Source organism: Malus domestica, chromosome 03, assembly GCF_042453785.1.
Source record: "Malus domestica chromosome 03, GDT2T_hap1".
NCBI classification, from domain to species: domain Eukaryota; kingdom Viridiplantae; phylum Streptophyta; class Magnoliopsida; order Rosales; family Rosaceae; genus Malus; species Malus domestica.
This window is the reverse complement of record NC_091663.1, coordinates 30,648,727-30,790,263: the sequence shown is the minus strand read 5'-3', so window position 1 is coordinate 30,790,263 and position 141,537 is coordinate 30,648,727. Positions and strand designations below refer to the sequence as shown.

The following is a 141,537-nucleotide window of genomic DNA, read 5'->3' as shown; positions in this document are numbered from 1 at the left end:
TTGAGGTGCTTGCTTATCCATAAATACTTTGTAAGTGCTTTTCTAAGAAGCACATGATCTTCCAGTAGAAGTTTTGTTGTGCTTATAATAAGCACTTATGACCACGCAAGAGTCTAAACTACATAACCATACAACACATTAGCTTGAGAAGCTTACATAGTCTACATACGTAATGGCCTAGAGACAAAGCATACCAACATAAGGTTGTAGCTAATTAGGTAGACAAAGAAATAGCACTTCCTTCAGAATTCTCAATATTTAGCATAATTAGAACAATCATACGTAGAGCTTCTAAAATCCATGGATGACAGAAGAGAGGGAGCATGTAGAGGGCAGATCACAACATGCATTGGCCTTATCTGATCTGGCAATGCTTGGAAGAAGAGTTTCCTGGGGGTGTGATCTGATATCCAGTCTGACTTTCTTTGTACTGGTGACCAACCCCTCTCCGGCTCGATCCTTCTCCGTAAGGTTCGCCTGAGCTCTTGCGGCGTCGTTCATTGTGTCCTGCCAAACGCCGGCGACAGCTTCTCTTTGCTTCGTCAAATTCAATTAGCTCATGGAACCTGTGAAGTGCATCCCCATAATAAGGAAAAGTTCTAAAACATGGTGATATGTAGAAGTACTATTTTATGAAGGATTAAATTAAGAGAAATGATTTTTGCAATTGATTTTTTTCCTTGGGCACGCTTCAGACTTGAAGAAGAGAAAAGAGGTATTCGGAAGTCACTTCAACATATTAATTAAGGGTCTCAAAAAATTCTGCAATTAAATTTCACAAGAAATAGCATTGGCCGTAGCAAGTTCAGTTACTTGGGTATAATTAATGGACAGCAAAGGAATGAAAATATTCACTGATTGGATAACACATTATGCTAAGCAGACATTTATTAATATTCTGCCGCTTAATAATTTACATCATCTCCAATTTTAAAAGCTTGTACCAGTTATATGCCTTGCATGGTTTAGCATGACCAGTGACTGCATTTGACTAAATTAATTAACCTCTTGACACCATTAACAATACCAGTCAATTAAAGGTGGTTAATTATTTTAATATTCCAGCATATATGGATTTAGAATGTTATGTTCTATTTGACTCCACATGGAAAGATGCTTTCAGGAAAAATCATAACTCAAGGAATAATCTGCTTCAACAAAAATTGTTACATAGCTGTAAACCCAAGTTCTAAGTGACATCATGATCTGAAATGGAACAGAAATCCTTAATTATTATATGTACTAATGAAAAGAATTTTTCTAAGTTTAATTCCCCATTGAGAATTATTAGTCAAAACCCTAATTATGTATGGATGGAGTTTTTGCTTTCTGAGAGTATAAAACCCAATTTTATTCCATAAATCATACTGAAGCAGTGCTAAATCATACAGAAGCAGAAAAATGCAAGCAAGCAAGCAAGAAAGGGAAAGTGGGATGCAATTAGACCTGCTGCATTGCTGGCAAAACCGCTGTTGAATCCCGGAAACGATCACAACAGCTGCCTTGGAATGAAACTCACAAACCTTATGCCGGCGGTAGTACCTCTTTGCATCAACCAAATCAGCCCCACACCTCTCCACTTGACAAGACGGTTGCGCTATCCCCCCTCCACCTCCACCTCCGCCACCAGATCCTCTTCTTCCAGCTGCAGCGGCTTTCTTCTGCCTCTCATTTTCTTCAAATCTCAGCATCAACCCTCCGCCACCACCACTGGTCTCTTCTTCATCCGAGTAGTCATCCTCTACTTCCTCGACATCCTTCTTCGCCTTCTCTTTCCATGTTTGCCTTCCTTCAAAGTTCTTGCCCTCCATTGTTTAGGAAGTGTAAGTGCCAGAATTTACAATGAGGTTTTGGTTAAATGGAGAATGGTTGAGCATTATTAAGAAGGGGGAAACTGGATGGAGTTGTGAAGGTGAAGAAAGTGTAAGGAATTAATAGGTGAAGAAAAAGTGGAATAGGACCACAAACACAAGCTCCATTCTTTAACACGCGTGTCGATGTCGTATAAGGTGGCCGAATTTTGAATGAAACAGTGAATATATAACAAAAGAGCACTTCATCTTCATAAACGAGGTTAGGATTTGAAAGCTTAATTTGCATCGGTGTGAAATATAAGAACACATTGTGTTAATCAGACCGAGGGATTTTCTCTTGCAACCTATTCATGCAGTGGCCTCTTTCGTCAATCAATGTTTATCGCGTGTTTCAAATATGAACCATCTGTCCAATGGGAGCTCACTACGTGGTGAATTTGTAACAAAAGAGTATCCCTTGATTAGAACGTGTATAGATGAGTTTGATGATTTATTAACAATATATAATATGCAGAGATAAGTGAAATAGTATAGGAAGAGCCTGTAAGGGTAGTTCACATTGTTGAAATTAAGGTCACCTCCAATGGAGATGACTAAAGGTTCAAAAGGCAAAAAAATGGCCTGATTTGCCCAAAAACTTATCTCAAACCGATGACTATATTATAATTCTATGGAGCACACATGTCATTATTTGGCCAAATGGGCATTAGGCTAGCCAAATGTAGCTCTCTTATAAACCCTTGTTTTAGGGCCCAACTCCTCAATTGTAATAATACAAATTCAACATCTAGAATTGAAAATGTTCAATAGTAGTTTAATTAAATTAACTAATAAATTTATAGTATAAACTTAAAACTAACAAATTATTGAGGGGCTATGTTTAGCCTCTTCAGTTAGAAATGACATATAACTATGGTCTGAAGCTGTCCATATAAAAATAATTATTGTGTAAAACTAAAATTTAGGACGGGAATATGTTAGCCATTTTGGTTGGAGATGACCTAAATGTCATTGATTGCGAGGGACAGTTCATTTACAATTGAGTACGTACGTATAGTGCATTCTTTAATCAAATTCACGTAGTAGTAGGACGCTGGATGAGTAAATTTGCATGCAGTACAACTGACTACTTTGAACTGTCAGTCATCTGTAATCTATAGTGAATGCTTTGTCTGCCATTCTCTACCTTACCCTGTGCCTTTATTGGATGCAGAATTTACAGCATACTGTATGTATATATTCACCCAAATTAGCTTCCACGGCAAAATAGGTAATTTTTTATCCACTTCTCCCTCTAGAGGTAAATGTATACTATGTCATTAGATTATAGAATAGTGCTATTTGGCACACTTATTTTTATCTTTTACACACAATTATTAATTTTTTTCATTGATCTTCTTCAATATATTCAATCTAACGGCGAAAATTAAAAAAAGTGTGTGAAAAGTAAAAATAGGTATGTGAATACTGAAGTTTTCATTCACTCGTATATCTAGAAATCTTGTTCCAGTAATTTAGATTTTCAATTCTCTCCACCATTTCGTTGAAAACTAAAGCACCAAAAAAGAAAGTTTTATGTAGATTCTATCTTAAATACTTGTGTTCTTGTTATTCTATTGTGCTTGGTATTTGTTTTAGGGGTGTGTAAAACTAGAGACAAATAATAGCTACAAGGTCATACTTTCATTGTATCCACAAAGGTAATTTTTGTCTTCTCTTTGCACACATATTTTGGTGGCGAATTAAGTTTGAAAGATAACTTTGACATTATCTTCATCCCTCATCGTAACCATAACCCACATGTTCCAGAAATTTTCCACATTATGGCTCGGGCCACTTGTTATGTGGTTCAACGATATTAGTAGTCTAGTTTTAGATTTTCTTTTGAGAATCATCTATATACAAAGGATTAGCGAAATAAGACAATGTGTGACCATTTGATTATCATCGTGCAGATTTCAGAGTTTTATTGAGAACATTGCTTTCTTCTATTTTGTTGTGTTATAGTTCGGAGACTTTATAGTTTCCGATTTTGTTGACACATGTTTTGTAAGATCACTTCCAGTGTAGTAAGGTCCTCTTTGGCAATAGGCAACTTAATCCCTTTAAATGAACAGTAACTGACTGCAGTGAACCCTAATTGTCTAAGTGAATTTCCACTCCTAAACTGAATAGCTCAGACAATTCATAATAATATATTAGTTTATTTTATAAAATTATAATAAAAAAACTTTATTTTTAAATTTGGATTATAATAAAAGATTGGTCGAAAGTATTTGAAAATATTGAAAGGTATTGTAAAATGGAAGAACATGGTTAGGTATTTATAGAAAAAAATTTATAATTTTTTATATTTTAATTAGTTTTTTTAATATTTTTTTAATAATTTAAATTGTGGTTGACGTCATGGTGACATCAGTCTTACATCACATAGGCAGGGTACTGGCCAGACGATTATTACCTGACTTCTACATCGAGCTCGCCTTAACCCCAATTGCCCAAGTTGGGCTGCAGTGTTTTGGGGAGGGAGAGGGAGTGAATTGGGTTTCCTATCCCCAAGGTAATAAGTAACGGTGAAGTTGCTCTAATAGTTGGAATATTTGTAAATAGCAGCTTTCATATGTATTACTAATTACATATTCAGGTAGGGTTTATCGAATCCACCTAGAAGTTTAGGTTCTAGGTGTGAGAGGATACGATCAACAATATCATTAGTGATACATATATAGCTTTGCCAATCTATTCTGCAGATTCCATTAATTTAGGGAGCTAATACTTCCCTCAGTCCCAATAAGGAGGAAAGTCGTCCTTCTCAGTCTAACATGGCATCATTTGATTGTACAAATATTATTAAATTGAAACCATAATTTATCTTTACTACCATCTATTCAGGCGAAGATTTCTCCGAAGATGGCTCCTCGGCACTCAGCATAGCTGCCCAAGGGATTGGCACTTTGGATGTGTAGTCGGGCTCTTGCATGCTGATGTGCTGCAAGAAGATGACAAAGTTAGTTTTGAAAGGTGCCTTTGTGGAGCCTTAGGTGTAGGCCTTGAGGCTCACAATCAAAACTAACTAAGTGCTAGGCGTGCCACTGCTATCTTAGTATAGCAGATGTAGAACAAGATTGTGTTCAGTAGATTACTTGCGCCCCTAGTTACTTGGACTTATTGTTATCAAAGGATTGTCGTGGATGGGTTAAGTCCACATTAAGTTCTTTTTCTTGCCTTGTGACCAAGGACTTTCAGTTCATAGTCTTGTATTCGAATGAAGGGAGTCCAGATCCTTTAAGTAATTTGTTGGTTCTTGATTGGTTTTAAATGAAAGCATATCCATTAAACTAACCATATCTAGATACAAATAAGACTTTTAATTAAAGTAGGAAAACAAGCGGATATGACTTGAATACATACTAGAGAATGCATTAAGTAATATATCTACAAATTCAGAAAGCAAACAAAGAGCTTCGGGCAAGATTTCACCTTGTCTAGCAAGGTTGAACCTCTTGCAGTCACTTCTCTTTTTGTTTATAGAGGTTTCTATGCTAGAAAGGGATGGATGGTAAACCAGTTTACACAATGGAATCGATACTACGCCACTAGGGGTGATAGCAGAGCTTCTAAACAAGACAAAAGATAGCTTTTGTGAGGGAGATATCCTAACAATGACTGAGATCTGGGATGATTACAGCTTTTAGATGCAAATCTGGCTTGAGAGCAGAGTTCGCATGTTTGTTTGTTTGATTGGTTGAGTGTCCTTGTCTCTGGGGCCTCTTCTGCCTTTTATAGGTGAGTTAGCCCAACTGCGATGACTTTACTCTTGCCCGAAAGCACTTGAAGGGTAGTGTTTTTTACTTGTATTGCCACTGAAAAGTACTTTTTGGCTGATTGTGAGTTAGTCCCCATCACTTGACATTTAAATCATAGGCACATGGCCTATACATTAATGGGAAGGCACCAATTTGTCTCTGGGCCTGATGCTTGGGCTTCGGACAAGCTCCCTTCTAATTGGCATTTCTGGGCTTCCACACATTTGTAGCCCAATGTTCAAATATTAACCCAAACACCATCTACAAATTAATTACCTCTAAAAGAATTATTTTAGATTTAGAGACCGTTTAATTGCTTAACAAGGCTTAAGGTGACTGTGGTCCATTTATAGTCGCTTGTCATACATGATCAAAGCATCAGACCACGCACACTATGATCCAAGCTAGCTTCATCTAACATTCACCTCACTGGCTTCCGCGTCGCCTCTCTCCTTTTCTAGCCAGTAAGAATCCATTTGACACAGCAAGTAATTTTCGCCACAATATTGTGCCCATCACTCTCAGCTTTGAGTTGGGTCTTGGTCCCGGTGTTCTTTAGTTCCTGGATTCCTCTCTTTATCATGAACCTCTAAGCATGAGGCATTTATCATCATTCTTCATCGAGTGGTTAAACCAAACAAATTCAAAATAAGACTAAAATATCTGATGATGGCATACAAGACTAGAGTACCACATGATTGATCAATCATGTGATGAAAGAGATAAACACAAAGTTATATACAATCGGTAACATGCGTACTTTCTTCTTATTTTGGATTCAAACCCTAGACTTGAAACCTCAAGTTCAACGTTTAACCTAGAGCCCTAATTGATCCAAAACTTTGGAACCTAGACCTTAAACCCGAGGAATGAGATTCAGATTTCGACCTTGAACCCCGAACATTACTTCTAACCCAACCAAGCCCCATTTCTAACTCCCCGTGATATGACACCACAAAATTAAGTATTCGTGTTATGTGTCTTACTCATCTAAAACTAAAAAATGAACCTACTGGCTCTTAGTTTCGTAACATTACTATTCTTCGTAATATTTGAATAAATTTCAAGTTCGAATCTCTTTCTCCTTCCAATCGGCAAAAACATATAGTAACTCGTGCAAGTATATGAAGAAAACATGCAGTTCAAATTTGCGAAAACTTCGAATGTTTTCAGGCTGGAAAGGAGCCTTTCCAATCTGTGAAGAAAATGAAGGTTGATGAAAATGGAGGTCAACCAATCTTGATTCGGCTGGTCCCAAGGTTTTGGCTTCACATGTAAAGCACATCGTGTTCATATATATGCGTAATTCTTCGCACCATGATAAACTTCATGATGTATATTCAGTCCCTTTCCCGCACTCACTAAAACTGAAGGATTGACTCTTTCACTCGAACTGCTTTTCTATCGCCTCCTCTTTTTTTCATCATCTTCCTCGATCCTGAGCCTTTTTTTAGACCCTTTAATGGCCAAGAAATAGACTAAGCATTGGATTCCCACACCTCATACTATAATAGGCTCAAACTTTGACCTCTTTTTGTGATTCTATTAAAATTATGGGTACAGTAATGAGAAGAAAGTTTGGACCATCAAAAATATTCAGGGAAGGGAAATAACTCCCCTAATTTGGATAATATTAATATATAAAAGCCACAAAATTATGAACATGAATTTGATATATACAACAACAATATATATATCTATATATATATATATCTATATATATATATATATATATATATATATATATATATATATATATATATATATATATATAGTAGCATATCAAAATTGCAAAACATGATCCAACAAAAAATAATTGCAAAAAAATGTATCTTAATTCATTTGGCGTCTATGAAAATAACACCATTTTTGCTGTTGGTTGTTGAACCTCATTGCATTTCCCATCTCTCTATACCATGCGTGACATGCAATTTGAAAAAGTAAATAACAACATTATCTTAGTCACATAATATGCAAGATATTTTCTTGAATTCCAACAATATATTTACTTTAAAAGGAGGGAAAGTTGGCCCTAATTTGATATCTACGAAGATCGAACTTAAAACATCACACTTACAAGTGGAGAGAAATCTCCTAGACCATAATATAAAATGACATATAATGCACAAGCAGTAATTTCATTAAACTGGACGGTAATAAATCATACGAAAAAGTCTTACCTAATTATTCGTCTTGGGCCAACAACCCACGTTTATGTTCGTAAATTAAACTTAATAAATAACACATAGACGCATGGGGAAGTGAATCACACCATAATAACTTACATAACCTTAGTGGCAAGCCACATCTATCCACCCGCTTCCCCCTTCCGGCGAGGAGAGGCTATAATTTTCACCCTACCAGTGGTCACAATCAAGCTGACTGTTTACACTTCTATACTTCCAACTATATTCTCCATGTGGTGAATCATATTGTGCAGGCCGTAGACTAATCGACCTCATGTTTGATCTCGAAATAGGTTGGTTGATGTCATAATTTTTGGTCGGAGATTCAAACTGATAATGGATTTTGAAATTCATACATTTCCAAAGTCGCAATGCATGTCAAAAGCTGATGTTAAACACACATTTAACATATAAAAAGAGACTGTACACTTGCACACAAGATTACAATTCATACATCTTCTCTTATACCTTTTCTATACTGAGAAACAAGAAAAGAAAAGATACATTCACCATACGATTTCCCCTCGATCTTGTGAGGAAGTTTCGCACAATCAACAAAGTTTGGAAATAATTATTGAAAGTCCTATATATATATATATATGAAAGTCTCATACCAAATTCCCATCCCTGATCAAATGTGACCCTTCTGATGGTGGTCGTTCTGATCTGCGAACTTACTGTGATCTTCAATAGTTCTATACTCAGCTGTATCAACAACGTTCGCATCAGCCTCAGCAACCAAAGTGTCGGTGACCTTCCGGGTAGTGTTCTTGACAGAATCCCATGCAACATTCGTCTCCCTTGCCATATCAACAAGGTCCTCCGCCACCTCCGTTGCTTTTGCGGCGCTTTGTCTTGCTGTGCCTGCCACAAATCCTGTAACGCCACTCATGTCATCAATACTGGTATCACCCTCTCTTCCCTCAGTCGCTGCTCCATGCCTGCCTGCCTCTGTTGGTGGCCTATTTCTTGGGTCCTATTTCATTGGAGAAAAAATAAAAATTAAGCGCAGCTATTTCGACCACGTTCAGAGAAACATTTCATACTAATTATAAATACAATCCGCTTACGATAGAAATTGGATTATTAGACCAATGGGCTAATATGCATAAACTTTTTTAGGGCGTACGTCTTAACTTTCTAGAGCGCGTAACCTAAAAAGTAGGCGCCCTAAAATATTGATGCAGATTAGCATATATATATATATAGTACACTTATATTTGCAGAGTACGTAAATGCTAAAGAGACAAAATTTGCAAACTAAAACATGTGTCACCAATAAAAATAAGCTTGTTTATCAATGTTCAAGTAATGATCCAATCATCAACTTCCATATCATTTAGTATTCAAAATTTTGTTACAAATTTAGTTTCCTTAACGTTACCTATCCGTAAGTACAGGTAAATTAAAATACAAAAGGTTGTTCCCCTTGTAACTTGTTCTCTTTTACTTAGATCCGATGTTCACTGGGTAGTCTAGGGTTCGACTGACATCGAATCATTGATAAGATTAATCAAGATGCCAAAAAAGATATATACAAAAAAAAAATACAAAAAAAAAAAAAAAACCAAATAAAATGGGAAAAGAAATGTTTACTTGGACACTTTCATAAGAAGTGGAGAAGCAAGCCCTGGATAAGCAGGATTGAATACAAGGGGGATGCTCTTTAGGCAAAGATTTTGAGATGTGGGAGAGGGCTCTCTTTGTCAATGTCGCCGCCATGAGATTTGATGCTCTCAACCTTTTTCTTATCCGTTTGCAAAATCCTTGAACTATTGTCCTCAGTGCCCAATATCTGTTATGATCGTATATAGCGCCAAACATCGGACACGTGACAGAGTGGCACGTTCCTTGATGAACACGTGCACAATACTTGGACACATGTGTTGTGTGTCATGGGCATGTTTACATCACGACTCATTGCGCCAGTTGTATGTATCCGACACTTGTTCAAATCACTTTGAAATTTGTTAATCTCAATCTGTTTGGTTTATGACGATTGGTACAAGTTCACTAAAATTTATCCGCCGCTTCCAGTTGCAGCAGAAGTTTGGAAGACGTACCATTACACTTCTATTTTTCGAGTTTAAGCGGTTGAAGGCTTGAAGCTTTCCTAGAAAGGCCAAATTGCATGCACAAATAATATGCCATCCCTACATGTACATGGACATAGAGTGAAGTTATACGTGAATATTATCTTGTGAAAACTTTTGATATAAAACCTTCTGATTGTGTTTCTTATCGATGTCTAACTCAAACTGAACGTTAGTATATAAAAACTTATGTCGAATTTCACTTTCATATGCGGGTTAATATATCTTCTTGTTTATTAGTACGAATTAAATTTGTAAAGAATGTGTATTGTTTCAATACATGTGTATACTAACAGCAAAAGAATGAAAAAATGAGTGGATTCGATAGTGTTTAGATATAGCATAACCGTAAAAAGGAAAGTACGTATGAGTAACCAAAAAGAGGTTTTCTATCTCATACAGACTTATTTGCACCTCATCCTTTTCTTAACTGTACAATTTTCGTTTTATTCTCATACCAAGTAAGTAAACATGAGTTGAAGCTTATTAATACATAAATTAGGCTTGAAAGGGTGCTTCTACCTTTCGATTGATGTGCTCGTACTTGGAGAAAATTTGGATAGAAAGTTCAGTTTGAATGAAGATTGCTCTTGGTCACCTGATGATAAAAAAATTAATAGTGAGACACTCTTGCATTTGATATCTATAATTAAGCTTAAAATGTTAAAAGCATATCCATTCATTCTCGTCCCATAATCTAAAATCCAAATGTTAATAACCCTAGATCTCTTGATCACTATGTGATCAACAGTAGATGCTTGTAAACATATAACGTTATTAGAGTTCTTTATCACATGAACAAGATTACCATAGAAACCCACATGAAACGGGTGATTTGTGGAGTTTTATCTTCTAATAAATCTCGTTTGTTAACCACTTCAATTTTTTTGAAGTTAATCCGAAAACGCTACTAACACTACCCTACAAGTGAAAGTGTTATGTTCTGCTCTCAAAAATAGCATAGTCAAAATTGATACTAATTATAGCTGACTTCGATTTAGTTCAATTCCCACTCCCAATATCAAGGAATAAAAAAATGTTACTTCGACAACATATTTACTTATTATCATTTAAAAGGAAATATTTAGTGCTCAAAATGAAAGTGGTTTTTGAAATTTGACTTTAGAAAAAAAATTCAGCAAGGTTTTCGTTTTTCTCCCTCCTTCTATACACCCATTCATCACCATGCATGGACTACACTAAGGTAGAAAAGGATAGGGATCTCGTGATCTCATCCGTTCATCATATATAATGCGGTCATAAATCATTTCAAAATTTAAAATTTAAAATTAAATATGAATAATACCTAACGAAAAATAGCCATACAATATACGATGAACGAGTAAGATCACATAATCCCTAGAAAAAAGGTTCCGGGGATCATTTTCCCACTAAGGTAAACCATTTTCAGTATTATTATTATTTTTTTTTAATTTGAAATAGGAATCACATCCTTACACGACCTCACTTCCTCCTACAAGCACAAACATGCATAAAAACCCCATACAACACCCCCTTCAATTTTTCACTGAGATCATATCCTCCTGCACGGTTTCTCAGATCATCAATAGGCCCTTGGACCGGATCGTATTCATGATCATGATGACGATCTTTGCCCGGCCCCGCTGGGCCTTTGATCTGTTATGCTTGCCTTCCACGCACCATCCATGGTGGGCTTGGCTTGTCTCTCCCAGACTCCTCCGCCATCTCAGTGGCTTTCATAGGTCCATCTTCTGCATGGTCACTCGTACCAGCTAGATCTTGATGTCTGGCTTCGTATAACCCTTCCTTCAACGTCTCCTTTGTCGGCAATCTTGATGTCCCGCTAACTTCACCCCCACTTTCTCTTGCATCTGCCACTGCATTGGCACCCTGAACATTTAACCTTATGAACCCATGACAAGATTGATATGAACGAAAATAAAATTAAGATTGAAAAGCCATGTTATTTTTGTCACCTATTTATGTCCGACTATCGTATGAAGCGCTGATCACATATACTCTTCTCTAAAAGAACCTCGCCAGATGAAGTTCTATGACACGAGTTTATAGGGAACGGGTAGATTGCTACCATAGCGTCTCATGACACTGATGTTCTAACCACAATATTGATGTATATATTGTATCATGTCATATAAATTGCTCTTTTTGTTTTAATGTTTTGATATATAGAGTCAGTCTCATAGCTTGACAAAATAAGGCTCGGTATTTTATTAGGAGAACATACATATTATTTTTGTGCTAGGTAATACTGAATTCGAATTTCGTAAATAAGAATTGTAGAATAAAAAACACAAAAAATTGTACATCAGCACCTTGAAAGGCAGTGGAGAAGCAAATCTTGGAGAATCTGCCGGAGGGTTGAGTCAATTGCAAAGCTTTAGAGGCAATAGCCCTTCTTGCTATGATCAACATTGTTGCTGGCTTTGCCATGTTTTGGTGGCTTTGTTTTCTTACCCGCTTTTATATATTATTCTTCCTCATCAACTGTGGTAGCGCTCGATTCAGTGTCAAAATTGATGATATGCGAAGGTTTGCAGTTGCAGCTCAAGGTGAGAGACGCGTGGAGCGGTTTGGACACGTGGAGCAAGCACAAGGATCCCTCTTCTTTTGATATGGCAGTTCAGTGTCGCATGTTATCTTGCAAATTAGTAAGTCAAATATTTCAGATTTTGGATGATGCAAAATAATAAAGGCCCAAATTTAGATTTGGTCTCTGTTAGTTGAGATATGTAAGAGGTTGCACTTGGTGCGATGGTAAGTGCCTTCGCCCATGAGCGGTAGGTCTCGGGTTCGAGACTTGGGAGCAGCCTCTCCATAAAATGGGGGTAAGGCTAGCCGACATTCACCTCTCTCAGACCCTGCGTAAAGCAGGAGCCTTGTGCACTGGGTACGACGACCTCTGTTAGTTGAGATATGTGAGAACCATTATTAAAATTTTAAGAGTGCAATTGTTGTACCGGATTTTATCGGATTAGTTAATTTTTAAAATTAAGCTAAATTGGTTTAAAATCAATGTTTTAAAAAACTAGCCTCGGGACGCGCTTAGGGCACCTTTGAGGCTGGGCGTGAAGGCTAACGCCTTTGTTTTGATGGAGTGAGCGAAAGGCATCTCTGGAGATGCCGAGGTGGCGGAGGCGCACCTAAAGGCGTCCAGGCGCCTTCTCTGCCCTTTTTTTTCTTTTAATTTTTTTAAACCACCCAAACCCAAAACAACGCCGTTTGGGGTAAGGGTTTTGAGTTTTAATTCCAGAAATCCACCATATGAGGACCATACATACCTTCGATCATCCTCTGCCTTCTTGACCCTCTTCTCTCACGAGCCAAAACAACAGCCGCTGCCCGTTTAGAGCAGCAACAGTCGCCACACCGCCGTCGAACATTGGTGTGAACTATGAGTCTGTGATGTAATACTTTTCACTTGATATAGGAGTTGAGGAGCAATTTGTGGTAGGGGTAGGAAAGACGGAGCATTCTAGGATAGGGCTGGGTGCGATACTGTGATGTAGTAGTTTTGGGTCTGAGATATGAAGCAGTCAAGGATAGAGGCAGGTCTTTTAATTCTTTTATTTCTTTTTAAACTCTAAATAATATTACTGAAATAAACCTACTTTCACCATCTGTACTGGAAAGCTCTTGAAAAGTGCTTCTAACGCCAGCTGTCTAGCGCCATAAATATGGGGCGACATTTGACTTAGACCTAGTTTGGGAGTGAGGTGTTTAAAAAAAAAGCACCCATGAAAAAAAGCTGTGAGAGTTTTAGGTGTTTGGTAAACTGAAAAAAAAAGGGCTTATTTTGGAAGCTGTTGTGAGAATAAGCTGAAATCAAAGGAAAAAACTGAAGCTGCTATTTGCAGCTTTGGAAAACTGGTTTTTTTTCAAAGCACACGGAGCTACAGTGCTTCTTTAATGAAAAGACCCACTATTAGACTGCTTTTTTTTCCAAAAGCACTTTTACAAAAAAGTTTACCAAACACTCTGTTGATTTATTTCACAGCCGCTTATTCTCACAGCACAGCCGCTTATTCTCACAGCACAGCCGCTTATTAAAGCACAGCAATACCAAACCAGCCTTTAGAATGGTTGGTGTATAAATTAATAAATTGTTGGTGGTAAATTATCTTTTGGATGAATGATTGATTTCTTTGTTTGTATTACATTTTGAATGATGAATGTTGATGTACAAAATCAGTGAGGACTTTGGTACAACAGAAAGTGTTAAGTTTGTGACCTTCGCTAGATTGCTCCAGTCACTAGTGTGGATAAGTATGTAAATGGATAGGGACAGGGAAGCAAACACAAGATGTACGTGGTTCACCCAGATTGGCTACGCCCACGGAGTAGAGGAGTTCTCATTAATTGTGAAGGGTTTACACAAGTACATAGGTTCAAGCTCTCCTTTAGTGAGTACTAGTGAATGATTTAGTAAAAATGACATTAGGAAATATTGTGGGAGAATGATCTCTTTTTATAGAAGAGAGTTTCTAGCTTTGTTTTGACATTAACACGTGTCGTGTTGTGATTGGCTTCTGATATTGACACGTGTCGCACTATGATTGGCTTCTGATGTCGACACGTGTCGCGCTGTGATTGGCCTCCTGGTTAGAGGGAAACTCTTCTGGGTCCTTGACGGTATAACGTTGACCAGTGCTCAGTAGCTTCAGGATTGGTCAAGTATGGTACAAAACAATGAATTTAGATGATATTACCTTTGAATGATGAATTTAGATGATATTATCTTTTGAATGATTATAGATTTGAATGATAAATTTAGAATGGATGTTTATTTTACAAAGTATTATTTTTTCATACATTTATATAATATATATATATATATATATATATATATATATATATATATTTAATCCCAGGTCGGGCTTCACCTCGGAAGCCTCGCCCACGCCTCACACTTTTAATACATTGTTTAAAATAGATAAGTTGGACAATATTTGATCAGTGTCGGACTAATAAACTAGACAATTAATAAATTCTAATATTATATTATTTAATCCACAATTATTAATGTTTTATTATTAATCTAATCTTTTTCTCCATCATTTTCCACCCTCTCCATCCCACTCAATCACTCTTTCTCTCCCTTCTCTGTCCCACACTCTTTCTCTCCCTTCTCTGTCCCACAATATTTGAATTTCGGCTGATGCAAAATAATAAAGGCCCAAATTTAGGCGGCGTCAATTCGTCAAGGGCAAGGTATTAAATATCGGTAATATCGGAAATATTGGTAGTTCGAAAACACGGAAATATCGATGGAAATATCGATAAAAATTACATGGAAACCACGGAAATTGTAAGAAAAACTTGGAAATTTTAATTGAAACTTTGCAAGATGTTTATTTAGTCAATTATCTATTAGTTTATCACAAAAAATTGGAAGGAAATGCATTGCATGATGAATTTAACTGATTTAAATTGATTATATAGCGAGCTGGCAAACATTGTGAGTGTAAAAAATATGTAGTAATTAATGAAAAAAGTTTAAAGACACCACAATCATTATATACAATGAATTAGTACAATATTTTACACTTTATATATTGCATTTTTTTTTCTCTCAGATAACACACACAGACTGACACATAGCCTGGATATTTTGAAAGCAGGTTTGGATTTTTTTTTTTCTTCTCTCGGATAACACACACACACCCCACTTCTACACACACACACACTTCAAAGTGCACCCCACTTCTACACACACACGCACAGACACACTGTAACAACCCAACCCCAAATTTTTATATATTTTCGTGGTTCCCCAAATAATTATGAAATTATCGTTTTAGTCCCCTATCTTAACCAAATCTGGACCATTCATCTTGATTTCCAACCAAATCTGGACCATTCATCTTGATTTCCAAATTCTCTCAAGCTACCACATGGCAGCACCCTAGCACCCTCACGTATCTCTCTCTCTCCCCACCCCGTGACCTCTTTCTCCTTCTTTCTTCTCTGCACTCACTCTCCCTCTCTCGAAAACCCTCACTCTTTCACCCTTTGACCCACACCCGAGAGCACCCACGCACACCCTTCGTGGTACTCCGTCGACGGCATCGTCATCACCTTCTACACGCCGTCGTCTCTCTCTCTCTCTTTCTCTCTCTCCCGTCGCTGCGCAACTCGACGAAACCCCAAGAACCTCCGGCGAGTTCTTCATGGGTTATGGTTAGGTAAGCCTCGAACCTCTCTTTCCGTGTTGGTTTGTTGCTTGGATGTGATTATTGAGGTTATTTTGTCCTTTTTACCAAGAATTTAGCACGGAATCAGCCCAGGAATAGGCGCACCCATCTCCGGCGAGACCGTGGGTGTCGAGAGGTTTTTCGACCACCACGGGTCGTTTCACGGCAAATGGAAGGTATAAACGCACTCCTCTCGTCTCGTGCTTTTGTTTGATACCTAGATCGGGGTCTAGAACCCTTGTTTGTGGTCGGCCGGAGCTGTAGAAGCTCCGGCGTTCTTCTCCAAGTAGCACGGTTAAAAAAATATCGCGATATTTTACCGAAAACCATTTGGATACCTATTTAAATATCCATTACCTGAAAAACCGATAATATCGGCGATATTTCGCCGATATTATCGATATTTTCTTCCATGGTCAGGGGCTAGAGATGTCCGTTCAAAGTAATCTCCCGGAGTCAAGGGTGGTGCTAGAGGTGGAAACCGATTCAAAAGGACTAATTCAAATGCTCAATAAGGAGATGCAAGCGGACGTGTCAATGGAGGTTCATTTAGTTGATATTTGGGCCATGGTACCTTCTTTCCACTCGATTAAGTTTATCTTCATTCCTCATCAATATAATCATGCAGCCCATCTGGTGGCAGCATATGTTCGGGGAGTTTTGGTTGAGATGAGTTAGGACCATAATTTATGGTTATTATCTTAGCAAAAGATGCAAATGTTTCCATTCATATTTGATTGATCAATATAATTCTCTTTTGAAAAAAAAAAAAGATTTGATCTTTGTCACTGTTGAGATACGTGAGAACTATTTAAGAATATAATTGTGCACTTCGAAGAAAAAAGAAAGAATATAATTGTGCACCTTTTTTCAATTATAAAATGTGTAATTAAAATTTTAAAGTGTCAATAACAATTCCATATAATATTTTACATGTAAATGTTTCTTTTAATACACCTCCATGCAAAATGAGGTTTGAAGATCCGCAAGCATTGGCACATCAACTGGTCTAAGGCACTCCTCAGTTATATCCTTCCACATCTCCACAATTTTTTTGTTTAAACATATTAATTGCAGGTTCCTCTTGACTACCCATATTCCTTCATGTAGCAATCCATACTAGGTGCAGCATGCAGCATGCTCCCTATCTTCGTCAAACTGGATGAACAAAACCAAATATATTTTTGGTTACTAATTAATTACTCTCAATTATATATGATGTATATGTGCATGGTTATTACAAAATTAATGTAGTTTAATCTTCAAAGTCAGAACGTTTGTAGCCACCAATGTCATTCATGAGCCTGAAAATGATTCATGAGCCTGAAAATGATACGGGAAGCTCTAAGAATTATAGGGCTATTGAAACCACTCATATACCTGACTCATTACAATATCTCCCATGCCACCCAAAGATATGTTTGAAACTAACATGTTACCAACAGAGAAGCTGTTGCAACATGCATATGTGTCCATGCAGTAGGGGTGCATTCTTCGTATAACAATCTAGCTTCCTCAAAGAAAGCTTGGGCATTCGCTTTTGTTGAGAATGTGTCCCACATTGGGAGGAAGGATCTTACATGAGTTTATAAGTAAGTTGGGCTATTCCCCATATTGCTAATTGGTTTTATGGTGGAATCTCAACTTTCTTCATGGTATCAAAGTCAGGGAGTGGGTGCGTACTATATTGCTACGTGATGGGTGGGTCTCCTTGGCCCCGCGCGATGATGGGTGGGTCTCCTTGGCCCTGCATGTATGTGAGTACCCTTGGCTTCACATGGTTGCTGATGCGTGGATCTCCATGTGTGACCCACAAAATAGGGTCCTAAGTGCGGGGGCGTTCAGAATCCCGCATCCGTCATATGGAAAGGAGAAAACCAATTTAAATAGGATTACCCTACTCTAACTAACATCGAGGCCTTTTGTGATAAAACTCCACACATGACGAATTGTGCAGGTGGTAGTTGGGGATAGTATCGGTGTTGTTAGAAGTGGGCATTCGGCCCGTCTCTCTGTTCTATAGGTTGTACCTTTGCATCCTTGATTTCAAAGAAGACAGGATCCTCAGTTTGGTAGATGAACCATGATCGTGGTATCAAAGCAGGTTGTCCCAGGTGTAAAGGCAAACAGCCACACGTGCTCCACGTCACCCCGTTGTGTTGTCCACGTGTTAGGCTTAAAAATTGGTCACACGTGAGAGGGCGTGTTAAGAATGAGTCACATATTGAGCACCATGTCACCTCGTTGTGTTGTCCACATGTTAAGCTTAAAAATTTGCCACACATGAGGGGGGCGTATTGAGAATGAGTCTCACATTGATGAGAGGAGGAACCTTGCATGAGCTTATAAGTAAGTTGGGTTACTCTCCATATTGCCAACTTTCTTCAACTTGCCATTGTATGCGACAAAACATACATAGAAAAAGGAAAAATTCACGATCCATTAAAAAAGTCAGGCTAAATTTCACAAAAATAACATTTAAATTTTTGTTGAGAAATTTTAATTTTCAAAAAAAATGAAAACAAAATGGTTATCAAATGGCCTGTAATTAAATTATTTAAAGTAAAAGATAATCATGGGGTCGACATAGGTATGGAATTCAAATTTTATCTAATCAACTTGTAATCCAAGTTTTGACTGCAACATATAGCATATAACTAAAGAAAAAAAAATGTCCTTTCAGGGACATTTGATAAAATTGGAACGATACAGAAAAGATTAGCATAGCTCCTACGCAAGGATAACACGCATAAATTGAGAAATGGTCTAAATTTTTTGTATTTGGGTAGATAAACCTCCTGTTATAATCAATGATCTTATTATTAATGATGTTTCTTTACCTTGTACTAATTAGTCTTCCTGGCTTTTATGAAATATATGCCGTTCTTTAAAAATAAAAAAATAAAAAATAAAAAATGAAAAACTAAAGAAATGTAAAATATCATACAAGAAATTTAACTTGGTAAAAATCAAAGGGGTTGTCCACTAATGAATTTTGATTATAGAGTTAAAAGAAACAGAGAAAACTCTACCAAAATTTGGTAAAATCTTTCGACGAATGAAATTTGATTGTATTGTTCAATGATCAATCCACCCCCATTTCAAATCACAATTCAATCAGCATCATAAAACTGTTGTTAGTTACAGAGTTAGAGTTAACTAAATTGTTTAAAGCAATGTGCTTCATCATTTGCATTCAAGTTCAAATCTTTCCTCCTATAAGTGACAGTAAAATACGAAAAATCTAACTGTACACTATTGTTAAAAATGCACGGAACTTGTAGTTGAAGTGGTTCAACGCTTTCACAGTTTCACTCAGCACCTGTAGTTTTGAGTTCACTTTCTCTCCAATATTATTTGCGTAAAAATAAAAAGACAATGAAATCAATTGAGAATATTTTCTTTCCATTAGTAGTTTGACACTCGGTCACATGCCTCCCTCACTTTTATCCGCCCGCAGTGGGAGCAAAGTGGGTGCTGTTGTAAAACAATCAATAGCTAGTATGCATTATTTGTTTGTGGAACATCATCCTACCCTGGAGTTAATCATTAAAATTAGGAAATAATAAAGGAATTTTAACGAAACATTTTAAGTACTATTTACTTTAATAAAAAATAATATTTTTATTTTAAAAAATTATTTCTGGTGCTATTTATTTACAACATCTTTTTATCTTTTTAATTAAAATTTAAAATTTTCAAATTCTTTTTATTAGTTTTCTTAAATGATTGGTGATGTAAATAAAACATATTTGCTTTTATTGCTTGCCAGTTCATTCAGACTCTGTGAAAAAGAAAACAAGAATAGTTGCTCTTGTTCGTATGCATGTTACATCATGACCCCACAAGGGATAGCCTATCAAGAGAAGGGGATGTTACTAACTTTTTCACTTGAATTTGTTGGTTTAACTATTTTTTTATCTTATTTGTTCTGAAATGTTAGATCGGAATCTACCTTTTAATGGATCAATTATGCCAGAAGATCACCCCCAATGAAATAATTTAACTGTTCAAATACAGTTGTCAAGATTTCATTGTTGAAGAGAGAATCATGATTCGTTTATTTATTAGATAACTATTAAATAACGAAATGATCTTCAATTTAATTAAACTTTTGCATATGATGTCCTAAAAATAGACGGAACAAATTATCTGTGTAATATTATAAAATAGAAAAGAGAACCGAGAAAGTAAAATTAAAAAGTTGCTTACATTCTTCTGAAGAATTATTACCTTCATTTGTTGATTTTGGAAATTGATCATCTTCGGATCACTTTCTCTTAATCTAGAAAGTTTGGAGATTTGGACCATTTTTTATCTTACGGTTAAAGTTATTATAACTTTTAAAGTAAGTTTTTGTTTGTAGCTGTTAAATCAAATTTTAACAGCCCAAATCCCTAAACTCGATGGATTAGAAGGAAATGATCCAAGGGGATCCCCTTCCGTTGATCTTGGCCACCGGCCAGCCCCACAGATCGCTAGCTAGTCCCACTCCAAAGTTGGCATTATTAGGGAGGCATCTCTTTTATTGCCTCTTGATGGTGATTGAAGTGGAATCCAATGGCTGTATTTTCTCTTTTTATTTATTTTTTTTCTATAAACCCTGCAAGATTAATAATTTTTTTTTAACAAACGATATTATTTTCATTCAGAGTATAAGAATAGGCTAAAACCTTATAATGGACCACCAATAATGTAATTCAAAAGCACATTTGATAAGAATCGAACATAAAATTTCTTATTTACAAGTAAAAAAAAAATACTATTAAATTATAATGCTAAATGAGCCCACGAGATTAATAATTAGATAAGAAAGAAGATAGAAATGCAACGCAAAGCTCAAGTACTTTTGCTATACATATAGTTCTGAGGAAAATTTGAGAGCAGAGAATTATTGGGTTAAGTAAGCTATGAAGTTCTTATTCCAGTGTCCCTGCTGCTCTTGTTTCTGCTTCATGAAGCCCAAGAAGGGCAAAGCAAGGGTCAAGGCGGCGGCGACGAATGTGACCAAGGAAGAGAAGAAGGTTGCTGCAAAAGAAGAGAAGAAGGTTGAATCCAAGGAAGAGAAGAAAGAATGACAACAACATGCAGCTACCTACAACATCAGATTATATGTGCTTATGAAACATGTATTTTGACTGTTGATTGTTAAACCCCTCTTTAGTTCTTCAAGTTAGATTTGTATTAAGAGTGTACGACCATGAATGACGAGTTCGGTATGCTGATTAACTGCCATGCATGTTCGTGTTCCGATTCTAATGTGAGAATCCTGCAACTTGTAATATTACAGAGCTGGGGTTTCCAATGAGAATCCTGCATATATATAATATATGCTTGTAATTTTTTTTTCTTCAAATTATTGCAGATTTAAGGCTTAAAGCAATAAGTACTCGAATGATTAGCGCATTACGTATCAATATTTCGCTCGTCGCTATCATCAATATCTTAATGAAACTGGAAAATGCATCATCAGATCTTCTCAAGATTGTTGAAAGAGAGTTAAATTTGCTAAAAATGTACAGTTTTTTAATCTATTTGAATTAAAATATGGTAAAGAATGGTTGTTATTGATTCCCTTGTATCATCCAAGCAAATATGCAACGGTAAATGCAGGCTATGCAGATTCCACAATGATGAAAAATAATGAACAAATTCAGACGGTTCCTGCTTTACAATCTTCTGCACTTTTTGTTATCTGGGTTTGAGATCGAATCGTATTCTAGACAGAATGAACAACTGAATATTCAAGCAAAATTCAGCTATACAAATAGGTAGGGGAGGAAAAAAAGGACTTGGATTGTCTGCCCTCCTAGTTGTGGTGCCCTTCCATGCCCTCCTATTTTGTGCGGTCACGGTTAAGCCACGTTAATATTTTATATTAATTTTTTAATGAGATAATAAGACAAAAAATAATAAAAATATAAAATATTGACGTGACTTAACCGTGACCGCACAAAATAGGAGGGCATGGAAGGGGACCAAAACTAGGAGGGCAGACAATCCTTGTCCGGAAAAAAATAGTGAAATTCCCAAACCAAACTAAAAAAGGTCCGGAAACCGAACCGAAAACATCCCAAACAGTTCAGTACCCAGTCCCGAAAATTTTGGTAATGGATTCCGGATCTCATATGCCTTCGTTCGGTAATCCCAAAACCGAACTGAAACATTTATAAAGTATGGGTGTATATATATATATATATATATATATATATATATAATTTTAAATTAGGTTTAAGAAATATATAGACCGTCGGATTGGTTGAAATTTAATCTCAACTGTCCAACTTAGGGGTTTCAATGGATTCTCTCTTAGTGGTCATTAAGCAATCTGAAACCCTCTGGCCTCTCTCTCTCTGGAAATTTAGAAAAATAGCTAAAATTTTGATCATGGATGAAATTTTAACCAACTATAATATTTTACATAATTCTAACCAAAATTTAACATAAAAATACTAACTGCCCTTTATTAGAATTCGTGGTTCTTCTTTCTCTGCCTTTCATTTTTTTTGTCTATCCATTTTTTTCAATCGCTATTTTAATTACTTATTTTCCTCGCTGTTTATGCAAATGCTTTGGATGATTGAATGGAAGCATTTCCGAGAATTGCACACGCCATTTTGGGTTTAAAACTGAAAGGAAACAGTTCCGAGAATTTTGAATTAAAACCAGATTCTCGGATAATACCTCCGGTGGGGTCTTAATCTTGGTGATCTGGTCTCCCTGAGAAGCTACACCTAAAACCAAGAATCCTTCCGGTCTGTCCACAGACTCAGTAAACCCGTACCTAGCAGCTTCTGTAGCAGCATCAGAGCACAAGATAGCCCTACCAAACTGTGAGCCAAAACCCAGAGATTAGTATACAATTAGAGAACACCCAGAGACTCTGTTTTCCTTCACTGCAATTTCAGCTACGAACCTCTCTGCATATACACCGTGTTTCATTGTAAGACCCAGTTGCAGAAGAAGCCCAGAACTCCAAAGCTCCAGAAATTGAAAATATTCAGACTACCGGTCGAAATTCCGGATCTTTGTCCAAAAGCTACATCTGACCAATAGCTTTAGTGGCTGTCAGCCATGGTGTGAACGCAGTCGGGCAAAGCAAATAAGTGTGAACTCCACTAAAAGGACATTGCAGTATTTTTATGTTAATTTTGGTTAGAATTATGAAAATTTATAATTGTTGGTTTAAAATGTATATTTATGGTCAAATTTGTGGTTATTTCTCCAAATATTTCATCTCTCCCGAGTTCTCTCTGTTTTCTCTATTCTCTCCGCCTCTACCTCTCCTTCCCCCACCTTCTCCCAGTATCGATTCCGACCACCACACCATACCCTCTCCTCTCAACTCCCTCCAGCCACCACGGTCCACACCATGCCCTCTCTCGAGTTGTCGACTCTCATATCTCTCTCTTCCTCCCTAATTGTTCATCTCTCGAACTCTCCTCCTTCCTTATTCTCCACATTTGTCAGTCCATGGCGTCGTGGGTGTCCTCCTAGGCCAAGGCGTACTAATGGCTCGAGAAGCTCTGCCTGAAGCGGATGTCCGCGACGGATGATGATCTTGCTCTATTGGCTGAGTCGTTTGCTGGGTTCAAGGAGCTCATCCTCGTTTGGTGGGTTCGGGACCAATGGGCTCGCCGTCGTCGTTAGCAAGTGCAGCTACTTTCAATCCTTCAAACCTCCAGCAAAGATCTCAGCTTAGACCTTCAAGCATCAAGCTCAGATCTAGGCTCAAGGCCGCCACCACCGTCGCTCCCAAGGTTGTTACTTTTCTATGATTTGAATAATGGATATGAACTAATTTGAATTTCAACCTCTAGATTTCGGGATTCAAAGGTGGAATTAGGGTTTTGATTTTTTCGGTTTGGGATTTTGATGCAGGTTTCAATTGAACGAGCCTCCATTTACAAGAAGGCAAATAGGAATTGAAATCTCGAACCGTACCAAAATTCCGAATTTTTTTCAAGAAAACCGAAATTTCGGTTTGGTTTCGGATTCTGAAATCCCCTTTTAAAAGGGATCAATTCAGTGTTCAAACATTGGGTTTTAGTTCAGTATCTTGACCCGAACCAACCCTACAAATAGTTATTTACCTTTAGCTAAATTACCCTATTTATTCCCCCCCCTCCCCCCAAAAACACCACGCAACCCAAATTACCCCAAATGCTAAAGCTGGGTCAAATACCCTCCCACCCCCCCCAATTCCCCCCTAAACGCGTGGACTCGCTAAAACTTGGGCCAGTCTCGGCACGCCAACGCACCACACGCGGTAGGTTTGAAATTGTTTCCTGACAGTGTGGGGCCTACTGTCAGGGCCCTTATCGGCCACTTCCCTGAGCCTAACGGTTGCTGACACACCCCGATCAGGAATGTCCATTAGGATTCCGAATCAAGCTGTGTTGGTCGACACCTGGAATGTGACGAAGCCATTAAGTGTGATGACGTGGAAATATTGTGAATAAATTTAAACCTAAGAGTGCCTAAATACCAGAGTGCACTGGTGAGCGGGAATGAACCCACTTCACACGTGATGTTAGAGCATAAGTAAGTACAGAAAAATGATATAAGAATCGTACCCTCGAAATAGTCTCCGATAGTAAGAATCGCCGCGAGTCTTTGGTGATAATAAAACTCAGCTAATACTACCTGGAGGGTGAAGACAAGACAAAGGTAGTGGCCATGTAAGTAAAATACTAATAGAAAACATATAACACATGTAATCCCTCATTACAACACCTGTATAATTTCCAGAGAAATCATAATGTACCACAACACATCATCTCATCAATAATATCAAATAATCATGCGATTAATAACTTATAATAGTACGCAAGTCAGAGTCACCTCTAGTGACCTATACGACATAATCATATCTCATCACATATCTCATCAATCATGGCTAGCATATAAGTCGGAGTCACGGAGTCACCTCTAGTGACCTATACGACATATTAATTTCTCATCACATATCTTATCAATCATGGCTAGCATATAAGTCGGAGTCATTTCTAGTGACCTATACGACATATTCATATCTCATCACTTATCTCATCAATCATGGCTAGCATATAAGTCGAAGTCACTTCTAGTGACCTATACAACATATTCATATTTCATCACGTATCTCATCAATCATGGCTAGCATATAAGTCGGAGTCACCTCTAGTGACCTATACGACATAATCATATCTCATCACATATCTCATCAATCATGACTAGCATATAAGTCGGAGTCACTTCTAGTGACCTATACGACATATTCATATCTCATCACATATTTCATCAATCATGACTAGCATATAAGTCGAAGTCACTTCTAGTGACCTATACGACATATTCATATCTCATCACTTATCTCATCAATCATGGCTAGCATATAAGTCGGAGTCACTTCTAGTGACCTATACGACATATTCATATCTCATCACGTATCTCATCAATCATGGCTAGCATATAAGTCGGAGTCACCTCTAGTGACCTATACGACATAATCATATCTCATCACATATCTTATCAATCATGGCTAGCATATAAGTCGGAGTCACTTCTAGTCACCTATATGATATGAATGATGGCTAGCATATAAGTTGGAGTCACTTCTAGTGACCTATACGACATATTCATATCTCATCACATATCTCATCAATCATGGCTAGCATATAAGTCGGAGTCACTTCTAGTGACCTATACAACATATTCATATCTCATCAATCAACTAATACCGTATACTTACTTGAGCTTACCTAAACTTACCCGAACTTACCCGAACTTACAAGTGTGTCATGCATTCACCTTTGCAATTCAGAGCGTTCACAACACCACAATTATATTTATATATATATATATATATATATATATATATATATATGCAAACAATTCAACTCATCGTTTATGCATTATTCAATAGGCATGGCGTTTTTAAAGCATAACTCATATAATTGCATTTTCTGGGAGAAACATCAAGTGAATACATATATACTTAAAACTAAAAGCCCACACATATTGCTCAATTCCTTAAACAAGGCTATGGTCTTGATTATTTATTATCATTTCTTATACGGCTACATCTAACGTTTCGTTAGACTGCCTACGTACTCTAAACAGGGATCAAGCCATTCGTAGTTCGCAATAATCATTTATAGAAATACGCATATGGATAGATCACGATGAAATCTAACTCAGCCATCTCATAGTATTTTATAACATATAAATATATATATATGTCATGGCATAAGTTTCTCAGTTTTATTTAAAAGCATTTATAGAATTATCAATCATGAAACATATGATGAGCAAGGAAAGATCCACTCACTTGGAGTCTGTGCTACAACTTCCTAGCACAACCATCGAGACGTCACAAACGATCAGCGTCTGTGACTAAGGCTAATTTGACCTGGAAAGGCTCCAATTTCATCAAAACCTGTCAGAACCCTAGAATTTGGGTGTCCTCAATTCGACTCCATAGCAACTCCGACGCCTCCAAACTTGTTTGGGCTTTGTTCCTGGTCTCTAGAGGAGTATTTTGGTCGTGAAGATCGAATGTATTTCATTCGAAAATGAGTGGATTGTCGCCAAAAGCTCCACGGCACCATTGTCGCCATATCCTGTGAAATAGCTTCATTTACTTCGAATTTTTTAGTGGTTAACTAAGGAAGGAATGTGTGATGATGTTTGCAGGTGGTGGGATGTCGTAAAACACTGAAAATTGGACAGAAAATCCGTTGAAATTGGTAACGGTGGTGCGGGTCGTAAACGGGTCAAGGGGAACTCGTCGGGTTCCTCTCATTCTCTCCTCCTCCTTTCTCTTCTTTCTCTCCTCTCCCATTGGTCCCTCACTCCTCTCTTCTTTTTGGTTAACTCTTCCCTCTCTCCTGTTCCGATTGGGCAGCTCTGCCCATTTCTTTTTCTCTGTTTTTCCTTCCTTTCCCCGCGATGCCTTCTCTTTCTTTTCCCATAATTTTTTTAACAACAACTAATCAAATAATAATACTTATAATTATATACATATAAAAATATAAATAGTAACCAAAATAAAATTACTTCTCATTTTAGAGTTCTGTAGAACTTTAATCGTAACTCCAAATCCTCTTCTGTTTGCGCCTACGAGCCCGTGTCGTCGAATACTTCAGAGATATGCTAAAGCAAAATTTCATACGCCTCACTATACGCTGATCAATGAAAATCAAAACCCTCGCCTCTAAGGGTACTTTCGTAAAATCACACTTATAAAATTTATAAAAATGTAAAATTTGGGACGAATTGTCACAGTTACGCATCGGACGACCATCATTTAAGGACCGTTGGTTGATCCAACGGTCCAGAATCAATTTTTTTTTTAAATATGTTATTTTAAAATACATTGAATCCAACAGCTGCGATCGAATATAATCAAATCTAACGGTAAAAAAAAGATCTAACGGCCCAAATTTAAATCCAACGGCTAAAATAATTAAAAAAAATTATTTAACTCAAAATTCACCCAAAAACTCTATAAATACCTATGTATTTGTTCAAACATCCACCCAAAACTCAATTTTCTCCTACAATTTGAAAGTTGAAAGTTTGATGTTGAACGGTTGGTGAATTGAAAGTTTGGTGTTGAACGGTTGGTGAATTGAAAGTTTGGTGAAAGTTGAATGCTTGCTTTGTAGAAAATTTAGTGATTTTTCAATATTTATCGGAATTTAAATATTTTTAGATTAAAATGTTCATAAAATTAATTTACGATAGTCTACATATTTATTTTTTTAAATTTAATTTAAGAAAAAAATTAGCCTAAATTCATTCTTTAATTATCCCGGGCTAAAATTTTAGGCCAGAAGAGTTGGAGCATAAAAAATGTTTCTGGCCTAAAAGCTAAATTTTCCGGGCTAAAAAATTTGCCTTTTAGCCTAAGGGTTGGAGATGGTCTTAAGGATTTTTCTTTTTGAACAAAAGATATTATATGCACTAAGTGGGTGTGGAATGGGCTAAGCTTCACAATGAGCTAGTAATAATGTGGTTCAAATTCATCTTCGGTGAGAATTAAATCTGAAGTTTCTTACTTACAAGTGAAGAGGAATATCACTAGACCATAGTACTAATTAGATATACCTTTAGGGAATTTAAATAGTTCAATCTTTTTTTTAATAAATAATATTATTTACACTAAGGAGGCGATGATGTAGCATTAGAGTCTAGTAGTACTTTACTCTCAATTTGTAAGTGATATATTTTAGATTCGATTCCATGAGTGGCGAGTTTGATACTTATTGTGGAGCTAAAATTAATCCGAAAATTTTAGATTTGACACTTGAGCTTTTATCTGCATATGACGAATATGCGCTTGTTAAATTGGCAAAACCCACATTTATTCCATGCTTCAACTCCTCGAAAACCTGATCTGTTAACTACGATTTCTCCAAACTCTCATGTTCAGGAGAAAAGTCAAAGGTATTAAAGATGATTAATAATTAAATCATTATCTTTATGCCTTCCTCATTAAAGATCCACTCAATCAAGCAAAAAATCACAATCAAATCTAGTCAAGAATCACAAAGGATAATTCCAATATATTATTTAATTAATAATATATTGGAACAATTCTTTCCTACAATATCCAACATATAATAGTGACACACTTTGGCCAACTGGATATTAGCACAGGGCATGACAAGTCTTGTATGACATACATTGACCGATTGGACATCGACACATGGCATGACAATTTCTACACATGTGGCCAACTATCTCCCAATAAATACCCTATTCTCCACCAAGTTTCGATAAGTTTTTGTTGCGCAATTAAGTCGTCAATTCTCTCTTTTTAGAGAAACTCACTTAGGCATTAGAAATTCATTGGTCAAACCATGCACCCCATTTCGTGGGCACGTAGGTCATTGATCAAAGATATTTAATTATTTTATAGATACAACTTTATTAAGACTGAATACTACGAATTTTTGCCACCACACCTATTATTAATTGTTTTGGTGAAAAAATTCAATTTATTAATCAGACAATCAAAGTATTAATACTTTTGCTACTAAAAAGAGAAAGACGGCCATTTTTTTAAGGTGCTATCTGTTGACTAATCAGATTATCAAACGACGACGACATCAATTCTGTTGACTAATTAGATAATCAAAAGACGACTGCCTTCTATTACTAAAGCCAGAGTTGCCATGTACCAGCTGGGTTATTGTATAGATCCCCAAAAGTGGAAAAACCATTGTATGAATAAATCAAAGGAAAACTTACGAAAATTGTTTGAAAATTTTAAGTTTTAACGATAAAGATAAAATAAAGGGTAAAGTGAGTACCATGATTGACTTTTTATTATAAAACTTTTTATTGTAAAAATATGATTTTTCGTTAAAGTTAACAGTACCAGAAATTTTTCGTTAAAATTCTAATAAATCAAAGCATAATAAAGTGAAAGAAACATAAAGGTGTGCAGAGAAACATAATTCAGTACCTAAACCCTAAAAAATGGAGTAGGATTCTCTCCCCTCCTATTTCCATCTCTTTCCCTCCCCTCCTCTCACATATTGTTTTATATCTTATTATCTCTATAAAAAAATCAATATAAAATGTTAACGTAGCTTAACTGTGAGTGTTCAAATAAAAGAGGAGGGAATAGGAGATAGACTAGGAGGGGGAGATAATCTTTCTCCCTCAAAAATAGCAAATGAATAAGTGAAGAAGGAGCAAAATTGATCTCAACCACTCCACCATATAGAAATGGGACAAAACTCAGGTCAATTTTCCAAATTTTAATGGAAGAATATAACGTTTGGTGAATTAGAAAGGTCCATGTCTTGGTGGGCAACTTTAATGAATTTTGTTTTCTTTATCCAAAAAGATGTATGTGAACTAGAAAGGCAAGGGATACAATTCTATTTTCTCTGATTGGTTTTTCTTTTTTTATTTATTGGAACCATGAATTGACATGATGTGGACATCATATGCCGTGTTACATGAAGCTGATGATGTGACTTCACGATTGTAGTAACCGAGTAACTACAGTTGACGGTCGATTAATAAAATTTTGACAATTTAACCTGCATTATTGGAATTTAATTGCATAATACCCTCTTCCACAATTCTAGTTGCAGACTTGGTTAGTGTGGGATGGGGAAAATATGCCTCTTTCTTTCAAACTTTCTTTAATTATTTTATTTTTGCTGTTTTACCATCCTATGATAAATAATAATGCTCTCTTTTGAAATGCTAATTGGAAAAAAAGGTATTTGAACATTTTGAAAAGAGTTGTTTTATTAACACCCCACTTATTTTCTTATATTACCCCCATTCTTCACATACATTCAACATTCCTTCATTATTCATTCTCACCACATCTCTAAATTTCAAGACTCTCGCTAAACATGTAAATGCTAATTATAAGGTCAACTACATGATATTTGATTGTTGGTTTATGTTACTGGGAGAGCACAAATCCAAAATTTGCATCACTCTCTGTTACTCATCTAGAGTTAATCTCACAAAATTTTGACCCAAAATTTGCATCTCTCTTGGAATTGTTTCCTGATAAAAAAAAAAAAAACCCTTATAAATTCAACAATAAAGATCTTTTACTGTATTAGAAAAGGAGGTTATTTTAAAATGAGTGTATAAACATTTTTAGAAAATGTGCGGAATGGAATAGAAATCCCAACCACATGCTGTCGGACGGAATTATTGTAGTCAATTCATGTTGCTTGCCTCCATTCCTGCTTCGAAACCATCAATCACATGTAAGTTTTTGTCTAAATATTTTTATTTTTATTGATACAGAACACCGTGTAACGGTATACCCATTTGTTCTCCTGGAACGAATGGCCGGTCAAGGTGGCACCGTGGCAGCTTCTGTCTCTTGTTTTATTTATTGCCTCACCCTCCCCATCTCTTTCTCTAATGGCCGGACAATTCCATATATAAATAAGTGTCCATACACCACATGCCATATCTTAATCAGAAACAGACGACATATCGATATTGCAGAGCCGAAGAAAACTTGAAGGACTAGACAACAATGGACAAGGGTGACATGGTAGCAAACACTAATAATACGACGCCGTTGTTGGAGGGAGGTGGTCATGGAGGAGCAAAAGGGGGGTGGTGGAACAAGGTGCTGGACGTGGAGGAGGCAAAAAATCAGGTGTTGTTTTCGTTGCCAATGATTCTGACGAATGTTTGCTATTACATGATCCCTTTGATTTCGGTCATGTTTGCCGGCCATCTTGGTGAGCTTCAGCTTGCCGGTGCAACCCTCGCCAATTCTTGGGCCACCGTCACCGGCTTTGCTTTCATGGTAAGGTTATTCTCTCACTCTCTTGGTGTATCATGTTCTCTCCATGTATGTGCTATTAGGAAAACTAATAGAACAGGAATACGCAAATAAAACTGGTTACGAACTTTTAATAAAGAATACAATATGAGACACGAACAAACAATAAAGAAACACTAAATCGTGATTTATATGTGGCTTATTCTTTGTTTACAAGTCACCCACTTCTATTTTTGTTTAATAGTTTGTAACCGGATTTCTTGGTGCATATTAGTGTATACGGTCTTAGAGTATTGCTTTCTTAAAATATGTTTTCCATGGCTTTTTCAATTCACTTGCTTTGTCTTTCAATTTTTCTAAATCAAGCGTTCTGCTTTTTATTTTTCGTATTGCAGGCCTTCTCTTTGAACTGTTTTCTTTGTCTATTATTCTTTCTTGGTTTAGGTTGGATTAAGTGGAGCTCTGGAAACGTTGTGTGGGCAAGGATTTGGCGCAAAGTTATATAGAATGCTGGGGATTTATCTACAAGCCTCTTCCATCATTTCTTTCCTGGCCTCTATCATTGTATCCGTAGTCTGGTTCTATACAGAACCAATACTTATCTTAATTCACCAAGACCCTCAAATCTCAAAATATGCAGCGCTTTATATGAAATTTCTGATTCCGGGGTTGTTTGCATATGGCTTCCTGCACAATATTTTGAGATTTCTTCAGACGCAATCCGTTGTCATTCCATTGGTCTACTTCTCGGTGATCCCAGTGGTTCTTCATGTTGGCATTGCGTATGGCCTTGTACATTGGACAGGTCTTGGTTACGTGGGAGCTCCGGTGGCAGCTTCGATTTCAATATGGATATCGATGCTAACGTTGGCCACGTACGTTTTGTGCGCAAAGAAGTTTGAGCATACGTGGGAAGGGTTTACATTAGAATCATTTCATTATGTCCTCCCCAACTTGAAACTTGCCCTACCCTCTGCAGCAATGGTATGGTAAGTGTTTTCGATTTTTCTTTACTCCTTTTCAGAGTATGTGAGATAGAATCTGTAAGTATTCATGTCTTCATTTTTTTCGTCTTTCCAGTTTGGAGTATTGGGCCTTTGAGATTCTGGTGTTCATGGCAGGAGTAATGCCAAAAGCTGAACAAAACACTTCCCTGATTGCAATCTGGTAAGCATTCAGCTAGCTCTAAACTTATAGTTTTTCGCTCGACTCAAGTAGATTTTTCCTAATCTAATCATATCTTCAGTGTGAATACAGAAGCAATTGCATACATGATTACATATGGCCTCAGTGCTGCCGCAAGGTTGGTAGAACAATAAATTCCAAGTTTAACTAATCACTTCGAGTTTTTCGATTCTGCATTCTGTTTCGCACATTGAATCAAATAGTACCTTTTTCTTGTTTGTAGCACAAGGGTGTCAAATGAATTGGGAGCAGGCAATCCTGAGAAGGCCAAGAATGCAATGGCTGTGACTCTTAAGCTCTCTATACTTCTCGCGCTCATTGTTGATCTGGCTCTGGCATTTGGTCACAATTTATGGGCCGGCGCCTTCAGCGACAGCAGCGTAATAATAAAACTATTTGCTTCCATGACACCGTTGCTTTTAATTTCTATACTTGCCGATTCTGTCCAAGGCGTCTTATCAGGTTCGAATCATCATCCACTTCTGTTAGCGGTTGTCCATCTGCTACTTTGCATTTGAACTTATTCTCGGTATTTCAGGTGTGGCCAGAGGATGTGGGTGGCAGCACCTGGCTGTGTATGTAAACTTGGGAACATTCTATTTGGTTGGCATGACAATTGCAGGTGTTCTTGCATTCAAGTTGAAACTATATGCTAAGGTGAGACCATTAACCTTGTAGCTTAATTTTACACCCCCATAGGATTGAACCTTGGGTTTCCAAAATAGTGTAAAAATAAGTGTTTCGAATCACTGCTGTTTGACTCGGACCTGTGATAAAAAAGTCCGGGCATCCGCACACTGAGTACTAACATTATTAATTCTTTAGCTGAACACAGAAGTGGAACAAGCAGCTAGCTCGTAGTTGATTTTTTTTGTTTATGTATCTCACTCAGTTCACATTTTGTGCTTGATTTCTTCTGGTGCAGGGGTTGTGGATCGGTTTAATCTGCGGTCTCTCTTGCCAAACCGTCCTACTGTTGGTGGTTACGCTGCGCACAAAATGGACTCAACTGGATTTACCTCGTAACGCAGATGCAGTTTTGGTCTAAATGGTCGGACAAAACTAGTTAACAACATAGACCGCAATGGCAACCTTTTTAGACTAGTTTATGGAGTTTTGAGGAACTTATATATTGCAGAGAAAAATAGTCTCCGGATGCTGGAGAAGATGCATGCATGTTTCCATTAACTGGTTGTTCTGGCAATCAATTTCCCATAGCAGGTAGGTAAGTGACTTCAATAAGAGAAATTCACGTACTATTTAATGAAGATTAATAAAAAGGATCTGATTTGCTGCACTTGGGACAAGGATTGTCTGCCCTCCCACTTCCTGTGCCCTCTTGTTTGTATGGTCACAGTTAAGCTACGTAAACATTTTATATTACTATTTATTTTTGTCTTATTATCTCAATAAAAAAACAATATAAAATGTTAACGTAGTTTAACCGTGACCACACAAAACAAAAGGGTACGGAAAAACATCGAAAATGGGAGGGTAGACAATCCATGTCCGAGCACTTTTGCATCTTCAATGAATGTCTTATTCTTTATAGCAATGACTACAAGAGTACGCGTATAATATCCCTTCAAGATAATATGGCAAAGGAGATTTTAGTAGCGAGTTATATTTGACATTTAAAAAAAAACAAGCAAACTAGCTGGTGGCTTGGCAGTCTATTTTTTCAGTTTGGGAAGACTTTCTCTAGTACAACTCAATCATTTTTAAATGCAGCGGAAAAATTGGAGTAATATGCAAAGTTATATTTGATTTTAGATATAGCTCTAGAGGCAAAAGTAGGACCCCACATTAGAAGATACAAAAATTACATTTGACTTAACTTTTTTTAGGTACCGTTTGATACGTGAGATGAGATAGAACGGAGTGGGATAAGGCGTTCCGTTCCATGTTTGGTGCACCTAAAACGGGTGGAACACATTGTTCCACCGGACGAATTTTGGATGAATTTTCGTTCCGCCTCATCCTCTGGAACGACTTGTTTCACATTCGTGGAACACAAAATTATAACATCTCCGTATTCTTCTTCTTCCTCTTTGTTTCCATCTGAGGGCATCTTTGCTCCATCTCCGTTCCGTCCCATCTTATCCCTTCTTGTCTCATCTGCATACCAAACGATACCTTAAGAAACATCAATTAAAGGCTTAGTCTATTATTATTATGGCAAGTTTGTTGTATAACTTAGTCTATTCCTCTACTTTTTATATATACTATCATTTGTTTAAAATATATATATATATATATATATATATATATATATATATATATATATATATATATATATTAGAGAGAATATGTGTTGAAAGTGCATGTTGAACACATGGCAGAAGTCTGAAGAAGCAAACAAACAAACAAAAAGACAGAAGCGACTTGACTAGTTGGAGATTACTTTAAAACACGAGTTGTTAAATCATATGTTATTATATTAGTGTAAATAAAAATTTTTAAGTATAACATATATTTTTGTATACCAATTATTTTGAAAAGTCTCTCGTTTTTTAAATAAAAAAAAGCTTTTTTTATTAACACCCCACATAGTATTGAATACATCCCATATTAAAAATGTAATATTAAATGACTTATACATCTAATATGTAATGACAAGTTCAACCTTATAGGGTTTAGAAAAGAAAAAAAAAATTCTAAATACACCTCAAATAAGTTTTAACGTTTTTGTCTCAAAATTATTTATCCTCTTCAAGACTTCAACTCTTTTTCTCAAAAGCACTTTCACCTTCCTTTGTAGAGCACATCCACTGATTACTGATTCATTAGGGCCAATGTTGACCTTAATCGTCAAACGTCTCTCAACTGGTTGTCGGCAAATAGGGCGTGAGGTTTGTTTGGAATATCTAGAGCTTGTCACACACATGCATTGCAGCAAGAAAAGAAGTCCAACTAAAAATCAGTTAAGCGAAAATCCACCATAAATTACACTCAAGTTGATTCAAGTAGATTAGTTTTGTGAATATAGGATAGATATCCAAGTCATGGGCGGGATGGGATGCCTCGGCCTTAACAGTTATAAGACAGAAATCCAAGTCAGCTACTTTTAGTAACTCTGTATCCTCAAACATTGAGAAGTTAATCCCAATTCCGAGGGCCTCCCTGAACTTTTGGCCTAAACCGTGTTCAAAATGTACAGTCACAGGTGGATGAAGGTTGAAATGTACTGTCATTTCTGGGATTCACCTGGAGGCTGCCTTAACTTATGGCTCAAACCGTGTTCAAAATGTACCGTCACAGGTGGATGAAGGTTAAAATGTATTCTCATTTTTTGGACACACACCTTCACTGATCAATGTTCAATGGTTAGAAAAAAGTTGGGCAAATCCTTGTTGCCAAAAAATAATTTAGGGGAAAAAAGTTAAGCAAATCCTTCATGACATGAATGATTTTGTATCAAATAGCATAATAAGAAAGAAACCATTATGAAGAGAGTGGAGTGTATGTAAAAAATGTGGAGTGTATATAGAAGATGTAAGGTGTATGTTGGGAGTCTGGGGGTGTGAGGGTATTATGGGAAAGTACGTGGGGTGCAATAAGATAAATTTTAATTGAAAAAACATATGTGGAGTGTGTTAAGTATGTGGGGTATATTCAACAATATGTGATGTGTTAATATAACAAGCCTAAAAAAATGCATCTAAGTAGAAAAACTGAGTAATAGCTGCAGGTTTAAAATTATGACTCTGATTCTCTCTCACTTTAATTAAGAATCATAAAAGAATAAAGGGAACTTTAACGAAAAGCACCCGGTACTGTTCACTTTAACGAAAAATCACATTTTACACTAAAAAGTCAGGTACTATTGACTTTACTCTTTATTTTGTCTTTATCATTAAAACTCAAAGTTTTCAAGTTTCCTAAGAATAAATGGTTTGTCGAACCTTTTGAAATCTTCTTTCTTCTTTCAGTAAAATTAAGCAGCCGGTTGGTACTCTCTCGAATTCTTAACGACACTCACACTTGGTTCAAATGGCTAGGAAGCCAAAGAAACCATCATTTTTCAAGATCCTCCTTGGTGACTTCTCTCAGGGTCTGGTAAAATCCATCCTCCCTTCCTCCTCACTTTTCAACATCTCAATTTTTTGTTTGTGTTTTTTATTTTTCACCTTTGTGGGTTCATTTGGATAACCACCATGGACAAATTTGTTCGTGCTTTTTTTATATTTTATTTTGTGGATTCCTTTTCACTTTTCTGCATGTGTTAGATTAAATTTCTGCTGAAAATTGATATCCATTTCGTGGTTCATGCCTGAGTTTAGGGTTTTTTCTTCTTTGTAATCTTTGTGAAAATTGTTTAATCAAATATTATGGATCCCCAAATTTTGTTTTTATCAATATTACTCTGAATGTTAGCAACAATGGTTATTATTCATCAACTGTAGAACCATTTTATCTGTCAAGTTCACAAAGATTTAGTTAAATAATTTCCAAATGCTTGACTACTTTTGCTTTAGATTAATTACCATGTTATACAATTCGAATTCTGTTTGCTATAATTTTTCATGTTTGATCTCTCAAATTACAAACAATATTTGTGAATGTGATCTCAAGTGCATTGGTTATTCAAATTTGTAGCGTATACCACCTACGTTTGTTAGGAAGAACTTCAATAGACGATCACTTAGCAAATGTGACCTTAAAGGCCCTACCGGAATACGAAGAACTGTGGAATTCGAAGACAGGGAGAATGGCATATTCTTCCGCAATGGTTGGCAGGGTTTTGTGAAGGACCATCATTTAGAAGCTGGGGATCTTTTGGTTTTTGACTATGATGGTGAAACAAAGTTTAATGTCAAAATCTATGATAGAAGTGCGTGCGAGAAAGATTTCGAAGCAGCCAAGATGAATACAGTAAATCAAGCTAGAGTAAAAGATGAAAATGTTGATGTTGCCACTGGAAACTATAACAAAGAGCGCAAAATCAGAACGACTAGCAGAAGTAGTAAGTTAAGCTCTGTTTTAGTTCTCTGCATTTGGCGAAGATTTGTGTCTGATATCTTACCTTGTTTTCACTCCTTAATTCGTGTTTCGGATTCTGTAGGCAAGTATCTCATTTCTAGGAAAAGACGTTATTATGTAGAAGATACATCAACTGGATCTGTCTTGTTGAAATCGGAGAATCAATGTTTTCTAGCATTTTCAAACAAGAAACATTTACTACAATGCGTGGTGAGTACTTTGTCACTCATTTCCTAATTCAATTTGTTTTCTGAACAAGTTTTACCGTTGCGATTGAAAAATAGTGATAGATATCTTTGGTATACCCTTTAAAACTACAGTGGCTGCAGTGTGGCAGTTAATTGGAGAAACATTTCAAGAAACTTTACTTCAAAATTCGACTTCGTTTTAGGGGTGGACTGTATTATAAGTTTTAGGATTGAGTACAAAGATGTTGAATCGTTTACATGAAAACTCTTCTAGCATGCATATATGTTTTTCTTTTTAGTTTCACGGTCAAGTTTCAAGCGAAGTTATCCATGATGTTCCACATTGCAGAGGATCCCGAAGCAACTAGCGGTAGCTGAAGGCCTTATGTATAAGAATACTGTAACGCTTCAAGATCCAGTTGGGCGTTCATGGCTTATTCAACTCAGAATCAGAAGGCTTAGTTCTACTGATCATTTGGACATTTCAACAGGTTGGACAGATTGCGTGAAAGCGAACCGAATTTCACCCGGGGACACCATGATTTTTGAGTTTGTTAAGCAAGGTTTGATGCGTGTTCATATTTTCAAAAAAGGAGCAGTGAGAGGCAATAAGTGTCGTGTGGTGCTTGCTGACCCTAATGTTAAAGCTGAAAGCTAGTCGATCCCAGAGTTTCACGTCACAAATTTGCCATCCTTTTGTAAAAATGTTGTGTTCTTGTAGCCAAAGTAGTGTTCTTGTAAAAATGTTGTGACTGCAGTATTACTATTAGTTTATCTATTTTGGTTAAAGGATGATGTTATTTAATTTAATTACCCCAGCCACTCTTCTGTCTCTAATTAAGGAAAGGCCAACGAAGATTTTTATCTGATATCTTAGCTTTTTTTCACAGGTCTTCAATTGCCGTTTTTGATACAAGCAATGTTGCCCAATTTGATTCTGGAATCCTGAATGTAATCTTTTCCAAAAAGTATCATGATCCAAATCGGAGCTCGGATGTCAAAATTGCAAATTTCTAATGCGTCCCTTCGATTTCCGTCGGTCCATCTCCTTTTCAATCCACTCGGCCATTTATTCTACATCATTTAGATGATAAATAACTAATACATAAATGTGTTAGTGTTGATATATGGTAAGCTAAAATAACTAGGTAACACCAATGAATGTGAATGTGAATGTGAATGTGTTGGTATTTAGATTCCAATTATTCGACTTTGTACAATTCTAGTTGCAGACTTGCAGTTAGTGTGGGTTGGGGAAAATATATCTCTTCCTTTCAAATTTTCTTTAATTATATTACTTTCACTGTTTCACCATCATATGATATATAATAATACTCTCTTTTGAAATGCTAACTAATCAAGTTTTGAAAATTCAACAATAACGAATTTTTTTTTTGTTGTAAGCCTATTTAACTAAAGAATTATAGAAAAAGAGTGGATATAAACAACAAATTTTGGAAAAACTCAAATTTGGGAAAATGTTAAACAGCGAAAATAAAATTAAACATGAGTATGTAGAGGGAGAAAAATGTGATTATTATTTCACTTTTAGTATTCTAATTGCTTGAAATTTTGGTATGGGTGGGGTTAAGTGGAGCTCTAGAGACCCTTTGCGGGCAAGGTTCGGAGCAAAGTTGTTTGGACCCAAAATTACAACATTCACCGGTGCAATTAAGGTTATTGAGTCAGCATAGCTCCACACCATCGGATGAGAAAGTTAAAATAATGTTGTTGTTGTTAGGGGATAATATTATGGTTTTTAATCATAATAATTATCTTTTAATAATGAATTGTCTCAACGTTTTCTTATGCAAGATAAATGAGATTCAAATTATCTCAAATCTGGAAGCAATAATAGAGTTCAAGTTAACTTGGGTTAACTAGCAGTGGACGCGTAGATTGGAACAGCTTGGAGTAGAAGATCAGCACAAAGATATTAAAGATGGGGTTATTGGTCAAAAGAATGGGATTGCATTTGCATGCAGCGTGAGGCCATGGAGACTTGTATTTAGAGACTAATTCCATGCAATTAAGAGTCCAATTTGAAGAAATTAGCAATATGAGTGGTGTTTGATTAATGCCGTGCATGTCCCTAATGTGCTATTGGTTTAGTGATAACAACGGGATGATCAGAGATAAAGTTGGGATTGTATGTGGCCTTGATTTCACAAACAAGTTCGAGAGGATGGCAATCTATGAAGTTGTTAAAGATAATATTATGAGGAATATTATTTTTGATTGCTTTGGTGCCGCGGCAAATAATCTTTCAGCATGGCCGACAAGCAAATAGCACTATAAATACAAAGCTGCAAACAATGTACCAACCTCTCTAAATTAACACACAAAACGAAATATAAAATTAAAACAGTGAAATCCGAAGACTGAATTTCACATTACTAGTGGTGTTTTATTTCTTGGGTGTGCCGGTGATCTCCTTTGCGAGTGCGGTACTTATTCTTGCGGCTAGTTATGCTAGCCCTTCCCTTGTAAATGAATTTTAAGAAATAATTTTCGCACTCTTTTTTAAACACTCCCTGATTATTTGTGTCATTTAATTCTTCTTTAAATCCAAAAGGGTTAAAGTCGTGCGAATACTATTTTGCATTCTTTTGGAATCTAGACGATGTTATTGGGCGGCAATTGCCTTTTGGCTACTTAGTAACTAGTTTGTAGTTTTTCTTGTTTGGGCTTCGGCCTCAATTTACCCTTTTTTTTTTCTTTTTTTTTATCAAACAATAGATTTTGTTAAATTATATGTTAGATTAATCACCGACATAATTCAAACCCACGTTGACATGCAATGACTCAATTTTTTCTACCACTATTGTCGGCCTCAATTTACCTTCAAAAGAACATTTTTGTAGGTAATAACGTTAACGATAAATAAGTTCAACAAAAATTGAAAAATAGTCGTGTCAGATGATGATTTGACCATTCAATTCAATTGCATTAATTTTCTTTTGGTAAAAGGTGAGTGAATGGAATTTATTAAGCATATATATGTTTTAAGGAATAGGATTCTTTCTTCTCTTATTACCATTCTTTTCCATCCCCTCCTCACACACTCTTCTTTTTATCTTATTCTCTATATAAAAAATTCAAAACAAGATGTAGATGTGGCGTAATCGCAATCATTTAAATACAAGGAGATAGAAGAAGAGAGATTAGGAAGGAAGTCCTTCCTATGTTTTAAACCTACCTAAATAGTTTTACGTTTCTTTTTATTGAAGTAAAAGTGATAATCTACACTAACAAGGCTAGAGTTGAAGTCGAAACCCGTAACTGGTTAGATATGCCGTAAGAAAAACAAGGGGACAAAGGAAAAGAAAAACTGTAGCTACACGGAGCAGCCATGTATTCCTGGAAAGCTTTCAACTTTGAAAATCGCTGCAGAGCATTGTAGAACAGAAGGGTTCCAATGGCACGGAAGGGTCCTCGGAAGAAACAATCGTTTTTCAAGGTCCTACTTGGTGACTTCTCTAAGCATCTGGTAAAATCTTTGCCTTCTTTCTTATAAACTTGTCAAGATCAAACTTTTCACAGTCGTGCTTGCAACTTTTCTTTTCTTGTTTTTGGGTTCGTTTTCTAGATTAATCAGGAATTTGAGTGAATGTTAAAAATAGTAAAATACCCTTTTCATGGTTTCATGTTTGGATCTACTTTTGTTTATATTTTACTACTTGTGACGATATATTATAAAGAAATTCACATTTGAAAACTTGTTTGGTTACTCAGAAACTGAGAGAACAGTGAAAACTTATCCTCAGGGCTTTATCAACCGAGAATGATGACGTCAATAGCTTTTGGCTACTGATTTACACACACCTTTTTCTTCCATACACACTAAATTTTATGTCCTTTGTACACTTGCAAATCCATGATATCCTGGGAGTTGTGTGGACTTCTTTCTCTAAGGAGATTATTGGTGATTGCGATTTGATCGGATTAGGATTGAACTGCATTGGATTGTACAGAATTGTAGAGGATAACGATAATACAATTCTGTGTTTGGTACTACACATGACTAACTAAGGGATCGTGTGCCAAATTATGGGTGAAGAAGTCATGGGAAGATAGAACAAGAAAATTTTGCTCTACATTATCTCACCCTCTCTGCTCAGGATTAGTCAATAGACGATGGTAGAATTACTTGGAAGGTTAACAATGAATGGTATTAAATATTGAAGTTATCCAGTTTGAATTTTGTTTATTACTGATGCTAAGCTTGCTTAGTTTTATGCATTTATAGTATGGTCTTCTAAGAAGCTGTCAAATTTTGCAGCGTATACCGCATGCGTTTCTCAAAAACTTAAGTGGACTATCACTCGGCAAATGCGCTCTTAAGGGCCCTAGTGGAAAACGGTGGATTGTGGAACTGGAAGAGAGAGAGAATGGCTTGTTCTTCTATGCGGCGGGTTGGCAGGATTTTGTGAAGGATCATCTTTTACAAGTGGGGGATTTTCTGGTTTTTTATTACTATGGTGAATCCAAATTTAAAGTCAAAATATACGATAAAAGTGCCTGTGAGAAGGATGTAGAGGAAGCCAACGGGAAGAGTAGCAATCCAGTTTCCTTGGAAAATTATAAAGGAAATCAAGCTAGAGTAAAAGAGGAAATTGTCGAATCTGAAGCTGAAAACTACGATACAGACTGTGAAAACAAAGCAACTATTGCTAACACAAGAAGTGGTAAGTTGTAGATTTGTATGTGTATTTTCTGTAACGGCTTTCCTCACCCCTTCTCATTATCTTGTTTCAATTTTGTGCTGTGTAGGGAATGCCATGTCTGGAAAGAGACCTACAACTGGTTATGTAAAAGAAACATCAAGCACATGCTTCACATTCAAATCGGAGAATCCATGTTTCATGGAAACTCTGAAGAAGCATCAAGAATATTGTCTGGTGAGTACTCTGTCACTGATTCTTAAGCCATTTTTTGTTTTGTGAAAACATTTTCTTATTGTTTTGGAAAAGAGTAAAAGATTATTTTTCTAAAAATATTTTCAAGAAAGCTTCCTTGAAAGTTCCACCACTTGTTAGTGAGTGCACTACATTATGAGTATTAGACTTCAGTACAAGGTTAACGAATCTGTTTCTATGTTTAAGACAAATGGACTCTCCTTTGATATTTTAAAATTTCAGGTGATTCCAAAGAAACTAGCCATATCTGAAGGTCTTATGAGCATGGGCACTATAATGCTTCGAAATGAATCCGGAAGATCATGGTGTGCTAAAGTTATACTTCGTCCCAAGTCATCTTTCCATCGCATGGAATTGACAACAGGTTGGGCAGAATTTTGTAAGGCGAACCAGATTTCAGTTGGGGACACTGTCATTTTTGAGTTTGTCAAGCAAAGCGTAATTCAAATTCATGTTTTCAGAGCAGTGAGAGGCAAGAGGTGTGCTGTGGTACTAGATACCCTCAATGTAAAGAACGAAGGCTAGTTAAAAATGTCTTGACTGCAATTCACATCTGCATTCTGCGCAAGCGCAATCTTCTTGTATTTTCTTCCCCAGCCGCCGGCAGCCAGTCTTCTGTTTCTGTGATATATCTACTGATTGTTTTATGGTAGCTTTTTGTTTCTATGATGCAGAACTTGAATTGAGAGAGATGAGTTGAGTAGAGCTTGTGCACATGTAAGATGTTAGCCATTCATCCAAGATGGGACTGAATTCAAATGCCATTATATCTCGTTCTTTATATTTTTATTCCTCGTCTCATCTCAGAAAAACCAGCTTCAAAGTTGGTCTCGTAAACGTGCTGAGTATCAATCCCATGGTTGTTCAAACTCAACTTTCTTTAGTTGTCAAAAAACTCATCTTGCATCAACTTCATTTTGTTCCTCTAGCCTCAGGATTGAGTCAATCAAAGAAGAATCAACAGATATAAAGAAGCGAAGGAGGACAAAAGGGGTGTGCGGAAATTTTCTTCCCTTACAATTGTTGATAATCTTTCATACTGGTTCTGCATTTGTGTCGGGTCTGAAAATTTAGCTTCATTCACAAAAGAAAAGAAAACGAACAAGCGAAGCGCAAGGTAATCGGTAAAAAGTCCAAAAAGATAAAGCAAAGGCCATCTCAATGCAATACTCGAACTCTCATTTTGGGTCCAATGCAAATGATTCAAATGTTCAAACTCAAATTTTAGTGTCGAGTCTAAGAGCTTTTCTCTGTGCGCATGGGCTGTGTATGATGCGGATTTAATTCACAAACGACTGACATTGCAACTAAATATCAATGTTATATTAACTACGTTATATGTATGTATATATTAACGCGTTGGTACTAAATGTTGACGCCATATCAAATACCGATGAAATATTCGTCGTTAACATGACATTGATATTCGGTTGCAATATCATAGATGAAGTTGTTCAAGTCTGAGCCATGCACAGCTCCGTGTACGAAGTTCAAGTCGTTAATATGACACTAATATTCGGTTGCAATATCAATTGCATTAAAAGGTCGTACCCAGTGCACAAGGCTCCCGCTTTACGCAGGGTCTGGGAGAGGTGAATGTCGGGCCTTCATTGATAAAATTTCACTAGTGGTTTCGCTTTCACATATGAACCCTGCCTCCCTTTTATGTTTCTCCAACCTGCACAAATATTTTATTTTTAAGCTATTATACACTAACAGATTGTTATTAATATATCGGGGTGTTTAGCAGTTACTTGGATTAGGATGATGAAGCTTGTAAACGAGTTTGTAGTAGAATAAACTTTAAACTTTAGTTCCTTAGCTCACATGTAGTTGCTAACGTAGAGAGAGGGTGGGGCAGGAAAGAGAGTAAAGATAGTTGTACGAAAATTCTATCTTCTTCACAAGAATATTTTCATTATGGCCAGAACATGGATGGTATATCATGTATTTTTATATAAGTGGTAGGAAATTTTATTTTTTAAGTTATTAACTTTTTAACATACATATCCCACAATTTGTATAGTAACACGTGATGTACCACCCTGTGTACCGGTCAAATTGAAAAATCTCTCATTTTTCATCTACATTTTGACTTTATTTATAATAAACATAACGGACTTACTTGCCCTACAAGTAAGAAAGCCTAAGATCTCTCTCTTGATCAGAAATTTGCTACTTCAAAACCCTAGTGTGGCTGGCCTGTTGAGAGTTGTTCCCATCGATAAGGGATAAGGTTTGCTATGTGTTTATATGGTTTTGGGTTACTTCCCATATTGCTAATTGTTTTTATGATGGAAGCCCAATTTCATCATGGTATTAGAGCGGGTTGTCTTCGTGTGAAGCTGAACGGCCACACGCGCTCCACGTCATTCAGTTGTTGTCTATCTGTAGGCTTGAAAATTCGCCACACATGCAGGGGCTCCACGTCACCCAGTGGTTGTGTAGGCTTGAAACACATGCAGGGGCGTATGTTTATATGACCTTGGACTATTCCTTGCCAATTGGTTTTACGCCAATTTCATCGCGGCAAACCTCGAAGAGCTGAACTACGCCACTCTCTCTACATTCAACAGCGAAACATATAGAGCACCTGCAGCCAGCGACAATGTTCGGATCTCAATCTTCGTCGTCCCTCTTCAGAACGTCCTCGTCCCTCTCCAGAACATCTTCGTTCCTCTTCAGAACGGAGTCGTCGACCCCCGTCTTTGGGAAGCCATTGTCGACCCCAGCCTTCTTCACTCCCTGGACCCGGGCTTTTCGATTCGGCTCCATATTATCGTTTCAAACTCAGCAGCAACAGCAGCGGACATTGTCGCTTCGGCCTGCTGGCGCCTATGCACTTCGGCGTCCATTTTCTACGCATCAAGAGCCAACGCTCTTCCGTTGCTCCTCTCAGATGGCTCCCGTTGCTCCTCTCCCTTTCGTTCTCCCCGGTGGCGATATTCAAGTATGGTTTTCCCTTTTGTTATTGATTGTTCAGTGCACTTCCCTAACCCTAGCTTTCACTTTTCGTTTTGATTTTGAATTTTCTAAATTCTGTCTTAATTTTTGGCTCCCCTCTAGCCATTTTAATTTTAGTTAATGATGTTCTTAATTTTGCACAAGTAGCTCTGTAGCTCTTCGAGATTTTGAAACCTAACTTTTGAAATGTTGAAATCAAGGGTTTAATCTATGTTTGTTTAATTATTTTCCTATGTAACTGGGGTTTCTTGTTTGTTTGTATCTCAGTCGACCAAAGAAACCATCAGCAACGTAAACGATGTCTCACTCGAAATTACTAAGCAGCTGCTCACGACTGAAGGCAAAGGGAAGAACATGGTGTTCTCCCCGCTGTCCATCCAGGTTGTGCTGTGGCTGTTAACGGCCGGGTCAAAGGGTCCCACAAGGGAGCAGTTGCTCGCTTTCCTCAGGTCCAAGTCCACGGACCAACTCAACTCCCTTGCCTCCCATCTTGTCCCTCTCATCTTCACAGACGGGTCTACCAAAGGCGGTCCCTGCCTAAGTTTTGCTAATGGCCTTTGGGTTAAGGATACTATCCCCATCATACCTTCCTTCAAAGAGGTTGTGGACACTGCTTACAAGGCAGCTATAAAACATGTTAGTTTTGTGAACCCTGAGGAAGTGAGACGTGAAGTGAATTTATGGGCCGAGAAGGCGACGAAAGGCCTTATCACTGAGGCTCTTTCTCCTGGGTCAATTGACCACACCACCACTCTTATATTGTCAAATGCTTTATACTTCAAAGGCCTTTGGAGCAGAAAGTTCGATGCATCGAGAACAATAACGGACAACTTCCACCTTCTCAACGGTACTTCCGTTATGGCGCCTTTCATGAGAAGCTCCGGAGAACATTTTGTTAGAGCCTTTGACGGCTTCAAAGTCTTGAAGCTTCCTTATTCACAGGGTGAAGACAAGGAGCGGCAGTTTTCCATGTACTTGTTGCTGCCAGATGAAAAATATGGTCTCCCAGCTTTGGTCGAGCGAGTTTGTTCCGAGCCTGGTTTCTTAGATCGCCATCACCCCAGAAGAAGAGCCCCAGTTGGCGAATTCAAAATCCCAAGGTTTAAGATTACCTCCGGCTTTACAGCTTCTGAAATTCTCATGGATTTAGGACTGGTGTTGCCTTTCAATGGTGACGGTGATTTGACAGAGATGTTGGAATCAGGTGTAGTAGGTAAGGCCAAAATGATTCATAAATCCTTCATTGAAGTCGATGAAGATGGCACAAAAGCTGCAGCTGCTTCTGTTTATTACACACTTATGTGTTCTGCTGGACCGGTTGAACGGATTGAAGAGATAGACTTCGTGGCTGATCACCCATTCCTGCTGTTGATCAGAGAGGAAACGACTGGGACTGTTATGTTCATTGGTCACGTCCTGAATCCGCTTGAAGAATGATTTTATCATAGATAGGGTCAGAAAATCTTTCCTCTAGGATTTGCTTCTATGCATGCTAGTTTATGTTTCACTTAGATCAGGTAGTCCATTTAATGTAATTAAGAACTCGTACTAGTTTTTCTGGACGGAAATAACTAGTACTCTTATGTTTTCGGTTTTTGATTGCCTAATATTTTTACATTTGAGGTTCACCGATTGCTCTGCGTTTCTCAGAAAATATTGGCTTTTGGATAGGCAATGAACGAACATGATGATGGGATATTTTGGTCTAGACCATAGTATCGTATCCAATCTCGTCTCGTTTTTGTTAATTTATATTTAATTGTGCAAACAAAAGGGTCTCCGGACTCGCCGGTGCTTGTTTGTCTAACGTCGCCGCCGGAGCAGGTTGATGCCAAGGCTGCTTGATGCCTTGCACTGTCTTTTAGGGTACGAAGTTCTTCCTTCATCAGATGGAGGGTCTTTAGTACTTTTTGGGTTCTTGATTTAACCGAAGTGAGTGAGGAACGAGGATGGTTAATGCTTTTTTAGGTTCCTTCGAACTAAAAACAAGAGGTTTCGAATTTGAAACCCACTGTTAGCCAGACTTGTGGCCAGAGGAAGGCTGAAATGCCTCTGTGAAACTTCCTGGCTCCCGGAAAGGATGGATAACCGTAGCTTGCCACTAGTCGTCCCCCTTAAAAAAAATTAAATAAATAAAAACATTGTAACTTGCCAACTTTGTGGTAAACCTAAAAATCTGCTTTTTCTGAACCCAATCGGGTCAATCTAACATAATTTAACCGGATCATTGTATCATAATTGCCAGGAATAGAGAGAGAACTGCTATACATGGAAACTACTACTCAAAATATACAAGAAAAATCCACACATAAATCTCCAAACGTCCCTAAAATTCAAACCACCCCAACCCTCAGCCCATATATATCTATCTCCTCAGTACAACAGAGTACCCAAAACAAAAAATGAAAAAACGGGTACTATAAATTCCAGCTCACCACCACGACAGCCTGCATCATCAACGCATTGTTTTACAGTGTTAGACATTTTCCCTGCGTGAGAACGTCTAAAGAAAGGGCAACGAAGAAATGCAAATCCCAGAACTACCAAATGGTAGAAGCAAGCGCTCATGCTTAACACTTTCACAACACAAAAGGCTTCTTTCATTTTCACAACACAAAACGCTTCTTCCGAAAATTGAATTGATTTTCCTTCGTTTGGTTGACATTTTTTTCATTTGAATAACACCCCGATCGTATGATTAGCTATTGTGCCAGCTTCACTAAAGAGGGCAGCTTTCATTTTTTTTATTTTCCAATGTCATTATGTTTGTCCATGCTTCATGACTTTGTTAAGCACACTAAAACAAAAGAACCAAGGAAATTCACATATGCACAGAGGAAATTGGATAATGCAGCGACACATACCAGGATTTTTAAAAGTCTCCGATGTTGGTAGTGCGGGCAATGACATCTCTGCAAAGCATAGTAGCCATGAGGTAATGGACTTGCACATAAAGGAAAATATGCAATTTATAGAATCCCAGTATTATTTGTCGCATAGTATATAGATTTTTTGAGGGAAAAGGGCAACAAAAGTTATTCTTTGCCCGATCAATTACCAGGTGCACAAAAGGACAACGATGAATCTGAGGAAGATGAAGGCCATGGCGCTGCAGTGTTGTCACTCAAATCACATGAAAAGCTGAAACCTGTTGTATTGTCAATTATCGCATCCGCAGGTAAGCTTCGAAGTAAACACCCTGCATTTGAGCAAAATTGAAAGTACCAATCTTATAAAAATAATGATTCGGGAATTACTTGATCGCCGCCACCAAGTACATATGAGGTATCATGAATCCAACATTACACTCTAGAACACCTAGGTAATGTACATTTAGGATACGTATTGCTAAAACACCCTGCATTTGATCTAAGTGACATCAATTTCAGTTACACTAATAGCATTGCAACCGGCATTTTATAAAGCACCCACAACACAGTACAAAGAATATTCCCACTCCTAAACATGACATTGGATATCAAACCTTCAGAAGAATATAATCAATCAATAAAAGAAACAGGAGAAAGATTGAAAATGTCATACCTTGCTGCACGTATTCTGTTGCAGTGCCCACCAGGGATCCAGGGAAAAAAAAGGTAAAAGATCAGATATAATGAAAGAAAAGAGGAAAAATAATTAAAAGAATGGCGTGGCAGGATGAGCACCTTGAATGCTAAAGTCTTTCAAGTCAATATCACAAAGCTCATAAACATTTTCCATCACCCCGCCTTTTCTCAACATGGACCCAAACACAGAAGCACAGATTATAGCTTGTCTATTTGTAATTAACATTTGCTTTTGTATTCCCGAAATATAAGTGTTTAATGAGCTACAGCAGGAAGGACTCGGGGCAGCAACATTGCGACATGATTTAACTACTTCTGAAGGCTGCTTAAATTCCAAAGGGCAAACTGCACAAGTGAAATTCATTTTCATGAGAAAAGATGGTACAGTATATAAAAAAGGTCGTACCCAGTGCACAAGGCTCCCGCTTTACGCAAGGTCTGGGAGAGGTGAATGTCGGCTAGCCTTACCCCCATTTATGGAGAGGCTGCTCCCAAGTCTCGAACCCGAGACCTACCGCTCATGGGCGAAGGCACTTGCCATCGCACCAAGTGCGACCTCATGGTACAGTATATAACAAGTCCAAAAATACACAGCATGTAAAGATGTAACCATCAAGCTACTAAAACCAAGTAAAACGTATATGGTTCATTTACAAGTATAAGCAAGCCAAATCTCAAACTTAAAACTACAGGGCAAAAGCGGATAAAAAACTGAAAGGTTTATCATATTTCCGTTCACAAGCCAGTGAAAAAGTGGGTACACATAATTTGGATGCTTCACTCATTTCATGACTGAATTTGGTAATTAGTGAATCAATACGCCGCCTAATGCAGCTTCACTTGTCCTTATGTTACCCAACACAAGGTTGTAAAACCGTTGTGCGCTGTTGGTTTTATACACAACTAACTTGTACAATTTCCATAAGAATATGGCATTCCATTCAGCACATGTACCTCCAGAGAAGTTATTCATGAGTGAACACTAAGTACTGCAGATAAACATATTGATTAAATAGGCTACATAAATATTAGTGAAGAAGAATCAATGATTAGGTTACCCTAAAAGATAGTACAAATAAAAATAACTTAAACACTTCCTCCAGAAAGAACCAAATAAAAATGGTAATACTAGAGACGCAAGTCTTTCATTGGCCAGGAAAGGCTACACATGAAATTAACAATATGATTCATAAAATGAAACAAAAGTAACAAATGCTGATCTTCAAAGTTTACTATCTCTTATCGGCTCAAACAAATTGTCTTTTCATTTTCTATATTGACACTAAAAAATTCATACTTCAATAAATAGAGGAACCTGCTTACTGCATTCACTGTTTTTTTCGATACTTCAGGCAAGACGAACAACTTAACAATAGATTAGATGCTGAAACCACAATTTCTAAAGTGTAAATAATTAGTTGTACAGATACTTGAAAACTGTACCTTTGTTAACTTTGCAGGCAGATAATATTCGAAATGCAGTATTGGCAGCATCTGACGAGAGTTTCCTTGAAAGATATGAAAATACCACACCTTTACAATCACTTAGAGTATCAGTATAATTAAGCCCACCCACTAAATTTTTATTCTCATTCATCATCAATTGTTTTCCTGAGATCCTTAGTGCAGCATCCGCTATTGCATGCTGGCAAATTGGTCTGCAGCACTCTTTGAGAGGGTCAACAGTTGTGCAAGCCTCCACTAAACTGCTTGTATTTACTGTTTTCTCAAAGGCATTAATGTCCTTCACTGGACAGGACCCACCAGTAAGATTTGACGAATTTATGGAGCAGAGTGTAGGTACTGAACTGTTGGCACCCCTACTGGCTAAGATACTGATGATATCTTTAAAACAATCATTCGCGACTGAATTTTGCAGAACCAACTTATCAGAGTTGAAGCTATAGAGACCCTGGAAGATGCGGATTAAACTACTAAACTGCGGGCAACACATTACATTTCCTAATATTGCCGCCAAAGGTTGAAAGCAATCAGTAGCTGTCTTTTCTATTACACTTGATATGGTAGAAAAATTCACAGGACACTTCCCGGTTAAAACAGGCTCATATCTTGTCGGAAAATTCGGGTACATCGGTTGTGAAGGTTCATCTGCAGGATTTGGGTAGTTTGGAATAACAGCTGGTGATATTTCAATGGGATTAAAGAACCCAGTAGTAGGTGGATTAGCTAGGCCTAGCTCTGCCACGGAAGAAGCATGACTTGGGTCAAATACTGTCTGCACTGCCTCGACATCTTGGAAACTGGATAACCAGATAAAGAATAATAATAGCTGGCAGCACAAAGAACCTGCAGTGACATATAAGCCTGTCTTCAGAAGAAGTAGCAAGGACGCATTACTCATTGACCAAAATACAATGCATATATTGCAAGTTTAGATTTACTTCCAAAGAAAAGCTACCAACATAATCAATTCCAGCAATACCTAATGGATAGCTATCCTCTGGTCATACAAACTTTACACTAAGGAACGAGACCTTAATATTTTGCCGCACATTAAGTAGTATTGTAACCATCTTTTTGTTCATCCTGCCCCTACCAAAGAATCCCTAAACAAGCTATTTAGAATAAATACAAACTTACCCTTATGATGAATAGCAGCCTTTAAACAATCCATAACTCCCAAAGCCCTTGAGTACCATTGAGATTTACATTAGTAAGTGGTACTTGAGTTCGTGACAGGCCCAAAAATAGCTCAACCCAATGCAGCAATACCTATGCCGCCTTCAAGCATCAACACAAACCCAGAAGGGAAACTCATTAACTCCTCTCGAGTGCAGATAAAAGGGCATAAATGTGCTCTGAATATACGCTCTTTTGGATTATTAATACGCTTACAGTATACACAAGTATAACACATAATCCACCTGATATATAACACATAATCACAACCCTAAGTAGATGCAAGCTTGCATTCGCAACTAGGCCGAATATCGGTGTCTCTAGTGTGACCATTCAAGATGAATTCTTTCACTCTTCAGAAATCAAAGCACACAAACAATTTACCTAAATTTTCTTTCTTTCGAACAAGAACCCGACGAGAAATAATCAAATGGAAATTTATGAAGCTATAAAACTGAAAAGCCACACTGAACTGAAGATTGAAATAACTCGTAAATTGACAAATCTGAGATACCACTGACAAAGTGTAGCAAATCTTAAAATTCCCAATTTTTTTTAATCTAAAAATAAATTAAAAAACTTTAACTACCATAAAAAAGTTGCATCTTTTTCACTGTATTTTTCCAGACTTTCTCGGCCACCAAACAGCAGATAATCACATGAATTTAAGCAACAAAAAAAAGGAACTAAAAGAAACAGAAGAGTACCTGTAGACATTGAAGCCATCGAACATGGTTTTAGCGAGAAATTGAAAGGATTCCCGGGTTCGGGATCGTGAAGCTTAAGCAGGCATGGCTTTCGGAAGGATGGGTCGGAAAACTGGTCGATTTGGACGCCCGGAATCTGAGCTGAGCTGAGCTGAGCTGAAATGGAGGTGGGGTGGTCAGTCGTGGGGGTGTGTGTGTGTTCAGTAAAACTGCTTTTGTGCTTTTTGGGTGGTGGATATAGTGGACGACAGCGGTCTCAACCTTTTGCCCCTTTGTTGACTTCTACGGTTTTTACCCATTTCACAAACCATTTGCCGAGTACCAACTCACCCATAGAATTATACAAATATTTTATTACAAAATAACACTAGCATCTTATGATCCTTATTTACACCGAGGAAAATTATGGAACTTTATTTAACGATAGAAGTTTGAGTCGGTAAAGATCGTTCTTTTCACTAGATGAAAATTTAGATTTGAGTTCTGTTGTGGCCAATTTTTTTTTGCTGGACTATCTGTAAAAACCAAAAAAGAGTGTAAGATCCTCTATATAAGTTTTTAAAGAGGCTTGTGACATGCTTTGACCTTGAGATGAGGTAACAATCCTTCCCCTAAACTTTTTTGACCAAAAAAAAAAAAAAAAGAAATTGTAGATTTTTTAGATTAGATTTGATTGATTTAGAGTGAAGTGTACTTAACTTATGAATTTAGATGTAGATAGACTTTTAAGTCTCAAAATTATGGAGGAGGATTGTCTGCCCTCCTAGTTTCAGTGCTCTTCCATGCCCTCCTGTTTTGTGTGGTCACGGTTAAGCCACATCATTATTTTATATTATTTTTTTATAGATATAATAAGACAAAAATGAATAGTAATATAAAATATTAACGTGGCTTAACCGTGACCACACAATCAGGAGGGCATAGGAGGGCACTGAAACTAGGAGGGCAGACAATCCTCCTCCCAAAATTATATAGAATTATGTGTGTATTTCTGTCATTACGTAAGTAATATTAATTTTCTACAAAACTCTGTTTCAATTTGGACATTGATTGATGGGATCCACAAGTAATCTCGAACCCTCTCTTGTAGAAGAAGTGACGTATACAAAGCTTTATCAATTGGAGGCAGATTGTCCCTCCTTTTACCATGTTATTTCCATTTCCTTTTATTTGTGTAGTCATTGTTAAGCCACATCAACATATTTTATTATCTTTATAAAAAATAATATAAAATATTGACGTGACTTAACCGTGATCGCACAATGTAGGAATGAATGAGAAAAGCATGGTAATGGGAGGGCAGACAATCTGCCTCCTTATCAATTACCAAAATCCTTGGACAAATACTTATGATTGTAGATGACACCAGCACGATTATGGTCAATTCAAATCCATTTATATTGTGGAGAAGGATCCTCGCCGGATCCTTTTTCTGGAATCCTGGGATTCCGTGATCGTGATCGTTCATCGTATATCGTGTGATAAAAAATCATTTTAAAATTGACCGCACGATATACGATGAAGGGTCATTATCATGGAATCCCTAGGATCCACAGAAAAAAAAGATCCAACGATGATCCTTCTTCTTATATTGTGATGCTTTCAAGTTCGATTATCGTGTTGTGTCTAAGATCGTCACACCGTAAATGCGCTACGATTATTTTAAACCGTTAATAATAGTTCACTTCATTCATATAAAAATCAATCTCTTTTTAGTTACTAAAAGTGATCATCACGTTCTTTTTTGTTCTCTTACACTCATTTCTTTAATTATAGTATTAAAATTAGAGTAGTGAAAGGATAACTAAAATGAGATTTTTATCCAACCGGTTCGAAACCTTCTCATTTTCTTAAATTATTATAGTAGTTTTGAAGTTTTTCCCTTTTCCTAATAATAATAAAATTAAAAAATAAAAGTGTGAAATCACTATTATTTGCTTATGGTCACGTTGACTTGTTCTAATTGCATCCGAGTCCATTGGATTGGGCTTGGCCCATTAAGCTGTACAATTCAGGGCCCAGTCCGGGTCGCCGGACAATCAGAAGGCTGGATTTTCCGAGTACATTAGCAGCCGAGGGTTTTGGGGTTTACATCTTTCCACACCATCTTCGCCACTGCCTGTCTCGGTTCCGATCAATGCAGTGAACCACGAAATGATTTAGTTCAGATTTAGGGTTTTGCTCCAATGAATTGAATCCTGCAGCTTTCAGCGTACGTATCTCTCTTCAATGTATTTTACTCGTATACGTATTTTGTAATTCGATTTTCGTTTGTTTGGCTGCTGAGAAAATGCTGTGAATTCATATGTCGTAGCGTTTCTGACGAACTGGAATTCAATTCATATGTCTGTTTGTGTGTCTGCTGCTGTTTGTTCTTGGGAAAAATGTAAGTATTGGCTGCGACTCATATGAACAGACATTTTCGATATGATTTTTTAAATTTAAGTTGGGGCTTTGGGTTTTTTTTTCAATCTGCATTAGCTAATCGGAGCGAGCGGCTTTTGAGATGCTTATCGATTGCTGTTTTGTTTTGCATTGAGATTTTCAGGGTTGTAAATATGGATAGTGAAGATCCCAACTTTATATGTGCGTTTGTACTTGCATGTATAGATTTATATGCCATTTCTATGCTAGATTAAAATGTTTTGTTTCGTCTCTGGGGAAATGGATTTACTGGTTGTGAACAGAGCAATTAATGGCTCTTACCTGATGAATTAGATTTAAATTTCTTTCATTTTCAAAGTGCAGAAATGGCATCAGATCAGTACTTCGGGGTTATGAATTCGTTAACTGGCCATATTTGATCTGTGTGTGTCACTGTTTTGTGTTATTATATGCATTGAACTTGATTCGTTTACGGAGTTACGTTAGATAAATAAATGTGGAGGCTTAAGAGATTTCCCCTTTCTTTTTGGTGAATTTAGTATATTCAGTACCTGTGGTGTGGTTAGTAGATTGCGTCCTGGGTAAAATACTGCAGCAATGCAGAATCTGCACCGTGTTATTTCTCGTCTTTCCTCAACTTCACTTGGCACGAGTACAGCAAAGTTTCTGAGAGAGAAAAGCAAACTGACGTTGGGAAGCACTGGTGTGCTTCCGTTGAAGAATGGTATTGAATCTTGTCAGTTTATCACTCCCCGATTCTTTTCTTTCAGCTCTGGAGGTGATGGTGAAAATGTTGGTAAAGACGAGTGGGATAAATCCCCGTCTGGGACATTCAGCAATAATGCATCAGATGATTTGGGGTGGGATAAACCACCGCCTGGAACATTTAGCAATAATGCATCAGATGATTTGGGGTGGGATACTGCATCATCGTGGTCGACTGGATTGACCAAGGAGCATTTTGATGGGGAGGTTGTAGGCCGACGGACAAGTGGGCCCGACCCATCTCAATCATCAGTGGTATCTGGTTTGCAAGAAATTGAGGATAGGATAAGGGAACTGGAAGAAGAGAACAAGAAAAGCAAAAAGTTTGTGGATGGGTGGGGAGAAAGATTGCGGGAGATAAGTGTGCTTCTGAAGCAAGTGCGTGAGCCTGGTGCCAGAGGGTCTTATCTCAAGGACTCAGAGAAGGCTGAGATGTATAAGAAGCACAAGGAAAACCCTGAGGTTTATACTGTTGAGAGGCTGGCTAAGGATTACAGGATTATGAGGCAGAGAGTGCATGCTATTCTTTGGCTCAAAGAGATTGAGGAGGAGGAGGAGAAAAAGCTTGGTCGTCCTTTAGATGATTCTGTTGAGCTCCTGCTTGACACCTGCCCAGAGTAAGATATCAATTCACAAGCATTACTTCTATTATATACAAAGGGTCCTGTAGTTCTAATAATTTTGTAATGATATCAATTATTCTGTGCATACTTCATACTGATGGTATAGGTTTCCTGCTGCGTTAATTGTAGTCGTAAATTTATAAGCTTAGTGGTGCTTGGCTGATCTAATAGCCAGATTGTTTTTCTCATAGTGCATAACTCCTTTCCTCTTTTCAGATTTTTTAATTCTCATGACCGCGAATTCCATGTGGCATCCCTTCCCTACAAACCTGATTTCAAGGTTATGCCAGAGGGTTGGGACGGTACCACCAGAGATTTGGATGAAGTTCATTATGAAATCTCGAAGAAAGAAGATGAAATGCTCTATCAAGAGTTTGTCCAGAGAATGAACTTCAACAAAATGAAAGTAAGTTCCATAATCCTGACTTTTCCATGAGAAAAGAAAGCAATCCAACATTAATAATAAAGAAAAAAGCATAATTCCGTACTACAAAGTATTACTGCTATATATGGTGTTACTTTTACGTATGCTCATTATTATTAGCTTTTCTTTCTCTTTGTTCATTTTTTTTATCTTTAAGGATGAATCATTGGAGACTACATATGTTTTTGCATCATACTTTTCTTTTTCCCACTGAAGTGGCATCAATAGTTATTGTATTTCTCCTCTACATACCTCTTTATACGAACAACTGATGGACTTTACAGTGTACAAGCAAACTGATTAGGGGAGTATTAAGTGGGTTTCTATAAGACAAGGTGATAGCAAGTCTTAACTGGGGATGTGGGTTGACAAATTTGGTGACTGAAATTAAGTGCCGTATCCAATTGTGGTGTATGTAGAATTTTGATGTCTTCGCTATGGAATTGTTTGTGGTTCCAATTTCTGGTTCTTAGAACTTATGAGTTGAAACTTAGTGTGATATCTATTATCAAGTTGTATTAACGCATCGGGTAAAAGGGGTTTTGTCTATCCATCCATGCTCCAAGGATAATAAAAAGGGAAGTACTTTCATTGAAAAGGAAGAGATAGTTTCTTTGTCATTAAAGAATGGCCAGTATATTGGGTGGCTCAAGGCTTGTTTTCTGTCTATGCTCTGCCCATTGCGCTGCACATTGACTATTCAGTTTTGTGATTAATACCATTAGTATTGTCTGTCAATGCTTTTGTTATTCGTTTAAATGACGGTTTCACTTGTGTGCAGATGAAAGGAGAGGTCTTCTGCCACAAGCATAGTCGTCGTCGGACTTCAGACGGGTGGAACTTCACCGTTGAAAAACTCGGACCCAGAGGAAAGCGTGGAGGTGGCGGTGGCTGGAAGTTTGTCAGCCAGCCAGATGGTTCAAGCCGACCGCTGAATGAAACGGAGAAAATGTACGTGAAGCGAGAAACACCCCGCCGCCGACGCAAGATCCTTCCGTGACAATGAAGTTGTTTTGTTATTTGAGTTAGCTGTTGTTATCAAGCATGTTTGTAGTTGGTGCAAATCTTGTGTGGGTCTGGTTAGGTGGTGATAAGCATGTCACCTAGTTTGGCCGTTGTATCTTTTTGCTTAGGATTCTATGCTTCGCTATTTAATTGCCTTCACCAGCCCTGTTTCTTTCTCAGTAGTCAATGCAACTGTTTCACTAATAACCACGGAACATTTTGTACTGGTTTGGTAGTTTGGTACTAGGGTGCATTTATAAAAAGTGGGTATAAAAAAAAGTTGAGCTCAAAAAAGTGTTTGGTAAACATTTAAAAACAACTTATTTTAACAGTTTTGGGTGAAAAAAAGTTGAAAACGTGAAGCAGCAAAAATAAGCTTATTTTCACAGCACAGCAGAAACAGTTTTTTTTTAAAGTACAGCAATACCAAACCAGCCATTTATCTTTGGATGAATATGACTCAAATAAATTCATTCATCCATTATTGCGTACGTTAATGGAAAAACATGACAAGAAAATAAGGCCCTGTTTAGTGTCAAGGATTTGGTTCAATTTGTGTAACATAGAAAAAATGAATGTCAATTTTTAGATGCTGTTTAGTTGAAGGTCGAAGGTAGATTACTTATAGAGGAAAATTCTCCCTTCAATCTCCTGAAAAAGGGTATGATTGCTAAGTTTTTTTTCTATGATTAATCTATCTTGTGCATTCGACTTAGATGATATTTGGAAGTTCACTTTCATTTCTTCTCTAATACAAATTAAATCTAGCGAGTTATTTGCGAGACTAAACATTGAATGAGGGAAAAAACATACTTCTACATGTGATTCGATATTCTAGTTAATTGAATGTTGATTTCATCTATACATTCCGGGTTTGAAACACTTCATTTCTTCTAATTTATTATAGTTTCGTCTCTTAAAATCAACTAACTTTTGGTTTAATATTAATTTTCTTTTGGTTTAAAATCAACTAACTCTTGGTTTATATTAATTATTTACTATTAATTTGATATTTAACTGCTAATCACTTGTCTATGCCACTCTATATTCTATAATATTTCTCATAATTTGAATTGACAATTTATTAATTTATCAGCCGAAGATCGTGCTGTAAAATTTCAAAGATAAAATGTTTAATCGCAAAAAATATAAAGAAAAATAAAATCTTTATGAGGAAAAAAAAAGGAAAATTAATGAAAAAGATTTGAAAACTTTGAGTTTTAGCGATAATGATAAAATAAAGGGTAAAATGAATAATACCAAGTTTGACTTTTTAGTGTAAAAATATGATTTTTGATTAAAATAAACAGCACCGTGGACTTTTCGTTACAACTTAATAAAAAAAAAAAAAAAAAGGTTAGAGACTTCTTTTTCTTTGCTTTTGCAAATATTTGTTATTTTCCGAGCTGTTCTTCTGTAGAGAGAGAAAAAAGGACCAACAAAACAAGCACCCAAAAAGAAAAGAAAAGAAAAAACAAACAGCATGGTCGTTGTAGAGCAACAGCCATGAACAACAAGAGCAATCAGAGCTTCGACAGAGAAGAAAATCACTCCAAGAAAGAAAGCGCAATCTCAACCCCCGAATCCAGATTCAACCAAACCCTCAGAAATGTTCAAGGGTATTTTTTTTCTGAGTATTTTTATGAATTTCTTGATGATTTTTGCTTATGATTTTCCTCCGATTTGAAAACCCATTTGCAAGAAGCTTCCTTTTGAAGATTAAAATTGAACTGAAACAATTAGGATGCAGTTTCTCACTCGTTAATGGCTCTAATCCATTGCATTGGAGATTAGAATTGGCCCCAATATGTAAAAAGAATAGCTTTTGAATTTTGATTTCTCAAATTCTGAACGTGGGTTTTGTTCATTTCGATGTTTTCGATGCGAAATCGGTGAGAAAATTAGTGTGACTGGAGATCTCTGTGCTCAAATTGGAAAATGCAGGAAAACTGAAGTGACCTTTTGAATTTAGAGTGAATATGTGGTTCACGTTTTTTATCTGGTTCTTAACTTTCTTTTGCTTAGTTCATTCAGCTGGCGATTTTGTTATGCATTAACCTCAAGTTAATATCATTTAGCTGAAATTTAGCGACGCTAGATTCAGTTTTTACTTAATTTTTTTTCAAAAGACTAGCAAGCATGTACCTTAGACTACTTAGATTGAACCAATACTGCCATGGTTCAGTGTGTAAGATAGTCTGATTTGTTATATGATTTAAACTTATAATTGTAGTCCCAATCTTGATAAGATTCAGATTGCATTAGATTGTTCGAGCCTTCTGACAAAACGACTCCTTTCCGTTGTTGCGTTATATAATGTTCTATCATATACCTTTGGATTTTTAGCAGTTTGATCAAAGTTTAATGTTCGTGTCAACGGTTATGATATACTTGGGTTATGTTTAGTTTAAGGTTGCAAACTGAAGCAACCTATGTCTCTTCTGGAACCTTGTCCACAATTCTTTAGATTCGTTTTGTACTTCAGTTGCTAAATGTTGTTCTAAATAAGATCTATTGTTTATAATTATATGTTCAAATATCTAATTATTTTTCCTTTGATCATATTGTCCTGATACCTAGGTTGCTCAAAGGTCGTAGTATTCCTGGTAAAGTGTTACTGACTAGGAGGTCAAACCTGCTGGATCCTTCAAAATTACAAGTGCCCTCTCCAAATTATGGAAGGAGCTTATCATTCAATGATGCTCAAACAAGTGATCGCAGAGCCTTGGAGGTTTATTTTTATCTCCTTTTTGTCTAATGAGCTTGAAAAGTAAATCATTAAAGCCATTTGCAGCTGTAGTTGGTTAATTGAAAATGTAACTACTGGTACTGTTACTTCTAAAATAGGAAGACAACGAGGTTCTAGGCAACCCCAGCAATAATGAAAATTCAAATAAGTTAACATCATCAACCTCGAATGTTGACAATATTTCTAGAGGAGCTCAAAAATCTGCCATGGGAGCTAGAGCTACTGATTCTGCAAGAGTTATGAAGTTCACAAAGGTTCTTTCAGAGACAACAGTGATATTAGGTACTTAAGGACTATTTCTCTTGAAATTTCCCCTCCCCCGCATTTCTTCTCCCCTTCCTCTATATTGATCAAAGTGCGACTATGTAAAGCTAAAGTGTTTTCTTTTCCGAGCCACCTAGAATACTTGTTAGAATCTGTTGTTCTTATTAAATTATTATTTTTTTATTATGAAAAACCAAAGTGTTTTCTGATACGGTAGAAGCACAGAAAGAAACATAGTGACAAGCTATCAACTTGAAAATTGAAATACATTAATAGAAGATCTCTAGAGACCCTGAACTAGCTCCTAGGAACTCATGCAATGTCTAATAGCATCTCAATTGAAATTGCAAAACATTTAAATGAAACGGACTAGAAACAGCTGCATGCCAAAGAGAGTCCGGAAGGGAGACATAAGACTTATTGGCAATTGGTCCATATAGACATGGAAAATGTGCACACAAAGGAGATTCCCCTCTATCCACCAGTGCTCCCAAAACCTGATCCGTTCCCTGTTCTTCACAACTATCATAAGGAGAGAAATAAATGTCACCCTGGGGTTTTGTTTGTTGCTTTTTAGCTTCAAAATTTTGTGTAGTCCTTTCATCATTTAGTGGGCATCCTCATGATTTGAAATCTAAACTTTCACACATGTCATTGTTGCTGGTATGATCAAGCATTGTAGCCTAGGTCACTCTTTTGATAAATCTGTTACCTCCCCAAGTTTCGTTTTTGCACTAATTGAACTTTGATTCTTCATTTCCTTTCAAATTGAATCTTGATTGTTTATGTAGAAAAGTTGCGTGAGTTGGCTTGGAGTGGCGTACCACCATATATGCGGCCCGACGTATGGAGGCTTCTTTTGGTAAGCTCTATGCTTCAATACTTTTATTAAAAGCACTATGACGTTTTTTGGATTTGTTATCCAATGTACTCTAATAATTAACCACAGATATTTAACCATTTTAGATGCTGCAAATATAGATTTATTGCCCGCTCGCTGTTAGAGGAGAGAGAAGTTGTGGGTGGGTTAGCCTAGTACTGTGTATGGCTTAAATTTGCATATAGTATATTGTATAATAGGTTTGTGAAAGGCTTGATTGAAATTGCTTCCAAAGCTGCCTAAAGTGGAATCAGGCAGAAGCCATTGGTTTTCTGTTCACCTTGTGAGAGGGAGCATTTATGACATTGAAGTGGCTACGTTCTCTCCTTGTGCCCAAGTACATTTATTTACCCGGCCTTTTCTTCTATATGTTTTGTTCACTGCAAGTTTAAAACTGTTGCTGCCTTTAGCTGGTCATAGGTGCCTAGTTCATTCATTCAGTGTTGTCCAATGTGCATCCCATGCTTTGTACCTAAGATTTTAAGGAAAACTAACGAAAAGTCCTAAAAAACTTTAGTTTTAATGAAAAAGGACAAATAAAGGTGTAAGTGAATAGTACTAGGAAAGGTAAAAATGTGGTTTTTCGTTAAAAGTGAACAGTACCGGGAGTGTGTCGTTAAAACTCCCAAGATTTTATGCTTGTGTTACTGTGTTATTAAGCTTTTCATTCCACTTTTTTTTCTTGTAAGTGGAGTGGAAGTCCTAAAGCATGCACTTGAAGATACCATCACCTTATAAAAGGGGCTCGTTTATTTGCCTTTCTGATAACCTGGATTGCGTTTATCATGTAAAAATTGTGGCTTGTTTGAAATTAAAATATGAACTGACAACAGGGATATGCACCATCTAATTCAGATAGAAGGGAGGGAGTTCTAAGAAGGAAGCGCCTTGAGTATCTTGACTGTGCTTCTCAGTACTATGATATTCCGGATACTGAGCGTTCAGATGATGAGATAAACATGCTTCGTCAGGTGTTTAAATGTTAAATAACTGCCAACTTTCTTAGTGTTAATACCTTGTTCCTGGTTTTGACAGTTACCTTTGTTGACCTTGTTAGATTGCTGTTGATTGCCCAAGAACTGTGCCAGATGTATCTTTCTTTCAGCAGGAGCAAGTCCAGAAATCCTTGGAGCGCATCCTTTATACCTGGTTAAATACTGTATCTTATATTATGGTCGTTATTGGCTTGTTTTTTACATCAAATGCTCTCATGCAAACTAATACTGATTGTTCTAAGTTGCATCTATTGGACCCGTTCGTTCGTGAAAACAAAAGTGTAAAATTTGCTAGGTTTATTGATCTGGGAATTCCAGACCAATTGTCTTAAGTTGTGGGGTTCATCAGAAAGGCTTTGGTTTATTAGACACTTGCTGCTTTTGTTGTAGCTAACAATATGGAACAGTGATGTGATTTTGTCCGTAAACTATCCTACTGTTTAGTGCCATGCATCAGTCTCAAAAACCAGCCCATGTCTATACCAATAATGCTTTAACAGCTCTAAGCTTAGAGGCTTTTATTACCAGTCAGACTTGAAAACATTTGGCATTGCCCTATTGGTTTTACCAAAGTAGTTCTTGCTCTAAACTGTTTGGGATAGCGGTGTCGATTTGATAGTGACTTGTTTAAGTTCATATGTACATGTTCTCTACAATAACCTGGTAGGTTTGGTGTTCTTAACATTGTGCATTAAGAGGGCTGGCATGGGCATGAATCTGAAATTGTAATTGTCACTTAACTATACATCTTTAGCTACACCTCTACTGATATTTAGTCATGTTGATCAGAATGATTCAAGTGTCCACGTTCATTTCATGGTATTTTGATGGTAGCTCTCTATTGAGATTTGGACCATGCAGGGAGAAATAGTGAGTAGTGATAAAGCTCTTCAATATCATAACTCGCCTCATTTTGTGAAACTTGTTTTCTAGTTGTTTCCTCTAACTGAGAAGTTTAGACTATCAAATGCAGATAACAATTCATGGTACCTTAATTAAGTGAATTGTTTCTGTTTTATTTTCTAAGCTGTTGTTGGATTCCAACAGTTTAGCTTTGAAAAAAGGGAAAAACCGTCTAGATATGAAGTATGATTCAAGATGCCATCATTTTATTTTATTTTTTAATTATTTAATTCTTATGATTATTAGTTATATCTTCTTAAGGTACTTCTCCTTGTCTCTTTCAGGGCAATTCGACATCCTGCAAGTGGATATGTTCAGGGAATAAATGATCTTGTTACTCCCTTTCTAGTTGTTTTCTTGTCAGAATACTTAGACGGGAGTGTGGATAATTGGTTGATCTCCGATCTGTCTCCTGATAAAATATCTAATGTAGAGGCTGACTGCTATTGGTGCCTATCAAATTTACTTGAAGGTATGCAAGATCATTACACTTTTGCTCAGCCAGGAATCCAGAGGCTTGTGTTTAAACTAAAGGAATTGGTCAGGCGGATTGATGGTAACCCCCACTTTTTTGCTTCTGTTTTCTTATTCTTGCGGTCTTTTCCCTTGATGAACTGAATCATATATGTGCATCGTGCTTAAAGTGAATTAATTTTTGCTAGAATCATTTTGATATTTCTTCTCTGGCATAATTTTCAATATGGAAGTCTGTTTGCTTTTCTTTATGCATATTTGGACTTGCGTATAGCAACCAAGAGATGCATACTGGCGTAGCTTGCAATCTCCATCTGATGCAATAAAATGTTGTTGCACGTTTGTACATCATATTGTAGTGAAGGGTTGTTAAATATGAGTCGTTAAAATAATATTTTCTATGTAGTTGGTTTTGTTGAAGTAATGACCAACTTTTTCTTGTATACTCTACAAAGTTCCATGTAAGATCTTCAGAAAATGGCAATATACCTCATGCTCTGGGATGCAACAAACATGTCAAAGTTCAGCTATCATCTTTCTTGTGTATATTTATTAGTTTTCTTTCTTCTGCATTAGAACCTGTATCTAGACACGTGGAGGAGCAAGGACTCGAATTTCTTCAATTTGCTTTTCGGTGGTTCAACTGTCTTCTAATACGCGAGGTTTGCTCCTACAGATCTCTTCTATGTACTTGATGTGTGTTTCCTCTGTTTTTGTCCCGGACAATGCGAACCTACTGTCAATTTATTGCAAAGCTAATGGATTTTTCTCTTTCTTTCTCCTTTTTAGATTCCTTTCAATCTTATTTCCCGTCTGTGGGATACATACCTAGCCGAAGGAGATGCATTGCCGGATTTCCTTGTGTATATATTTGCCAGTTTTCTTTTAACGGTAAGATAGAATCTGTTTCCTTTGCAACGATATAGTTTTCTTGGTTACTTGTTTGGATGTATTAGCTGTGAGCCTGTGGTAAGGAAATGTCCGTAGTGATTTATTAGTCCACTAACAACATCTCTCCTCATTTGGTCACTGTTGGGGGGTGGGCAGGCTACCATGTTTGATAGCTTTGCTTATGGAAACAAATCACTGTTTGAGTGCATGGTCAACTGGCCATGGTGGTTTTTCTTTTTGACTTTTGAAATTGTTTTCTGGAGTTTGAAAAAAGTAAAAATGATTTTATTGGCGATAAAAATCCATGTCATCAACAATCATAAGAAAGAAAGAAAACTTAAGCGGGTGTATTTAGTAAATTGGGATTCAATTAGAATGACCCTATTTGTTACAGTGTTACTATATTCTTGTGCTCGAGTCAATTTGACAGCAGATAATCTGAAAGACTATTTTCTGTGTTCTTTGTTTATGTTTTCAGCTTAAATTGTTCTAGGTTTTCTTTCGTAACAGAGTTGAAGTCAATAACTTGAAATCCTCTATGAATATACAGTGGTCAGAGGAGCTTCAGAAGCTTGATTTCCAAGAGTTGGTTATGTTTCTTCAACACCTTCCAACCCATAACTGGACTCACCAAGAACTCGAGATGGTGCTGTCAAGAGCTTTCATGTGGCACAGTATGTTCAAAAGCTCTCCTAGACACTTGGCCAGCTAAACACAAATTTGTAATATTCACCCATCTATCGACGACTCTGGATTTTTCTTTTATCCATAGTTTTCGGTTTCTTTGTTCTTTACAATTGTTTTCTTCTATGGTGGAGGTCCTTGCCCATATTATGTATCTGGTGTCTGTAGTATTTGTATTTGGAAGCATTTCTTGTAGATTTTCCTTTGAGCAATGGAGGAGAAGGAAAAATGACTTGACTTTGCATGATTTTGTTTCATTGAACGGAGCTGAAGAAATTGGCAATCCATTTTATAGTTGTTCATAAATGTTGATTTTCAAGTCCTTGCGGACTGGTTGTGTGGTTTTTCTCTTGGCTACTTTAGGTCCAAAGGTGCCCGGGCTCGTTTGGGAGTGATTTTGGAAGGTCTGGGATCACTTCTGGGAAGAAGCATCTCTCATTTGCTTATGGATAAAATTGCTTAAAGTGATTTTTATGGAGAAGCACCATAAGTGATTTTGACCGTCCTAGTGTGGTTTTTCGTTATATCCTTTTTTCCATCCAAAAGAGTCGATTGGAAGCTTGAGGTGGCACCTAATTCCGCCATAATCTGGAGGCCAGAGTCTCTAGAACCTCAATGTGTTGTCTTAAAGGAGTTACGTGAAAGTAAATTAGAATGTCAAGTGGTGTAAGAGTTATGTTTCAAACATGAGGGAGTTTCGTGAAAACACGATAAACCTGAGAAGGTTTAAGGTAATTTAGGGTAATTAACCCTTAGCAAGCTTTTCATGAGTAAATCATAGTATTTAAGGTAATTTAGGGAATAAACGATTGAAATTAAATGGCTTGAAAGGTGCATCTCACTCACTTCCAACTCTACAGTAATTAACTTTATTTTTCTAGGTCGTTTACTTTGTGCGCGCATGCACCGTTTCAAGGCTATGGATGATAATTTAAAGAAAAATGTTAAACACACTACACATTTAATTACCAGCTCACCTTTGACACTTGGTTAGTTTTTTTATATTTGATGGATTCCAAATTGAAAAATTTATGGAGAAAATTAGGTAAAGTTTAAACCTCCGGTATACAAATCAAGGAAATATGTAGTTGCCAGAATATATGAGGTTAATTACACTAACATTTTATGAGATTTAACGAATTTTCACAAAATTTCCTTACGTTTGAGACATTAAACTAACACACTCATGTTTTAATTCTCTTTCATATAACCCATTGAGTCAAAATTTGCTTATAAACTTAATAATTTACCTTTATTAATGATTTGAAACTAATAAAAGAAGCTTTATAATTCTTTATAATTATATAAAAATATTATAAAACATTAAACACTTAAAAAAAGGACAATACGACAACAATCGCAACATCAACCCGAGGGTTTCGATATTGTAATTTTAATTCTGCTTTTGATTCCTCGGGATTTTCCCAGGACGATGAAGCATTGAATTATTGCTCTACTTTTTCATTTGAGTGGACACAATGCCAAATATTTCATAATCATAAATTGCAATCGTCTTTGTTTGTGAAAATTGAATTTCGAATTCAATTTAATAAGGGTGTGCTATCCACACATCTATTTTTACTTTTTACACACATTTTGTTGATTTATATCCCTTGATCTTCTTCAATTCATCCGATCCAACGGCCGAAAATTAAAAAGATATGTGAGAAGTAAAAAGAGGTGTGTGAATATCACACCCTTTAATAAAATCTACACAGAACACGTAGAGGCACCAATTCCATCTCCTGGTTGGACATGACGGAGCCGATAGAAACCAAATTAATAGGCTTTGGCAAGAAAAACAACTATGTCGTCTCTCCTTTGATTTTTAATTTTTGTTTTTTTAATATATAATGTTTTGTTATAAACTTTATAGTTTAAGTGTGATTGTGTAAATCTTAGATTAGATTTCATTATAGTTATTATTTCCTATATGGACTTGTAATCCTGGCACGGCTTAGTCAGTTATTCTCGCAGTTTAGATAAGATTCGGACCGCCACTTCTCTGAAAGCATGGTTCTTGCCTCCCTCTCTCTTCCCTCCTTGGAGCTCGTCCATTCGTTGAGTGATCCCTTGCTCTCACGTTCGAGTGTTTGCTCGTCGTTTAGGCCGGTGAGTGAGATTTCTGCTCATTGAAGTCACGAAGGATTTCTTCTCTCCCTTATTACTATAAATAAAGGTCCTACGTAGGAGGATAACACATCCTCTACATTCTTCTACACAACCCTACAAACAAATCTCTCTCTCCAATCCATCTCTCTGCCGCCAGCACCCATTCCCTTGTCAGATAAAATGGGCTACAACACGTTATCAACACGCTCTTACCGCTGCGCTTAGGAATCCGACGTGGAAGTTTTCTGCATCAAACCAGTTCATCCAATATCATCATGCACTCAGGCTCTTCCAAAACAACGGTTTTTATCTCAATATTTTGGCAGCCCTGATAGCATGAACATTCACCATAATGCAAGACCCAACTTTACGTTTTTCGAATTTTAGATTCTACATAAATTGTGTATGCATTATATCCATAATTGTTGAGTTATATGAATTTGATATTGCCATGAATTGCATCAAATATATGTCCATGCATTAAATTATTGAACTGAATATGCATGCAATTGAATTTTATAATTTGAAAAAAAAAATCGCAAACTGCTAGGGTTTTTCGAACCATCTGAGTCGCAAACCCGAGCCGCTAGCCCAGGCCTGCAACTTGTATGGCTAAGCAGTGCAAAGTCGCGAGACCACAAGCCGGAGCCAAAGGCTCCGTGTTTAAAAACCCAGAAACCCCGACACCTTCCATGGCGTCTTCACCATCACAGGTGGGCCTGCAACCCAACCTTGACCTTGGGTCACCGTCCCAACGGCCTGAAGCTCATCCACCAACGTAGATTGACCAAGATTCCTTTGAATTTCGTTGGATTTTCTTTGAAATTCCGATTCGAAATTCCAAGGTTTTGGTTGAAACGTTGAGATTGCCAAAGGCTTCGTGTTTGAAAACCCAGAAACCTCGACACCTTCTATGGTGTCTTCACCATCACAAGTGAGCCTGCAACCCAACCTTGACCTTGGGTCACCATCCCAACGGTCTGAAGCTCGTCCACCAACGTAGATTGATCGAGATTCCTTCGAATTTCGTCGGATTTTCTTTGAAATTCCGATTCGAATTTCTAAGGTTTTGGTTGAAACGTTGAGATTCGTCTATCTTCGCTCATATTTGTGATTCCCGTTGCCTCACGAACTCACCCTAAGAGTTTTTATCCCAAAACACGGCCACCTGAAGTGGTGGCACCAGTCTTTTTCCCCAGCGAGCGCACCCAGCTACACCTGGGGTGTTTTTGGTCCCAACCCAAGTCTAATTGGGCCTTGGTTTTCTCAGCCTGAAAGAATTTTTTTTCTTTTTGGGTTCGCTTGAAGCGGCCCAGACCTTTAGCTCGGCCCAAATTTGACACCAACCCGTAGGCTTATGGTGTCCCTGTACATGTCACCACACCTGATCTCAGCCCGTAATTGATGAATCGATGCACATGTACCGTGACGCATAGGATTGTATCCCTCGGGAAAAATGACGCTACGAAGCAGCAGAGCACTCCTCCGCATAGGACTTGCAGTCCTAGCCTGCTTCTCGCCTCACCAGATCAAAGCCCGTTTGGGCCTCTGTCTTTGGGCCTGCACCTACAACCTTTTTTTTATGCTGGGCTAGCCTACATACTAGGCCCGAGCCCATTCTAGCTCCAGTTTGGGCCTGGACCTCAAGGTGCACATTTACTCAGCCCACTCGTGGGATTTGGTCCAAGTTTTTGGGCCCCAAGTTTTGATTGCCTTTTTTTAGGCCCAATGGGTTTTTCCACTCACACTTTAAATTTGCCCCAAAGTCCAAATAATTACTTCAATTATAATTATAGACCTGAAGTTATATTTGCATATTTTCTTGTTGCATATTTCTGTATATATATTTGCGTTTGCTTGTAGGAACATATGAACCTGAAGTTCATTATTATTTCGAAACCTGAAGTTTCTATGCCTTGTTTGAAAACCTGAGGTTTTTCTTGAAAAACATTACCCATGAAAACCTTTTGTTCATGTGAATTTTAACCAATACATGTCTATTAGAACCTTAATGTTTTACTCCTATGTGAATGGATTGATATTTTTCTCCATTACACTGATCACATCTTGTCCTTTATTTTGTGATAGGAACATGTTGAATTTGAACAAACTTGACTTCACCTCTTTAGAGGTCTCTGGAAGGAATGACCTCAAGTGGGTCCAAGATGTAAAGCTCCACCTCACTGCAAAGAATTTGCATCCTGCCATTGAAGATGAGACGGACAACCTGATTGGCGAAGCTAAGAAAGCCACTGCCATGATCTTCATCTGAAGACATATTCATAACAAACTGCAAAACCGAGTACCTTGCTGAGAAGGATCCACGACCACTATGGGTCACTTTGGCTGATTGCTTTGATCACCAAAATGACATCTTCTTGCCTGAAGCAAGACATGACTGGCAACATTTGTGCTTCCAAGACTTTATGTCTATGAATAAATATAATTCTAAAGTTTGTCCAATCCGATCACTTCTCAAGTTTTGTAATGTAACTTTGACCGAAGATGATCTCCTGGAGAAGACCTATTTGACCTTCTCTGCTACTAATTTTTTCCTGTAGCAACAATATGGAGCTCAGAAGTTCACTAAGTTTTGGATTTGATCTCTGTTGTACTTTTCGCTGAAAAATAGAATTAGCTATTGATGAAAAATCATCAAGCTCGACCTACTGGGGCAACTGTTGTGCCTGAAGCACACTATAGCACAAACCAATGCCCAAAACGCCAAAAGAGGTGTGGTAGGGGCGGCCAGAAGCTACCCCGACAAGGTCAACAGAGCCAAGGCCTATCTGAGGGAGGAAACAAAGCCCAGAAGCGTCATAACCTCGCTTCTAAGGCCTCAAACTTCAAGAATAAGGGCAAAGCACCTGAAACCATGGATGCAGACATGTGATATTGTTGTGGTTCAAAAGACCATTGGTCCCTTGTTTTCCGAGCTCCCCAAAATGTTGTAGCTGAATATCATTCTTGTCATAAAAGGTTTGAATCAAACTTTGTGCAAGTGGACTGACCAGAAAGTACCAAGATGGAGGTTTCTGACTTTTAAGAGGTCGTTACCCCTATGGAAGATTAAAATCTTAGACATAAACTATTTTTCTAGTTGAAATTTAGACATTAGGTCCAAATTCCACCTAGTGGCCGAACCTCCTTGTGTTTTTGGTTAATTTTGAATAATTTTCCTTTATGTTTGGATTATTTGTTGGTGATTTGTTTTTTGGATATTAAGTTTAATTAATATTTGCCCTTGAATACTTAAAATTATTTTAAATGGATATTTGTTTTAAAAAACTTTTATGCATGTGACCAATTCAAATTAATTTTCATTATAGGTATGAGTAGTGGGGAAGTTAGTTGTTTGGCAGATAGTGCAACCACGCACACCGTTTTACGTTAACGCATCTATTTCACCAACTTCATACCTAAGAATGCACATCTGATAACCCTTTCAGGATCATCCAACCTGATCGAAGTATACGGTAAGGCACATATAATGTTGTCCAATAGTACAATTTTGACCATTGATGAAACACTTTATTCTTTGTGTTCTGGAAGAACGTTGTTGAGCTATAAGGACATTAGAGATAATAATTACCATGTTGAAACCTATGTAGAAAATGGAGTTAAATTTATGTGCATAACTTCTTACGAATATGGCTAGAAGCGTATTCTAGAGAAGATGGAGTGTATCCCGAGTGGTTTGTTTACTACGACCATACGCCCCATAGAGAGCCACTATGTGGCCAGCCTTACCTCTGGGACCGCACATGAAATTACACTTTGGCATGATCTTTTAGGACACCCTGGATGAATAGCAATACGTCGTATCCTCAAATCTTCACATGGGTATCCACTAACCCGAAGTTTAGGTTCAATTCAAGGAATCAAATGTCAAACCTACTCCATGGGAAAGCTTATTATTAATTAAGCCTTCTTATGATAAGATTCGTTCGAATACTCCTATTTTTCTACAAATGATTAAGAGGGACATTTGTGGACCAATTCACCATCCATGCGGACCAACCATTGAGATATTTTATGGTTTTGGTTGATGTATACACATGTTGGTCACACGTGTGATTGTTGTCTACAAGGAACACTGCATTCTCCAAACTGTTGGCTCAAGTTATCAAGCTCAGGGCTCACCACCTTAATTATCCGATCAAATCTATTCGATTAGATAATGCTGGAGAATTCACATCTAAAACTTTTGATGACTATTGCATGTCGGCTGGGGTTGAAGTTGAACATCTTGTACCCTATGTTCACACCCAGAACGGCTTGTCAGAAGCATTCATAAAACGCTTACAAATGATTACTCGATCGTTGGTCATACGTACCAAGCTCCTGATCGCTGCTTGGGGTCAAGCAATATTGCACGCAACCATGTTGGTCTGCTTAAGACATGTTGTGACCCAACCATATAGTATCATTCAGTTAGTTACCGGATACGAACCCGACATATCGCATTTGTACATTTTTGGTTGTGTGGTCTATGTGCTGATTTCGCCACCCTTACGTACAAAAATGGGGCCTCAGCGAATGATAGAAATCTATGTCAAATATAATTTTCATTCGATTATTCGTTACTTAGAACATTTGACAGGCGATCTGTTTACCTCTCGTTTCACGGATTGTCACTTCTATGAGATAATCTTCCCGTCGTTAGAAGGAGATAAGAACGTCAACATTCCTAAAGAATGACGCGAATTATCGTGGACGACTCCCACTTTGTCTCATTTAGATCCCCGCACCGCTTAGTCTGAAACTGAAGTGCATCGCATATTAGATATTTAGAGCATAGCTCAGAGTATGCCAGATGCTTTCATTGATTTAGCGCGAGTGACAAGATCACATATTCCACCTACGAATGTGCCTGCAAAGATGGATGTACCAAATGTACAACAGACTTCCTTCTTAGAGGCCCAGGACACCAATTTTGGTGATCCACGTACATTAACGGCTAGCCAATCATCTGCTTTTACACATAAGCGTGGTTGACCTCTTGGTTCAAGGGATTTACACATCCGGAAGAGGAAACCCACAACACAGGCACCTGAAGAGCCTACCATGAATCTGACTGTTGTTTACTCATTCTACCAAACTCATAAGGAACTTTTAGATTACGGAAGCGTCCTTGAAGAGACGAATCTATTTCCCAAGAGTCGTGATATTTTGGTCTATTATGCTACAATAGCTATTGAGATCATGTTGAGCGATGACATTGAACCTTATTCCATTGATGAATGTCGATGTAGAATCGATTGGTCAAACTGGAAACAAGCAATCCAAGTCGAACTCGATTCGCATGCGAAACATAAGGTGTTTTGACCTGTAACTCATACTCCTCCACATATGAAGCCCGTTGGCTATAAGTGGGTTTTCTTTTGGAAGCGTAATGAAAAGAACAAAATTGTGTGTTGCAAAGCTTGTCTTATTGTACAAGGCTTCTCATAATGCTTTGGGATTGACTATGATGAAACTTATTCACCCATTATGTATGTGATTACTTTTCGCTACCTTATCAATTTGGTAGTTTTTGAAAAACTGAGTATGTAGTTGATGGACGTAATAACTACGTATCTCTATGGGGATCTTAATATGAAAATTTATATGAAAGTTCCCGAATGACTTACATTGACTGGATCAAATATTTCCAAACCTCAAAACACGCTCTCAATTCAGCTGAGGCGTTCACTCTACGGTTTGAAGCAATTTGAAAAAATGTGGTATAACCGTCTGAGTGAGTATTTGTCGATGACATGAGCCTTATCGGAACTCCTGAAGAGCTCGCGAGAACTGCTGCGCACATGAAGTTAAAAGATTTAGGAAAGACTCGATACTGTCTCGGTCTCGAGATAGAGCATCGTTCAGATGGAATCTTAGTACATCAAATGAACTATACACCCAGAATGTGTTATGCCGCTTTAATGAGGATAAAGTAAAACCTTCGAGTACTCCTATGGTCGATCGATCGCTAGATGCAAAATGAGATCCCTTGCGTCCGAATGAGGATGATGAAGAGATTTTGGAGCATGAAGTTCCTTATCTAAGTGTGAGAGGCGCTTTATTGTACTTAGCTCAATGCACTAGACCCGACATCTCCTTCACTGTTAATCTTTTGGCAAGATACCGTAATGCCAACACACAAACATTGGATTAGCGTTAAAGACATTTTCCGTTACCTTAAGGGTATTACGGATTTGGGCTTGTTCTATCCCTATGAATCCTCGAGTGATGCCGCACCCCCTTATCTCGAGTCGATTCTCGCCTTGTTGGTTATACCAACGTATGATGCTTATCTGATTCGTATAAGGTGTGCTCTCAAACGGGTTATGTCTTTACCATTGGAGGTACCACAATCTCTTGGAGGTCAACTAAATAGACCTTAGTTGCCATTTCATATAACCATGCTGAAATTCTCGTCTTACATGAAGCAACTTGGGAATGTTTTTGGTTGAGAGCAGTTATGGGCCATATTCGAAGCTCATACTATCTTTACCCTATCGTTGATGTCCTGACGACTATCGATGAAGACAACGTAGCATATATCAAACAGTTCAAGAAGGGTTGCATCAAAGGAGACAACACCAAGCACATTGTGCCGAAATTCTTCTTTTCACATCAACAACAAGAGCATCAGAAGATTGAAGTCATGCAAATCTATTCATAAGACAATCTGGCCGACCTCTTCACCAAATCACTACTGAAGGCGATGTTTCAGAAGCTTGTTCATGAAATTGGTATGCGTAAACTTTCTAAGTTGTAACATTGCTAGTTCTCTTTGGAATTATATCAAACTCAAGAGGAGTATCCTGAAGTATACTTGCTTGATCTTAATGTACTATTTTCCCTACGATTAGGAGCATTTTTCCCACTGGGTTCTTGCTACCTAACTAGGTTTTAACGAGTCACCTACCTTAGGTTTATCATATCCCTGATGACATTTCATAGTGACTTTGCATTTCTCATGCATTTTTCCTTAGACTTAGGGTTTTGTCCCTACTTGGGTTTTTACCATAGCCATAGTGTGAAATCCCGTTCCCAGATTTCACTGTTATAATCTACGTATTTGTATTATTGAGATTTTATATTATTTCTCGAGAATTTATTTTAAATTGTTTGGATTTAGATTTTAATTAAACTAGTTATGAAGAGTGAAGTTTGAAAAATAATTATTTAAAATTTGTTGACCTTTTGAGGTCACAAGTAACATTTTCGAATAGGTCTCGAAGCCACGAGCGCATAGGCGAAAGCCGTTTGCGATTCCGAGTTATAACAGTATAGTTACGGACGTTTGAAGTTGTGAACTATAGATTGTGGGAATTATTTAATTCCCACATGTGGGTTAAAGGTTAAGTGAGTTTAAAAAGGGGAAGGTTTATGAAAAAAAAAGGGGAAGAAGGAGGGGTCTGATTTTTTGACCCGTTTTGGGGCGTTTTCGACCCATTAAAATCACAAACTTGACCCGATTGTATCTCCTTCATCCGATCTCCATTTTGGGTGATCTTGATGTACATGGAAAACTCTTGATGAGCCCTTCAACTCTGTAATGTTAGATTTTCCATTTTCTTATCCATTTTTCCAGTTCGAGGCAGCAAAGTCTCATGGGTTTTCCAGCGGTTTTGTCATTTTTCCGACGATTCCGGCAACCATTTCCCTCTTCATAATCTTCATCTACTCTTCATAATCTTCAAGTTGGTATGCTTGGTTCGTGCTTTCGTATTCGTTTTAGAGTTGGGTGTTTAGAACCCTAGAAACCCGGTTTCCCCGAAGAATTTGGATGATTTCCGGTTAGAATTTGTCGTTGGTCTAGTTGTGAATAATATCTCCCTTGTTGAGCTCTAGTTACCACGTGAATTTAAGCCTCTTGGGTTAAGGTTGAAAATTTGGGTTTTCAAACCCTTCACCATGGCTACCATTGCGTGTGGCGGTGCGTGGGACCGTCCACGAGTGTTGTCTAAGTACCAAATACCTTCTAGTGACCTTGTGAACCTATGTCTAGCTTGGTTTCCCAAAATTCAATTGTTGGTGTGATGTGGAGAAATGTGAATGACTAATATGTGATATTGGTGATCACTTTGTTTTCATAACTAGTATCCTGTGTGGATATGAGATGGTTTTATAATTATGTTTCCTATAAAATTGTTAATTTTTATATTTAGCCATTGATGTAGTTTTATGGTGTGATTTGATGTGCATATTGGAAATATGGTTTGTATTGTATGATTGGATTGATGTGATGAAATGCGGGGCTAATAGTGGACCATTAACCCATTGTTATGGGGTTTGTTACTTCGAAACATGTTTCAACCCTCGTGTCATTATTTCATTCTCGTTTCGTTGAGTCTTTGTACCTTGGGTAACTTGATCCATGTCTTGTTTCATTGATTGGTGTTACACATTCTACTCCACGATTCCGTTGAGTGATGGTCTGGAATCGTATCTTGGTTTGGATTCCGTTGAGTGATGGTCCAGAATCCCTTATACTCCATGATTCTGTTGAGAGATGGTCCAAGATCGTGTTCACCTTGGGGTTATTGAATTTGGATTGAGATAGCTTCATAGATGTAGACTTCGGCCGAACTGTGTCGCTCTAACCCTACTTTTCATTGTGTTGTATGAGATTATGATTGTGAGTTGTTGTGATTTGTTTCAGATGAATCGTTGGATGTCTGGGTGACTCATTCGGAGTTACAAAGGTTTGGTATTGATTCCTTATGAATGATTTATATTCAAGAGATGTAAACTGTGATTAATGGTTGGCTTTATCATTATTATCATATCCTTGTATTATTGTCACTCACCCGAGCTTTGTAGCTTATCTGAATTCTTGATGCCAATGCAGCATTCCGATGGTGTAGGCACTAATTGTATAGATTTCCATAAAGGTAGTCCGACCTTAGAGTCGAGTGAATATGAATTGTTCATAGTAGACATTGTGTATAAATTAGACTTATCATGTTAGTACTTGGAATCCAGGTGGGGAATTATGTAGGGATCCTTTATTAAAATTTGTGAATTGATATGGGACCTTATTGATTGAATAACATAGTAATTGTAGATATCATGCATCTTTGATTTTTAGGATTGATTAAGTAGAATGATTGCGGAAAGATGTGGAATATGATTGTTATTATTATGATTAGTCTCGTTGCTCAAAGTGGCTTGAGAATAATATTGTGCTTTGTTGGTTCTTGGATACGTTACATGTGATATGGATATTAACTTATTTTTCTTTTACTAATATCGTATGTGAATATGTCTCGGTCTTATAAATGAGATTTGTATTGAAATGTGATTTTATGTATTAGACATAGACTATGTTGTTAAACATGACTTGGCTTGTGTATTGATGACGGTTGGGATATATTTAACTTTAATTATCTTTTCGTACTGTGATTGATGTGTATGATTATTTTTATGATAAGGTTATCCTAGAATCCTATTAGAAGTATGTTGTAACACCTATTGCTTGTGTGACATATTAGTGATGGCCTTGAGAAGTTGATGGTGTAGATGACTACGTTGGAACTCGTAGGGGTTAAGATGTGGATAAATTGTGTATTGAAGTTATTGCACCATGTAGCAGAGGTATATGGATGGTCCTACTTGGTATATCTGCGATGGGAGACCCTACGTATTCAGGGGTGATCATGCCTGGTATATCCGCGTTGGGTGATCACCGCCTGCACGATTATGTTGAAACATAATGATGTATATGATGGATGAAATAGAAACCTTGATTATCATGTGGATTATTATGTAGCTTGAATTGAATAATTCATGCTTGTCAAGTCCAAATGTTTGATTGAGGAATGTTTTGCCTTTTTGGCTTGAATGAATCGTGTTATATGTCGAGTTATAGAGAAGTTGAACTACGAATGGCTTGATCCTTGTTGAGGGTACGTAGGCAGTCTAACGAAGAGGTTAGATGCATCCATAAAGTATACGAAAAATTATTGTGAATCTGGATCTTGAATGATACTTTGTATATTTTCAGGAAGCGGGGTATGTTAGATATACGGGCATTTGGTGACGTCACGTGTTGATTCGGACGTATGTCGGGATCGGGGTGTGACACATAGGGTTTCTTAGTGAGACTTACTTTTATATGTAAGTTCCTACCTTATTGAGAATAGTGTGTTCCCAGAATTAGTGCCCACGAGTCGACTTCCTCAACCTCTACATGATGCCGAATCTACTTGAGTATTTACACACTCAAGGGGGAGTGTTATAAACTTTCTAGTTTAAGTATGATTGTGTAAATCCTAGATTAGATTTGATTCTAGTTATTCTTTCCTATATGGACTTGTATTCCTTGGGGATGAATGATTTCTTCTCTCTCTTATTACTATAAATAAAGGCACTACGTAGGGGAGATAACACATCCTCTACATTCTTCTACACAAACCCTACAAACACATCTCTCTCTGCCACCAGCTCCTCTTCCCTTGTCAGATAAAATAAGCTACAACATGTTTTAATTTGATATCTTTTTTTCTATATATATTTATAAAGATTTTCTTATTCAACAAAAAATTGAGCTTTTCTTTAATTACAAGGTTAAATTAGTAAATTTATAAGCTAATTTTTTATTTACTTAAGTGGTTATATGAAAGGAAACTAAAACCTGAGAAGGTGTTAATATAATGTCTCAAACATGAAGTAAGTTTTGTGAAAACTCGATACCTTTCGGTGGGTGTCAGGGTAAATAACCCAATATATATTTATGTTCACATTCGAGTTTTGTACACATCAAATATATATGTTTTCATTTTCGAACAGCCTATCATGTTGTATTGCTAGATTTTCAATTTAGGTTGACAGGGTCATATAGATATAGTAACCTTTAGGCCCCATTACAATAAATTCCCCAAAATACAACCGTTAGGTCGGTAGGATCATGCCACTTGTAACCTTCAGCAACGGAAGAAAATCAACGACAGCCAATAAATTAAACGTACGTAGCCATATCATATTGCCACGCGTAAAGAGCTTTGCTCCTGCAACGGTAAGATAATCCCTCGTTTGCCCTTATAAGCAAGCCCCTCTTTGTAACTCATCCCCTCACCAGCTTCAGTTTCCATTCTCTCTCTATCTCGCTCCTCGATCTCTCTCTGAAAATTCTCTTCCTTTTTCTTCCTAAATTGCAGATCTTCGTTGGTGTTTGTGCATCTCAATTTCATCGCTTTCATATATTTGAAATATACATATATATAGTCACAGTATATATATTTGATCTGTTCTTTTTGTTTGGATCTTATTGATTAATTCTCCTCTCATGGAGTTTTGGAGATTTGTTTGGATTCAGATCTTGTTCTTTTCGCTGTGTTTGTGTTTGTGTTCAACTACACAAGGATACAAATTCTATGTTGGTGGGAGAGATGGGTGGGTGTTGAACCCTTCTGAGAACTACAACCACTGGGCTGAGAGGAACAGGTTCAATGTCAATGACAATCTATGTAACATCTCTTTCTTCTCTCTTTTTCTCTCTCTCTCAATATTTTCTCTTAGGGTTTTTTCTGTCTGATCCATCGATGTTTTTGTTAAAGAAAAATAATTTTCAGATCGTCTATGACAATTTGATTATTTTCGTCATTTGAATATAAGGAAAACTAATGAAAATGGCTTGAGAATTTTGAGTTTTAATGATAAGGACAAAATAAAGGGTAAAGTGAATAGTATCATGATTGACTTTTTAATGTAAAAATATGGTTTTTCGTTAAAATGAACAGTACCAGATGCTTTTCGTTAAAATTCCCTTGAATATAAGCATGGTTGTGTGAAAATTATTTCTCTTTTCAAATCCTGAACGCTAAGATAATGTCGTTTTAGACATAAGCATAATACCAGCACATAAAACATGAAAAGTCTAATTATTATTGGTTCACAACATCAAACAAATAAAACATGAAAAAAAAATTAAATAATAGAGAAAATATATCCAAGAGATCCTAAATTTCAGTTTTTTTTTTTTCTCTTTTTATCCGCCCTATATTTTAGGTCAAATTTTGTTCCTAATTTTTGCTTCCTCATGCCACGTGCACACATATACAGATTTCAAGTACCAGAAAGGGTCAGACTCAGTGCTCGTCGTGAACAAAGACGACTACTTCAACTGCAACACCCAAAACCCTATTCAGAAACTCGACGGTGGCGACTCAGACTTCACCTTCGACAGGTCTGGACCTTTCTATTTCATCAGTGGTCAAAATGGTAATTGTGCAAAGGGTCAGAAGTTTCTAATTATTGTCCTCGCCCCGAGGCACCCCAAGCGACCAGTCCTCCCTCCTCCTCCTACTAGCCCTACCACCCCTACAGCTCCTGGCCCTAGCCCCACCGCCCCTACAGCTCCTGCCTATCCTCCCGCCACGTCTCCTCAGCAGCCCTACCAGCCTCCTGCGGCATCCCCACCACAAGGGCCAGGGCTACCACCAGCTGCGGGCCCAGTCTCTCCATCACCCTCACCTGTGATTACAAACCCTCCTCCATCTGCATCACCAGGCCCATGGTCATCACAACCGTCACCGTCGCCATCAACCTCTCCGGTACCAGCTGCGGGCCCATTCTCTCCATCACCATCACCTGTGATTACAAACCCTCCTCCAGCTGCCTCACCAGGCCCATGGTCATCACAACCGTCACCATCGCCGTCAACATATCCGGGGCCAGCTCCCTCAACGACAACATCTCCGGTGCCAGCTCCGTCGTCAGGCTATACTCCAAGTACTTCTCCGCCCTCACCACCCCCGGAGGGGCTCGCACCTACCCCTTCTGGCGTGCCTGAGGGCCCCACACCTACTTCGTCCGACCAGCCTGCGGGCCCCACACCTCCGGGAACTGTTACTTCTCCGCCGCCAGGGTCCGAGGAGTCGACTGCGCCGAAGCCGTCAAATAATGGAGCGTTACGTGGTGTAACGGCTCCTTCGAGTGTGTTGGCGTCTTTGGCTGTTGTTCTGGTCAGTGTGGCTCTCTCATGAAACGGATTTGTGCAGGGTTGAAATAACGGGGGAATAAATAAATAAGTTAGTGCAAGGTGTTTTTTTTTTTTTTTTTTTTTCAGTTTGATGATTTATTAGGGGCTGTTTTGTTAATTAGTTAATTTTCTTTCATTTTTTATTTTATATCTTAGAACTCAAGAGGGTATTGTTTCGGTCGGGAATTAATTCGTATTTGTTTTCTAGTTAAATCTGAGATATTATTTTGGTTTTGTTTTCTTTACTTCCAAGTAAAACTTGATCAATTCATTCAACTTGATCAATTCATTCTCCACATAACCTTATTGTTAATTTCCATATTCAATATTTTCTTTTGACTCCTGTGATGCAAATGACTTGGTGATTTAAATTTGAAAAGGAGCATGCACAACATAAATTGAAGAATTAATGTTCATCTTTTCAAGGGATAATATTTGACTCTTTACATAAATATTATTCTAAAAGAATTATTCAATTTGAAGGATGATTCCTTGAACTTATTTGATTCATATTTATGTTTAAAGCTCTGCAAATAAAAAAATATATATAGATATGACATTTGATTAGACGATGATAAAGTGAATTGGCTGGAATTATGACATTTATATAGAAAAATGACTTCTTACCTGTACAAAGTCAAATAATGTCTAAGGTTCAAATGAAAATGACCTCAAGCTATCTTCATCCGAGGGCTAGCCATCTGGTCCTCCAAGATATTAATATTTTAATGAATAATACATGACCATATTTGCCTCTGTTTCCAACCGAGGGCCAAAGGGCCATAGGGCTCGTTTTAGCCCTGTCACAAAAAATAGTCTCCAACTGGGGGTCATAGAGCCAAACATAATTTATTATTTAAAAACTACAACTTAAATTCAAATCCAACGGCTAAGTGACGTCAGCTAGCCGTTGGATTTGAAAAAAAATATAATTTTAAAAAAATATGAAACAAATTTTTGTGAAATATAAGTTATAGGAAAAAAATATAATTTAAAAAATATGAAACAAATTTTGTGAAATAGAAGTTATAGGAAAAAAAAATAGAATTTAAAATAAAATGAAACAAATTTTGTGACACACCCCGACCCGGAACGTCTACTAAGACTCCCAATCGAGCTGTGGTGGCCATCATAGCTTTTACGTCTACTAAGACTCCCAATCGAGCTGTGGTGGCCATCATAACTTTTCACTCTTGGATGACGTTGATCTTTTGGAGATTCATGACGACGTATCCTTGAATGTTTCAACTGTGTAGAGGTAGCATGATGGATTATCACCTATATTTCCAATGTGTAGAATTGTTTGGAATGAGCCAATCTCTGGTCGGAAGTTTGCCGACGAGGATGTCAGGCCCCTAAAGGGGGTGGATTGTAACATCCCACATCGCCCAGGGAAGTGGATCATGTAAGCCTTATATGTATATACCCATCTCTACCTAGCACGAGGCTTTTTGGGAGCTCACTGACTTCGGGTTCCATCGGAACTCTGAAGTTAAGCGAGTTCGTGCGAGAGCAATCCCATGATGGGTGACCCATTAGAAAGTTCTCGTGTGAGTTCGCAGAAACAAAACCGTGAGGGCGTGGTTGAGGCCCAAAGCGGACAATATCGTGCTACGGTGGAGTCGAGCCCGGGATGTGGTGGGGGCCCGGGCCTGGATGTGACATTTTGTGAAATAGAAGTTATAGGAAAAAAATGGAATTTAAAAAAAATATGAAACAAATTTTGTAAAATAAAAGTTGTTTATACCATACTTAGGGCCTCCGTATTTAGATCTCGTACAAATACTCGGGGGACTTGAATGTAATTATGTAATAAAGGAAGGGGCAAATATGTAATAAGTGAGGAGTCCTTATTCTATAAAAGAACCCCTCACCCTCACAATTAGGAGAGTCTGATTCTCACCCTCAGAGGCCAATTCCTAGGCCCTCTCACCCCCTCTCAGAGCCTCACTCTCATTACAGAGGCTCTCACATTCTCTCCCTCACCTCTTAGATAAATACATAATCAGTGTGGACGTAGCCCAAATCTTGGGGTGAACCACGATACACCTTGTGTTATTTACATTTTATGCAGATTCACGGTCGGATTTACGTTGTTCCAAGACCTCCGGTTTTGTGCATCAACATTTGGCGCCGTCTGTGGGAATCGATACGAAAAGTTGTGTTGGTTCTCTTTCATTTTTTCACCTCCACCGTGAATCTGCAAAATCTACAAGAAACCTAAAAATCTCACTGGGCTTTTCCATAAAAAGATTCGTCTTAGTAGCGAGCACAACTCGAGACAAATGTCACCTCTTCCATTTCCACAATATGAAAATCTTCCTCTTGTCTGTCACCTCTTCGCCAAATGTCTTTCTCTTTTCAAGACACCCTCTCGATTTCCTTAACACGCCTTTTTTTTCCCTTTCTGGCCCCAATTTATTAATTTACACGACCTAGCAAGCTTAATTGCTTCAGCCAAGAAAACTTTTCTAACTCCCAAGTCCCAAGAAAAAATGGGTCTTGAAATATTAGAAGACCAATTCAGGCCAATAACTCCAGTGCGAGTTGCCACACACCCTGTCACCCAGCACCCAAGATCTCAAATTCTCAATGCTTATAGGTCGGTGACAGGGCCAAAATATCAATGATCTAAGGAGGAGGACTAACCAACCAATCAGATCTTTAAAAATCCTCTGATTTTTCCATCTGGGTTTTGCTGGGATTATGATGGGGTGGAGGTACAGAGCTGGGTTGTTCCTAATTGCTGCTGTTGTTGTCATTTGGGTCACCTCTGCAGAAGCCTTACCTGCAACAACCAACCCCACCGCGCGAGAGGCTCATCTGGTACTGGGACTACAGGCTTCCGCCTTTGTAGGCCATGTTGCCTGCGTTGACTGGTCCCTGCTCGATCGACTCCCCGGCGAGCGCAGTGGCTCCATTCCACGTCGACGACCCATTTTTAGCTCGTGGGGCTTCGTTCATCACCACCGTCGATTTCCCAGATCAGCGGAAGAGCTCATCCTCACCGTCGCCACCCTCTTCTTCCTCTTCGCCCTCTCCCACGCCCACACGTCGTCCGACCTACCCGTCAATAAAATCAGCGGCCGCGATCCAGCCAGCGCAAGGTTACCCGAATCCAGTCTCAAGCCCAGACAGCCCACCTCCATCATCCTCGATTATCTGTCTCTCTGGATAACGGTACGTATATTTGAGGCGGTGGAATCGGGTTGGATAGCGACACCATCACGTTTGCTTTGAAAAGTATCGAATTTGGGGATTTGGGATTTGGACGAGGGATTCATGGGGATGCTTTGAAGTCTGGGTGTAGTTCAAATGGATTTGTGGGTTCATCGCTTATGGGGTTGTACTCTCGATGTGGGTTTGTTAAAGATACAGCTGAAGTGTTGGATGAAACTGAAAAGAAAACAGTGAGGTCTTAAAGAACAGTGTATGCCATTGTTGTCATTGTTGTCTTTAAGAATGGGGTATGCCATTGTTGTCTATGTTCTTCTGATAAGCGGCGTGGATGAATGTTTTCTTCTATTCTTCTATTCTCAGCAAATGGGTATGAAACTGAAAAGAAACCCATTTTCTCGAAAATACTATGGATTCAGAAGAGCCAATTTCTAGGCAAGTTCCAGGAGATGGAGATAAGGACCAGATACTTCCACCAAATGGAAAGTGCGATCTTTTCTCCGCGGCAGTTCCTGTTCCACGTCCATGGCTCCATCGCTGGTGACATCTGACTGGAAAAACAATGAAGGTAAAGCAGGTTCCTTTAAACACACAGCTGGAAAGTGGCCCAGCGACCACGATGATAAAGGGATTCAAACATCTAATGATGCCAAGTTGTTGCTATCCCACTACAAGGTCCCAGCATCTTCTTGTGTCAGTGCCTTAGGACATTGGATTGACAAGACACTGAGCACCATTATTCTTAAAAAGAGTGGTCCTCCAAGAAAGCGAAAGCAAAAGTAAGGAATAAACACCCCACCAGAATGATGTAATTTATTTTCCTTATCTTTCGGAAACATCTGTATAAATCCTATCAGAGGGTAATATGTATAAACCTCATCAGAGGGTAAAAAAAAAAGCCCAAAATAATAGGCTGCAATGTCATGTGGAGGGCGAAGGCTTAGATGCCCAAAAGAGCCAGGTCCTCTATTATCACCAACTAGGTAACCCTCTATTATCACCAACCAGGTGATCAAAAGTATGCCTAGTACTTCAAAATTATTCGGCAACCTGCAACTATTACCACCAACCAGGTGATGAAATGTATAACTCGTACTCTAATATCATTTGGAAACTAGCCATTCATGCCACCAACCAGGTGATGAAATGTACAACCCGTACTCTCCTTCATGCCACCAACCAGGTGATCAAAAGTACACTCAGTACTCCAAATTATACATGAGCACTACTCATGTCATTCATACATAAACATTCATGAGCATCACTCATGACAATCATACATAAACATTCATGACCATCATTCATGTCAACATTCATGAGCATCACTCATGTTAACATTCATGAGCATCACTAATGACAACATCCATGAGCATCACTCATGTCAATCAACATAAACATTCATGAGCATCAATCATGTCAATCAGCTTCAAAAGCTTCATTTACAGAGCTCTAGCTTCAAAAGCTTCATTTACAGCGCTCTAGCTTCAAAGCTTCACTTGCAAAGCTTCACCTACAAAGCTTCAGTACAAGGTATACAAATACCGCCTCTAAACAACCGCCACTTCGGCCCATACATGGATTCAATTTGAAGTCTCTAGCCAACATACTCTATTGACCGAAGACTTGGGGGACTACATTATGTACCATATATTGGGCCTCAACTGGGCCTCATGAAAAATACTTGGGGGACTTAGCCCATTATTTATGTATTAAGGAGCGAGCCCTTATTCTATAAAAGGGACTCCCTCACTTTCATTAGAGAGCACCCATTATTCATATACTGAGGAGCGAGCCCTTATTTTATAAAAAGGACTCCCTTACCTTCGTTAGATAGCATCGTCGCCAGCTGAGCAACCGCCTCGCCGCAAGCATCACTCCTAACCCATTATTTATGTATTGAGGAGTGAGCCCTTATTTTATAAAAGGGACTCCCTCACCATCATTAGATAGCATTGCCGCCAGCTGAGCAACCGCCTCGCCGCGAGCATCAACTCTAACACATTATCCATGTATTGAGGAGCGAGCCCTTATTTTATAAAAATGACTCCCTTACCATTATTAGAGAGCATCGCCGCCAGCTGAGAAATCGCCTCACCGCGAGCATCAACTCTAACACATTATTCATGTATTAAGGAGCGAGTCCTTATTTTATAAAAGGGACTCCCTCACCATCATTAGAAGAACATCGCCGCCAGCTGAGCAACCGCCTCGCCGCGAGCATCAACTCTTAGCCCATCACTTATGTATTGAGAAGCGAGCCCTTATTCTATAAAATGGACTCCCTCACCTTCAAACGCCACAAGCCGAGCCAACCAAGGCAACATAAGCCACGAGCCGAGCAGCCTCGTCACATGTGCTACTTTTGGTTGAGCATCATTTCAGATTGAGCACCGCCTCATATCAAGCATCAGTTCAAGACAACATCTTGTTACTTCGGCCCACACATGGACTAAGTTTCAAGTCTCAAGCCAAAAGACTCTCTTGACTGAAGACTTGAGGGACTACTGTTTATACCATACTTAGGGCCTTCGTATATAGATCTCGTACAAATACTTGGGGGACTTGAATGTAATTATGTAATAAAGGAAATGGCAAATATGTAATAAGTGAGGAATCCTTATTCTATAAAAGGACCCCTCACCCTTACAATTAAGGGAGCCTGATTCTCACCCTCAGAGGCCAATTCCTAGGTCCTTTCACCCCCTTTCGGAGCCTCACCCTCATTACAGAAGCTCTCACATTCTCTCCCTCACCTCTCAGATAAATACATAATCAGTGTGGACGTAGCCCAAACCTTGGGATGAACCACGATACACCTTGTGTTATTTACATTTCATGCAGATTCACGGTCGGATTTACGTTGTTCCAAGACCTCCGATTTTATGCATCAACAAAAGTTATAGGAAAAAACTAGAATTTAAAAAAAAATATGAAAAATAGAAGTTATAGGAAAAATTTTGTAAATAAAAAATAATAATAAAATTGTAAAAATAAAAAATAAAAAATTCAAATGCAAATGCTAGCTGACGATGCAACGACTAGCTGACGTCAGCTAGCCGTTGCATTTGAATTTTTAGCTTAAGCATCCTTGTTGGTTATAACCGACAAGATTACTGTTTTTTCTAGCCAGCCCTTTGGCCCTTTCAGATTCTGTGGGGCCATCTAAGTATATATGGCGGATAGACTAAAAATGTTTTTGGTGAAAATATTTTTGGTACCAATTCTCAGTAAAAATATAAATGCATCTTAGAAAACATTTAAAGTGCTTCCTCCAAGAAGCAACAGTTATGTGATGCTTCTTGAAGGAAGCAATTCAAGTGCTTTTGAAACCCAAAACATTTTCTCTAAAAGCACTTACAATCGTTTTAAATGTTGTTGACCCTAAAAACTACCAAGCCTACGTGGCGTGTAGGCCGAGTAACTAGTGAGCTAACTACGTCCTTCGGTTGATGCGGGGCTTGCTAACTCGTCGGCCGAGCTCGGCCGTTGAGTAAAATATGTTGATGTTGCGTTGGGTGTGCTGCTGACTTCTCGATCTTGCGATTACGGCTAAGGAATGAACACTCTCGGCCTTCGGGTTCTAAAGTCTGAAGACAAGGCTGCTAGTTCTATGAAGTTCATAAATCGTTGGCGTCAGATTTGGCATAGTGATTATATTTGTAAAGGTATAAGCACGCCGAATCGACACCAGAGTATAGGGGCACAGATACTCAAAACAGATATATGTCTTGATGGTAAATGTGGTTCGGCCTTCATAATGCCGAACTCTAAATCCAACTTGTGAGTATCCAATCATAAAATAACTCAGCGTTCAACGCATCGAGTCTGGTGATTCGTAACACCTTACTTCACCGAAAAGGTTTGTGAGATGACCTCTGCCAATAAGGATTCGAAAATACTTCTCGACCGAGACTTGGATAGATAACCAGTTGGACTTGACGCAGTGCTGTTTATCCAAACTGAAGGTACTTCACGGTCGATTGATTCTACGGCGACATTGCTGTTTATCCAAACTGAAAATGTTCGCCGGTTGCCTTTACAGTGCTGTTTATCCAAACTGAAGATGTGTCGGCGAAAAAGAAAATAAAAATCTCAAGGTTGTTGAGAGGTTTCGCGTAAAGCGAGAGTTTGCGCAGGGCAGTTTGTGTGTTGAATTGGAGGGCTTGAATGATACACTCCTCCCTCTATTTATAGTAGCAAACCTACTTCTGATCGAATCAAAACTATACTCGGATTAGGACTCCTTACCCCGATCCAATCGTATCTCGGCCAGTTCTACTCCTATTAGGACTTTGAACTCAACCTCTTATCAGGCCATATTCATTCCCAAGTTTCAGCATCCTCATCCTGCCGATACTCCTTATTGTATCAGGATTAAACTACCCCATCTTGATAGGACACGGCCAGCCCCTGAGCAACGCTTCTGGGCCGAGAACAATTCTAAACTCAGCCCAAACCAGTATTTTGGGCCCAAACATAAGATTCAGGAATAAATGCACTTCCAAACAAGCCCCTAGTTTGCAAGGATTTTTTCTGGGGTCAAATTCTTTTGGATATGTATTTGTAATATCTTTTTTCAATAAATGAAATATCGTACTCTTCTTGAAAAGGAAAAGCTTTGTATACAGTGTGGTTTGGTTCATCACGAATTGACCAAAAACAGAAAACAAAAGACCAAAACAATATGGTTTGGTTGGTTTTTCGATTTCATTTCTTAATTTTATACTAGACCATAGTGCTAAGTGACTAATTTTCTTGATGTTAGGAACCAAATTTACGTGAACTAGGGTTTAGGGTTTATGTCACTAGGTATTATGCTTAATTTTCTATAATGCTTCAGAGTATAAGATATTTTGGACTTCTTAATCGTGAAATCTTTTTTCAATTTCATAAAAACCAATATCTAACAGATTAAAAGTCCAGCATAGTCTATACTCCGAGCACCATAAAATTTTTGTTATGTGGTTAATTGCAAGTACCTCAGACGAACAGCTTCAAGGACTTTTCTAACCAGGAGGAGGAATGGGACCTGTCAAATATTACTCGAGCAGTACTCATTTCATACTGGCTTTCGTCCCTACAATTGTCATTGAGGGCATTTTTCATATGAATATGTGTGGCCATGGATGTTGAGACTACCGAACCTCAACCATTGACTGGAAGCTTTGCTTAGCTTTTGCATTATAATTCATTTAGAGCAATGAATCAGTGACCTTTCAGTTGTGGAAAATCAATAAATGTTGCACAATTGGACGTGTCATATATAATTATCCTCATCACATTATCATATATTTTGTAGAATTTGACACCTGTTGAGAGTTGTCTCACGTTGGTGAGGAACAAGGTTTACTATGTGCTTATATGATCTTGGGTTACTTCTCATATTGTCAATTGGTTTTATGGTGGAACCCCAATTTCATCATGGTATTAGAGCAAGGTTATCCACGTGTGAAGCCAAACGGCCACACGCGCTCTACGTCACCCAGTTGTTGTCCAAGTGTAGGCTTGAAAATCCGCCACACGTGCGGGGGCATGTTGAGAGTTGTCCCATATTGGTGAGGAACAAGGGGTTTACTATGTGCTTATATGATCTTGGGTTACTTCCCATATTGTCAATTGGTTTTATGGTGGAACCCAATTTCATCAACACCTTCTTTCTTCTATAGTAAATTAAATAAAAGTCCTAAAAAAATGGGTGTATTTAATTAATCAGGAATTTAAATGTATAAAAAAAGTCTACGTATGTGTCGTGTTTTGATTTTATAAATTTTTTAAAAGTGCTGGATTTAGAGAGCTTCATAGTGTATTTAAGTCTTTAACAAAATCAAATTCTCCCCCTATAAGTTTGAGGGAATTTGCTTGAAGTATACATTATATGTAACTCCATGAAAATTCTTTACAATCCAATTGAATACTATCTTATATATAAAACATGATAATATTGTATGAAACTTGTAGGTCTGCTGATTACGATTTACTACCCAACTTTTAATATCGATCATTTTTAATATTTTTTTTCACTAAATACTTTAGCATTAGATGGTCATTAAACTGAAACATGATCTGAAAAATTCTTATTTATCTATGTAATTTAAATCAATAACTTAGAAAAATAAGAAATCTAAATTATCCTTCTTCTGCTTAAGGCCTTAGAACATACATTATCCTAACTTGGGCTTTCATTTTCATGGAATAGAGAGGTGATACGTGATTCATTTGCTTTTGCAATGTGTCGGCAAGAACTAGAGAGAGATGTGATGGGTAGGATGGGCAATGCTATATATATGTCCATTGTCTATGTAGAGATGGCAACTAATGACGGTCCATGCATATGACATCTGGGAAGCTGCGTGATGTCAAATGCTTCTGTTCAACAAATTTTAATAAAGCTTCAAAATTGTGTATTTGAGTATATTTTTATTTGTATTGAAATTGGATTAATAATAAGACCTTAGATATTGTTTGATGTTTAATATTGGATTAGATTGAATATTTCATTAGATTAATGTGTGTTGAAGAAGAAATATAGATTAAATTGGATGTGTCACTAGATTAATGTATGTTTAGACAAGAAATAAATGTTAACTTTTGAATTTTGTCCAAACTGAAGATAGAACACATACGAAATTCAAGTGGATGAGATTAGTTGAGTGGTCTTTTTTTTAGCAGAATAATTCATGAAGGAAGAAGAGAGTAGTTGTCCTTTTGTTGAAATTAGATTAGGGTTAGGAACTTAATGTGAACTTTTACCTGAAAGAGGATGCCACGCACGGTTCTCAAGTTACCTAATTAACATGTGTGTGTTATGACTCATAACTCCCTTAATTTGCATTATAAGATCAATCATGATTCCTAACCACAGATTAGTACTCCATCCGTGTGAAATTTCTTTTCTTTAGGAGATGGGGTTGATTGGATAGTCCAGTCTACTACTTTGCCGTCAGATCCTAAAGCATAAACCCTAAACCCTAAACCCTACATATGTTGTATGACCAATATATTTGATCATACCCTTGATATATTAGTGATCCCTTCCTAATGTTTGAGCTTTTGATCCTAGCAATTGTCTAAAATAATATCATCGCCTCCTTTGCACAATGTCTTGAGTTCGATCTCCATCTCCCATTTCTTTGTTAGTATGTTTGCAAAGTTTAGGGTGAGACTATGCTCAACTCTCTCTCTCTCTCTCTCACCGTTATGCCTCTTCAATGTAAAAGGAACCGAAAAATGAGTAATTGAGGGTGTAAGTTTGATATACGTTTTTGACCGGTTTTCTAACAACTTAAGTTTTTGGGCCAGTTATACTTTGCACTCCTATAACTCATATTTTGAAACCAGTAACAAGCACGTATGTTAAAAGTTATTCTTTTGTTAGCCGCAAGATAGAAAACATCTATTGTAAAACCAAATTTGGTTTTGAGTGAATCATATTTGCTTGTTTGTCGGTAATATTTTTGCTCACCATCCTCAAGTGATGGGATGCTCACCACCATTTTTAATATTTATCACTATTAGATGAGTTTAAATATTAAGATATGTATAATGAATGGACTTAAATCTCAAAATTTAAACTTATCCTATGATGGTGAATAAAAATGTCATCATATATCCTGAACACCTTGCTAAAATGTTGGGACCGAACTTGATGTGTTTCAGTTGCTTATCCCTTAAGCAATCTTCGTTCATTCAACAAAGATAAAATACTATTTACGAAATAAATTTTCAGTTTTAGAGGAACCGTGAAAACCTTGGCCAAAAAGAAAACAGTAATATTTATCATTATTGGATGAGTTTAAGTATTAAGATATGTATAATGAATGGACTTCAATCTCAAAATTTAAACTTATCCTATGATGGTGAATAAAAATGTCATCATATATCCTGAACACCTTGCTAAAATGTTGGGACCGAACTTGATGTGTTTCAGTTGCTTATCCCTTAAGCAATCTTCGTTCATTCAACATAGATAAAATACTATTTACGAAATAAATTTTCAGTTTTAGAGGAACCGTGAAAACCTTGGCCAAAAAGAAAATAGTACAAGTCAAGACGCCTAATGCACACGACACGTGGTGTCACATTCCAGCTCAACTTCGTCGTAGCACGATATTGTCCGCTTTGAACCTCGGCCATGCCCTCACGGTTTTGTTTCTGAGAACTCACGAGGAAGTTGCTCGTGAGTTCGGTTTTGTTTCTGATAACTCACGAGCAACTTCCTAGTGGGTCACCCATTCTGGGAACTCACGAGCAATTTCCTAGTGGGTCACCCATCCTGGGAATGCTCTCGCCCGAACTCGCTTAACTTCGGAGTTCTGATGGAATCTGAAACCAGTGAGTTCCTAAAATGCCTCGTGCTATATGGAGGTGAGCATGTACATATAAGGCACATCACCCCCTCTCCGTTGGTCGATGTGGGATGTTACAATCCACCCTCTTTAGGGGCCCGACATCCTTGTCGGCACCCTCGCACCGAACGGCATAATGACTATGATACCATTCTGTCACATCCCAGTCTCGACTCCATCGTAGCACGATATTGTCCGCTTTGGACCCCAGCCACACCTTCACGGTTTTGTTTCTGGGAACTCACGAGCAACTTCCCAGTGGGTCACCTATCTTGGGAATGCTCTCGCCCGAACTCTCTTAACTTCGGAGTTCCGATAGAATTCGAAGCTAATGAGTTCCCAAAATGCCTTGTGCTGTATAGAGGTGAGAATGTACATATAAGGCATATCACCCATTCTCCGTTGGTCGATGTGGGGGCCCGACATCCTCGTCGGCACACTCGCACCGAACGGCAAAGTGGCTCTGATACCATTCTGTCACACCCTAACTTGACTCCGCCGTAGCACGATATTGTCCGTCTGTCACATCCTAGCTCGACTCCGCCGTAGCACGATATTGTCCGCTTTGTGCTTACCATTCCCTCACGGTTTTGTTTTTGGGAACTCACGAGCAACTTTCCAGTGGGTCACCCATCTTGGAATTGCTCTAACCCAAACTCTTTTAAGTTTGGAGTTCTGATGGAATCCAATGAGTTCCCAAAAGACATTGTGCTATATGGAGGTGGGTATGTACATATAAGGCACATCACCCCCCCTCTCCGTTGGTCGATGTGGAATGTTACATGTGGATATAGTGACTTGTTATGCTCTTGATAATTACCAGAAAGCGACGAAGAAACGAGAAAATGCTTAATCATACAACGTGTTTATCCAGTCGTGCATGGATACACTGTCACTGTGAAATTTCTTATCAATGATACAATGTTATGGGGATAGAAATTAACATATAGTAATGTGTTATTAAGAAGAAACGTCATAGTATACTAATATATGGAAGTTGCTCTCATACAGCAAAGAGAAAACTCTTGCATTCGAGAACCCGTATGCAGAACCTCACAAACAAAATGTGGGCCTGCATGGTGGGATGCACGTACAAAATGCTCCTTTTTGTGTGAGATGTTCGTATGCTAGAATTTCTCCTAAACCAGGCTCATTCTTGTATTTAGTCTTTTGTTTCCATTTATTCAAATATGTAAGGAGAGTAAGAATTCAACATTCGTCAATGACCATTTGGTCTAAGTGACACTCAATCTCCAATGAGGTCTTGAGTTCAATCTCATAGACAATAGTGGATAAAAGAAAACAAATACACTGAACTTTGCTCATCATAGATAAAAGGCTTATAAATTTCGGCATGCACCGTCAATCCGACAACAGGCTACGCTAGTCATTTGCTTCACATTTACATCAATCGATCTGCCAATAGCCTCAAAATAGGAAGAGATTAAGCTGAGAGTTATAAGGGAAATAAACTAATGAGGAGGGCAGTGTAGCCACAAAATCATACAATCTGTGGTGCTTTCTGGGTACAAAAATGGCTGAAATATCATCAAAAGAACCACCATCTCCGTTGTCGGGTCCTCTGCAAAGCATGCGACAGAGTTACAGCATTGCCGATACATAAATGTATGCATCGGCATAAGGTGAAACCTCAATTTTAAAAACTAGCTAGTTTTTCATAGATCAAAACCAATGCAGCATGAAAACAATGTGTTGAAAGTGAAACATGTGGTCCTAAGGTTCACCACCCGTGAACTAAGGTTGACAAAAGCTAATATGTAGAAAGCACTTTCTTCAATTTGTATGGAAACCCAAGTAGGATTCCAGCAAAATGTTAGACCTTTCATTTTACAGTTGGGATATCAACGGACTTGATGGTACTGTGATTAGTTGAGAGGCAAAACAGCTTTTCACCAGTATTTAAACAGACTGCCGAACCATAAAGTTCTAAATGGAGCTATCTAATGGATGTTCAATAATGAAGAGAAGCCTAAATCAAGCATTACAAGACACGGAAAGCATCGTCCAAATAACACAAAGTTTGGACACGCAAGACTTTGTTAAACTTTGTATACGATTCCACTACTACATGTCACAGTCAATTTGATTTTGAACACTTCTAATACAATCTAAAGTCTAACTTGATGTTTATTTGAGAGTCGGATTGTAGCTAAGTGGAATGGAAGGAAATTATACGACACAAAATCAATCGCTATGATGCATTAAAACACAAGCATGCTTCGTTTAGAGACCAAATATCTTAAAGATGATGAGTCAGTACTGAAATAGCAAGAAGTTGAGCACCATAAGCTGATGAAAAACAGGGAAAGTGGAAATATTCTGGAAAGAATATCTGAGTGGTAGGACATTAGGATTCTTTCTTCCTTCTTGCTTGGATAAAAGGATACTAGGATTCATCAAATAAGCATTTTTGTAATTTACACTCGGAATCAATGCTCACCAAGAGCTAATAAAAGAGTGAAAAGGGATAAGTTGTAAAACCTTTTGATTCTGATCTTGTGATTGTAATATAATAGGCTGGAAGAGGGTCCCACTGTCAATATTCTGCATGTACGGCCGTACCTTCTCCTCCAACATCTCATTCAACTGACCATCAAATTGGATATATAATCTCATTGGACTGAAAAACAATGGTTCATGGCTAAAAATGATCAAAGGAAAAGATGGCCCTCATAGTTGTGTGCCTCATAAAATTTTAGTCTATGAGATTGTTATATTAATCTATTCTATTTGCTTCAATTCCTATAGATTTACCAAACTCATTAAGAAACAGAAAGGGCAAAGCAGGCTGTTCATTTTTTTAGTTACAGAACGTTATTAAGTTACTAACCCTTTCTTGACGCCATATAGTCTCCCACTGTGCATCCAAAATTTTGTCAGCTAATTCTCTTTGAGCATTTAGAAGAACAGTCATTTCATAGATTTTTTCAGGGTTTTTGAGGTCCTCCTTGCTCCAAGAAGATGCATTCAACGGAAGGTCCAGTTCCTGCCAATGCTCTACTGTTAGTTCATAATTATCCAAAGTACGGTGAGCATCTTCCTTTTTCTGACTGGTACAATCAATACTTGAAACTAATATATAGGTTGAAGATAGATTGCTTACACCCCAATTTTGTGGCCTTGGTGGAGGATCAAGTTTCATGACATCCGTTTCAAGGGCTTTCTTTGCTTTATAGCAAGGGATATTTTTCACAATAACAGGATCTTCCTTGGCTCGAGCAGGATCTATAGAGATCAAGGCCTATCAATGATGAGCAAATTCATATCAAATATCTTTCTCAAGAAACACATTACAGAAAATTGCAGAAACAATGCACTCTTAAAAATGTATCAGAGTTCAATTATCAGCATATGAAACCAGTTTTTGAACAAATGGATATGTTATGAAGCAGATGGAATCATGGAACTAAGATAATCACTGTTATGCGACATTAAGAGCTGAAGCTTACATTAAGGTTTTTTTTCTTCTAAAAATTAAGAAAAGAAAGAGTTGTTAAAGAGAGACCAAAAGGCCAATAGAGGAACCTTAAATTTGTTTCCTATAAATTTCGAGAGATGAAGTGGATTTTTTCAACCAACAATACAAAAACGAAAAAACCAAAGCTTGTTAGCTGAATGTTCCACAGAAGTGGTTATTATGCACAGAAATTTTCTTACTTCCTGCAACTGCTCCCAGCCAGGTTTTCGCTTGGCCACCACATCACGAAGTTGATCATACCGCATAGATTCCTAAACCAAGAATAACAAAGTAACAAGGAAATAGATGAAAAGATAATTAGACTAAGGTAACCAAGGTAAAGCTCACATTTCTCTTATATTGTTCTAATATCTTTAAAGTACAATACATTGGGATGTTGCCGTCACAATATGATAAGAAACAACATAAATGTAAGGCTGTGTATAACTTTTGATACAGTATTTATAAATTGTAAACCTTGTATTGCCACCAAATTTTTTTCTTGACATCATCATCGAAGTCGAATCCCCCCACAACCTGAGGCAAGGTAAACAGCCAAAATGCAGCAATGCTGGGATCTTTCATGCTGTGAACTATATGCTGAAACAATTAACAAGAACGTTAGTTTGTGGTTTTATGTATGTTATAATGATTAGCCTGTAGCAACTGACCTAATAACAAAAATGAATGCCCTATCTGAAGACTCTTATTATAATGCTTGATAATATGGAGCTCTAATTCCTTGATAGTTCCTTGACAACGAAATCATTATCATTCAAAAGTTTAAAGATCCAATGCGAGGCTGACTATCTTCAGACACAAGGCATCTTCTCTAGCAAGGGCATGCCCACAACAGTCACCAAATTTGACTCTTTCAGCAGACTCAACTATAAGAGAAGCTTTTATCGCTGCAGCCAGAGTGCCTATATTTGAAAAAAGTTTGACTCTATTAACTGTGTTCAGATTAAAAAAGACATTCCTAATATCCTTTAGCAGCCAACAAGAATTGAAGAAATGAGATAGCGTAGTTTAATAATCAAACCATGTCTCCAATGTTGAAAATACATGAGTTCATATTGTGTTCATCCGGGGCCTCATTTGTTGGATTAGGGAAGACTGCAGAAGGCAAAAATCCCTTGTGTTTCCAAGAACGTATGCCCTAAGTCTTGGTCTTTCAGAGAGAGGATTGGTGGGAGGAAAATCGCTTCATGGCATCATAAACTTAGATGGGAGCTTGTTATAAATTTCTCTTGCTAGTAATTACACTCGTCAAAACAAATATTTTCCCACTAAAAGTAATAGGAGATGGCATAGGAAAAAATTGATACTAGCCTCATAAGGGTAGTCCATCTTCTCAAAACATTGTAGGCTTTCCATGGAGGCTCCATGATCTGCGAGGAAAAATAAAATGAACCTATGAGGATGGAAGCATCATTAAGAATGAATTCATGAAATACGAGAACATGATTATATAATGCCACAAACTAACTTTGAAAAAGGTCGTACCCAGTGCACAAGGCTTCCGCTTTACGCAGGGTCTGGGAGAGGTGAATGTCGGCTAGCCTTACCCCCATTTTATGGAGAGGCTGCTCCCAAGTCTCGAACCCGAGACCTACCGCTCATGGGCGAAGGCACTTGCCATCGCATCAAGTGCAACCTCTACAAACTAACTTTGAAAAGATAAATAAAACAAAGTAACATGGCTAGAGTTTTTTTATTCTTAACAAGTTAAATGGATATGGATTGTATGATTTGTATCATCGTGGTAAACCAATTCCTTTTGAATGATTGACACACGTTTGCTTGAAATAACACACTGCCCTTCTGAAACATATTAAAGCAACTCCAAATATGACAACACTAAATCAACTAATGTACTGAGAACTCTACGAGTATTTGGAACTATCGATTGCTGAGGCAAGTTCACACATTAGTGTTGAATTATGCATCACAGTGAAAGTAAAGATCAAGTTGGAACATTCAGAGTTTTAGATCAAGCTAAGACATAAAATAATATAATTTCACACTATATAAAACCAAAAATTGCTCACATCATCTGCAGAGATTCTGACTTGTAATTTGTCCTTGCACTCCGTACAGCCCATCACACCCTGCAATACAGTATATATTTCATCATGAGTTTGATATAGTGGTAAATATATGTAAATAAGTCAACTTTACGTGGGGCCAAAGGGTTTACCGTGACATCACAGGTTGGGCACTCTTTAGATGGCAATGGCGCATCAAGATTTATGGAGGATGGAAGGTGAACCAACTCAGCCCGATTATCAGCAATGGCATCTGCAACACATTCAGCTGTTGCTTTCTCTCCACTGCATAAAGATCACAGAGAAATAAAATGCATGAAGATGATATCATATTGGTGGTTGAATAAAGGACTCACTGCATGATAATATTTATAAACAATAACCATTAAATAGACGAAACATACTACAAACAAAAGATAAAAATAAAATGTTCAACTAATCCAGCATTAACTACCAACCTCGATTGTCTGAAACTATGGTTACAAGGAGAAAGAGTGAAGCAGAGCTTATATTGTTTCAAAAATCATATTGCAACATGTTAATTTGTTTCTGAAATGCTATTAACGCCCACTTTTAGTCAAACAGAAGAGGCTTTTTAAGAAATATTGCCTAGAAATATAAAAAATTCCAGCATTCAAATGGACTCCCATTTTTAGAATGACAACCATAGTTTGGTTTTGAAGGAGTATACTATGAGACCCATAAGGAGCAGTCAAATCTTCTTATCAGGTTCATATCACAGATTTTGGCAACAGACTGGAGATTTTCTAGCCCATTCTGGGACTCAATAGACATATGTTATTCAAAATTATAGCACAACTTACAATTTTTTCCAACATATATTTGGCAAGTTAAAACTTCAAGAATAATAGTTGTTGAATCATGCATCCTACAGCTCCATTTTTGCTTAAATATCTTTTCACTTTGTAACAAATAGGAGCACATTATAACTCATAGAGTTAATTGTTTTCCAGACATAGAGGTCAAAATCCAAATGAAGGAAAGTCTACCTTCTTAGGGTGTAATTCTTCACTTGGTATTGCACCCTCCCTGATCCTCTGCACATGGTACACCGCAATGCCTGCCAACCGTTGCAGGTTCCACAGTTCCTGCACTTCAAGAGTGCAGTTAAGAAATCATCTAACTTCAATAAACTATGAATCTAGTAATGTCATCAAGTTCACCAAGGAAAAATTCACCACTAAGATTCTTTTACACCTCATTTGGCAGCTTAGAGAGCAACTATCATTAGGACCATGGTTTAAAAATTTACACATAAAACGTTCTACATTATTGTGTGCAAATTAATTCTGAATGATAGAGAATGGTAATTAGCACAACAAAAGTAGTACACTACAAAATAATAGAAAGGCAGCACCCTTATACAATAATACATATCAGTTTCATTTTCTACTTAGTTTAACATGTTTTCTGTTAGATGATCAATCTACACACACACACACACACACACACACAAACATATATATATATATATATATATATATACGCATATATACATGGATATATATAGTGCAACTACAAACGATTACAGTGCTAGACACTGTAATACCAAGCATAGAAAATAAACATAAATAAAGATAAGGACCACCGTGAAAATTGAACGGATAAATTATCTTTGGCATATCACCTTCTTTCCCATCTCTAATGCTATGTCATAAGTCCCTAAAGTAGCAACTGCCTGAAGCATGAAGAAAACCCAAACAGAATACACCACTAAGTATTATGCAAGTTCCCAAGAATAGTAGCACCACCTCATAACCTACTTGACTAAACTACAAATGCAATTCAACTTGCCATTCACCAATTGATTATATATTCACTGCCACAAAAATTCACACAAAACCCATCTACCCAATTTTTCAAATGACACAAACCTCCCAAAATAACTGTTAATTTCTACCAAAATCCAGTCTCTATACCCGAAAACTCGGAAAACACCAAAAACACCCATGCAGATACCTAGTAACCCACAAAACCGGGTAAAAAATTCCACTAAAAAGTTAAAAAGCAGCTAAATTATCAAACTTTACAGAGACAGAAAAAATCCCAAGTGATAATATTTGTGGATACAAGAGCTCACAAAGATTGACATGTAAGATAGCTTGGAAACCAACTCGGGGACGCCAAAGCCACGTTGAGCAGAGCCGGCAATGTCGAAAGCAAGAGTGAAAGGAGAGAGGACAAGCTTGACAGGGAACTCGAAAATGTCAATGAGCTGCTGGCCATATTTTTCTGTGAAGATTTTGTATTGAAAGTCAGCGAACTTCTTGACGTTCTTCAGCATACGGCCTTTGCCTGACATGGTTGGATGAGGGAGGGACGGATGGATATTTGGTTTTGTAATTTGCAGAGGTTGCTTCTTGGTTGGAATTGGATGATGTACTGCACACTGTGAAGAAAGAAAGATGTTATCCGGGATATGTATATAATCTCATGCACTGCGGCTAATGTCTCTACAGAACCACAACCAAACGACCCACTATTACTTTTTGATATTATGACACAATAAGGGAATAATAATTTAGTTCGAACTTGATACCTATTATTTAAGCGTAATAACTAATAGTGAACTAGTTATTTATGGAATTCTAACCTAGGACCTAATTTTGAATATACCAATAATAAAAAAAATCTGGAATTGAATGGTGATTGTTGTATACGAGGAGTCTTCTCCTCCATTCCTTCCTTCCTCGTTTCTTCTCCTCCCGTTTCTTCTTCCACGCCATTTTTTTGTTTCAGCCCAGAATTCTTCCTCATATATTTTCCAAACTTCTCCTGAGTCTGGATATTCAAACATTTAGCGATCTTCCTTTTTATAGAAGCCAGCATCGAAGAAAAGGGAGTTTTTTTTTCCAGATTGACTAGCTGACCAGAGGTGCTAGAATAGTAGTCTAGTACGCTTAAGACTCATCGGGCTTCTCTTTTAGTAGCATGAGAAAACAACACAGAATCATTCGCGAAGAATAAATGTGAAATCATAGAACCGTCATTCTGGGCTGAAACAAAAAAATGGCGTGGAAGAAGAAACGTGAGAAGAAGCAACGGGGAAGGAAGAAAGGAAGAAGAAGATTCCTCGAATGCTAAAATCACCATTTAATTCTAGATTTTTTTATATTATTGGTTTATTAAATGGTTTTTAATTTAAATTAAATTAAGATTAATTTAGATGATGTGGACAGCCACATTAGATGTCACATAATGTGGTATATTAATGTGGTAAGAATAGCATTACTGATGGTAAACCATCACTCTAAATAGAAGCCTCTACCTAGTCATAAAAGGTTTCGGTCCTAGCTTGGACCTATAATATAAAGTGGATTTGGATCCTCTCCTGAGCTAATGGAGAGGATCCTCCTGACCAATCATCTTAGGCCGTTGGATTTTTATCCAACGGTTATAATTGTTATAACTTTAAAGGAACCTCCTGTTTGTAGCTGTTTGATAAAAATCCAACGACCCAAGATGATTGGTCAGGAGGATCCTCTCCATTAGCTCAAGAGAGGATCTAAATCCATAGAAATAAACTCTATATTGTAATAAGTTATAGTTATTCTAGGTTCCGTCTGAAGAAACTTCTTCCACATCATAATAACTAGCAATAAGTCCAAAAATATACAATGTTACAAATACACAAATTAAATTAAATGAAATATTTCGATAAAGTTATAAGAGCAACTCCAGCGTGGAAGCCCTCCCCCCAGGCTATTCACTATTCAATCCACCTTGTGGAGAGTAATTGCCCTTAATGAACAGTAACTGCCTTTTGCATCTCCACCGTTGCACTTGAATAGCTCTGGCAATAGGCAATAATATATATATATTTTTAAATAATACAGAATAATTTTTTATTTGTAATTTCAGATAAGATTTTTAATCGTTCTCGTTACACCACGTGTCATTGTCCGAAAAGACAATTATTGGTGATGGATTTCGATAAGATTTTTATCCCTTTTATTTATTTATTTATTTATAAAGCAGAATAATATCAATCATTGATATTAAATAAGATTTTTTTATTTTTATTACCTTTGCAAATCAGACGGTCCAATTTAAAAAGCCGTTGAGATCGAACGGACCGTGGGAAGCCATGTGGCTTCCCAACGGTAACCTCGGCAGACTGCGATGCAAGCCCCATACATAGAAAAGCTGTCGACTAACGTGCCCCCACGTGCGGGTGAGTCATACGCGCCTGACAAAAAAAAATATAAAATTGGGCTGACACCAGGATGATGTCAGGCTTGGCGTCACATCCACTCGGGCTCTTGGGCTGGCAATTCCTCACAGGCCCGGAGCTCGGGCCTCCACTCTCCCTCGGGCTGCCCACGCTGGAGCTTCAAGGCCGGCTATCTGGCCTTATTTCGTCCCCCGTTCCCCGAGCACCAGCCCACGCTGGAGTTGCTCTAAGGAACAATGATTTATCCTTTTATGTATTTTTAATGATGGGAAAGAAGGTTTTAGGTCTTAGTTATTAGAAAAGTGCTTTTTGAGAGGTCTCCCGTTATATATGGACTTGTTTGGAAATGCTTTTAAAATGAATAGAAGTGCTTTTAGTGAAATTGATTTTGGGTTCCAAAAGCACTTTAAGAGCTTTTTGGAAGAAACACTAGATATGTGCTTCTTTCATGAAGCATTTAAAGTGCTTTCCAGGATTTACTTGGATTTTTTCTAAGAATTAGTTTCAACCCCATTTTCATCAAAAGTTTTTTTAGTTATTTTAAAAGCACATCCAAACGAGTGACTCTACCAAAGGTAAAAAAACTTGTTGAAGGAGATCATGCTACGTATTCGAATGTTAGAAGGGTCTGCTAGGGTTTTCGTACCTACTATGAATTAATAAAACTTTCCCCATTGCACTCACTAACAGCCCCAGGTCCCGTCATTTCTAATGTGAATGTTGTGTGATATGTGTCGTTGTGCTATTACTTTGATGAGTTTAGGTTATGAAGTACGAATAGGAGGGTCAGAGCGTCGGAGTTTGGTAATTTGGAAAAACTCAAAAAGAATTAAATTAACCAACTTTTGGTAAAGAATTTGATTAACTGACTTTTCGTAAAGAAAAAGAAAAATAGAGAATTAATTTAAAAATGCAAAAATAACAAAACACACTTGGCCCAATCACAATCCACACTTGAGTTAGCGTTTGGCAACAGAATCCAGACTTCAGTCACCGTCCGGTAACAGAATGATACTTTGGAACCTTTGAACTTTCTCATTCTTTATTGCTTAGGTTTTAGCCTAGTATTGAAGCACAGCACCAATCACAGTTTCTCTCTCTAGCTAGACCAGCAATGGCAGTGAACGGACTGAAACTCGGTACGACGTCGCAGTCCTACTTAGAAGGCAAAGCAGTGAGCGACACCAAGGTTCTCATATCCGATCTCTGCCGCCAATTCTACAATCTCGGATGGGTCTCAGGAACGGGTGGCAGCATCACAATCAAAGTTCACGATGACTCTGTTCCGAAGCCTGAGCAGCTTGTAGTCATGTCTCCGTCTGGTATCTCTCTCTCTCTCTCTAAAATCATTTTGTTCATTTTTTTGGGTTTTTGGGGTTTCTGGGTATTCATGGATTTTCACCAATTTAATAAGTTTCTGTTTTGAGTGGTTCTTTTGGTTGTTTGCTTTCTGGGTTTTTGTAAATTATGCTAAATGTTGAGTCTTTTGGCTCTTCTGTGCTGTTTGGTATCTGGGTTCGTATTGTTATAATTTAATTGTGGGGTTTGTGTTGATTAATTTCTGTAATTTTTATGATGTGCCTATGTTTTGATTAAGGAGATTTCATTGTAATCGTGGTTGGTTTTTTGCTGTTAACATTTGGTTATATGCATCTTTGAAGCTTAAAGGCAAAATATTCTTTGCTTTTTGGGTTTTTATTCTGTGATAAAGAAATTGGAGTTTCCTAATTGGAACTGTGGGTTCATTTTCAATATGTGACCTTCTATTTTGTTTCTGGGCTCAATTTTTCATGTTTGTTTTTCCTATGTGTGCAGGCGTTCAGAAGGAGAGAATGGTACCCGAGGACATGTATGTGTTATCTCCTAATGGGTCTGTCTTGTGTTCTCCATCTCCGAAGCCGTACCCGCATAAGCCTCCCAAGTGTTCTGATTGTGGTCCACTTTTTATGAAGGTATCAATTCCTTGTGCTTCTTATAAATACTATAAAGTTATTGTTGGAGAGAAAGTGTGAATTAGTTCCAACTAATGTTTGATTTGGATAAATCAGTCAGAACATTGTAAAACTTTGAAATGACTCTTCTCCAGTTTTGTACATTTACTGTTGATGTCTGAATATGTGATTATGGCATTAATGAAAACTTCTGAGGTTCTTTTAATTTTATACACCGTACAAGCTGGGTAACAACTTTGTTGGCACAATGGAGTGGTACTTCTAAGTTTTAGCTTTCATAGAATACAATATGAAATCTTAGTTTTACAACCAGAGTACCTTTTCCAGAGCTATTGATTGTGGCATGCTAAAGCCGCTGACCAGGTGGGGACTGTAGTTCCTACCTGCTCCAAATATTGAAGATGGTAAAAGAAATTTGATTTTCCCACGTTTCAGAAGCCATCAAAATAATCACTCTTGAAGACTTGATTGCTTATGACTCTTGGATCCCTCTCAGAATAAAGCCAAGAGGCAATTGATTTCGCAAAGAGAAATGTCAAGCAGTCTCAGTTAAAAGGTACAATGCAGATTGATTTGAACCTTACATGACTCTGGATGTAAAGGGTCGCAAAGACTCATCTGAATCATGTCAAATTGGAATATTGGATAGAAGTCTGGAATTCAGTCATGGGCCGAATTTGAAATCTTCTTATCTAAAAGAAAAGAAAAGAGAAGTTGTACTTTGTTGATACTCTGTAGCGGACATGTGAGCTACAATCTGTATAAGCTATTTCTCTTTGCTCACACTATTTATTTCACCATCATTAAGTAAAAAATGTGGTTGATGCATTATTGTGGTTCCATTGTTCCATATTTGATGATAGTGACCTCTTATTTATAAGTTTTCTTTTTGTTTGTTAGTTTTGGATACATGTTGTAACAAATGTTGAGAAAGTACTACTTGCTATATTTTTAAGGCCGGGTTGCTTCTTAAAGGCACTTCAACTGCTTTACACATGTAAATTTGATAAAAACATTGTTTTAACCTTGTAATGTGATCCATTGATCCCGTGTCTCTGTGTTTTCTCATTCCACTTTATGACAAGTCCTATTTGAGGATGCTGGGGTTCATGAATACTCACCATTAGTTTAATTTTTGGGAAGACTGACACCTCTCTTATGAAAATTAGTAGTTAATATTTATTTCCCTTGTTTTCCAGGCATATGATATGCGTAATGCAGGAGCTGTTATTCATAGTCATGGGATGGAATCTTGTCTTGTAACAATGATCAATCCATTAGCAAAAGAATTTCGAGTAAGTTTTTACTCCTGGCATCCATTAGTGAGGAATAAAGGAAGTGCTAATTAATACATAAATGCAGGGACCTGTTGTTTTTATTCTTCTGTCAATGTCCTATTTTTTTGTCTGAATTTTTATGTTTGCCTCCCCCTGCTTGAAAATTTGGATATTTCTTCATTTAATTGACTCCCGCTTTGAATAAGAGTTAAAGCAGAGTATGGATTTCAGAAATTTGGGTAGTTCATAACTTAATGTTGCAGTGATTTGTAAAAAAACACATGCAAAATAATGGTGTGCACACCTTTCAGTTTTTTTACTTTCTTTTTCAGAGGGAGGGGGGGAACACCTGTGGGTGTTGCCCTTTCTCTATGTGATATTCCTGCCTACTTTTACTGGTTGTCTGTTTTAATAGTTTGTTTTCCTATTTCTGTGTACAAATATGCAGATCACTCATATGGAGATGATTAAAGGAATCAAAGGGCACGGTTATTATGATGAGCTTGTGGTCCCTATAATAGAGAACACTGCCTATGAATATGAGCTCACAGAGTCTCTTGCCAAAGCTGTATGTTCATGTTTTAAACTCAATTTGGTTTTGGTGTGATGATTCTATCTGCTTTTGATGACATAAAGCTACTATTTATGAATGATGGACTCCATCCTAGTATATAGCTGTTTAAGTTTATGCATGACACGGTTATGTACTTAATTCTTTGTCATTTCATATTGTTAGCTTTGCTAATGGATAAGGTTTTTTGTTTTCAAAGTAACTATTTGATTGTTATTGGAAGGAAAAAAAAAATCAATATACAAACTTTGAATTTCTATGTGGATGAGTATTTTGCTTGCCTTCATGTCCAATAGATTGAAGCCTACCCAAAAACAACAGCTGTGCTTGTTCGTAACCATGGGATCTATGTCTGGGGTGACTCGTGGATCAATGCTAAGACTCAGGTGATGCTTGTGATGCTAATGGTTAGGCAGTCAGTGTAATTGTCGAAGCTTATGTTAACTGTTGATACAGATGGCTAACATATGGATTTGGAAGTATGGAGCCTTTTATCCTGATGCTTATTCAATCAGATTTTTTTTCTTTTCCAGGCTGAATGTTATCACTATCTCTTTGAAGCTGCTATCAAACTTCATCAGTTGGGTTTGGACCCAACTACTCCAAACCATGGCCCTATACAACAAAATGTCAAAGGAGTTTTAGGAAGTGGTATTCACAGAAATATATCTGTGAAGGCAGCGACTACAGCTTCAGATAATACATCTGAGCTGTCACAAGTAAGTTTAAATTTTTTATTTTATTTTTATTTCTCAGGTTCTGAAACTTTTAGTATCAGGCTTTGAAGTCAACCCTAGTTTTCTGTTTCTTTATATGTTTATTTCGTTTTACTGCAAATATTGTCTTTTGGTTGAGAAATGTTATAATTAACAATTTCATGGTTTTTTGTATAACCTTATATTTCTTCTTCCTTCTATTTATGGATTTCACTTTTTCCTGTAGTGTTGCATTGTTCTTGACATTGAGGGAACTACTACTCCCATATCATTTGTGACTGATGTTCTCTTTCCATATGCCCGCGATAATGTTGGAAGGCACTTGTCTGCAACATATGACACTGAAGAAACTCAAGATGACATAAAGTTGTTGCGCTTCCAGGTAAGTTTTTCGTTCAAGAATCGAGAGTGCTGTTTTGTAGACCACACACCTGTACAACAACAACAAAGCCTTTTCCCACTAAGTGGGGTCGGCTATATGAATCCTAGAACGCCATTGCGCTCGGTTTTGTGTCATGTCCTCCGTTAGATCCAAGTACTCTAAGTCTTTTCTTAGAGTCTCTTCCAAAGTTTTCCTAGGTCTTCCTCTACCCCTTCGGCCCTGAACCTCTGTCCCGTAGTCACATCTTCGAACCGGAGCGTCATTCGGCCTTCTTTACACATGTCCAAATCACCGGAGCCGATTTTCTCTCATCTTTCCTACAATTTCGGCTACTCCTACTTTACCTCGGATATCCTCATTCCCAATCTTATCCTTTCTCGTGTGCCCACACATCCCACGAAGCATCCTCATCTCCGCTACACCCATTTTGTGTACGTGCTGATGCTTCACCGCCCAACATTCTGTGCCATACAACATCGCTGGCCTTATTGCCGTCCTATAAAATTTTCCCTTGAGCTTCAGTGGCCTACGACGGTCACACAACACGCCGGATGCATTCTTACACTTCATCCATCCCGCTCGTATTCTATGGTTGAGATCTCCATCTAATTCTCCGTTCTCTTGCAAGATAGATCCTAGGTAGCGAAAACGGTCGCTTTTTGTGATCTTCGCTAGATTGCTCCGGTCATTAGTGTGGATAAGTATATAAATGGATAGAGATAGGAAAGCAAACACAAGATGTACGTGGTTCACCCAGATTGGCTACGTCCACGGAATAGAAGAGTTCTCATTAATTGTGAAGGGTTTACACAAGTACATAGGTTCAAGCTCTCCTTTAGTGAGTACAAGTGAATGATTTAGTACAAATGACATTAGGAAATATTGTGGGAGAATGATCTCGTAATCACGAAACTTCTAAGTATCAGAGTGTGGTGTCGTCTTGACTTGCCTTATCTGTCTCATAGGTAGATGTGGCATCTTCTCTGGAAGTACTCTTCCTCCATCCAGGGGTGGTATCTTTAACTGGTGGAGATGCACAAGGTAATGTATCAATTTCACTTGAAGCTTACTTGTAGTTTCAGGCTTGGTCAAGCGCGATACAAACCATGTAGTAGGAGTCCCCCAAGTCGCTGAGCTAGGGGGTCTGCTGAAAGAGGTGACAGACAAGGTAAGCAATCAGAGTTTCGACTGATTGTTCACCTTCTCCCCATCTTGTAGCAGCATGAAGGATAAAGAGAAGAAAAATGAGAAGAGATGATATGAAATACTTTTGCTTTTGAAGAAGTAACTTTCCACAGGCTTATTCTTGAACTGAGCTGGAGGGTTTTCTGGTTTCCTCCAGAGTATAAGGCCGACTGAACAATTTGAGGGTCAAAACAAGTCCATCAAATCTAGAGTACGTTCCACCCTGCTGATATGGGATACGTTTGCTTTTGACAGAGTAATGGATGTATCGGCACGTGTGCTGTTACGCTTGTCTCCACATGCTTCCTTGTATCCTTCGCACTTGCCCTATCTGTTCCTCAAGCAGATGCGGAATCTTCCCTGGAAACATAAGGTGTTGAAGATGAGTACTCGAGAGCAATGCCAGGTAAGTAATCAGGTAAGGGGTTCCAGGCAGTCAGTTCCTGGCTGGAAGCTTGATTCCAAGTGCTGACTGATTGCTCTCTTTCTCCTTGTCTTGCAGGTAAAAACAAGGCCAAAGGAAAAGACAGGGAAAAAGCATGATATGGGATACTCTTGCTTTTAACCCTGATGATATGAGATATTCTTGCTCTAGTATAGCTTGTTTGCAGAGGTATTATCGGGGGGAAAGAAAGCTGAATATTTCGAAAGGCTTCGTTGGGAGTGCCCTCTCAGATATGATGAAGGGTTGAGCATTTTTGCAGGTCTGCCTGTCTGTTGGGGATGGAGGTCGACATATATAGGAGTCTCCCTAACAAGTAGTAATGCTATTCCTTTACCCTGCTTGGTCATAGCACGGTAGTGGGAGCTGCCAGTTTCACATGTTTTAACTCTGTCAGAGCACTTTGAAAAAGTGGTCTGTGGTATCTGGCTCTCGAGATTCGGAGAACGATGCCTCTTCGATTTTTGAGAAAGCAATCATGCTGGGGGTCTGGCTCTCGAGATTCGGAGAGCAGTGTCTCTTCGATTTTTGAGAAAGTAATCATGTTGGGAGTCTGGCTCTCGAGATTCGGAGGGCGGTGCCTCTTCGATTTTGGAGCAAACAATCTTGTTGGGAGTGTTGTCTCGAATGTGAGTAAAGGTTGGGCATGTTTGCTAGTCTACCTTGCCACGAAGCACAAAGGTTGACACACAGGGACTTTCCAATTATCCAGCAATGGTACTGTTCCTTTACCCTCTCTTCGATTTTGAGAAAGTAGTCATGTTGGGAGTCTGGCTCTCGAGATTCGGAGGACGGTATCTCTTCGATTTTGAAGCAAGCAATCTTGTTGGGAGTGTTTTCTTGAATGTGAGTAAAGGTTGGGCATGTTTGCTAGTCTACCTTGCCACGAAGCACAGAGGTTGACAAACAGGGACTTTCCAATTATCCAGCAGTGGTACTGTTCCTTTACCCTTATGGGTAATAATATGGTAGCTAGACCTTCAAAATTTATGTGTCTAAACTTTGTTAGTGCTGTTTCTTTGCTATTCTTTTACCTTTCTTGGTCAGAGCGATGTAGTGGGAGCTGCAAGCTTCACGTGCTCAACTTTGGCAGAGAACTTTGGCAAAGTTATCTGTGGTACCCATGAGCTATTGTTGCGTGTGGGAAGTGGGTGATTGAACAGTAAGATTCATGTGCTTTCTACTTCACCAGAAGTCTTCGACAGAATGCCCATAATTTCTGCAAAGCTGAGTGTGCGTGTGACAGGTGCTGACAAGGCTAGAAAAGTAGGTGCCTCTTCGATTTCTGAGATCGGCCCTCGTGGTCTCTAAGCAGCCCAGCTTTTGAGAAAGCGAGCGCCTCTTCGATTGATTCGGAGAACGATGCCTCATCGATTTTTGAGAAAGCAATCATGCTGGGGGTCTGGCTCTCGAAGATTCGGGGAGCAGTGTCTTTTCGATTTTTGAGAAAGTAATCATGTTGGGAGTCTGGCTCTCGAGATTCGGAGGGCGGTGCCTCTTCGATTTTGGAGCAAGCAATCTTGTTGGGAGTGTTTTCTCTAATGTGAGTAAAGGTTGGGCATGTTTGCTAGTCTACCTTGCCACGAAGCACAGAGGTTGACACACAGGGACTTTCCAATTATCCAGCAATGGTACTGTTCCTTTACCCTCTCTTCGATTTTTAAGAAAGTAGTCATGTTGGGAGTCTGGCTCTCGAGATTCGGAGGACGGTGCCTCTTCGATTTTGGAGCAAGCAATCTTATTGGGAGTGTTTTCTCGAATGTGAGTAAAGGTTGGGCATGTTTGCTAGTCTACCTTGCCACGAAGCACAGAGGTTGACACACAGGGACTTTCCAATTATCCAGCAGTGGTACTGTTCCTTTACCCTTGTGGGTAATATGGTAGCTAGACCTTCAAAATTTATGGGTCTAAACTTTGTTAGTGCTGTTTCTTTGCTATTCTTTTACCCTTCTTGGTCAGAGCGATGTAGTGGGAGCTGCAAGCTTCACGTGCTCAACTTTGGCAGAGAACTTTGGCAAAGTTATCTGTGGTACCCATGAGCTATTGTTGCGTGTGGGAAGTGGGTGATTGAACAGTAAGATTCATGTGTTTTCTACTTCCCCAGAAGTCTTCGACAGAATGCCCATAATTTCCGCAAAGCTGAGTGTGCGTGTGACAGGTGCTGACAAGGCTGGAAAAGTAGGTGCCTCTTCGATTTCTGAGATCGGCCCTCGTGGTCTCTGGGGAGCCCAGCTTTTGAGAAAGCGAGCGCCTCTTCGATTTCTGAGATCAGCCTTCGAGGTCTTTGAGCAGCCCAACTTTTGAGAAAGCAAACGCCTCTTCGATTTCTGAGCAGGCGCCTCTTCGATTTCTGAAGCTCCGTCGAGTGCAGATTTTTATAGGGGCTGGCATTAAGTTCCAAAGCACACTTGAATCTCCACCAGTAAAAGCTTCATTTGCACTTCTAAGATCTTGATTTGTCCGACCTCTTCTCTCTTCAACACCTTTGAAAATGTCTGGCCCCTCCGACCGTCGTTTTGACTTGAACCTTGTTGAAGAGGCAGCCTCGCCTTCTCCAGACAACATATGGCGCCCATCCTTCGTCTCCCCTACTGGTCCTCTTACCGTTGGGGATTCCGTGATGAAGAATGATATGACCGCTGCGGTGGTGGCCAGGAACCTTCTCACTCCCAAAGATAACAGACTACTTTCCAAACGGTCTGATGAGTTAGCTGTTAAGGATTCGCTGGCTCTCAGTGTTCAGTGTGCAGGTTCTGTGTCTAATATGGCCCAACGCCTATTTGCTCGAACCCGCCAAGTTGAATCATTGGCGGCTGAAGTGATGAGTCTCAAACAGGAGATTAGAGGGCTCAAGCATGAGAATAAACAGTTGCACCGGCTCGCACATGACTATGCTACAAACATGAAGAGGAAGCTTGACCAGATGAAGGAAACTGATGGTCAGGTTTTACTTGATCATCAGAGATTTGTGGGTTTGTTCCAAAGGCATTTATTGCCTTCGTCTTCTGGGGCTGTACCGCGTAATGAAGCTCCAAATGATCAACCTCTGATGCCTCCTCCTTCTAGGGTTCTGTCCAGTACTGAGGCTCCAAATGATCCCCCTCCGGTGCCTTCTCTTTCTGGGGCTCTACCGACTGCTGAGACTTCTCCTAAGCAACCTTTGTGAAGGCTCCCTCTTGTGTGTTTATTTTGACTCATGTATATGTACATATTTGTAGCTTATCGGGGATATCAATAAATAAGCTTTCCTTCATTTCAACGTATTGTGTTAGATACACCAAAGCCTTCTTCGCTAAGTTCTTTGAATTTTCTTTTGTTGAAGCTTGTATGTTGAAGCTTCTTGAGTGGAGCATGTAGGTTGGGGTAGTGTTCCCTTAATTTTCCGAGTGAGGAAAACTTCTCGGTTGGAGACTTGGAAAATCCAAGTCACTGAGTGGGATCGGCTATATGAATCTTAGAACGCCATTGTGCTCGATCCTGTGTCATGTCCTTCGTTAGATCCAAGTACTCTAAGTCTTTTCTTAGAGTCTCTTCCAAAGTTTTCCTAGGTCTTCCTCTACCCCTTCGTAAATGGGGGTAAGGCTAGCCGACATTCACCTCTCCCAGACCCTGCGTAAAGCGGGAGCCTTGTGCACTGGGTACGACCTTTTTTTTTTTTTCCTCTACCCTTTCGGCCCTGAACCTCTGTCCCATAGTCGCATCTTCTAATCGGAGCGTCAGTAGGCCTTCTTTGCACATGTCCAAACCACCGTAACCGATTTTCTCTCATCTTTCCTTCAATTTCGGTTACTCCTACTTTACCCCGGATATCCTCATTCCTAATCTTATCCTTTCTCGTGTGCCCACACATCCAACGAAGCATCCTCATCTCCGCTACACCCATTTTGTGTACGTGTTGATGTTTCACCGCCCAACATTCTGTGCCATACAGCATCGCCGGCCTTATTGCCGTCCTATAAAATTTTCCCTTGAGCTTCAGTGGCATACGGCGGTCACATAACACGCCGGATGCACTCTTCCACTTCATCCATCCAGCTTGTATTCTATGGTTGAGATCTCCATCTAATTCTCCGTTCTTTTGCAAGATAGATCCTAGGTAACGAAAACGGTCGCTCTTTGGTATTTCTTGATCTCCGATCCTCACCCCTAACTCGTTTTGGCCTCCATTTGCACTGAACTTGCACTCCATATATTCTGTCTTTGATCGGCTTAGGCGAAGACCTTTAGATTCCAACACTTCTCTCCAAAGGTTAAGCTTTGCATTTACCCCTTCCTGAGTTTCATCTATCAACACTATATCGTCTGCGAAAAGCATACACCAAGGAATATCATCTTGAATATGTCCTGTTAACTCATCCATTACCAACGCAAAAAGATAAGGACTTAAGGATGAGCCTTGATGTAATCCTACAGTTATGGGAAAGCTTTCGGTTTGTCCTTCATGAGTTCTTACGGCAGTCTTTGCTCCTTCATACATATCCTTTATAGCTTGGATATATGCTACTCGTACTCCTTTCTTCTCTAAAATCCTCCAAAGAATGTCTCTTGGGACCCTATCATACGCTTTTTCCAAATCTATAAAGACCATGTGTAAATCCTTTTTCCCATCTCTATATCTTTCCATCAATCTTCGTAAGAGATAGATTGCCTCCATGGTTGAACGCCCTGGCATGAACCCGAATTGGTTGTCCGAAACCCGTGTCTCTTGCCTCAATCTATGCTCAATGACTTTCTCCCAGAGCTTCATTGTATGACTCATTAGCTTAATACCCCTATAGTTCATGCAATTTTGTACGTCGCCCTTATTCTTGTAGATAGGCACCAAAGTGCTCGTTCGCCACTCATTTGGCATCTTCTTCGTTTTCAAAATCCTATTGAAAAGGTCAGTGAGCCATGTTATACCTGTCTCTCCCAAAAGTTTCCACACTTCGATTGGTATATCGTCTGGGCCTATTGCTTTTTTATGCTTCATCTTCTTCAAAGCTACAACCACTTCTTCCTTCCGGATTCGACGATAAAAAGAGTAGTTTCTACACTCTTCTGAGTTACTCAACTCCCCTAAAGAAGCACTCATTTCATGTCCTTCATTGAAGAGATTATGAAAATAACCTCTCCATCTGTCTTTAACCGCGTTCTCTGTAGCAAGAACCTTTCCATCCTCATCCTTGATGCACCTCACTTGGTTTAGGTCCCTTGTCTTCTTTTCCCTTGCTCTAGATAGTTTATAGATATCCAACTCTCCTTCTTTGGTATCTAGTCGTTTATACATATCGTCGTAAGCCGCTAACTTAGCTTCTCTGACAGCTTTCTTCGCCTCTTGCTTCGCTTTTCTATACCTTTCACCATTTTCATCGGTCCTCTCCTTGTATAAGGCTTTACAACATTCCTTCTTAGCCTTCACCTTTGTTTGTACCTCCTCATTCCACCACCAAGATTCCTTTTGGTGTGGGGCAAAGCCCTTGGACTCTCCTAATACCTCTTTTGCTACTTTTCGGATACAACTAGCCATGGAATCCCACATTTGGCTAGCTTCCCCCTCTCTATCCCACACACATTGGGTGATTACCTTCTCTTTGAAAATGGCTTGTTTTTCTTCTTTTAGATTTCACCATCTAGTCCTTGGGCACTTCCAAGTCTTGTTCTTTTGTCTTACTCTTTTGATATGTACATCCATCACCAACAAGCGATGTTGATTAGCCACGCTCTCTCCTGGTATAACTTTGCAATCCTTACAAGTTATACGATCCCCTTTCCTCATTAGAAGAAAATCTATTTGTGTTTTTGACGACCCACTCTTGTAGGTGATCACATGTTCTTCTCTCTTCTTAAAGAAGGTGTTGGCTAAGAAGAGATCATATGCCATTGCAAAATCCAAGATAGCTTCCCCATCCTCGTTTCTCTCCCCAAAACCATGGCCACCATGAAAACCTCCATAGTTGCCTGTCTCCCTGCCCACGTGTCCATTTAAATCTCCTCCTATAAATAACTTCTCCGTCTGAGCAATTCCTTGCACCAAGTCTCCAAGATCTTCCCAAAATTTCTCCTTCGAACTCGTATCCAACCCTACTTGAGGTGCGTACGCACTAATCACATTGATAAGTTCTTGTCCTATTACAATCTTGATTGCCATGATTCTATCTCCTACCCTCTTGACATCTACAACATCTTGTACCAAGGTCTTGTCCACGATGATGCCAACACCGTTTCTCGTTCTATTTGTGCCCGAATACCAAAGTTTAAACCCTGAGTTTTCTAGATCCTTTGCCTTACTACCAACCCACTTAGTTTCTTGTAGGCACATAATATTTATCCTTCTCCTCACCATAACTTCCACTACTTCCATAGATTTTCCCGTTAAGGTTCCTATATTCCACGTTCCTAAACGCATTTTGCTCTCTTGAACTCTACCCTTCTGTCCTAGCTTCTTCACCCTCCCCCGTCTAATAGGATCAAAGTACTTCTTTTGTGTGTCCCGGGTAAAGTTGATAGGAGCATATGCTCCCAAACAACTTTGAGTGGAGTCGTTCGAAAAGAAGTTTCTATGGCCCCCTTGCTCATTTAACACTGCATCCGGGTGCCGATGGAGATACAGCGACCCTTGCTCACTTATCACTGTGCTTGGGCCACACAGCGCGCCACTTACGGGTGACGCCCTAGCTTTAGCGCGATTTTGTTCTGGATTCATTTTCATAAGGATTCGACGTGATCATGGAGTGCCGGCTGTCGACTACCTGACGCCCTCCCCCTCCTCCTTTATCCGGGCTTGGGACCGGCCATGTAAGACATAGGCGGAGTTGTAGACCACACACCTGTAAAATCACATTAGTATTCAGCTGTTAATTCTGGGTCAGTAGTGCACCACATGACATGTGAATGCACCATGCCACTGATTTACAGCATGATAATAGTATTGCTTTAGAATTAAGGTAGTCCTTTTTTACTTTCATTGCTATGAAAAGAAATCATTTTGTTTTTATTTTTATTTTTATGCAAGTAATTAATCTTTTTGATAAGAATGTGAATCTTATTAGTTTGTAGTGAGCAAACCACAGTTTAACCTTTTAATCCTTACCAGAAGTTATACCTGAAAAATGTATAGAGTAGAGTTGGACGGCTCTGGGCTCAGGCTAGCAATTTAATTGCTCTTTATTTAAAGAGTTAAATTTAGAAGTTAACTGGAAGATCATAGAAGTAAGCTGGACACTTTGAAATGATACTTAAAGTTCTACATCCTAATTGTAGGTTCAAGAAGACCTGGAAAAAGGTGTTGCTGGTGCTGTTCCCATCCCCCCTGATGATGCAGGGAAAGAGGAGGTTGTTGCAGCTTTGGTTGCTAATGTTGACGCAATGATAAAAGCTGATCGGAAGATCACTGCCTTGAAACAGTTGCAAGTAAGCAATTTTGGATATTTAGAAGGAATTTCCTTGCTTTGTTGGGATATAGCTGACTTCTAGCATTCAGGGTCATATCTGGAGAACTGGTTATGAAAAGAAAGAATTGAAGGGAGTAGTTTTTGATGATGTACCAGAAGCTCTTAAGAAGTGGCATGATTCAGGCATAAAGGTGCGTGCATGGTCAAGATATAGCTAATCAAGCGTTAATGTTTCCGATGTCTTTGGTGCATATGCTAACCATACAAATTAGATTTAATTCATTGGTGAAGTTGAGATTAATTCCTCGATGTCATACCTTCAATGTTGAAATTTTGTACGGCAGGTCTACATATACTCTAGTGGTAGCAGGTTGGCACAGAGACTTATATTTGGTAACTCAAATTATGGGGACCTAAGAGAATATTTGTTTGGATTTTTTGACACCACAGTGGGGTAAATTAACTCAGAATCCTTTTCTACTGTTAAAAATTGCTTTCACTTAACATTAACGTGTTCTGCTTCCAGCTTTCCAAATTCACCTCAAGCTAGCTAATCTTTCTCTCTCTCGCTCTCACGCAGAAACAAAAGAGAAAGTAGCAGTTATGCTGAAATTGTACAATCAGTTGGAGTTGATAAACCATCGGAGGTTTTATTTGTGACAGATGTCTTTCAAGAAGCTATAGCTGCAAAGGCGGCAGGTAATGATTTGCCTGTGGTTTATCCCCACCCCTATCGGGATGTTAAATGTAGCCGGGTTTTATACACCCTCTTCTCGCAACAGGGGTCACTTGACTAGCACGTGACCACATACTGTGAGAGGATGGTGTATACACCCGGCTATAGGTCGCTAGACACTTCTCTACCCGTTCTTTATTGTTGCTCCTAACATAACAGAAGTAAAAAGTAAAGAACGAAAGAAAGAAATTAAGAAAGATGAACGAAACTGATCAAACAAAATTCAAAATTTTTGTGGCATTGATGTTTAAGATGCACTTTTTTATTTAATGTTTCAGGATTGGAAGTTATTGTATCGATCCGACCAGGGAATGGAGCTCTACCAGAGAATCATGGTTTCAAAACAATCACTTCTTTCTTGGAAATCTGAATTTGTACTTCTCCGTAAACATGTAACACTATAAACCATATGAATAATTATAAGAATAAAATATGCAGATTTTCCAAATTTTCAAAATTAGTCTCATTATAGTAGAGTTTCGAGGGGCGTAACAAAAAATAAATCGTTTAGTAAGGAAAGTAAAAAAGATAAGACAGTTGAGCGGACATAGAAGTATCTTTTATTTGAGTTAATTACACTTTGTAACCCTGTAGCGTGGGTATGTGACGGTTTAGTTCCCATTTTAGAAAAATAGAGATGAAAACAACCCTAAAGCTACGGAATTTTAAGCCGTCCGTACCTCTATCAGTCTAAATCAACTTACATGGCAGTGATTGATAAAGTTCAAAGTCGAATTTCTTTCCTTTCAATGGTTGGAAGGGCCACCTCAGTCCAAACTAAGTTTCCTACTAGTTTATGTGATTATCTAGACAAGTTGAACAAAAACTTCTTTTGAGGGGACTCTGAGCAGAAAAACATAATTCATTTACGTTTGGAGCATTGTTTGCAGACCTAAGTGTATTGAAGGTGTGGGATTGAAGAAAACGGTAGAGCTGAATCAAGCTTTGTTGGCTAAAATTGGATGAAGAATTCATGCTAAGGATACGTGCCTTTAGGTAAAAATCTATGAGACGAAATACAAGGGAGCTCTATTTGGATACTAAACTACATGAGAAGTCTGACTACTCTTACACTTGAAAAGGAATTCTGTATGGAACTAATTTGTTGCGCAAATGTATGAAATGGAGAATTAGCACATGTGATGTGATGGTGCCAAGTTTTGGAAAGACCGTTGGGTGTTGCATGCTCCTTTGATTAATTATATTGATTCCAATAACTTTCCTAAGGAGGATTTCTCAGTCTCTACTTTCTTTCATGATGGTTGTGAAAGAAGGCTTGTTTTTTTATTGGTTTGGGAGTTGGACTGTCAAAATCCCTTCCGAACTTAAGTTTTTCCTTTGGCTCATTAGTCAAGGCAAGCTGCTTACTAATGAACAAAGAACTAAAAGAAATCTAACTACCCATTCCTCTTGCAAACTTTGTTCTTGGCCATTGGATACATTTTGTATATTCTGAAGGAATGTAGTAGAGCTCAATGCATTTGAGAAATTTTGAGTGATCCATCTCAAATGCACAATACTTTTAACTTAGATTTGAAAGTTTGGATGATAACTAATGTGACGTCTAAGGCAATGTGGTATGCTAAGATAGCATGGAATTGTTTGTTTGTTTTTGCATGTTGGTATACCTGGAAATGGAGGAACCACCAAAAATTTTAAGTAGATTCCCCCCCCCCCCCCCCAACTGATCCGAAGATGGTTATTGTTGGAAGTGCCTATGATGGATGGAATCTCTTCTAAAATTTGAAAAACCTCCTCATAGGATGCATGTTATGCTGAAGTGAGAGCCTCCTGTTATTTGAGCAAGATTGGTGTTGAAGGAATTCTTCCGTGACCACAATGGTGATTGGATGTGAGGTTTCTCTATTAATTTAGAGGAATGGCAGATTATCGAAGCTGAAGTTTGGGGTTTGTGCTTCAGGCTCTAGCTTGCTATTGAAAAAGTTATATCTAAATTAATCATCGAAATGGACTTTGCTCCTGCTGTGTTACTGATGAACCAATCTATGCAAGATACTTTCATCCTCTCACTACGCTTTTGAAGAGTTGCAGGGATATGATGAGACAAATTGTGCAATGTGAGCTAAAACATATTTTCAGGGAATTGAATGGTTTTGCAGATCAACTAGCCAATTGGAGTTTCAATTTGAACTTCGGTCTTTAGGTTTTTGAGCTTCCTCCCCAATGGCTTCGGCAATATTTAACGGATAATCTTGTAGGAGCTCCTAATGGCCGCTCTATTCATATTAATGACGTAGTTTAGTCTAGGGTGTCTTCACCCTCTTTGGTCACCTAAAAATAGGTCCATCGTTGTTTTTGGACCAATTTTTCTCATGACACGAACGCGAGGTTAAAAATCATAAGGTCACAAATAAGAAGTTTTTATAAAGAAGAAACGCTTATGTTGCATCAATCTGTTGTCCATATAAGTAGAAATGACACAACCAAATGCCACGCCAAAAACCTCTAAAAAAAAGTCACCTCAAAAACTAGTACTTAACCTGATAGTCAAACGGACGAAGGGGTCAAAGATGTAACAATTTGTAATGTCAGGATATTTTTGTTCAATTTTAAAACGGGTGGTGCTACATACATCAAGTTCAGGCATCAAATTTGTGCACCAAATGATGTGACACATTCTACACTATATAAATATCAATTACAATCATAAATTAAATTCTAATTTGAATTAAAGTACAAATTTGATTGGTGCCACAATAGTGTAAAAATTTTATTTGCCTAACATTATCCTTTTAAAACATATCAGACCAAACAATTAGATGCTGCAATATGTAACTGAGCCTTTTTTTTTCCCTGAGGCTGGCATGTTTCCCAAATTTGTATTAGCCACCTAAGTTTTTCTTTGATAAATATCAAGATATCCAATTTCCATTAAAATCCAAAACTGGTTCAACAATCCAACAAAAGCAAGAATGCTTGTCAATCTAAAACGGGTAGATAAAAGATAAAATCTTCATGCATCATCAAATTGCAAAAAATAAACAAAAACAAAGAACTTTGGCGGGTTTTTCAGTTCAATGCACCGACTTCTTGGGCATGCCGCACACACAATGACAGAAATTGAGTGTTAAAAAAGGAAAAAAGAAAAAGTCTTTGACATTTTCTCTGCAGCTTTAACTTGCTAATTCAAATTGTACTTTAATTTTTTGCTTTCTTCCTCCTTTCGTTCTCAAGTGTCATAAGAGTAACAGAAAGCCCCACTTTCTGGTTTCTTTCTTGCGTCCACACGTTAAGAAAGTTGTTATTCTTCCAAGTCAAATGAGTCGACATCACAAACATTACAAACTCATATATTTGGGAAAGATAAACATACAGAGAAAGAATGTCTGATTGTCCTACCCTAAGCTTATTTCCTTATTTGTATAAACTGCATATTATTTCAGCATATGGTAAACTTGTACATAAACGGAAAAAGCCTCTAACGATAAAAATCCCAATACTTTTCCTTTCATGTAAAGTGAAATGAAAGTTGGGGGGAAACTTCTCCACGACGAGGTTATTGGGAGCAGAAATGACAAATACACGCCCTTTCTTCTTCTATACACCCATATTTAATCATGTTCATTGTTTACGTTTGATTTATTCAGTTTGAAAGATAAAAATAAAGAAAGGTGTTAAAATCTAAATATGTTGTGTAAAAATCGGCTATCTATTGAGATATATGCTCATATACCAGTTTACTCTCACTATCACTCATCATGCGTATTACTTAATGAAATATTAGTGGTTGTGACAGACCAATATATCCTCGTTGCATGTAAGTTTATTTTTTTATTTTTTTCTAACGAAAGCTATGTTCTTCATATGTGAGTACTACCACGAAAGAAACCCTTCATCGGTTATTTCAGACAAATGAGTGCAATTGAGTGTTGCCTATATTTTGAGTTATTTGTACAAAGCAAAATAAATAGAGTAAATTGTAGCAATGATCCCTCAACTTTAATCAAATTGGAGCAATGGTCCCTCAACTAAAAATCCATTAACATTGGTCCCTCAACTTTTCAAAATGTGTAGCTATAGTCATTTTCATCAATTTCATCAAAATTTTGTCAAAATAAGTTATGTTGGAATAACCATTTATATAATTAGGATCCCTCAACTCATCAAAGTGTGTAATTATGGTCATTTTCGTCAACTACGTCAAATTTTTTGTCAAAACAAGTTATGTTGAAAGGACCATTGCTACAATTGGGTTAAAGTTAAGGAACAATATCTTCAGTCGAATTAAAGTTGAGGGACCAATGATAATGAATTTTTAGTTAAGAGACCATAGATGCACGTTTTGATGAGTTGAGGGACCAATGATAATGTATTTTTAGTTGAGGAATCAGTGCTCCAATTGAGTTAAAATCAAGGGACCATAACTACAATTTACTCAAACAAATAAACTCATGTAATTCGAGGATTTGTGCAGCACGAAGCATACTAAGCCTCCATTAATACAAAAAGGACTTGTGCGCTCAATCCTTACAGTGACTTTGAGTAATTGATGCATTGTGATTATAAGAAATGTCAAGGCTTAGTAGTCGCATGCATGCGTAGACAACTAAACGTAGTATAATACACCGAATATAAATGGCTTCTGACAACTTTGTACTATTTCTTCAACAAAAATAAAAGTCAATATTTTGGGTTTAAATCATGTTTTCCCTCTCCCCAAAAGTCTCTCCTTAAGGAAAAGAAAAACGATATTATCTGGCTTGAATTCCAGATAATTGTTGATAAATACATTTTATTGACTGTTGTTTGGTTTATTTTAGTGATTTTTCACAAATAAAAAAATTAAGAAAAATGATTCACAAAAACATAAAAAAAAAAAAAGAAAGAACTACATGACCTAGCTTGAATTCCAGATGATTGTCCATTCTATCAGAACATCATACTACATTGAATTGTTTTGTGAGTTGCAAAACATATGAGTACCGTAAATATACTAGAAAAGTCATTTTCGCATCTTATTTTCTCTTCCTGCACTTTTCTTTTATTTTTGGTTTTTAAATCGAATACGTAAAATAAAAATAAAAAGAGAGAGAGAGAGAGAGAAAGAAGTGGAGAATGTTCGAAATCACTACTAATAATGCATTAGCTAGCTCAACAATTTCAACAGCTCACAAGTCACGAACAACATGATCATATATGATTAGGTGGAAGTTTCACATATGTATGGCCTTAGATTAAACGGGAAATGTGGTCCTCCTCACTCGTCAATGGAGGGGGGGGGGACCCTAGAAGAACCCTTCAACAAGTTGAATCTACTCTAAAAATGTCCTAATTAAATTATAAATTTCAAATTACATATCCTTGACTCTGGTTAATTTATGAGTAAAACTTAACATGGGATGAAAAACAAAAATAAATAAAATTTAACAATAATTTCTTTTATTGCAGACTTAAGTTTTAACCGAGTTAGTAAGAGTAGTGTGCTACACTTTTTGTACTTAAATTTGAATATCTTTATCGTAGTTTAAATGAGCTTAGTGTAATTGTAAAAGAAAAAAAAACTGAAACTTCTTATTGTTGATTGTCCACTCCAACAGCCACACCCTCATCTTTTGAAAAGTCCTCTCCTACCACACACACATGCTGAGAAGAACAAAAGAAAATGCATTTTGCAATTGAATGAAATGCTAAACTAATGAAGTGGTAAAATTAAAATTCATATTCCCATTCATATATGCTCACTCAGATTTCAATAGAAAATTTATTTTCGATCTTCCTTAATTTGGTTCAATAGAAATTTAAAAAAAAAAAAAAGCCATAAAAGTTGCAAAACAAAATATAAAGAAGAAGAAAAGAAGTTGGAGGAGGAAGTTGAAAGCTAAGCCTTTTAGCATTTTTATGGAAGAGATATGAAATTGTACAATTAAAACAAAGATCTGTACCTGTCATTGAAAAATCATCCAAAACCCATTAATCTTCACTTCTCCTGATGATCATTTTAATCAAAACCCACTCACAGTAAATATTACTTACTACACATCTCTCTCTCTCTCTCTCTCTACTCGTCATTTGATCAAGAAGACGACCCAGAAACTCTTGGCGAAGTGACCGGAAACAGAGGCAGAAGCCGCGGCTCCGGGTCTCTCGGAGTCGTCGTAGCCCTCGGCGACGGGTGCAAGTAAAATCCTTTCTCCGCAATCGCCCTGTCCTCCTCCGACGAAGAATTTCCCAGTGACGGCGACGACGCCGACTTGTCGAACTGGTCGTTCAACGGCGTCACCGGGCTGAGGGTGAGTGACGGGAATTCGAGTAGGCTCGGTGAGAGAATCTCCTGATGACGTGGAGAAAACCCAGAAGCCGATTGGAAGTTGGGGATGAGGGTGTTGATCATGAGGGTGTTTTTGAGATTGGTGCTCCGCCGCTCGTAGAGCTTGAAGCCCTGCTTTTTCGGTGGGGCGGTTTTGATTGGTGGGATGTTGAAGTTTTTATTGGAGGGTGGCAAAATTGTTGGATCTTGGTGGTGGTGGTGGTGGTGGTGGCTGTTGTGGTGGGCGGCGGCTGTGGGTTTGGGGGAGGACTGGTGAGTGACAGTTTCCGAGGAGCCGGTGAGCATTTGGACAACATGTTTGAAGTTCGAGGAGTCAGCTTGGACAAAGGTTGTCGGGTAGGGATTGGAGTCAGATCTGGGAGTTGAGACTTTCGGGGTTGTCGGGATTTGAGTCCCCACCGCCGGGCTGCTGCTGCTGCAGACGCTGCTGTTGGCGTTGGTGGTCGTGCCATTGTTGTTGCTCCTCGGTGAGTTTATGGGGGAATACGAATACGGCTTCTCTCTGATTTCTTGAGGCCTTGAGCTTGTGGTGTATTCCATTTGGAATTGGTGGGTGTTTTGTCACCGCCACGGCCACCAAAAACCGCTCTGCGACTCAAGAAAAATAGAGAGAGCTTGCTTTAAGATGGGGTTTGGTTGCAACTTGGAAGAAGACCTGGAAGAGTGAAAAACAAGGCTTTTGGTTTTTGGTTTTGGCTTTGAAATGGGAAAAAGAAAAGAAAATGGAAAGACATAAAGGATTGTTGCTTATTTGCTATGTTTTGTTTTCTTATGGTTGAGTATTGTCATTTTCTCTCTCTTTCTTTCTCTCTCTTTTTCTTCTTTTATTGTTTGATGGAAATGTTTTGAGATATTTTATTTCCTTGTTCAAATTCATGAGTATTTAATCAAAATTTTAAATGATTTTTTGAAAGTCGGGAAGTATTCAATTAGGATTTTGTAACATCTCAGATGTATGCAGGTGTATTCAATTGAGAATTTGAGATACTTTAATGAATTTATAAAGCTATGGATTTTTATGGAGTTTAATTGATTTGTAGAGATTCCATATAAAATTTTGATTCAATTCCCTTGAAATCTCATGGGAAGATGTGAGATTTGTGGATGTTTAAAATTCACTATTAAATCTCTCCAATTCTCTCTAATTCGTCAAATATTACAAATTCTTTAAAATCAATTTCTAATTAAATACACCTAGAATGTTATAAACTTATTTAAAATCATAAGTGAATACCTCCAGATTTATAAGGATTTTAATAAACTAACTTAAAATTTTGATTGAATACACCTTGAATTTCAAAGAATCAGTTACAATCCTAATTGAATGCCCCTAGATTCAATAAAAGAATTAAAATCCCTCAAAATTCCAATTGAATACATCCCCTAAAATTTGATTTTAAAGTATTTTTAAAAATTGGGGAATTCGAGGGAATGTAAGATATTTTGTAGTGTATTTTAAGCATTCTCAAATCTCACTCATTCCCCAGAGAATTTGAGAGAATTCACTCAAAATTTTAAATAGATTTTCTAAAAATAAATTAAACTCCATAAAATTTATGGATTTATAAATAAATTAAACTCTCTCAAAAATCTCTTTTGAGAGGTTTTAATACTATATTACTGTTCTTATTTACTTATAAGTGTAAAATTTCAAATTCAACAAGAATGTTAATATTCAATTATGGTTGAATCATGGTGGGACTTTCACCTCTTTCACTATTTTTACAATAAATTATTATTGCATAAAATTTATTTTATTAAAAATTTTGAACTAAAATATAAAAAAAAAATACAGGTCAATTGACTTTAACTTACGTCTTTCTTTATTTCTTTTCTGAGTAGTTGGACTAAAGATGCCCCTTTTTCCTCTCTAGGTGGTTGATTTTCTTTTTGTTTTTTGTTTTGGTTGATTTTTCTTTCTAGGTGTTTGGAGTGAGGTTGGGATGGAGGAGGGAGGCGATTGGTTGGATTGGGAATTTGAGGAGCGTGAGCATGTGTGTGCCACCAATGGGAAACTTATCATCATATCAAGGACAAGAGTGAGAGTGAGTGTGTGTGTTAATATTAATGGGAGATGATTTTAGAGAGAGAGAGAGAGGCATTGACTTCAGAGCCCTGACTGCAGACTTCAGACTGCAGAGAGACTCTTGTGTTGTGTGCTTTGCTCTGTGTGATGGGATTGGAGAAGATGATTGAAACACACATGTGATCACATCACAATCACCTCCCTAATACATTCACCGTCACGCGTACTTGGGGGATTGTTTCCCACGCTCCTCTCTTTTCGGTTTTCATGTAGAGTTTTAACGAAATATTCTTAGTATTGTTCATTTTTTTACGAAAATGACATTTTTACTCTAAAAAATCACTCATGATATTATTTACTTACAACACTTTTTTTTCTTCTTCATTTTGATTAAAACTCAAAGTTTTTAAACAATTTTCATTAGTTTTTCTTTAATTATTATCAATATCAAATAGTTAACCCAAACAAAATTTTACATACCAAGAAAAGTCTCATCTCATCACCAACTGTCTTTGTATTTGTATTGACATTAGAAAAAATAAAATAAAATAAAAACTTTTTTTTTATGCAATAATTACTTATCCAAAATAAATAAGACTAGGCAAATATGAAATATTTAATTTTTTTTCTGCACTCAAATTTGATTTTTCTATATTTATTTTAGATTAATTTAATGACACACCCCGACCCGGTATGTCCATTAGAACTCCGAATTGAGCTGTGCTGGTCGACACTTGGAAGGTGACGAAAGCATAAAATGTAGTGATGTGGAAAATGTGAATAATTTTAAACCTAAAAGTGCCTAAATATAAGAGTGCGCTATAAGTGGGAATGAACTCATTTCACAATTGATGTCAGAGCATAAGTACAGTACAGTAAGATAGGGTGAGAATTATATCATTGTCGATAAAAAAGCTCAACTACTAAAACCTGGGGAGGGGCGATAAAAAACAAGGGTGAGTGGGCCTAAAAATAAAGTAATCCCTCGTCGTAAAACAAGTATAGTTTCCAAAATATACTTACTATGTATAGTATAAAAATACTTACCGTAGCTTGCACAATCTTAAAAATTCATTATGGCACAATATCTCGTAAATAAGGGCATGACATCCAAAATCATAAAATCTCACATAAGCAACATATCATATCGGGTGCTCATCGACACATGCTGACACAAGAGTTCATGCAGAGGTGTTCTGACATGAACATGTATGGGTGTAATCATAATATACGCTCTAGTGCTACAATCACATGAAGACTGGTGTTATTTGCGGTCACATACGAGTCGGAGTTACCCATTGCAACCTGTACGACAGGACTAACACCTACTTGGATCCAAGGCGAGCGTGCGGTGCGGATGTAAACATACATGTGAAAGACTGGCCCTGGCCCTGGCCCTGGGCGAGCACTAACATCGGGTGCAGCAAACGATGAGCAGATAACATCAATATAGTCATGCCACAACCATTCAACAATTCTAATCAATATCGTACTGTTCATGACCATATAATCAAGGCATCTCTTTATAGTAAGCTTACTTGTGCATCCTGTAGGATTAGCCTATTCCATAATTTCTAGTCAATATAACATTCATCAAAGTTGTAATTTGGATTAAGGCATCCCACAGGATTCAGAATAATTTCATAAATTCCGTCATTTTGCTAATGCTTATAAATTTTAGTATAATCTAGGCGTAAGTAAGAAATTCTTTTTCAAATGCATAAATGGAAACTATCAATCATATATATATACTATAAAAAATAAAAGACCCACTCACCTGGAGTTCGTACTATAACTTAGGGGTGGGCAAACGGGCCCTAGGCCCACGGGGCAGGCCGGTTCCATGCAGTTCAGGACGGGTCTAAAATTTGTAAAGACAAAAAGGGGTGAAGGGCAGGTTCACAAAGTTATCGGTATAGGGCGGGTGCAAAAGCCTTTGGAAACGGGGCCCCGGTTGGACCCGTTTCTCCCAATTCTCATAAAATTATCAAAATATTTGACATACCCACCTCAAAATGAGCTACTTTTTTCTATCTCCCTTCTTTGTCTCCTTTCTCTATCTCCACAAACCTCAAAAAGAGCTCATTTTCTTTCTTTATTGGCTTTCTATTCCCTTCTTTTTCCTTGCACTTTCCTCGTCACTTTTCCATTTTGCTTGCTTTTTCTCCCTCCATAGAAAGGTTTAGCTCTAGCCACTGAAGGGTTTGATGAAGAGGATGAGGACGAGATTAACTTCGATTCTGATGATTTTGAAGGTGATTTTCTTTCCTTATTGCCCATGTAGTCTTATGTTGATGAGACCAAAATCAGTCAAATCACTTAATTTTGTTATGAAGGAAATGCTTTGTGTTCACAATCTGATGAAGAAACCATCTTGTCTTATGGTTAATGGTAGATGACGAAGACGGTATGCTGGAACACTATTTGGCTGAGAAGTCGAACTTATCAACCCATTATTCGAAGAAAGTCACTAGCTAGATCTAAAAACAACTGCATGAGAGCACCGTCTGATGAACAAATGAGTTACTGGAGGATTTGCTCAAGGCGTCAGAGAAGACGCTGGGGGAGGGAACAAACAAGATGACGAATACCAGACTTAGGTGTGAGTGAAGATTTGGACCCGTAGGAACCAGCCCATTTCAACTGGCCGAGTTAGATTCGGATCCTATTTTGAAAAATCCAAAACCTACCCCATCTTGTTTTATTTACAAACGGGTCCAATCCAATTCCTTCAATTTTGGGCCCAGCCTGTACCCACCCTTACTACAACTCCTAGCATGAATATCGAGGCGTCACGAATGATTGTCGCCTAAAACAAATATCAAATCACATCTCAGAATTCTTATCGATAGAATACATAACTTACATAAAACACATCCCCAAGGACGTTCTAGAATGATTTGTAACCTATTGACCAAAAGTCAACCGTCGGTCAAAGGTTGACGGTAGGGTCCACAACCTTACGTAACTCGATCCGAAAGATCCGCACCTCGAATTTTTGATCCGTAACTTCTTAAGAGTTTCAATAAGCTCCTAGAACAACATTAACATATTACCACGATCCGACGGTCGGATCTCCGCCAATCACAAATTAAGTGGCGGTCAACGTTTTATATTACAAAATTACAAATCCAATTAGGGAAGATTCGTACATTGGATTCCCGACCCGTAAGTTCCTATGGTCCTCAATATTACGTACTATAACATATTAAGGTTTGGTGACGATCCAATGATCGGATCATTGAATCATAAAATGGTCAAGTGGCGTAGTATTCTACACTAGGTTTAAACTATCGAACTATAGCAAACGGTTATCAAAATGACATCAGAACATCAAATTTAACTAAAAAATGCAGCGTCGGCCCACTGGCTACATGTCGCCGTACGTGGCGGTCGCCGCCCCGACTCGCCAGAAAATCGAACAATTAAAAAAATTCTCAAATTTTACAAGAATGAAGATCTGAACGAGTAGAGCAAGTTTTATACATGCGGCTAAGTCCAATTTGGCTAGGAAATGCCCTAAATTGGGTCGTACCCATCAGAAACCCTAGAAATGGGTGTGTTTGATTCGCCTTCTCCGGTGCTCCGCCGCCTCCAAGGTTGTTTGGGGTTTGCTCTTGGGCTCAAGGGGAGTTGGTTAAGGGTGGTGGTGGGTGGTGCAACTCGTTGAAACAGCGGAATCGTCGTCGAACACCCTCGGGTCTCCGACACTGTTTTTGAGTTTTGAACCAAAAACCTTTCAATCTTGGTCAGAAATGGTAGAGGGGAGGTTGAGGAAGAGATTGATGTGATGGGTGGATGAATTTCGCCTGAAAAATGGTGGAAGCTGGCAGGAATTACACCGGGTTGAATGGGTTGGGTGTACGAGTCGAAGGGGAGGCTGGGGAGGTCATTCTTTCTCTCATCTCCTGATTGGTTCTTTCTTTTCCCCTTCATTTCTGATTGGTTTAATCCTTTTTCCCCTAAATTTCTGATTGGTCACTCAACAACAATCTAATTGGGCTTCTTTCCCACAAGGTGGGAGTTTATTAATTTCTAATCTAAAATGTAATAAAATGTTTCCAAATGTCCGTAACTTTTCCGTTACAATCCCAATTCACAAGCGGCTTTCGCTTATGCGTTCGTACCATCGAGTACTTCGAGAACACGGTAAAATAGTAGCTCGTATGTGTCACGAAATGACGGTCAATTGAAGTCAATAATCTCACCTCTAGGGCATTTTCGTCAATTCACGCTTTTAAAAATTAATAAAATCGTAAAAGTAGGGACAGGTTGTCACATCTAAAATAGAATATTGCTAGTATAAAATGAACACATAAATAAATAAGATTTAAATATCTATTCAGACCGTTCTTGTTATTTTGTTTTCTCATTGCTAAAGAATTGTTCATTATTTTGTTTTTATTTTTATTTTTTATTACTATAAATCTAAAATATAAACTTGTTGTCCACTCGTATCATAACACGTGTAATTTTAAAGGCATCAGAACGTGCACCATTTTTCTATACCGAAAATGACATGTCCATAAGCTCGATCCACATTAGATACCATTATAATAACTAAAAAATGCACCACAATATATAAGCACAATGTACAATTACACTAAGCCAATTAACTTTGAGTGTCACTTCTCTTTTCAATGTTAAAAGATGTCTCAAGTTTATATCTTGCATCTCCAATAATAATAAATAAAAATACTATTATAGTGATATTTGTGAGCCAAAATTAATGCCAAATATCCAGAATATGACACGGAATTTTTTTTCTTTCAAAGAAGACAAGAACGCCCTCTTTAAATGGGCAGGGCCCTCAAACATTTTCCTGCACAATCCAACATTGTTGGAGGCTTAAGTAGCAGACTACAACATCATCAAGCTTCTCTTCTTGCGGAAAGGAGGAAAAGTTTTAATTACTAAATCATATCTTTAATATATTCATAATTGAAGATCAACTCAAACAAGTAAGGAATCCTCATCACAATCAATTAAGGATACTTCCATCATCATCTCAAGATAATTAGTATCTTTGGGATTATTCTTTCCTCATCCATCCTATGGATGACACACCTTGGTCAATGGGAAGCCACCATGTGTAGGGCAAAACTCTAACCCTATGGTCAACCATCTCCCTCTAAATACCCCATCTCCACCAATTCATGGTAAGCTTTTGCAACACAATTAAGCCCTAGACACTCACTATTTTCAGAGTGAGATCCATTGGCCAAATCCCCCTCACCTCGTGGGCGCATGAGGCTTTGGCTTTGATCAAAGATGTTTATCTCTTTTGTAAATACAAATTCATCAAGACTGAAGACAATGAAAATTTGCTAACATAATACTATATCGATATATTTGTAATAAAAAACTCTAATCTTGAATCTTAAACTCATAAATCTCATAAGACATATGAAACTATTTATATACTCTTTGCCATCATTTGAAATTTGTTTTTAGAACTTATTAAGAACATAAAAATTGGATTTATAGACATTAAAATTGATTTATTGACATTAAAATTGGATTTATTTTGGTGTGAGACTATCACAATGTGTATGACACTAGTTCACACATAACCCCACCAATGCATAGTGAATCTCACATGTAGAGCAATTTTTTTTTTAAAGGAAGATAACTGGTGGCAATCTACGGTTATCCACATCTTCCGTAAGCTAGGAAGACTCACACATGTAGAGCCATTTAGATGGAACAAAATTGATAGAAGGGAGAGAGAGAGAGTAGAATTTGTATTTCATAAACTACAATCAACCGTTATTTTCTCCAATTATTTTAAGGACAAACTTGGGTTTTAAGTTTCATGTAGTGGCACAACTATAAGACTACATCCACATGCACGCAAGTTATTTAATTAGTTACCTCATCATCTCATTTGTGATGTCAAAAGTAAGATTCCAACATATAAAAAATATCATATTTTATCATGTTAATTAATGTTATTATCTCCATTAACCCAAAGGTTATTAGTATTTTATATAAATCTTGGAACATGAATCAGTTCGGTTCCACGATGAGAGTAATGGTTAGATTCTAACTTTCATTTTCTCCAATCCAATTCTTAGTATGTTCCCTGCCCACATTACTTGTGGTTCTTATTTTGTTTGCACTTTAAAATATTGCAAAGAAATAAAAAGAAAAAGAATCAAATTCTACTTATCGGAGTTGGGGTGGGAAAGAAAAGCGGAGGGACCAAAAGTCCATTACACACATCTTCAACTAAAAAAATTCATAATGACAATCATTGTTGTTTGTAATGTGGACAAATCTTTACTTATAAACATAGTAATTATTAGCTTAATTAACTTGTACGATTTGTTTAGTGTGTACATAAGAAACCAACATAATTAAGGTGAATAAATATCCCGTTGCGATGTTAGTGAAGGACATGGGAAAGGTAATAAAGGATGGATACAAACTTGTTGGAAAAGTTAATTTGTTAACTTTTTGGCTTATTATTAGTTGAGGGTTTTATTTATTTTTTATTTTATTTTATTTTATGTGTAATGCTAGGGAGACTAAAATTTTAAATCAAATTATGTAAACTAAATGATGGGGTTATTGATAATTGGATTATTAATTGTGTGCTTATTTCTTATTGGTGACACATCATTTGGTTTGCAAATTTGCTTTCCCTAGAATTATCCATTTTTTATATTTTGTGTATAGGATTTTTTTTGTAGGTTAAATATTTGGATTCTTTGTCTATTAAGATTACGATTAGTGCTTTATAAAAATGATGTTTTGTAATTCACGTGATGTGAGTCTGGCAAGTCTTTTTGGAGTGTGTAGTATTCTTGACAATTTTGTAGTGTTTTAGCATATCATGATTTTCAACTCATCTAATTAGAATGAGTTTACAATGATATATATATATATATATATATATCAAGGGATGAGCAAGGAATAAATTAGTATAGAACTCATCATTCACGAAATTCAGACTAAGACCTTTTACTTACAAGAAAAAAGAAATACAACTAGATTGAATACTAAGCGAAATTTTGATTTAAAAGTTATGGTTTCTTGAAAGTAGCCATAAATATTTTCCTTCTTTTTGAAACTCGATCAACTCGCAAGGAGCTTGGAACTATTAATTATATGATGTGGAATCCCTAATATTATCCTTCATAATAAGACTCACAATTATTAAATTTGGCAAAAGGATAATACTAGAAAGATCAAAATTTTAAACTAAATTTGTAAACCAAATGATGTGTCACAAATAAAAAATAAATACGTTAATCAACACTTGAATTATAATTCAATAATCAACAACCACATCATTTGGTTTGTAAAATTTAATTTAAAATTTTGATCTCCCTAGTATTAGCCGTGGCAAAATGATGGTTTTAATTAGGGTTCTTTAGATGTAGACCCTTGCAACTCTTATTCCCTAGATAAAAACCCACCTAATTCTAAACATCCAAATAAAACCCATATTTGAAAAAGATTACCAAGTAAAAAAGTAATTGACCTATTATTACAAAATATTTACAACTTGTGCCACAATATTCAAATCAAATCAATAAATGTTATTACTCACCTTAATTATAATGAACAAATAATTATTGCACATACTATTACCCCTAACATATACATACATACATATATATATATGTATATATATATATATAGACACACATACGTCAAAAGTATATAGTACGACTATAAGTTCAATATATATTTAATTTACCAATAAGTACTACCATATGTCTTACCTATATATGTAAATTTATGATTAGCAAATAATATATATTTTGTAGGTAAATTAATAATGAATCAAATAACATTCTTTTATTTTTGTAGGTAACTTATTGTTCATATATTATTACATATATTTGACACATTTTATTATTATAAGATATGTACAAATAATAGGTCAATTAACTTCGAATCAAATAACCTTGCTTTATTTTGTAAGTAAATTAATTTTGAATCAAATAGCATTCTTTTGTTATGTAGGTATTTTATTTTGTATGTATATGTATATTTGACACATTTTATTAAATTATTTTGGTTGTATTTTGCATATATTGGGTTTGTTATTATGTAGGTAAATTATTTTTCATGTATTTTACATATCTTGGGTAAATTTTTTTTTAAGCAATCTAACATTTTAAAATTTTAATAGTAGGTGCACTATTTGAATCAAATGTTTTTATTTTTTGTAGGTCAATTATTTTACATGAATTTTACATATATCAGGCATTTATACATATATATATATATGTATATATGTGTATGTGAAATAATTTATCTACATTAATATGTAAAATATAATTTTATTGACTTAATTAAGCTTGTATAATAACATATATTAGACATGTTTTATGTTATTATATATTAGGCAATGAATTTATAACGTTAGTGGTTTTTTCTTTTCTTTTTGTAAAATCATTAATTCTTCCTTACAATCTGCATGACATTAATTATGTACATCAAACTTCCAAATAAGGTTTATCAATAAAAAAAAATCAAATAGGGGTATTTTAGGCATTCGGAATTTTTTAATTTGTGAAGTCAAATATAATTAATGAATTTGTTGATGTGGAATCTAGTCAATGGGTTTTATTCAAGTAAAAAACCTATGTCGGGTTTTATGTAGAGAAAATTAAGTTTTAAGGGCTAAAATTATATTTTCAGTTTTAATTATCAAGTAGGCCGCGAAGGGATGGTTACCAATGAGCAAATACCAGCAATGTGAATTATGTAGTGATCTTTCACTGTACTGAGTATTATTGCAGGACCATATTTTTCTTTTCTTTTTTCTCTAAATTTTCTGAATCCATAAACTTTTTATATCCCTATGCCAACAGGTTCATCAATGCAAAAAGGAATCTGAGGAGCAAAAAACAAAATAAAGAAGCTCTCATGTTGAAAATAGAGGGGAGATATGGACCCCCTCATTATGGGGGAAGGACATGAATGTTGTCCATTGACATGAGGAGAGGGTTCATCCTAAATCCAGAGAGAGATTATAAAGAATATTACTGAAACTTTAAAATAGTTCAAACAAAAATAAATATGAGCCATCGATAATTAAGTTTAAAATTGGTTTACAAACCGATTTTTACTTCGAGTAATTTTATTACACTTTTTCTCCTCCTATAATACTAGTTTATTTCTAACTTTCAAATTCAAGAAATCAAGGACGGTCAATAAAGAAAATGGCGACTTTATATTAAACCAATACAAAGTTACAATATTAACGATATATCAACATATTTATGTTAATTATAAAAGATATTGCTTGTGTTCCTATGTGGGAACCTATTTGTTCCCCAACTTATGATTAATGTAGTTTTGACCTACAAACTTCATAATTGGAATCGCTCATTCTTTTTATAATCATGCAAACATCTCATTTGTGAAAAAATCATTCAATTAAGATACCTTTTAGCCATTCATATGCATCAAACAAATAGAAGGTTCATCATTAATTAGGGTGTTAATTGTTACCAAAACCGTTGATTGTTTTGACACGTATTGACGGCTAAACGATATTCAAATTGAATGATTTTTTGCAAATGTGATCTTTGGTTGATGATAAAAAGAATGAATTGTTGCTATTATGAAGTTCATACATTGAAGATACGTTAATCATTGGTGAGAGACAAGTAGGTTCCCCTATGGGAATAACACAAGTTTTATCCAATTATAAATAGGTTAATCATGTATTACGTTATATAAATGCATCTAAGATAAACATAAATTATAAAATATGCCAGCTGGCACATAGGGTAGCTGACACCCCTTTTCTCATATTTTTTTATATTTTGAAATAGGTCAATACAGATTTAGACAATGCATTGCAATTTATGTTATGCAGAATTTGTAAATCCAGCATTACAGTTTTTTCTTTATTATAATCGAATTAGACAATTATAAAATTTGAAAGGTCCATAAAATTTTTTTCAACTAACTAATCAAACATCCACTTGAATGCACAGAAAAACAGAACCACAAAACAAAAACTGCATTGCAGACTTGCAGTGTCTGAATCTGCAACAAAACATGCAAGTTAACGTTTAATCCTACATTGGATAGAAATAAGTCAAATTTGAATATGCACACAGTTTTTAACGATTGAATAATATGTTGTAAATCTACCGTAAAACTTCTTGATTAAACAATTGATAAAACATTTAGTAGGACTAATGCTAACATATTTTATTATTCTGAAATGACGATATTGTGCTCTATTCTAATCCAAATCACAGGAAAAGTTTTTCAAACTTTAAGTGCATGAGAATCATATTCGTACTAGTTAATTTGGCTAATTAAACTCGCTTATGTAACTAATGCTAACGTTCGCTTTATTGTTTTGACCATACCTATTTTTCCAAGTTCACTATAAAAATTCAACATGTATAGCTGTAAAGATTAAAGTGTATTCGTGTCAATATATATAACTTATCTTACACAAGTGCTGATTTAAAAATACAAAAGAAGTTGGGTTTTCTTGTGGTCCTCCCACATTTTGACAACATAAATTTTTCATGATGTGGTAGTATAAGTGTGCTTCAACCCTAATTAATATCACTAATCGAACTGCAAATTAAGCACATAGCTATTAGGTTCAAAACTTTTTCTACAATAATTATTTATAATATGCTTAATTAGGTCGGCCGGCTTGACCAAAGTGCATAAACAATGCAAATATTAGGTGGCATTTTTTGATACTTCTTATGCTTCGAAGGGTGACAATTTTCATGAAGAATCATATAGCTTGATATTGCTGACTTTGTAGGGTCCGCCGACTTTGGTAGTCTTCTTGTTACTTCACCGTCGCAGCCGGTGCACCTTAATGTTAGGCACATGTTTTTATTTTTTATTTTCTTCGTACAAACCGGCCGCTAGTTTAAATTTAAGAGACGTGCTATCCACACATCCCATTTTACTTCTCACACACCCCTTGTTAATTTCTGTCCGTTGATCTTTTTCAATTCATCCAATTCGATGACTGAAAATTAAAAAGATGTGTGAGAAATAAAATATAGTGTGTGGATATCACACCCCTAAATTTAATTATTAATTTTTTTTTAACACTCAAACCAAATTAAAAAAAATAAAAAAAAATAAAATTTTGCAGAGGCTGTGGGTATCATATGAGATAAGAGTCTCGCGAGATTGAGCTAGACTAAAATTTGTCGACATTGAATTGGTTCAAATTGGAGACAGTCAAAGGGAATATATCACTGGTCCCTTCTTGTTTGTATTGCAGCATGCCTTGTCATCTATTTAAGCTTCTTTTTTATATTATTTTTTTATTTTTTTATTTTTTTTTATTTTTTTTAGTTTCGGTCTTAAATATTTGTTTCGTAGGAATTAACTTTTTGAAATAAGTAGATAGGTTTCAAAAGTAATATATATATAAGGAAGATTTTTGATGCGGTTCCTAACATGAAGTTTTTTTATTGAAACCTTATTGGTTTTCAATTTTTATCGAAATTCCTGAAATTAATGTGATAATTTATTTCTATGTATGTTACTATATTTTTTAAATTAAAAATTGAAATTTATAGTTTCTTATATTAATGAGATTTTAAATAAAAAACAATAATTTGTGAGATTAAAAATATTGAAATATAAATATACTATTGTGTGTGTGTGTGTGTGTGTGTATAAACATGAGTACATTTATCAAAATTAAGCAAAAAATTATTATACCAAAACATGGGTACATTCTTCAAAATCACAAAAAGAAAAAGAAGAATAAGATATTATGTAACATCCCACATTGCCTAGGGGAGTGGATCATCTATGCTTTATATGTATATTCTCATATCTTCCTAGCACGAGGCCTTTTGGGAGCTCACTGGTTTCGGGTTCCATCGGAACTCCTAAGTTAAGCGAGTTCATGCGATAGCAATCCCATGATGGGTGACCTACTGGGAAGTTCTCGTGTGAGTTCCCAGAAACAAAACCGTGAGAGTGTGGTCGGGACCCAAAGTGGACAATATCGTGCTACGACGAAGTCGAGCCCGGGATGTGGTGGGTGTCACAGCCCGTCCCGGGAATTGTAATACCTTTACCTTTATCATCATTTTTCTGACCGTCATTCTTATCCTCGTCATCGTCACTCTCACTGGGAAGATTATCAGAGTCTTCCATCCTGACCAAAATCTCGAAAAACTCATGGTAGTCGGCGCAGCGGAAGCGTGGTGGGCCCATAACCCACAGGTCCCAGGATCGAAACCTGGCTCTGATACCAAACTGACACACCCCGACCCAGAGGATCAAGGCATGCTGGCCGTCACGTTAGTGTGACGTAACCATAAGCGCGACACGGAAGCAAAACACTAACATACATAAGAAGGAATTCAAACCAAACTCTAGCAGAACAACCTACTAGATATAACAGGACGGATTATAAAGCAAACAGGTGAATTCAGAGCATAGGTTTAAGTGCAGTCAAGTAGGACTAAAATAAAATTACATCACCCTCAGGTGAGTCCTACATGTCAAGAGTCTGTTAGAATGCCGGAAAAGAGACCTCGAGAGCCACCAACTGCTAACTAGAACCTGGAGGGGCGCAAAACAAAATTGAGTGGGTCAGTAAAATCAAATAGTTTTCCAAAACGGTTCATTAAAAACAATTCTATCCCCTCGCCGTAAAAACCTGTATACTTTCCCAGAAAATAGTATATAACATATATATATATATAGGCAACCTCATAACTCAACATATATTCATCATCATAATATCTCAGAAATGATATACCAAGCCCAAAATATAATCAGAATGCATAAAAAATAGTTAGGTGAATAATAAATCAACCGGAGACCCTACAATGGTCCTGTACGGCTGATTCTAAAGCTCAACATCCAATCCAACCGGAGTCACCTCGGTGACCTGTACGGTTCAACTCTGCACGTCACTCGGAACTACATATAGTAGTCTGTACGATGACAGGTGTATGAATACGCTCTAGTGCTTCTCACATCAATCATCAGCGCGCATAACTAAGGTCACCCACTAGTTGGAATCACATCTAGTGATCTGTACAACTAGCATGTCGGAACCCTCACATGGTCTGTACGACATCCACCTACTTGGATCCAAGACGAGCGTGCGGTGTGGTGAATAACAATATAAGCATTATCACCTAGGTGCAGGTTATGAGCTTTCAATGCAATTCACATAAATAACCCAGCTGAATAATAAATAAACTCACCTGAGCGTCCACCGCGTAATTTCATATATATATGCATCAATACTTAAGCTAGATATTTCAATAATTTCATGCATGGCAATTAAATTCATAACTTTCATAAAAACGTATTTTCTGGGAAAATAAATGTATATAGGTAAATACGAAATCAAAACTGCCCACTCACTGATAAGTCGACGGGTCGTAACCCCCGTGGCGTCCCTGGATGCGCTCGTCCTCGGGATATGTGTCACCTATATGCGAAACAACTATAAAAACGTTAATTTTAAACACATCACCAATTTTTCGAAATAACTTCTCATACGATGCTCAAATTGGGTATATGAATATACCACATCGACCTACTCGACGTCACGAGCGTCGAGAAATTTTTAGAAAATTTTTTGGAGGTCTCACGCGCCCCCACGCGCCGCGCGTGGCACGGGTCCACGCGCCCCCCACGCGCATCTCCTTCTTCCTTGGCTCGCCGGACTGGTTTTTTCGGCGGCCGTTTTCCGGCGAGTTTTAAAACTCTTCGTTCTCCTTCGTTTTTCACCCATTTTCTTCGTATTTTATACCAAATTGAAGCCCCAAACATGAAGAATCATGATAGACTAGTTTAAGGCTCTAAAAATCAAGAAATCTCACTGGAAAATTCCCAAGAAATTCGGTCAAAATGGAACCACGTGATCCCGACGTCCAAATCCTTCCAACGAAGCACTCCGAGCTTCCTTGGGACCTCACTAAGCTCACTATAAGCTTAGAATTCCCTGAAACACGACATTTTACGTGTGCATGAACAGTAACTCAAAAATGGAGGTTCGGGTTCCACGTGATTTCGAAGGTTTCACTTCCTAAAACTAGTACCAATGAACTCAGAACGTCAAAAGGATGAAGATGCATACCTTGGTTGCCTCGATCCGTCGAGTTTTTGGAGGATTTGTGTGTGTGCCGTACGTTTTGGGTGTGTGGGAGTGTGAGAGATCGTGAGGGAGAAAGACAGAGAAGACACGGGGAAGGAGAGGGAGAGAGAGGTCCTGTGTGTGGTCCAAACTAATCCACACCATCCATTTTCATCCTAACCATACAAACAAAAATGCAAACCCGATTATCCCCAAAACTTATAATAATTTAACCCAAATAACGTTACGCACACATACCTTAGTAACGTCAAAGGTAAACCCGTCAATTCACGTCCCCGATATATAATTCCCGGGACGGGCTGTGACAGTGAGGGCCCGGGCCGAGATGTGACAATTTGGTATAAGAGCCAATCCCTGGCCGGATGTGTGCCGACGAAGACGTCGGGCCCCTAAGGGGGGTGGATTGTAACATCCCACATCGCCCAGGGGCTGGATCCTCTATGCCTTATATGTATATTCACATCTCTTCCTAGCATGAGGCATTTCGGGAGCTCACTGGCTTCGGGTTACATCGGAACTCCGAAGTTCTCGTGTGAGTTCCCAGAAACAAAACCGTGAGGGCGTAGTCGGGACCCAAAATGGACAATATCGTGCTACGACGGAGTCGAGCCCGGGTGGATTGTAACATCCCACATCGCCCAGGGGCTGGATCCTCTATGCCTTATATGTATATTCCCATCTCTTCCTAGCATGAGGTATTTTGGGAGCTCACTGGCTTCGGGTTACATCGGAACTCTGAAGTTCTCGTGTGAGTTTCAGAAACAAAACTGTGAGGGCGTAGTCGGGACCCAAAGTGGACAATATCGTGCTACGACGGAGTCGAGCCCGGGATGTGGTGGGGGCTCGGGCCGAGATGTGACAATTTGGTAAGAGCCAATCCTTGGCCGGATGTGTGCCGACGAAGACGTCGGGCCCCTAAGGGGGTGGATTGTAACATCCCACATCGCCCAGGGGGTGGATCATCTATGCCTTATATGTATATTCTCATCTCTTCCTAGCATGAGGCTTTTTGGGAGCTCACTGGCTTCGGGTTACATCGAAACTCCGAAGTTAAGCGAGTTTGCGTGAGAGCAATCCCATGATGCGTGACCCACTAGGAAGTTCACATGTGAATTCCCAAAAACAAAACCGGGAGGGTGTGGTCAGGGCCCAAAGTAGACAATATCCTGCTACGACGGAGTCGAGCTCGGGATGTGGTGGGGGCCCGGGTCGGGATGTGACAATTTGGTATCAGGGCCGGATGTGTGCCGACGAGGATGTCGGGCCCCTAAGGGGGGTGGATTTTAACATCCCACATCGTCTAGGGAAGTGGATCCTCTATGCTTTATATGTATATTCCTATCTCTTCCTAGCACGAGGCCTTTTGGGAGCTTACTGGCTTTGGGTTCCATTGGAACTCCGAAGTTAAGCGAGTTTGCGCAAAAGCAATTCCATGGTGGGTGACCCATTGGTAAGTTCTCGTATGAGTTCCCAAAAACAAAACCGTGAGGGCGTGGTCGGGGCCCAAAGCGGACAATATCGTGTTACGGCGGAGTCGAGCCCGGGATGTGGTGGGGTCCAGGCCGGGATGTGACATATTAGGCTTAATAATATTAGTAAATTTCTTCGGTTAAACTTGACATAGATACATTCTCAAATCAAAGAAAAAAGAATGTACCCATATAAGTTTAAATATGAATCAGAAAAAAATTGAATATATTTTATATAAAAAGAGGGTACATTTTACATATAAGAAATCGGTATATGTAAGAATACATTTTAAGTTTAAAAATTTGCAAAAAATTACATGAATGGGTAAACATTTTTTAAAAAAAACTAATGGGTACAAACTTATTCTAATTTTTTTTATATTTTGAAAATGTTTTGAATTGAAAATTAATTAGAAGTTTAATAAAGGTGTGAATATTAAAATTCTAAATAACTTATTAATTTTTATTTTAAAAAATTATGTAACTGACATGTAAATAAATTATTACATTAATGCTACGGACTTGGATCAAAATCTAAAAACTAATAAAATTTCAGTAAATGAACATTAGTAACTAAAGACTAGATACTAATTTTTCCTATATATAAAGTACCTCTACCAGAGTACACAACAGTTGCAATAGTATTTTAAAAATAAATTCAAAGTGCCTGATTTTTGCGTATATATATGAACTCAAAACTTCGATGCAATTTAGAAGACATCATAGTTATAGAAATAGGATCGATCCGTATCAAACAATCATTCAGATGAGGTATAATTATATTTGATGCATGTATGCATGACTTGTTTTGTACAAACCCTCTCTTTGAAAATATATTTCCACAGTTAATCACTACACTCATTGACCTACTTTTTCAAAGCAATGCATTAGAAATTCTGTGTAATATCACACATCGTTCATGGGAGTGAATCCTGTAAGCCTTATATGTATATTCCAATCTCTACCTAGCACGATGCCTTTTGAGAGCTCACTGGCTTCGGGTTCCGTCGAAACTCCGAAGTTAAGCGAGTTCGCAGCGAGAACAATCCCAGGATGAGTGACCCACTGGGAAGTTCTCGTGTGAGTTCCCAGAAACAAAACTATGAGGGTGTGGTTGGGGCCCAAAGCAGACAATATCGTG

General features: G+C 37.6%; 12 protein-coding genes, 4 long non-coding RNA genes, 1 other non-coding gene and 1 pseudogene across 20 annotated transcripts in view; 11 read left to right on the top strand and 7 right to left on the bottom strand.

Moving 5' to 3' along the window:
* Positions 1 to 2,004, bottom strand: part of LOC103419028 (squamosa promoter-binding protein 1-like) — a 2,057-nt gene extending 53 nt beyond the window's left edge. The window contains exons 1-2 of the mRNA XM_008357151.4: positions 1,447 to 2,004; positions 1 to 566 (exon numbers count right to left, since the gene is read on the bottom strand). The exon at positions 1 to 566 is cut by the window's left edge and continues 53 nt beyond it. Of these exons, the coding sequence (XP_008355373.1) occupies positions 356 to 566; positions 1,447 to 1,811 (576 nt within the window). The 5' untranslated portion in view covers positions 1,812 to 2,004 and the 3' untranslated portion in view covers positions 1 to 355. The remainder of the gene's footprint in view (positions 567 to 1,446) is intronic.
* A 6,188-nt stretch (positions 2,005 to 8,192) lies between these two features.
* Positions 8,193 to 9,573, bottom strand: LOC108171533 (uncharacterized). Its single transcript, XM_017327766.3, has 2 exons — positions 9,403 to 9,573; positions 8,193 to 8,782 (listed from the first exon to the last, which is right to left on the bottom strand). The coding sequence occupies exons 1-2, from the start codon at positions 9,526 to 9,528 to the stop codon at positions 8,438 to 8,440; spliced, it is 471 nt and encodes a 156-aa protein (XP_017183255.1). The 5' UTR covers positions 9,529 to 9,573; the 3' UTR covers positions 8,193 to 8,437.
* Positions 9,574 to 11,259: 1,686 nt separating this feature from the next.
* On the bottom strand, positions 11,260 to 13,441 carry LOC114824137 (uncharacterized). The gene is made up of 3 exons (XR_011578845.1): positions 13,181 to 13,441; positions 12,215 to 12,539; positions 11,260 to 11,758 (listed from the first exon to the last, which is right to left on the bottom strand). It is a non-coding gene; the product is annotated as an uncharacterized lncRNA (long non-coding RNA).
* Positions 13,442 to 15,799: 2,358 nt separating this feature from the next.
* On the top strand, positions 15,800 to 17,047 carry LOC139194272 (uncharacterized). The gene is made up of 3 exons (XR_011579032.1): positions 15,800 to 16,084; positions 16,164 to 16,269; positions 16,514 to 17,047. It is a non-coding gene; the product is annotated as an uncharacterized lncRNA (long non-coding RNA).
* A 1,719-nt stretch (positions 17,048 to 18,766) lies between these two features.
* On the top strand, positions 18,767 to 18,869 carry LOC114824261 (U6 spliceosomal RNA). The gene has a single exon (XR_003772400.2). It is a non-coding gene; the product is annotated as a U6 spliceosomal RNA (small nuclear RNA).
* Positions 18,870 to 22,708: 3,839 nt separating this feature from the next.
* LOC139194120 (uncharacterized) lies at positions 22,709 to 23,416 on the bottom strand. Its single transcript, XR_011578843.1, has 2 exons — positions 23,010 to 23,416; positions 22,709 to 22,924 (listed from the first exon to the last, which is right to left on the bottom strand). It is a non-coding gene; the product is annotated as an uncharacterized lncRNA (long non-coding RNA).
* LOC139194121 (uncharacterized) lies at positions 23,320 to 24,867 on the top strand. The gene is made up of 2 exons (XR_011578844.1): positions 23,320 to 23,853; positions 23,975 to 24,867. It is a non-coding gene; the product is annotated as an uncharacterized lncRNA (long non-coding RNA).
* Positions 24,868 to 30,691: 5,824 nt separating this feature from the next.
* On the top strand, positions 30,692 to 33,841 carry LOC114824036 (protein DETOXIFICATION 19-like). Its single transcript, XM_029100242.2, has 8 exons — positions 30,692 to 30,828; positions 31,076 to 31,385; positions 31,806 to 32,350; positions 32,442 to 32,528; positions 32,608 to 32,664; positions 32,770 to 33,008; positions 33,085 to 33,203; positions 33,472 to 33,841. The coding sequence occupies exons 2-8, from the start codon at positions 31,107 to 31,109 to the stop codon at positions 33,592 to 33,594; spliced, it is 1,449 nt and encodes a 482-aa protein (XP_028956075.2). The 5' UTR covers positions 30,692 to 30,828; positions 31,076 to 31,106; the 3' UTR covers positions 33,595 to 33,841.
* Positions 33,842 to 36,412: 2,571 nt separating this feature from the next.
* Positions 36,413 to 38,586, top strand: LOC114824035 (B3 domain-containing protein At4g01580-like). 2 transcript variants are annotated; one of them, XM_070819293.1, is made up of 4 exons: positions 36,413 to 36,605; positions 37,146 to 37,512; positions 37,612 to 37,739; positions 38,017 to 38,586. In XM_070819293.1, the coding sequence occupies exons 1-4, from the start codon at positions 36,540 to 36,542 to the stop codon at positions 38,083 to 38,085; spliced, it is 630 nt and encodes a 209-aa protein (XP_070675394.1). In that variant the 5' UTR covers positions 36,413 to 36,539; the 3' UTR covers positions 38,086 to 38,586. The 2 variants fall into 2 exon arrangements, with proteins under 2 accessions (XP_070675394.1, XP_028956071.2); XM_029100238.2 differs by having other exon boundaries at positions 36,415 to 36,605; positions 38,067 to 38,586.
* Positions 38,587 to 41,007: 2,421 nt separating this feature from the next.
* Positions 41,008 to 43,425, top strand: LOC114824033 (putative B3 domain-containing protein At5g66980). The gene is made up of 4 exons (XM_070818448.1): positions 41,008 to 41,207; positions 42,000 to 42,405; positions 42,491 to 42,618; positions 42,859 to 43,425. Exons 1-4 carry the CDS (start codon positions 41,136 to 41,138, stop codon positions 43,159 to 43,161), a joined length of 909 nt encoding a protein of 302 aa, XP_070674549.1. The 5' UTR covers positions 41,008 to 41,135; the 3' UTR covers positions 43,162 to 43,425.
* Positions 43,426 to 45,142: 1,717 nt separating this feature from the next.
* Positions 45,143 to 47,228, top strand: LOC139187459 (serpin-ZX-like). The gene is made up of 2 exons (XM_029100233.2): positions 45,143 to 45,586; positions 45,868 to 47,228. Exons 1-2 carry the CDS (start codon positions 45,245 to 45,247, stop codon positions 47,035 to 47,037), a joined length of 1,512 nt encoding a protein of 503 aa, XP_028956066.2. The 5' UTR covers positions 45,143 to 45,244; the 3' UTR covers positions 47,038 to 47,228.
* A 528-nt stretch (positions 47,229 to 47,756) lies between these two features.
* Positions 47,757 to 52,817, bottom strand: LOC114824034 (uncharacterized GPI-anchored protein At1g61900-like). Of its 2 annotated transcripts, XM_029100236.2 has the most exons (8): positions 52,514 to 52,817; positions 51,768 to 51,908; positions 50,610 to 51,473; positions 49,266 to 49,511; positions 49,144 to 49,158; positions 48,659 to 48,799; positions 48,465 to 48,512; positions 47,757 to 48,047 (listed from the first exon to the last, which is right to left on the bottom strand). In XM_029100236.2, exons 2-8 carry the CDS (start codon positions 51,799 to 51,801, stop codon positions 47,974 to 47,976), a joined length of 1,422 nt encoding a protein of 473 aa, XP_028956069.2. In that variant the 5' UTR covers positions 51,802 to 51,908; positions 52,514 to 52,817; the 3' UTR covers positions 47,757 to 47,973. The 2 variants fall into 2 exon arrangements, with proteins under 2 accessions (XP_028956069.2, XP_028956070.2); XM_029100237.2 differs by lacking the exon at positions 51,768 to 51,908 and having other exon boundaries at positions 52,514 to 52,769.
* Positions 52,818 to 54,538: 1,721 nt separating this feature from the next.
* Positions 54,539 to 57,922, top strand: LOC114824032 (protein GAMETE CELL DEFECTIVE 1, mitochondrial-like). The gene is made up of 4 exons (XM_029100232.2): positions 54,539 to 54,725; positions 55,438 to 56,280; positions 56,503 to 56,692; positions 57,492 to 57,922. Exons 2-4 carry the CDS (start codon positions 55,496 to 55,498, stop codon positions 57,708 to 57,710), a joined length of 1,194 nt encoding a protein of 397 aa, XP_028956065.1. The 5' UTR covers positions 54,539 to 54,725; positions 55,438 to 55,495; the 3' UTR covers positions 57,711 to 57,922.
* A 1,187-nt stretch (positions 57,923 to 59,109) lies between these two features.
* On the top strand, positions 59,110 to 65,861 carry LOC114824031 (uncharacterized). 2 transcript variants are annotated; one of them, XM_029100230.2, is made up of 10 exons: positions 59,110 to 59,334; positions 60,296 to 60,446; positions 60,563 to 60,746; positions 61,520 to 61,590; positions 62,442 to 62,579; positions 62,666 to 62,757; positions 63,791 to 64,062; positions 64,557 to 64,642; positions 64,770 to 64,871; positions 65,422 to 65,861. In XM_029100230.2, the coding sequence occupies exons 1-10, from the start codon at positions 59,222 to 59,224 to the stop codon at positions 65,581 to 65,583; spliced, it is 1,371 nt and encodes a 456-aa protein (XP_028956063.2). In that variant the 5' UTR covers positions 59,110 to 59,221; the 3' UTR covers positions 65,584 to 65,861. The 2 variants fall into 2 exon arrangements, with proteins under 2 accessions (XP_028956063.2, XP_028956064.2); XM_029100231.2 differs by having other exon boundaries at positions 65,350 to 65,861.
* A 12,794-nt stretch (positions 65,862 to 78,655) lies between these two features.
* On the top strand, positions 78,656 to 80,877 carry LOC103413067 (early nodulin-like protein 2). The gene is made up of 2 exons (XM_008351559.4): positions 78,656 to 79,129; positions 79,725 to 80,877. Exons 1-2 carry the CDS (start codon positions 78,949 to 78,951, stop codon positions 80,645 to 80,647), a joined length of 1,104 nt encoding a protein of 367 aa, XP_008349781.3. The 5' UTR covers positions 78,656 to 78,948; the 3' UTR covers positions 80,648 to 80,877.
* A 12,595-nt stretch (positions 80,878 to 93,472) lies between these two features.
* Positions 93,473 to 100,144, bottom strand: LOC103430018 (uncharacterized; annotated as a pseudogene).
* A 2,676-nt stretch (positions 100,145 to 102,820) lies between these two features.
* LOC103422882 (probable bifunctional methylthioribulose-1-phosphate dehydratase/enolase-phosphatase E1 1) lies at positions 102,821 to 116,968 on the top strand. The gene is made up of 12 exons (XM_008360943.4): positions 102,821 to 103,208; positions 103,702 to 103,838; positions 105,038 to 105,133; positions 105,564 to 105,683; positions 105,983 to 106,072; positions 106,220 to 106,405; positions 106,629 to 106,784; positions 115,654 to 115,803; positions 115,874 to 115,975; positions 116,129 to 116,238; positions 116,365 to 116,483; positions 116,799 to 116,968. Exons 1-12 carry the CDS (start codon positions 103,001 to 103,003, stop codon positions 116,888 to 116,890), a joined length of 1,566 nt encoding a protein of 521 aa, XP_008359165.3. The 5' UTR covers positions 102,821 to 103,000; the 3' UTR covers positions 116,891 to 116,968.
* Positions 116,969 to 122,352: 5,384 nt separating this feature from the next.
* On the bottom strand, positions 122,353 to 123,620 carry LOC103430674 (VQ motif-containing protein 4-like). Its single transcript, XM_008368829.4, has one exon. It carries the CDS (start codon positions 123,347 to 123,349, stop codon positions 122,555 to 122,557), a length of 795 nt encoding a protein of 264 aa, XP_008367051.1. The 5' UTR covers positions 123,350 to 123,620; the 3' UTR covers positions 122,353 to 122,554.
* Between the last annotated feature and the right edge of the window lie 17,917 nt (positions 123,621 to 141,537).

Bases quoted from the DNA above. Each gene is read 5' to 3' on its own strand.
- LOC103413067 (XM_008351559.4), top strand. From the start codon at position 78,949: ATGGAGTTTTGGAGATTTGTTTGGATTCAGATCTTGTTCTTTTCGCTG. The intron at 79,130-79,724 runs GTAACATCTCTT...ACACATATACAG, and splicing joins CAATGTCAATGACAATCTAT to ATTTCAAGTACCAGAAAGGG.
- LOC114824032 (XM_029100232.2), top strand. From the start codon at position 55,496: ATGCAGAATCTGCACCGTGTTATTTCTCGTCTTTCCTCAACTTCACTT. The intron at 56,281-56,502 runs GTAAGATATCAA...TCCTCTTTTCAG, and splicing joins CTGCTTGACACCTGCCCAGA to ATTTTTTAATTCTCATGACC. The intron at 56,693-57,491 runs GTAAGTTCCATA...ACTTGTGTGCAG, and splicing joins TGAACTTCAACAAAATGAAA to ATGAAAGGAGAGGTCTTCTG.
- LOC103430674 (XM_008368829.4), bottom strand. From the start codon at position 123,349: ATGGAATACACCACAAGCTCAAGGCCTCAAGAAATCAGAGAGAAGCCG.
- LOC139187459 (XM_029100233.2), top strand. From the start codon at position 45,245: ATGTTCGGATCTCAATCTTCGTCGTCCCTCTTCAGAACGTCCTCGTCC. The intron at 45,587-45,867 runs GTATGGTTTTCC...TTTGTATCTCAG, and splicing joins TCCCCGGTGGCGATATTCAA to TCGACCAAAGAAACCATCAG.
- LOC114824031 (XM_029100230.2), top strand. From the start codon at position 59,222: ATGAACAACAAGAGCAATCAGAGCTTCGACAGAGAAGAAAATCACTCC. The intron at 62,580-62,665 runs GTGTTTAAATGT...TGACCTTGTTAG, and splicing joins AGATAAACATGCTTCGTCAG to ATTGCTGTTGATTGCCCAAG. The intron at 64,063-64,556 runs GTAACCCCCACT...CTTCTGCATTAG, and splicing joins ATTGGTCAGGCGGATTGATG to AACCTGTATCTAGACACGTG.
- LOC114824033 (XM_070818448.1), top strand. From the start codon at position 41,136: ATGGCACGGAAGGGTCCTCGGAAGAAACAATCGTTTTTCAAGGTCCTA. The intron at 41,208-41,999 runs GTAAAATCTTTG...CAAATTTTGCAG, and splicing joins GTGACTTCTCTAAGCATCTG to CGTATACCGCATGCGTTTCT. The intron at 42,619-42,858 runs GTGAGTACTCTG...TTAAAATTTCAG, and splicing joins AGCATCAAGAATATTGTCTG to GTGATTCCAAAGAAACTAGC.
- LOC108171533 (XM_017327766.3), bottom strand. From the start codon at position 9,528: ATGGCGGCGACATTGACAAAGAGAGCCCTCTCCCACATCTCAAAATCT. The intron at 8,783-9,402 runs GTAAACATTTCT...CCAATGAAATAG, and splicing joins CTTCTTATGAAAGTGTCCAA to GACCCAAGAAATAGGCCACC.
- LOC114824036 (XM_029100242.2), top strand. From the start codon at position 31,107: ATGGACAAGGGTGACATGGTAGCAAACACTAATAATACGACGCCGTTG. The intron at 32,351-32,441 runs GTAAGTGTTTTC...TCGTCTTTCCAG, and splicing joins CCCTCTGCAGCAATGGTATG to TTTGGAGTATTGGGCCTTTG. The intron at 32,665-32,769 runs GTTGGTAGAACA...TCTTGTTTGTAG, and splicing joins GGCCTCAGTGCTGCCGCAAG to CACAAGGGTGTCAAATGAAT.
- LOC114824035 (XM_029100238.2), top strand. From the start codon at position 36,540: ATGGCTAGGAAGCCAAAGAAACCATCATTTTTCAAGATCCTCCTTGGT. The intron at 36,606-37,145 runs GTAAAATCCATC...TCAAATTTGTAG, and splicing joins GTGACTTCTCTCAGGGTCTG to CGTATACCACCTACGTTTGT. The intron at 37,740-38,066 runs GTGAGTACTTTG...TCCACATTGCAG, and splicing joins AACATTTACTACAATGCGTG to AGGATCCCGAAGCAACTAGC.
- LOC103422882 (XM_008360943.4), top strand. From the start codon at position 103,001: ATGGCAGTGAACGGACTGAAACTCGGTACGACGTCGCAGTCCTACTTA. The intron at 105,134-105,563 runs GTAAGTTTTTAC...ACAAATATGCAG, and splicing joins CATTAGCAAAAGAATTTCGA to ATCACTCATATGGAGATGAT. The intron at 115,976-116,128 runs GTGCGTGCATGG...TTTGTACGGCAG, and splicing joins GGCATGATTCAGGCATAAAG to GTCTACATATACTCTAGTGG.
- LOC114824034 (XM_029100236.2), bottom strand. From the start codon at position 51,801: ATGGATTGTTTAAAGGCTGCTATTCATCATAAGG. The intron at 49,512-50,609 runs GTACAGTTTTCA...TCACTTGTGCAG, and splicing joins TGCCTGCAAAGTTAACAAAG to TTTGCCCTTTGGAATTTAAG. The intron at 48,048-48,464 runs GTATGTGTCGCT...TTGATGATGCAG, and splicing joins GGAGACTTTTAAAAATCCTG to GCTGTCGTGGTGGTGAGCTG.